Genomic DNA, 140,535 nt, shown 5'->3' on the forward strand with positions numbered 1-140,535 from the left:
GGGCCGCGCTCTCGGGCGCCTCCGGGGCTGCCCTGGCCTGCTGCTTGGTGGCGGCGGCGGTGGCCCTGCGCTGGTCCGGTCGCGGGAGGGCGCGGGGCGCGGCGGCCCGGGCGCGACAGAGACAGAAAGCGGCTCTGGAAAGCATGGACAAGGCGGCGCAGCGCTTCCGGCTCCAGGAGACGCGCGGGGTCGGGGTCCGGGGTCGCCGGGTGGGAGTACCCCCGCAGCACTTTCAGCTGCCCGGACGCGCGTGTGGGGGTTGGGGGGAGACAGCGCAGGTGTGTGGGCAGCGCAGGTTTGTAACTTTCGCAACCCTTTCTTGTTCAAATGCATTCCGAGCTCTTCCTGAGCCAGGTAGGGCCAAGGGGAGGAAGGGAAAGGAAAGAGACAGGGAGGTAGTTTTGGAAGGCCATCACGGCGCTAGGTCCAAAGAGAAGCCTTGCTCCGTGGCAAAAGAATCTCAAGATCACTTGCCGGTTAGAATGCCAAAACGCTGGCATGGGAACCGATAGGATGCCAGGGTTAGGACTTTGGAATCGCTGGCGATGGCCAAGTGAAAGCGGAGAGCTTACAGTTTACACTCATTGATTTGTGCGTTAGGAGCCAGAGAAGGACTGGCCCAAATGCACCCGGGATTATGGACAGCCAGCCCGACTGGAATGGAAGTCTCCCCAGCTCCTACCGCTCAGGTTGTGGTGGCCGGCTCCTGACAAGCCCCTTCCGTGAGCAGGTTTAGTTCCAGCCCTTCGCTGTGTGATCTGTCAACAGCTCCCTCTAGATCAGATCAGTGTGTGTTTGGGGGTGGAGGAGGGGCTTAGAAGAGAGGGCTTTCTCTCCGAGTATATGAGACAGAAATCAAAATGCTAAACGGTGGCAGCTGTATGTGCTGAGGGAGAAGAGACTTGCCAGGAGTGTTTGTGAGGGTATGTGTTTTGATAGGATTCCCATCTGACAGGTAGGAAGGCAGCCCAGGTGATGGGGACAACAGGAGGCAGGAGGGTGTGCCTAGGTGGAAGACTGGTAAGGAGTCACAGAAAATTGCATGTCACAGATTCTCAGGTGCAGCAAGTGATTTCTGAGTTGGAGTCGAGCTGGGACCAGAACCTAGATGTCCAGTGGGGCTCTCCAGCCTCATTCCAGCGGAGAGGGGCAGTGGAGAGATATTAGGAAAGGAGACCCGACAGGCCCGGGGTATGGCCTTCATTGTGGTGAGGTTTTGGCTAGATGATGAATTCACTCCATACCATTCCTGGGACAGCAAATGTCATATTTGTTTATTTATTGAAATCAAAATATGTTTGGTTCCAGCCTTCATTCATCAAGCTGGCTGAAAAATCTACCATCAGTTTGAGTTCCCCACGCTCAGATTGGGAGACCCGGGTGTTCAGTCCAAACTGGTCACTCCCCCTACTTGAGCACAGGTCCTTCACTGTCTCGTCCTCCTCCTCTGTCCAAGCTCCGAGGTGCCCCACGCAGGGATCCACCAAGTCCTTCTGTGCAGCCCGCTAAGTTCTGCCAGCTCCAAATGCTGCGTGGGACAGCTGCAGTCGTCTGCCCACAGTGTCTGCCACAGAGCTCCTCTCCCAGTCCCAAAGCACCCACCAGCTGGCAGGAGTGTGGGGTGGTTGAAAGGTGGGTCTTCCCTCACTTCAACTCTAAGCATTAGTAGTTTCCCTCTGGAGAGGCCACCTTGCATTAATTCTAAGAAATGGATTTCCTAGGGCAGAAGTTTTGGCCTTGACATACAAAGAGCTGTTTACACACCCTCCTTTGAGCCAGAGAGCTTGACCTCAGAACCGCAAAGCTTGGCTCTTCCAGGTGGGGAAGCCAGGAAATTACCTTTTGGCTTTGCAAAGACTGGAGAAGAAAGGAAGAGCTACCTCAAGAGTCTTACTGTTTTGAGCTAGGAGCCAAGGGTTGGGATCTTGATGACAATAGCTTTGTAGGCCTTTGGGGCAGGTAGGAGGTGGGGTGCAGTCAGTCCCGCCTGAGCCTCCCTGACCTTAACACACCCTCTGCTTGGCTCTGGAGTCACTGTATGACAGGGAGGTGGGGTTTGAGGCTGTCTCAGCAGCCTTCCTTCTGAGGCTTTCTCTGCCCAGCCCTGAACAGCAAGGGGCACTGAGGTAAGCAGGCCCTAGGAGAGTCCAGCAGCTTGTATACAGCTCCCCCCGATGGACTCCAAAGCTTGTTGGGAGCCCAGATACCTCATGTATTCCAAGGCAGTGCTGGAGGAGGGGAGAATCATAAACATTTCCTGAATCATTACAAGATAGTTATCTCTCTAGATCTAGAACAACTCTGGAGTAAGGCATGTTTATGGTAATTCTCTGTTGACAAAGTGAGGCTTAATGACCTGTAACAACTATTTGTCCATTTGCCTCCTAAATGAGTTTTGATATCCATTCTAGAGGGAAGAGAGCATTAAAATTAGGACAGAGACTTTAACCAGGACATAACTGGGAGGGTCTGTGGGAGGAGCTGGGGCTTATGGGAGGAGTTCTGGCACTTGGTTATTGGATAGCCTTACATGGAAGAACCTTATGTTTATAACAGAGTTCTCTCATTGCAACAACTCCCTCTACCCTTTAACTTCCACTGCCTCTTTATAATGTCCCCTCCATCTTGGTTTGGTTCAGTGTGTGCATGTGGTTTGCCATTTTGATTCACCCTAGAATGCAATCTTTCTTTTTTTAAAAAATATATCTTTACTGATTTCAGAGAGGAAGGGAGAGGGAGAGAGAGATAGAAACATCAATGATGAGAGAGAACCATCGACCGGTTGCCTCCTGCATGCCCTCCCATAGGGGATGGAACCCACAACCTGGGCATGTGCCCTCACCAGGAATCAAACCGTGATCTGGTTCATAGGTCGGTGCTCAACCATTGAGCCACACGCAGCCAGGTGCAACTTCCCGGAACCAATTCCAGCATGTCATAATTTCAAGAGTCATCAAAAACTTGGGGACTCAACAGGGTTGAGTCACACATGTAGTCACCTGTTGGGAATGGCTAAAGGCATTTCCCCAAACCTGAATAGGAAACTGATTGTGGCTGCCAGACAGTTAAAGGGCATCTTAATCTACATGTTATTGCCTCCTACTGGCCAAACACCTGTACAGCCATAGGCTAATTCCCCCAAACTGACAATGCTTCTGTACCCTTTGAAACCTTTCCCTTTGAAGTGTATTATCTCCACCTTGCCTTAGGACAAATTGTGTTAATAAAAGCAAGGGTCCTAGACAAGGAGGGAGTCTTCAGTTCCTTTAGCTGAAGGTCCTCTGACCCCCAATGCCTTTCAAAATTATATCTGGTCTCCGGATTCTTTATTAGTCTCTGGATTCCTATGTCATCTACCCACAGTGCCTCTTCCAGATTCCTGAACCCTTCTTGATGCTGGAACAAGAACCCCAGCATGCAACCCTTTCTTTTTCCTGAATAAATTCTTTTTTAGTAATGGAATACCTAGTTCATTCCATTGTTTTCAGTCTACAAGGGGGAGCACTATAAATAGAATATTATTGCTGAGAAAAATATCACAGAAAGTTCAACTGCTCATGCCTCTGTGTCTTGGCATTTGTAATTTTACCTCGAATGCCTTTCCCCCACATTTATTACAACTCCTTTTGTCAAAATCCCATTGGTCTTACTTCCTTCAAGTGGATCTGACCTGTAGTTCTAGCTCCTGGCCTTTTTCAAAGCCCACCTTGAACCTGATTTTAACACAGAATGAGTCAGTAGATGAATTTGTTACTGACAAGTTTGGGTTCTTGTTTCTTGATATAAAAGAATTTAGACCAGGGACACTGATAAAACCAAAGGCAGATATATTGAAGCTCTGCAGAGGGCAAGATAGGTTCTCAGGTTCTGTGCCCTAAATGTGGGGCTTAAAGGGTTTTTTTTTTTAAATTAAATCTTTATTGTTCAGATTATTACAGTTGTTCCTCTTTTTTCCCTCCATAGCTCTCCTCCACCTGGTTCCCACCCCACCCTCTGCCCTTACCTCCCTCCCACTGTCCTCATCCATAGGTGTATGATTTTTGTCCAGTCTCTTCCCACACCCCCACACCTCTTTCCCCCTGAGAATTGTCAGTCCACTCCCTTTCTATGCCCCTGAATTTTTAAAGCATGCAATACCTGACAGTTCAGTCAGCGGCACTGACCTCTTTCCCCTTAGGTTGTCAAATTTAAAAAATGACAACAGCCCTGGCCAGTTTGGGTCAATGGATAGGGTGTCGGTCTGCAGACTGAAGGGTCCCGGGTCTGATTCTGGTTGCAGACTTGCTCCCAGGCCCCAAGCCTCGAGAGGGAGGCAACCAATCAATGTGTCTCTCTTACATGGATGTTTCCCTCTCTGTGTGTCTCCTGCTCCTTTCCACTCTCTCTAAATAATCAATGAAAAAAGTATCCTCAGGTGAGGATTAACAACAACAACAAAATGACAACAGCCAACACAACAATAGCTGTCCAGTGGGAATGTCCTGTCTTGAACCATAAATATATAAGTCGAATAATAGAGTTGCATCTTATTGGTCACATTGCATAATAAGGTTGTGTCTGATTGGTTAATTCTTGGTACCAGAAATCCTTATATACAAAGTATAGGCAACTGATTTTTTAAAAAATCACTTGGGAGAAAAAGAAACAGTTCACAAATGACAGAAATGGAGGAAAGCAAACTACTGGATATAGAGTTCAAAACCACGGTTATAAGGTGTTTTCAAGAATTTCCTAGAAACCGCTGATAAATTTAGTGAGACCCTCAATAAATCTAGTGAGACCCTCGAGGATATGAAAAAGGACCAACTAGAAATTAAGCATACACTGACTGCAATAAAGAATATTATACCGAAATCCAACAGCAGACTAGAGGATCGCAAGAATCAAGTCAAAGATTTGAAATACGAAGAAGCAAAAAACATCCAACCAGAAAAGCAAAAAGAAAAAAGAATCCCAAAATATGAAGATAGTGTAAGGAGCCTCTGGGACAACTTCAAGTGTACCAACATCCGAGTTATGGGGGTGCCAGAAGAAGAGAGAGAGCAAGATACTGAAAACCTATTTGGAGAAATAATGACAGGAAACTTCCCCTACCTGGTGAAAGAAATAGACTTACAAGTCCAGGAGCACAGAGAACCCCAAAAAAGAGGCCCACACCAAGACACATCATAATTAAAATGCCAAGAGCAAAGGACAAAGAGAATCTTAAAAGCAGCAAGAGAAAAACAGTTAGTTACCTACAAGGGAGTACCCATAAGATTGTTAGCTGATTTCTCATTAGAAACTAAGCAGGCCAGAAGGGAGTGGCAAGACATATTCAAAGTGATGAATAGGAAGAACCTACAACAAGAGTTGAACGACCCTTTCACAGGGGTCGCCTAAGACGATCGGAAAACACATATATAATTACATATTGTTTTTGTGATTAATCACTATGCTTTAATTATGTTCAATTTGTAACAATGAAATTGGGGGTCACCACAACATGAGGAACTGTATTAAAGGGTCACGGCATTAGGAAGGTTGAGAACCTCTGGGTTAGAGCGTTGGCTTGTGCACCGAAGGTTCATGGGTTCGATTCCTGATCAAGGGCACGTACTTGGGTTGCAGATTCTGGTCCAGAAGTATGCGGGAGGCAACTGATCCATGTGTCTCTCTCACATCGATGTTTCTCTCTCTTTCTCCCTATTCCCCCTTTCCACTCTCTCTAAGAAATCAATGAAAGCCCTAGCTGGTTAGGCTCGGTGGATAGAGCATCAGCCTGAAGGGTCCCAGTTCGATTCCAGTCCAGGGGACATGCCTGGGTTGCAGGTTCGATCCCCAGTAGGGGGTGTGCAGGAGGCAGCCAATCAGTGATTCTCTCCATCATTCATGTTTCTATCTCTCCCTCTCCCTCTTGAAATCAATAAAAATATATTTTAAAAAACCAATGGAAAAAAAATATCCTTGGGTAGGATTAATAAAATAAAAACAATGATCACATATTTATATAATTGGGAGGAAAAACAGTCTTGCTATTTTTATTGTGAAGTGAGAAAGGTAAGGTGTAGTACTGTGTATATAGTATGATCTCTCTGTGCAAAATAGAATATATGTCAGCAATTACATCCATTGTGGGTTTTCATAAACATTTTTTCCCTATAAGGTTAATCAGAAACTGTTAACTATGGTTTTGTTTTCAGAAGAGGGACTGGGCAGGATGGTCCCAGAGATGAGGGAATGTTCACTTTTCATTTTTATACCTTTTTAAAAATATATATATATTTTTTATTGATTTCAGAGAGGAAGGGAGAGGGAGAGAGAGACAGAGAAACATTAATAATGAGAGAGAATCATTGATCGGCTGCCTCCTGCACGCCTCACACAGGGATCAAACCCACTACCTGGGCATGTGTCCTAACCTGGAATTGAACCATGACCTTCTGGTTCATAGGTCAATGCTCAACCATCGAGCCATGCCAACTGGGCTTATTTTGTATGCCTTAAAAAAATATCCAGGGAAGAGCTAAATGTTGCATCATCATGATGGGCTAGCTAGAACATGTGCTGTCTTGATTTGAACTAATAGAGCTGTTATACCAACAAATAAGTTAAGCCTTTAGAATGAATTATAAGTTGTAAAAGTAAATGAATTGTATTGCATGTGAAAAAAAATCCAGGGATTATTTAGTGTATATAGAGAAATCATGGATCCATTTTTAAAAAAAAAATCCCAAATAAGTATTGTATCTGTTTAACAAATTAAGGGAAGGGTGCTGTATGATGGGTGCATGTGGAGGGTATGAGTGGTGGTGTCGCATTGAGGGGTGCAGAGGAGTCTGACAGGATCGTGCCTGGAAGCACCTCCCGGAACATGCTTGTGGTGTAAGGAGGTTTTAAGGGGAAAGGCAAGCCCTGGTTGAGCTTTGCACAATCTGGGCAGGCAAAAAGGAAGAGTGGGTGGGAGTGATAAGACTTTGGCAGGGCGGCCAGCTAGGTGGTCCCTGGGTGACCTGGGAGAGAAGGGATGAGCACCAGTGAGGATCTTGGTAGAGGTGATGGAGAGGTGGCATTTTCCAGAGCTGCTTGTGAGGCTTGGTGAGTGATTGGATGCAGGTGGGAGGGTGAGGGAGGAGTCCAGGCTGACTCCCGTTTTCTTACTTTAGCACCTGGATGGATGCAGCCCTTCCCTGAGTGAGGGTATACACGGAGGAGGATGAGAGGGAGCTGGTGGAAAGCAGGGGAGCAGGCTCAGGGGGAAGGACTCGAAGGGGTGGGCACCATTGGGAATAGCCCTATGACTGGGTTGAGCTCAGTTGAGTCAGGCTGGGTGGAGGAACTGGAGGTCATTGGGGAAGTTGGAGAGCAGAGAGAGCCACTGGAGTGAATGACTTCTCCCAGCATCAGAGAGGGAAGAAGAGGTGCCCCGAGGGAAACTCAAGGAGTCTCTGTCTGGCACCTTCTCATCCATCAAATCACAGCTGAAATGTCACCCCCTGGAGAGGCCTGCCCAGGCCATCTGGGTCAGTTCTCTGCTGTTTCATCACAGCACTCTGTTTATTTGCTTTGTCACACTGTGGTCTATTTATTACTGTTTATTTGTTTATTTTCTTGAATGTAAGCTCTCTGAAAGCGGGGACTTGCCTATCTTAGTTACCTCTAAATTCATAGCCTCTAACAGTTCTTGACACATAGAGGATGCTCAGAAAATGTTTGTTGATGGACCAAGTGGATGACAGAAGTAGCCAAAGGGCAGGAGGAGAATCAGAGAGGGTGGTATCTCCAGGCCAGGAGAGAATTGAAGAAAGCTGGTGTGTGGTCAGGGAGACATGGAGCAGAATAAAAAGGAGAAGCTCCTGTGGGATTTGGCAACAGGGAGGCCCCTGAAGACTTTGACAAGAGCAGGAGACCATAGAGGTGAGAATTGGTGGCTGTGGCTCGGATCTCCTCTAGCCCCTGTTCAGGAATTAGTCCAGTGCCCTGGAGGAGGAAGTGACTGTGTTTGCCGGTAGGGGCTGATCCCAGGGACTCTAGGAGCCTTTGAGGCCTGGCAGTGAGGTGTTTGATCAAATGTCTCCTTCAGAGAGCTCTTCCCTGACCACCCTCTACCTGTATGCTGCCCGTTTCCCTCATCCATGTTTATTTCCTTTACATTATATCTCACTATCTGAAATTCTTATTTGTTAACTTATTACCTGCTCACTCGCAACCTGCACCTGGTATAAACCCCCCAAAGCATGCACATGCCTTCTTTGTTCACTGGTATCACCCCTGCTTAGTGTGGCACCTGGTACAGAGTAGGCACCATCTCTGTGGAATGAATGAAGAAATCCTCTTCTGTATGTGGCTCTCAGCTGCAGCCTAACCACGCAGCATGGGCTCTTCTTGTTTTCACCCTCCCCTGCTGGTTGGGTGGCCAGGTGCAGGTGGACAGCCAGTGGGCAGCCTGTGCTGAGCGGGCAGAGAACTGGAGTTTGCCTGTATGGTCCTAAGCAAGGCACTTCCCCTCTCTGAGCCTCAGTTTCTTTACTGTGCAAGGGGAACGGTAGTAGATTTAATAAAAACATAGAGCACACCAGCACGGCGCCTGGCACACAGTAGGCAGCCATTGAGGGTGGTTTAATAATCCTCCTGGGCCAGGACCTTCCAAGGGCTCAGAGGTTTCCTCCTGGAGCCAGGCCCGTCAGACCTTTCTCTGTAATGTGCAGGTTCTGACTATCCCAGGCCTGCTGAGTCATGTCTGGAAGACACAAGTTTTCATTTCTGGGACGGGGTGAGGGTGGGGGAGGGGGAGGGGAGTAGATGCCCTGGGTTGAGTTGCTGGGATGTGTAATAATCGCATGTTCTTGTTATAGTAGTTTGTTTGCTTGTGTTTTGAAATTACTGTTTTCTGGAGTGGGCATGCCATTTTTATCACCACTATCGATGCACGATGCCCGCATGACTGCTTTTTTCACATCCTCATCAGCATTTGGGACTGTTCTTATATTTGGTGTGAGGTGTTCTGGTCTATGTGCCTCACTATCTCACTATGGTTTTGATTTTGCCATCTGTATATCCTCCTCAATGAAGTGCCTGTCCATGTCTTTTGTAATTGGGTTGTTTGTTTTCGTTTTGAGTGTTTTTGGTGTGTGTGCATTCACATTCTACCACTTGGATGTAAATGTGGTTTCCAGTATTTCCCTCCAGTGGACATTTTGTCATTTCATCGTTCACAGAGCCTAGGTTTTTAATTTTTATAAGTTCTAATTTATTAAAAAAAATCAGCCTGGGCATGGCTTCTCCCTGGGTGTCTGTCCAGGAAGCTTCTTGAAGAGATAATATCTGCCCTGTCCCAGGTGGCAATGGCTGGGTCACGGTGTCAGATTTGTGGATGGGCATGTCTGGCATGGATTGGCATGTGGCGGTGAGCATCTGCTTAGTAGATGTGGGGTTTTGAGGACATGGGACAAGGTGTCTGCTGCAAGCATGTAGGGCCTGCAGGGAGCAGGACTGATCTGAGGTGTCTCCCCAGAACCCCGACCTGGACTCAAAGGCGCTGCTGGCCCTGACTCTGCCTCAACTGGTACAGAAGTTACACAATGGGGAGCTGTCCCCCCAGGCTGCACTCTTCACCTATGTGGGAAAGGTAAGGGTGGCTGGCCAGCCAGTGATCTTCCCTGCTCCTTCCTATTTGCTCTCTCCGTACAGGTTGTGGGGGAAACCTGGCCTGGAGTTTATCTTGCTGAGGGCCATTGTGGGACCACAGTGCTTGGGGCTGCCAGGGAGGAAAGGAGCCAGAGGTGTGTGTGTGTGTGTGTGTGTGTGTGTGTGTGTGTGTGTGTGTGAGAGAGAGAGAGAGAGAGAGAGAGAGAGAGAGGCAGGTTGAAGAGGCTGATTCTGTGTATGAGGAGGGGACACTGATCATGTTGTCTTTGCTAGAAAACTGGCTTTCAGCCCAGACTTCCCTCTCCCTCCTGCCCCCACCTCATTGGTCACCGAGTCTAGTCTGTTCCTTTTCTATGGCTCTCCCTAGTCCACCCCTTGTCCCCACCCCTCTTCAGCCGCCCTGGTCCTCCAGCACTGTCTCCCTTCATGCTCAAGCACCAGCCTCCTGGACAAATCCCTTCAGGCCTCCAGTTCTTCAGACTCTCATTCTGTTCCGCCTTTGTCTCCAGCATCCTCTCTGGCCAAAGCCTCTGGAGCTTGGGGCATCAGTGTAGCTCAGATGTTGGCGGTTCTAGGGCCTGGCATGTTCTGTGCTGGCTTGTGTGGAGTTCCTTTTGCCGATTGGCTCTTCTCCCTCTTCTTTGCCCTGCTCGGTATAACAAGCTCCCCTAGCTGAGCCTTCAGGCCTAGAGGACTGCCCTTCCAAAGCCTTCCCTGACCCTCCCCCCGCTCCCAGCCCAAGTTAGGTTTCCTCTTTAGTGTTCACTTTCTTTTGTTTGTTTTGTTAATCCTCACCCGAGAATATTTTTCCATTGATTTTTAGGGAGAGTGGGAGAGAGAGAGAAAGACAGAGAGAATTATCAATGTGACAGAAACCTATCGAGTGGTTGCCTCCTGCAGGAGCCCTGACCAGGGCCTGGGTTGGGGGAGGAGCCTGCAATCAAGGTACGTTCCCTTGACTGGAATTGAACCTGGGACCCTTTGGTCTGCAGGCCGATGCTCTATCCACTGAACCAAACTGGCTAGGACTGTGTTCACTTTCTAATAGCACATTTCTCATCCCATTATAGGGCCTACTTTGTCTTTCTCTTTTCAATGGCAAATGTGAGCTTTCTTGTGACAGAACTTCTTATTTGTCTTTGCACCTTAGTGCTGGACGCCATATCTTTTATATAGTAAGTGCTCAAGAAATGTGTTTGAAATATGTTTGTGCTTTATGAGTGTGACTTTTGCATGATTTCTTGAATGAGATCACAGGAACCCTAACTGGTTTGGCTCAGTGGATAGAGCGTTGGCCTATGGACTGAAGGGTCCCAGGTTCGATTCTGGTCAAGGGCATGTACCTTGGTTGCGGGCACATCCCCAGTAGGGGGTGTGCAGGAGGCAGCTGATGGATGTTTCTCTCTCATCAATGTTTCTAACTCTCTATCTCTCTCCCTTCCTCTCTGAAAAAAACAATTAAATATTTTTATTTTTTTTTTTTAAAGAAAGAGATCACAGGAAAGCATTCTGGTTACAGATTGGCTTCCTACCTTCATGCCTTGGGTAGCCCGGAGACAGATTTCATGGGCCTGAGTGTGGTAACAGGACCGACACCCATTTTCTCAGATGTTTCACAGGAACAAGAGTATTTACTTAAACTGAACCTCACACTCCCCTGACCTTTCCCTCCTGTAGGGCCCTGTTGAGTGTGTGTCAGCAAAGCCTAGTGGCCACCAGCCACAGTGAGGGTGTCCTTACTCCAGTCAAGCGCCCACCCCCTTCACTGTGAGTCAGTGACTCCGCCATGTGACTTGATGATCAAATTCAAGAGCTCCTGGGAGAGGGGAAGCTTAGCTTGGGGAGATGAGGGCCAGGCCTGGGGCAGAGGAGCGTGTGCTGGGCTCTGGGAGGCGAGAGCCTGGGTCTAGCCCTGCATTGTGCTGACGCCCAGTGTGGTTTGAGACGGGGATCTGCCCTGACGGCCTCACTGGGCAGAGAGGTGGCTGAAGGAGGAGGAGAGTGGCCAAGGCTCATCTCATTCCCTCTGGGGGGCTTCTGACGCCGGTATCTTGCTCTTTCGAGTGCCCTGCTTGTGCCTTGCCCCTGGGATGCCTCTCTTTCTCCGTCTCTGGGGGGTTGAAGGCCAGAGACAGCCTGGGTGAGGCTGGGGCCAGATGTCCCCAGTGACGTGGATGCTGGGCCCTAAATTATCCTCTGCGCTCATGGCTACCCTTCCCCTGAGTATAATTCAGAAGGCCAGTTTTATGTTGTGTGTATTTTACCACATTTCCTTTAAAGGCCGGCCTCACTGTGCCCTGTGTCCATTTCTCCCTCCCCTAGGCCTGGGAAGTGAACAAAGAGACCAACTGTGTGACCACCTACCTGGCAGACTGTGAGACTCAGCTGTCCCAGGCCCCCAAACAGGGCCTGCTCTATGGTGTCCCCGTGAGCCTCAAGGAGTGCTTCAGCTACAAGGTATGCCCTGCCTTAGCGTCAGGCCTCAACTCCTCCGCGTCCCTGCCAACAGCTCTGTGTCCTGGGTTACCCTGGGCCCTCAGAGGAAATGTCAGGTCCAGAGGCCTTGAGCGGGCACCACGGTGTGCTCTGTCTTGGCCTGTGACAGGGCGGTGGGAGTGGACCCTCTGCTGCTGAAAGGGCCCTGACTCATCAGCCATGTCCCTCTCGGTGTCCATCCCTCCTTCTAGGGCCAGGACTCGACCTTGGGCTTGAGCGTGAATGAGGGGGTGCCAGCAGAGTACGACAGCGTGGTGGTGCAGGTGCTAAAGCTGCAGGGCGCCGTGCCCTTCGTGCATACCAACGTGCCCCAGTCCATGTTCAGGTTGGGTCTCATGGGTGTGGGGAGGAGGCAGGGTCACCTGTGCCAGGGTGACATGGCCAATCCATCCCTGCTTCCTCCAGCTATGACTGCAGTAACCCCCTCTTTGGCAAGACCACGAACCCATGGGATCCCTCTCAGAGCCCAGGTGGCTCCTCAGGGGGAGAAGGAGCCCTCATTGGAGCTGGAGGATCCCTGCTGGGCTTAGGCACCGACATCGGGGGCAGCATCCGCTTTCCCTCCTCCTTCTGTGGCATCTGCGGCCTCAAGCCTACAGGGAACCGCCTCAGGTATGGTGTAGGAAGTGGGTGGAGGGAGCTCTGGGTCCCTCGTGGTGTGACCTTGGCCTAGCTTCTCGCCTCTCTGGGTTCCTGGCAGGGGTTCCCTGCCTGGGGTTTTTCTGGGAGGGAGTCCCACAGCTCCACGCTGGCCCTGGTTCCTAGCTGCCACGTGGTAAGATTTCTGAGCTACTGTGTGGGTGAGGAGTGGGGCAGAGGTAGGCTCTTTCTTGTTCCCAATTATCTTGTGTTTCTTATCCAGCAAGATTGGTCTGAAGGGCTGTGTCTATGGACAGCTGGCAGGTGAGGTTTGTGGTTTCCTTAGTGCCCTGGAGGCGGTGGTGGTGGTGGTGGTGGTGGGGGTTTGCCTGATCCACCTCTGCCCCTGCCTCTTCTGAGGACAGAGTTTGGTCCCCAGGCCACTCTAGGTCTGAGGTCCTACCTCCTTATCTCTGTCCACACTCCTGGGCCATGGCCCAGCCCCTTACTTGGACCCAACCCCAGAGCCCAGTGATCTCTCTTCCCTCCCCTCCCCACCTGACAGTACAGCTCTCAGTTGGCCTCATGGCCCGGGATGTGGAGAGTCTGGCGCTGTGCCTGCGAGCACTGCTGTGTGAGGACATGTTCCGGTTGGACACCACTGTGCCCCCCTGCCCTTCAGGGAGGAGGTGAGCAGGGATGGGGGTGGGTGCAGTTGTCACTGGTGCTCCTGAGCCCAGAGGGCAGCCCCCAGGCAGTGTGGGAGGCCTTGGAGGCCCTGTCTCCTGAAAACCAGCCCCTAGGGGCCGGAGACCAGGGTCAGCTGCTGCTCCACAGATAGCCACTAGATGGAGCCCTTGCCTGCATTTAGAAACTCAGTCTTCCAAATTGTCAGCTGGCAATCTTGGCTGAGGACAGGTCCCGCCTTCTAGCCCCAGCCTCTGCTGCTGCCACCAAGGAACCACTTCCCAGCACCAGAACAACTTGAGGGAGAACTGATGTGCCTCCTCCGTGTTTGACCTGCAGCAAACAGGAGCCTTTCTTCAGTATTTGCGTCCATACCCCCAACCTCCTTTGTGATGCTTGGCATGTAGGCTGAATAAGGATAGTTAAAGGCAGACCGTCTGAGAAAGCTGGGATCTGTGGGCAGTGTTGAAAGCTGGCTCCCCAAATACCACCAAAACAGCCTGTGGATCGGACAAAGCTGAGTTTACTAGTTTCTGTGGTGAAGGAGAATGCTGCCCCAACAGAACCTTAGTAGCACTAGGGCGGGGAGGGGTGAGGGTAGAGGAGGAGAGAAGGGGCAAAGTGGGGATATTTGTTGAGATTTTGAACTCTGGTTTTTTAGGTGAGTATTTCAATGTGGGGGTTTGTAAGGATCATGATGTAATAGTAGTTTAGGATTGGTGGACACAGCAAGGTGAGGATTTTGAGGTGAGGGATTTAAGGAGTCTTAAAGCATAAGGTGTCATTTTACCCTTCTGTTGAAGAGTTGAAGGGTCTTTTAAGAATGGAAAATCCTTTGCACTTTATATATAAAGCATTCAGGAGCATTCAAGTTAGATGGATGCAGACAGTGGCATAGTGAAGCCATGCGAATGCAGACAGTACACTGAGCAATGCAAGCTCCATGGCTCCCTCACGCAGCCCAGGTCACCTTGGGAAGGCGGGAGGCCCCTGGGCAGGTCAGTGGGCCTTGGTGCTCCTTGGCAGGTGGGAAATCTGTGCTGGATGGTGTGAGCTCCCCTCCCCAGCAGAGTAGGATGTCCTAACGGACCCCCTCCCCGAGAAGGAGGAGCGGTGGAAATGAGGTCTGGGACAGTTTATCATGGGAGTCAGGTCCTGCATTCTTGACACAGGCAGCAGACAGGACATAGTATTGTCACTCTGCATTGGTGGTCTTGGACCGGTGTCAGCACCCCTCTGGGCTGGATCTGAAGCCTTAATTTCCTCATATGAACGAGGGAATCTGCAGGGTCATCGTGAAGTTATTCTGAGAAAGGGCTGGCCTTGCTGGCAGTCTGTTTTCAGGGGTTGCGGGCCTCAGCCTAGCAGCTGTGTGAGGCTGAGTGGCTTCGATCTCGGGAAGCCCCACCTCGGGCCACCCTCTCCCGACCGGACTCTGACTCTTGTGCTTCGTCTCCAGGTCTGTGCAAGCTCTCGGCCCTTGCGTGTGGGGTATTATGAGACAGACAAGTACACCATGCCCACCCCAGCCATGAAGCGGGCCGTGCTGGAGACCAAGCAGAGACTGGAGGCTGCTGGCCACACGGTATGGCTGCAGGGGCCCAGAAGCCCTGGCATGGCCTTCCTTCAGGGAAGCCTTCCTGGCCACCACCCCTTCCTGGCATCCTTGCACCCGGATTGTTTTGTGGTTGGGCTGGGAACTGAGTCCCTGTGGCAGCAGTATAGACAGGGCTAATCAGGAGTGTGTGTTGGGGTAAGTAATTGATGGTGGACTCAGCCTCGTGCTAGGGATGTGTGATGGTGGCTTTGGGAAGCCTCATCCACCACATGGTGCACAGCTGCCCATAGGTTCCCGGGGCCCTGAGATGGTGGGCCCGTGGGTGTTGGTCTGCTAATCTCAGACCAGTTCACGTGTGGCTCCGGGAAGCAAGGCCACCTTGGTGGCTGCAGTGAGAGCTACCGTGCGGCAGAGTTGGTCCAGTCCATCCTCAGGGCCATCTGGGCAGCACGGGGGTGGACAGACCCAAGGGTTTCTAGGGGTGGGGGCTCATACCTTCCAATCCTGCAGCTGGTTCCCTTCCTGCCAAGCAACATACCCTACGCTCTAGAGACGCTATCTACCGGCGGGCTGTTCAGTGATGGTGGCGGCAGCTTCCTACACAACTTGTGAGTGATGATTGTCTTCGGGGTCTGCGGTGGAATCAGGACAAGGGTAGACCCAGGGAGAGCAGTGGAGTGCTTTGACCCCCAGGGACGGGCCACCTGGGGGAAGAAGGGGGACAGGCCTCAGCTGAACACAAAGAAGGACGACGCATTCTGGGCAGGGACCCGCTGCATTTCCAACTGCAGGTTGGGCCTGCAGATACCTCACCAGAGACAGTTTGGAAAGGTGCCAGCGCAAGGGGAGGCTGGACTGAGCATGTGTGGTCTGGCCCCCAGCTGAGCTCTTTGGGAGGTAGGAGATGGGCAGGGGCCTACCTGACTGTCGGGAAAGATGAGAGATAAGGGCAGGATCAGGCAGGAGGGCAGGGGTCTAGACATCATGCTGTGATTTGAGGCTCTTCTTTTTCATTTCTTCCCTTCCCTTCCCTTTTCTTTTCTTTTCTCTTCTTTTCTTTTCTTTTCTTTTCTTTTCTTTTCTTTTCTTTTCTTTCTTTTCTTTCTTTTCTGTCTCTTTGGAGAAGAGGCCCTTCTTTTTTTTTTGTTAATATATTTTATTGTTTTTTTTTACAGAGAGGAAGGGAGAGAGATAGAGAGTTAGAAACATCGATGAGAGAGAAACATCGATCAGCTGCCTCGTGCACATCTCCCACTGGGGATGTGCCCACAACCCAGGTACATGCCCTTGATCAGAATCGAACCTGGGACCTTTCAGTCCGCAGGCCGATGCTCTATCCACTGAGCCAAACCGGTTTCGGCAGAAGAGGCCCTTCTGACTTGAGCCATATCCTTCCCTTTCGAGCAGGACCTCAGTTTTCTGTCAAGTCGGTGGGTTGGACCAGATCCGCTTTAAGGGACTTTGCAGAGCTCACATTCAGAGAGGCTTGTTCCACCCGAATGTTTTCAGACCTTAAAGACTGACAGAGGCAGAGGCCAGGCCTGCGAAGGTGCCTCTGGTGACACACCTGGGCTTACTGGACTTCCCCCAGTGGTTGAGGATGGTCCAGGCTTCCTGGAAGGTGCTACGTTTCATTCTGGCCATGGAATGAGGCCCAGGCTCAGCCACCTGAGACCTTTCCCTGAGATCTAGAACCAGGGACAGCCTCAGAGACAAGCGTCATGGGTGGCCCACTCTGGACAGCCCCACGGGTGTCTCCAGGCTGGCGTCAGCAACAGGGGTTGCCCTCAGTATCAAGCCCTGGCCAGGGAGATGTTGCCCTCAGTCCTTATTGCTCTGAGCTGAGTTTGCCAGGGAGTGTGACCTGCTAGTCCTGAGGAATTAGCAAAAACTAGTCACACATTTGAAAGGAGTCAGTTAAAGGGCTTGGAGACCAGCGGTTACCAGCGTGTGATGAGGAGAGAGATGGACAAAGGTTGCTGAATAGAAAATGGAGGACCCAGTGGGTGGGGGTAAGCCAGGAGGGATGCCTTGGGTGGGAGTGGCTGGACTGGACCCTTTGTCTCCCAGCAAAGGTGATTTCGTGGACCCCTGCTTGGGGGACCTGATATGGATTCTGAAGCTGCCCAAGTGGCTTAAAGGACTGCTGGCTTTCGAGCTCAAGCCTCTGGTGAGGGCACAGGGAGTGGAAGGGGTGGGGTGGGTGAGGGGGAGCTTCTGGGGCTCTTCCCTTTCTCATCAGCCTCTCCTGGCAGGCATGGCCTCTTCTTCCCAGCCTCCCACCCAGACTCCTCTGCTCCTCCCACCCCTCTGGTCTTTAGTCGTCCTGCATGCTGAAGGGGGTGCCACTTGGGACCTGGGGGAGGAACAGAGAGAGGAGGCATGGTGGCTTGGCCTGAGGAAGATTGTTGTCAGCACCTGGCCCAAAGCTGAGTCACTGACTCTGTGTCTGTCCTGCAGCTCCCACGGTTGGCAGCCTTTCTCAGCAGCATGAAGTCTCGGTAAGAAAATTTCCATGTCCCGATGCCTCCCTCTCTCTTCCTCAGACCTGGGTTGAAGTGGTTTCTGACAGGAAAAGAGGTGGGAAGTGACTTCTGAGGCTGAAAGTGGCCCAGACAGGTGGCAACTCTGTTACTCAAGATTTCCAGCTTGACTAGTGCTGAGGACGGGAGCTTCCTGTCCCCAACACTATTCAAGTCGGAGACCTTGAGTTGGAGTCTATTCCACAGTCCCTCCGTGGCCTTCACGTGGGAGCTGCAAGTTGTCTTAGCAAAGCCCAGGTCTGGCTGGAAAGCGGGCTGGAGGGAGATCACAGGATGGGAGTGGTGGGGAGGAGATTGCCCTGGCTGGGGCATGGGTGGGAAGGACCAGGAAGGAGTTGCTGTGCGGCAGGGGACAAGGGGATGCTGGAGGCCCTGTGAGGATGCTCTTTGGAGAGATCTGAACTGAACTGAGCTGCACTGGGTCTTGCCTGCCCCTTAGTGGCTGGAGCGGGAAAATCAGGGCAGTAGCTGCCCCATTTTCAGGCCCTGGCATCCTGTGGGCTTGCTCCTTTTCTCACCACAGGGCATTTAGGACCTTGGACAGCTCTGCCCCCTCCTAAGGGTAGCTAGGAATCAGGCCTGGTCTGGTCCTGCCTCTGAGGTGGAGTCACTAAGTAACTCAGCCCAAGTCCCCTGTGGGGCCTGATCTTCTCAACAGGACAGTAGGGATGTGAACTTCTGCCCTGCACTGCTTCCCTCTCAGAGCTCCCACAATGTTGAGAAGGGTCTGCAGGAATGAGATCCGGGAGGTGTTAAGAGTAGGGGTCTGATGTTGCTCACTCCCTTATCCCCATGGCTGTGACCATCGTGGCTGGTGACATCACTCCCTCTGCCAGGTCCACTGGGAAGCTCTGGGAACTGCAGCACGAGATCGAGGTGAGGCACAGCCCCGAACTAGACTAGGGTGGGCATGGGAGGGGTGGACAGGGCACCTGCCAGTGGGCTCTCTTGGGCACTGGTTTTATTTGTCTTCTGGAGCAGCCTGTTATTCCCCCTCCCTGGACAGGCCTGCTCGGGTCCAGCTCTCTGACCCTCACTTGCCCAAATGCACATCCTTGGGGGCTGGGTCAGCCAGGGCTCGTACTCTGGACGCCTCTTCTTCCGTATGGTGCTGCCTGTCACCAGGCACTCTGTGGCCCTGCCCTGGCCAGAAGAATGGTGTCTACAGTTCCTGTAGGAGGCGGGGAAATCACTTCCCCCTGAAAGCAGTCCTACCTGTGTCCCTGAAGACCTCCATCCCATTGTGACTCCCCAGCCCCCAGCCACCCTAGCCCCCAGCCACCCAGTGCCTGAATCAAAGGCTGGGCTGGGTCTGAGTGCTTCACCCGCTGTGCTGGTACCCTCCCCAGGTATACCGCAGCTCTGTGATTACCCAGTGGAGAGCACTGGACTTGGATGTGCTACTCACGCCCATACTGGGCCCTGCTATGGACTTGAATGCCCCAGGCAAGGCCACAGGTGAGGCCTGCTTCCCCACCATGCCCCTGACAGCCCCACCCATCCCTTCTCTTCTATGAGTTCAGCCCTGTGCCTGGCCAGGCTGCTGGGAAGGAGAAGAGGAGGAGCCCTGGGGAGGATCTGGCTCTTAGGCGACTCACAGTCTGGCTGGCTGCAAAGATGGGATGTCTGGGAGGGAATGAGCTCCCTGTCCTCCACACTCTTCAAGTTGGAGATCTTGAGTTACAGAGTCTGTGGTTTGGGGAGGTGGGATTTCGATAAGCCAAGAAAACAGGAGTGACATTCCAGCTGGGGAAGCTACATGGGCAGAGGCTTGGGGCAAACCCCAGCAGGCTCTCCAGCCTGGCCTGCATCTGGGTTCCTGGGCTTTGTCATTCACTCAAGTCTCAGCCCTGGGAGAGAGCCTATCCCTGCCTGTGGAGGTCGGCTGCCACTTCACGGGATGGGAGACTGAGGCGCAGACAGGACAGTTGGCACCGAAGGTCACCTGGCCTGCTCCAGCCACTTGTGCTGTGTCTCAGGGGCCGTCAGCTACACTCTGCTCTACAACTGCCTGGACTTCCCAGCGGGGGTGGTGCCTGTCACCACAGTGACGCTCGAGGATGAGGCCCAGATGGAGCATTGCAGAGGCTACTTTGGAGATAAGTGGGACAAGGTGCTGTGGAAGGTGAGATCATGGGGACTGGCCTGGCCAACTGCAGGTCTCCCTTCTCCTGGACTCACCCATTCCCTAACTGTAGCTGCAGCGGAGGAAATAGATAAGCACATGTAGGTCTTGCCTGTCTTCTTTTCTTTTTAAATATGTTTTTATTGATTTTTAGAAATAGAAGAAGGGAGAGGGATAGAGAGATAGAAACATCAACAAGAGAGAAACATCATCAATCGGCTGCCTCCTGCACGCCCCCACCCGGGATCGACCTTGCAACCTGAGCGTGTGCCCTGACCATGACCTCCTGGTTCATAGGTTGACGCTCAACCATGAGCCACACCAGCCGGCCTTGTCTGTCTTTCTTAACACAAGACCCCGAAGGATGCAGCTGGGCTTGCTGTGCTGCCCCTCCTCTCCATCTGGGGTGCTTCTTGGCCCTGGGGTGGGGTCCTGCCTTGCCGCCTCCCATTCTTATCCCTGTGTCCCTGCAGGCCATGAAGAAGAGCGTGGGGCTGCCTGTGGCCGTGCAGTGTGTGGCTCTGCCCTGGCAGGAAGAGCTGTGTCTGCGGTTTATGCAGGAGGTGGAATGGCTGATGACCCCTGAAAAGCAGCCATTCTGACTGCTGCCTGCCCAGCCACCCAGCCGGCTCCAAAGGACCCACTGGATCTGCGTCCAGCCTGGTCAGGGCACAGCTGCCATCCTGCGAGGAAACGTTCACTTGGGGCAGAGGCCGCCTCCCCCAACCCCCTTCCAAGAAGCCGAGACCCCCTGAGTCTGGACCTTGCCCCTCAGTCTGGTCCCCTGTCTCTGTCCTGATCCCTCTCCATGTGGCAGCCAGTGGGTATGCCATAGGCAAGGCACCACTAACAGTCAAAAAATGGTTTCTAGTCTGTGTACTTTCTGGCCGTCACTGTCAGGCACTGGGGGTTGGAGCCTTGACCTTTTAGAGCCCGATTCCAGCCATGTCAGTTTCCTGCTCCCAAACCTCCCCTGGTTCCCATCATACAGGATGGACACAGGCTTCTCCGAGTGGGTGTTGCACACCCAGCACTTCACCCTCCCCCACGCCCTGCCTTAGATGAGATCCTGCTTTGCTAGACATTGCCCTTTCTCTTCTTCCTTCCTTTGATCCTTCCTTCTGCTGAGGAAGCCCTTTCTGCTCCTCTACCTTTAGATACTCTGAGGCCCAGCTCAGACCCCTTTTCTCCAGAAGGCCTTCCCTCCTGCCTCTGAGCCTTGGAGTGGGTGGCCAGTTTCCCAGAGTCTGCCCCATGTGCTGGGCATCTGTGTGTGGGGAGCTGCCTCTCAGCACGCTGGCTCTCCTTGATGGCAGGGACTCTATTGTATATCTTTGTCCTCAGTGGCCAGCACCGGGCTGGGCACAGGGCAGCAGGGAGTCTGGAGTGCTGACCCTGAGCTGGCACCATTGGAGTGCTGACCCCTCTGGTAGTGAGTCCACAGGCCTGGGGAGGTGAGCACCAGACAGGCGATCTGGTAGAGAGTGCTCACGGGCCGGCCAAGGCTTCCTGAAGGAGGAGGGCCTCTGTTGAGTCTAGATGATTCCCAGAGGCTGAGATCGGGGATGAGGACATCCCAGGGAGAAGGAACAATAGTACGCCCAAAGACCAGGATGAGTTTGGCAGATGGAGGCATGTTGAATGGGTGCAGGAGAAGGAGCAAAAACGTAGGTGGTGTCAGATCCAAGTGGATTTGAGGGGCCAGTTCAGGAACTGGAATCCTATTTCATGGGCAATGGGGAGCTCTTGAATGATCACACAAGTGCAGTGAGGAGAGTAGACTGGATGGATAGAGGCTGCAGAGAGATAAAGAGGTTGCTCCATTTTCCTAATCGGGAAGGAGGCCTGAAGCCTGAGCTAGGGTGGGGTTCCAGCTGCAGAGAGAGGTGGTTTGGGAATTGACTGTTGAAATGCAAGTGAGCTATCAGCTCAGTCTGCCAGGTCACCTCTCACTGCACTGCATTGCTTGGCAGGTGGAAGGTTGGCTGGCTTGTGACAGACTTCTTGGCCCTACCAGCAGAACCCCCTCACTCCTTCTTGTCCCCCCTACCCCTCAGCCCTAGCGCTAACTCCCTGCTTGCTGTAGAAGGTGTTTCTGAGCCTGAGCCTTCTGGTAGGGTAGGCCATAGGCTCTCACCTGGCCTACTTCAAATTCTTTTCCGGACCAGCTGCCTTGCCAAGGAAGGCTTGCCTCTCCATTCTGATCTTTCTACTCCTCCAAAGGTGCTTCCCCTCATGGTTGTACAACCAGTGGTAACTGCATTCTCTGCCAAAGGTGTCTCTGCCTTGGTGGGGCCCCACACCTTGGAGCTGACTAGAGGGCCCAACCCACATGGATGCCTGTACCAGGATGACCTGGTAGTTGCTGTACTTTGCCCTGGTTCCTTGTAACAGCTGTGTCATTTCACCTCATACTGTTCCATAAAGATACCTGCCATCTGCCCAGTTTCCTCCTGACCAATTTCTCTTTTTTGTTATTAATATTCTTGTGGCTTCAGACGCAAGGCTTCATTCCTTCATTCATTCACCCTAAAGCCCCAGCATGGGAATACCCACCCTGTGCTGAATGGTCCTGGAACTCAACCAAGCCTGGTTTCCATCCTTGGGCCCCTGGGCTTGTGGGGGTGGTGGACGTTGACACAAACACATCTGTTCCCCAGGTGATCAGCGGTGGGGAAAAGGGAAGATAAGGGACCAAATGCTGCCAAAACGCGGAGGAGGTGGTCACTGCGCAAGTACCATCTCCACTGCTTCGCTCTAATCCAAGCAACCTACCTCCTGGATGCTGCAATAGCCTAACTTGGCTCCCTGTGTTCATCGTCACCTGTCCCCCAACCTACTTTCCAGATAGTAGCCAGAGTGCTCCCTTAAAAGTGTATATCAGATTGAGTCACTTCTCTCAAGACCTGCCAATGACCCATCCCATCCAGAATAAAATCCAGGGTCCTTGTGTCCCGTGAGGCCCTGTGTGAAGTGGCCCTTGCCCACCTCTCCAGCCCCACCTTGGGTGTCTCCTCCCGTTCACTGTGCTCCAGCCACATGGTCACCTTTTGGTTTCCTGATCATCTCAAGCTGGTCCGTGCATCACAGCCTTGGTGTTAGCTGTCCCTGTGCCTGGAACACTCAGCGCCAATGTCACCTCCCCTGATCACCCACTGGTTAAGCAGTTGCCCTGACCCTTCCTAATGTCACCCTTTGTACTTGGCATTATCACTATCTGGGACCATATGATTTTTTGTCTCAACTCGAGCTTCCTGAGAGCTGTGCTCTGTCTTGCTCGTCACTGTATTCTTGGTATGTGGAATGGTGCTTATAAGGCGCTCAATTCTGTGAACATTCAGTGAGCGTGCACTAGGGGCCAGGCTCGTACTGGGTGCTGGGACTGCGGTGATGAGTGATGGGTTCTTGTCCTCTTGGAGCTTACATTCTGGAGGGTACTTGCTGAATGACCGGAGGACGGGAGGCACCTGGTGTGCAGTGAAGACCCTCACTAATGCATGGAGTGATGCATTTACTCTTCATCAGGTAAAAGGGGGGAGGGTGTATTGAATGACATTTACCAAGTACTTACTATGACCCTTTTAGGCACTTAACAGTTACCATTTAATTCACCTAGTTACCAAATCATTGGCATCGTTGGCTTGCTCGTGACAGACTTGTTGGCCTTACCCTGTCATGTCCCACATTATAGAAAGGTGACACACTTTTCCCAGGGGCCCACAGGTAGAAGTGGGGGAATGGGAATAAAAAAACGGTGTCAGTCTATGTCAGAACCTATGCAGTGAGCTTTCTAGTATCCGCTGGTGCTGAGGTAGAGAGAAGTGACAGCAGAAGCCAACCACTTCCTTTTCCTGTCTGACCACTGGTCCAGTGGCATCAAGACCCTTTAAGTCATATGGCCACTGCCTGTCTTAGCCTTTCCTCCCTTCCTGGGTGCACTGCCACAGCTTCTTGCCTGGTCTTTCCTATCTCCAGGCTGTTCTCCAATTGTCCTTCATATCACAGTCGGGTGGCCCTTTAATTTTTAAATAAATCATACATGATGCTCAGTTGACTTATTTTAAAAAATACATATTTTTATTGATTTCAGGGAGGAAGAGAAAGGGAGAAAGAGAAACATCAATGATGAAAGAATCATTGATCGGCTGCTTCCTGTATGCCTCTTACTGGGGATCAAGCCTGCAACCTGGGCATAGCCCTTGACCAGAATTGAACCCAAGACCCTTCAGTATGCAGGCTGATGCTCTATCTACTGAGCCAAACCAGCTAGGGTGATGCTCAAGTTTATTTCTGTATCATATGTTCTCCATTTCTGTTGCTGGATAATTAAGTGGTAGTGGTAATAATTTTCTAATAGTTTATCTTGTTACCTCAGATTATTATTCAGTGCTCTAATTAATGTAGTGTTCAAAAAACAAACAAAAAACAACCTAAAACGTAGTGGCTTGAAAAAAAAATCACAATTTCTTAAGTCCAGAATTCAGGCAGAACTTGGGTGGTTAATACTTCTGCTCTACGTGGCATTAACTGGAGTCATTCTCCAATGATAGTCAGCTGACCGATGACCTAGTCTGAAGTGACTAAAATGATTTCACTTACATTTATGCTGCTTTGGTGGGCACAGCTGATAGGTAGGTTCAGCTGGGCCCTTCCCCACTCCATGCAGACTCAGGGCCTCTCCACATGGTCACTGAAGCAGGGTGGTCAGACTTTTTACATGGTAGCTCAGGGCTCCAAGAGTGAGCATTCTGTCCTGGCAAGTGTGGCTCAGTTGGTTGGGCATCATCTCATGCACTGAAAGGTTGCTGTTTGATTACTGGTCAGGACACATGCCCTGGGTTGTGGGCTTGATCCCCAGTAGGGGGCATGCAGGAGGCAGCTAGTCGATGTTTTACTCTCACATCAATGTTTCCCTCTCCATTTCTCTCTCTAAAAAACAACAAAAAAAATATTTTTAAAAAAGAGTGAGCATTCTAAGGAGCCCTTCCAGAAGCTGCAAGACTTCTTGTGACCTAACTTCAGAAGTTCATAACATCCTTTCCATAATCTATTGGGCCAGTAAGTTAGTAAGGCTGTCCAGGTTCAAGGAGGGTGAGGAAGGGACTCTCCCTCCCAATGGGGGAATGGTATATGCATACAAGGAGTTGAAGGGATTGATGGTGGCCATCTTAGAGAAAGCTACCATATTCAGGGAATGGGTGACCTTTGTAAATATGTAAATCTGTTCACACCTAAGATCTTTAGTATCACTTGTGCTCAGTCCAGACGCTTGGCGATGACCTACAAGGCCATGCTTGAGCTGCGTGCTGCTGCACACTCTGTTCTGCTTCCTGAGTGTCCACATCCTGGCCACGTGGCCCTCAGGTGCACACCTCCCACCTCGAAGCCCTTTGCTCACCGTGCTTGCTCTTCCTGGAGTGCTCTTCCTATATCGCCAAGACTTCTGCTTATCCAAGGCATGGGTGGTTGTCCTCTTACAACTGTCAGGTGTGTTGAAAGGGCTTATTGAAAGCAGGGACTGTGACTTAATGATAGTACTAGGCTTGAAGTTATGTTTCATTATTTCACTGGAAACTATGGGCATCACCATTTCCACTTTATAGACAGGGAAACAAGCTGAGGGAAAGTTGCTGGTTTGTCCAAAATCAAAGACTTGAACAGAGAAGACCTGAACCCACATGCCTGACTCCTTTGCACAATCATCCCAAGAACATGCACTGAACACCCTTTGGGTGCCAGGTTCTCTGCAAGGTGCCCATGTACACTGGAGACAGAAGCAGCACCCATGTGCTGTGTGCTGCTGCTGGTGTCTATTTGTAGGAGGTGTCTGTCATGTCCCTGTCCACCGCCCCTTCCTCTCCCTGGGGTTGTGCTATTGGAGTTCAGGACACAGTCAGGGGACCTGCCATTATTTCTATTAGACATCATCTTTTGGAGTCACCCCAAGGCTCCAGCCTATTGAGAGCCTTTGGGATTCTGGCACTGTTGCTCACTCTTTCTGCTCTGCCTCCCAGCTTGTCTACCCACAATTCTGAGCACTGGACCTCTCCAACTTCATCCAAGTCACCAATAAGTATATGGATCAGATTAAGGCCAAGAAAAGAGCCGTGGGGTGTTTCACTCCAGTTCACCCCAGGTCAACCTGATCTGCTGCACCCTTAAGAGATGGCCATATAATTAAGTACTGACCCTCCCAACCAGCTTTGGTTGGGTCTTCCAAGTTCCCAACATGTAGATTGGGAGTGGTGACTCTGGGTGCCTTAGGCAGGTAATGTTACAGAGTCAGGGCTGTGTGGGGTTTGCCATTGTATATCCAGAACCCTTCACAGTGCCTGGTACTCAGCGGGTACCCAGCAAAGGCTTATTGAATGGAGGAATGCGTGACTTGTTATTAGTGAACCCATTTTGGTCTCTTCTGATACTTCCTTCTCTTGTCCCCAACAGGAAATATCCCAATCTGTCCCTGCCCTCTACCTTCCATAAGGACAAATAACCCCCAGTTCAACCTATAGCTTTCTCCTGGTCTGCAATTCCTGATCCAGCCACTCCCCCCAACTCCCTACCCCATCCGTTCCTCCGTTCCTCCAATATATCTATCGAATTCCTCTCACAGTGCGCCCAGGGTCAGCAATCAGAAACAGTCCCTGCCTGAATGGAACTTTCATTTTGCTAGCAAACAGACATCAAATGCACAATCACACAGAAACACTTGTCAGGAGTTCAATGAAGCAGAAGCACTACTTTATTTTATGAGAGTAAATGAAATTGGACCTGACCCAGCCTGGAGTATCAGGGAAAGCTTCTAAAGGAAGCGACATTTAAGCCAAAACCTGCATTGTCACAGAAGCCAAGGAACAAACATACTACACATTGTATCCGGGAAACGTATTTATACGTTTTACGTTGACTGTAAGAAGTAGAGCCACCTGTTAGCACGCGCTAAAAACTACCCGCAAACAATGTATTAAGAAGGGTGGAGGTGAAGCTTCAAATGCTGCTGATTTAGCTCAAAGGAGAGCCTTGGGATGACCTGGGCATAAAGCGGACTGGATTGGGGGAGGAGTGAGTGAAAGGCAATCTGAAAGGTAATCTGAGGAGCTTGGCTGGGAGGGGGAGGAGTGATGTAAGGAGAATAGCTATGAAGGACGCAGATCTAAGAGATTTGTTTTTTAATTCCCATCCGAGAATATGTTTAATGAGAGGGAGAGAGAGAGAGAGTAACATCGATTGGTTGCTTCCCATATATGCCCTGATGGAGGGTTGAACTGGCAGCCTAGGTATGTGCCCTGACTGATCTGCAACCCTTTTGGTGTATGGGATGATATTCCAACAAAATGAGCCACCCAGCCAGGACTGAGAGAATTTTTTTTAAGATGGAGGAGACTTAAGCACAATAATGCTGCTAGGAAGGAAGCCATCAGAGATACATACAGCTAAAGGTGGGGATAGAAGGCTCAACCCGTGTATCAGTCCTCCCTTTAAGAAATATTATTGGGCACCTGCCAAGTGTCAGGCACTTTGAAAAAGGCTGACAAGGCCTTTGCTCTTTGGCAACTTATTTTTCTAGGGAGGGAAGCAGGAAATAAATAAACATATAAGGCATTTTAAGTTTCTAGTAAATACAATGAAGAGATAAAATGAGGTGAGGTGATAATGAAGGGGTGCAATCCAAAAAAAGGTGATGTAACAAGGCCTCTGGTGCTGTGGAGGTGATGCAGGTGCCAAAAGGTCCAGAGGAACTGAGTCACCAGGGGAGTGCCAGGGTTCAGTGAGGGATGTGGGGTAGGGGATATGTCAGAAAAGAAGAGCAAGTACATGGGGAGTGTGCCGACAGGAGGGCTAGTTCCAGCGGCCCCTTGGAGGTGACAAAGTCAGAGTGTCAGAGGCTGGATGACCTTGGGGTTACCCTTTAGGTCATGACCAACATATCAACAGGTCAATGGTCTGACCCTCAGTGGCTCGGATGCAACATTACCAACCACAAACCCATCTCCATCCCACCAAACCTGCTGCTTCTGACTTGCCAGTTTTGAGAGTGGAGTCACCCTTCTCGTCTGAGACCGAGGACTGAAACATCCAACAAGAATGGAAGGGCTCACATACCCAGTCCCTCCTGCCCTACTGATTCACAGCTTCCCCATCTTTCTTGTCCTTCCTCCAGCAAGTAACCTCCACCTCCTCACCTCCGCCGACCCCAGACTCCTCTCCACTGCCCTCCATACCATAGGGAGCTCCTGGTCCAAGGAGAAAATGGATGGCTCTGGAAGAGAGTGTGGCCTTGCTTTGGGAATAGGGAATGAAAGCTCCCCTGGGATGACAGGGGCAGGGGTGAGGGCTATGCAGGCCTCACTCCCTTGTATCATCTCCCCTAGGGTGGATGCCTTCTGAGCCCTGCCTGCTCCCCCATGTCTCCTTCCTTTATTCTCTGCCTGGGCCCCAGAGGCCCCCCAGAGTGATTTGCTAACTCTGGACACCTATGGATTGTTCAGTCCACCTGGCCTGTGCGCCATATTAAGGGCAATTATCCTAAAAGCAACCGGAAACCAGAGGCAACCCTAGCAGGAACTGGCAGCGGTCAGACTAAGGTGCTGGGATCTGATGGGTGAGATGAGGGAGGAGGAAGAGAAGGAGGTGTAATCAGAGCCTGGTCATCTGTCCACCTGCAGGCTTGTCTCTGCCAAAGCCTCTTGCACTGAATGGCCTGAGGAACAGGGTCCTTGTCCCCAGGAAATCCAGGTGGAGGTAAGAACCAGTGGGAGGATTTTGTGGCCTCCCACACCCAGGGCCTGGCTCTTCCCCTTGGGCCCAGAAGTGGGAGGGTGCTCCAGCAGTGTAGCTAACAAATAAATACCAAGTGATTTTGAGGAAGCAGTTGATACATCCACACAGGCCCCATGATGCTGGAGATGCTATTGCTGCCTTACCCCCTGCTGGGGCTGCTCCTGCTAACCCTGCTGGGGGCCGCCCTGCTTTCCAGGCAGCGAGCTCCTGCACGGAACAAGATCCCCAGGGCACAGAGGCGCAGGGAGGTGGCGCTGCAGCAGATGGCAGCCCTGGCACAGCGTCTCCGGGAGCAGGTGAGTAGAATTCAATCCCTGAAGCCCCCAGCCTCAATCTCAACAGGTGGGTCCTACCTCAGGACACACCCCTCTCATGGCCTCATCCCCTTCAGAAGACAGAGAGCCTGGGGGGACAGTCCCCCATTCCAGCTCTATGCTAGATCTTTGTGTCACCAGTTCCTCCCCATTTATGTCCTTCGAGCCCTTGAGGTCGGGGGCAGTGTGTCTTCTCTGTTCTCCTAGTGGCTCAGTAACATGGTGGTGAGCACTTGGGCTATTTGTTGAAATCAAATAAACTGATGGAGAAACTGGAGGCAGGGGGCCAGGCCTCTTTCAGCTCCAGACCATCCCAAACCCCACTGAGACAGGAACCCTGGTCTATATATTCTCCCTCCGTCCACCACCCACTGGGTTTTGCATATGTTTGCTGAGCACTTGACAGATGCAAAACACAGGGGGGTCACTGGAGATAGGCTCCTCCTGGGAAGTTATGTAACTTAAAAGAGGGTTTTGACAGCCCGGATGGGGTTATTTCAAGGCATTGTGACAGCCATTAGGACTGGGTTGGGATTTGCAGGTGAAGTAACTGAGCCCTGGGTGTGTCAGAAAGCCCAGCTAGAGTGGAGGCCAGAAGGGTGGGAAGGAGGGGCACGGAGACAAGCTCACACTGTGTTTGCATTCGCTGTATGGCCTGGAGGGTGTGACAGCCTCTTCTGGGCCATGGGCTCTCTGACTGCTCAAGGAAGGGTGGGCTCGCAGTAGCTTAGGGTCCCCAACTTTGGTTGATGGTGGTGGTCTTCCTTTGGACCCTGGGATCTGGGGTTGGCGAGAGCGCCTGAGGTACTGACCCTGTGATCTGGAGTTCCTGAGTGTCCTCTGCCGTCCCCCGGACAGTGATTGATGGCCCCAGTGGGCAGCTTCTGTGCTGGAGCTGCTGCAGCTCCTGAGAATGTGTATTAATATTAATTGGGGCTAATTAGTTGGATGAATCAATCTGCCCCAAGAGAGCAGCTGCCCCTCGTTGGTTGATGGGAAGGAAATCGAGGCTAATGGGGTTGCTGTGGCGAGTCAGCATGATGGAGAGGGTTCCTGTGTGCGTGTGCTGACCCCAGCTGTGTGCGGTGTTGGGTTTAGGTTCCTTTACTGCTAACACCAGGGCCTGCCTGTGTGTCCCTCCTGCTGGTGAGTTACTGTTTGCTGCTTGTGTTTGCTTCTATGCCTGTGGTGTGTGTGTCTGGCTGGGTGTGTATGTGTCATGTTACTGGTTTGGAGTGTATACATCTAGATATGTTTGGGTCTGAATGTTTGATTGAGTTTATGTGAGGTCATGTGTCTGATGTGAAAGGACATCTGGATGGTATACGTGTGGGCATCTGGAATATATACCTATTGGCTGGGTACCTGGTGGGACTGTGTGTGTCTGGTTGGCTGGGGGAGTGGAAAAGTTTGGGGTGAGGTCACCCATGGTGTCTCCAGCCTCCCCTCAAGGCTATAGGCGCTCTGTGCCTATTCTCTCCCCAACAAAGCTATCACAGGTGTGTCCTGGGCACCTCCCTAGTTGGGTCACTCCTCTGCCAGGTATACCCTCCAGGCCTCATATGTCCAGCTTTATGCCTCAGGGAAGTGGGAGGCTGAGACCTAGGCAAACCCTCGTAGGGTTCAAACAGACCCAATTCAGTTCAGTTTAGCAAAATTTCACAGATGGCGCCTGGGGTCTTGTTTTCTGCTGAACTCTGGGTCAGAGATCTGATGTCTGGCTCAGACTTGTCTTAAAGATGTTCTCACTCTGGGTGGGGTGTAGAGGAAACAGAGCTGTGCCAACCATAATGGGAAGCAACTCAGCCAAATGTGGTGAAAGCCAGATGCCTATGGAGCTGTGGGACTTGGCAGGAGGGGTGATTTGCTCTTTTTGGAGTAGGTCATGTGGGGAAGGCTTCAAAGAGCTGAGCCTTGAAGGATGTATGGGAGTTTTCCAAAAGGAGGAAAGAACAGGGTAGGCGATGCCAAGCAGAGAAAAGCCTGAGATAAGGGATGCTTCTATAGAACACATAGGAAAGATCTGCAAGGTCCACTGGGGGAAGCAGACAAGCTGCTCATTCTGAAGGCTGCTTACCAGAGGCTCTGATCACTTCAGGGGGAAATTGGCTGCCCTGAGGGTTGATGGTTTTTACAATATTAAGCATATTTAACCACCACTTTGGAAATATTAATAATAAATCAACATGCTAAAAACTTTGAAATATATTTTCTTTGATCTTCAAACCATGATAGAAGGCAGCACCAGGTGAGTGTGGAGAAGGCAGATGTCCCCTGGGCTGTGGAACTGGGCAGGAGGCGTGATTTGTTCTAATCTGAACTATATATTAAAACAGCTTAAAAGTGATAGAAGTTGAGGCTCAATTCTTTCACCAAATGATTCTAAGAATTTCCCAATAATTTCTTGATTTTTAAAAAAACTTGTGAAGGTCTTTTGATGTGGCTCTCATCTTTTGAAGGTGTCTCTCTTTCAAAGCTCTCCCAGTAACTGAGAGTCATTAGGTGACTGGAAACCTCATTAAACAGAGACCCTTCCTTCTCCTCCTCCTCCTCCTCCTCCTCCTCCTCTTCCTCCTCCTCCTCCTCCTCCTCCTCCTCCTCCTCCTCATTCCCTTCTTCCTCCTCCTCCTCATTCCCTTCTTCCTCCTCCTCCTCCTCATTCCCTTCTTCCCCCTCCTCTCCTTCCTCCTCCTTCTTTTTTAGAAATAAGTGATAAAAATTAATTCAAAAGTATGAACACTGGAGACATAACTAGGCAAAAACCCAGAAATGTTTCTGAAGACGAACGAAAAGTTGAGTTCTTATAGTAAAACTAGAGGCCAGTGCACATAGGGTCCCTAGCGGCTCCCTCTTCTTCCCTAGTGCACCGCCCCTTCTTCCTCTTCAGTAGAATCCCGGGGCGGGGGTCCCCATTCCTACATTCTTAGCTCTATTATTGGTCCAGGATGGTTATCAGTCAGATGTCTAGTGATCTGGATGACTGATGGCAGGTGGTCTGGAAGATGCACACCAGGAGGTCTGGTTACACCCAGTGCTCTGGGTAATGATGTCAGGTTAATGTATTCATGAGTCCTGCAGAGGTAATCAGGGGTTATCTGGAGATCTGATGTATGTCCAGGCACTGATGCAGGACTGGAAAATTCAGAAGTTTAAATTCCCAGGCTAATTAAAATGAGAAGAGAATCACTTCCTCAGCCTACTTGACTTTAGTATTTAGCAGCTTAACTATACTGAGTCCACTTTACCTCTTCCCTCTTTCCTCGGGACCTGGAGGAGAGATAGGACTGAGAAGCTAGAGGGGAGAGATGGCATCGGGTGTGGATCCCTGGTTGGGCAAGAACAGACAGCTCAGGTTACATAATTTGGCTTTCTGCCTACTTCCCCTGTTTACATTTTAGCAACTGAAATTCCACGCTCCCACAGGCTCTTCTTCCATCCATTCTGCTTCTATCCCCTGACATTCCAGGACCTCCTTATGGCCCCCCAGCTCCAGCTGCCCTAACCCAGACTATCCCGTGACTCAGCAAAGGGAAAGCCCTGTCTGTGCTGGGGGAGGGGAGGGAAACTGGTTTCATTCCTTTTTTTTTTTTTTGTCTCTGTTCACATTCATCTCTCAATAGAGTGGAGTAGACTGGAGGGCAAACTGGGCCTTCTGAGGACCAACCTTGCGGGTGGGCCAGCAGGGGCTTCCTGTCTCCAGCTGAGGGCACGTGTTAGTGTGTGTGTGGGTCACAGGTGTGTAGGAGCTGTGGGTTTTGGCAGGTGGGGTGGGACAGGAGATATCATAGTTGATGAAAACCACAGCAATGGAAAAAGAGGAGGAGATACCGGGAATGAGATGTGGAACCAGGCCTTATTAGGAAAGGGCAGAGTCAAGGAGCAGTGGTGGTGACTTGTCCTCCCCAGCCAGCTCCTTTCAAGTTCCACTCCCACCCCACCACATCCTCTGCTATGCAGCATCGCCCTGGTCCTGGTCCTCGTCATCCCCATCTCTGACTGAGCCCTTCCTGCAGCCCTGCCTTTAAGGCTGCGTTCCCAACAGCTTCTCCTTGTTTCCCTGAAGTCACTGGTGGGCCTCCATGTGGTGATTCAGGACTTGAGAAAGAACTGTCACCTCTCCCAGCACGCGACCCAGCTTCTAGGTCTCAATCTGGCTCTGGAATCACTGTAGGAAGCAGCCAGTGTGCCGTGAGTACCTCCTCAGAGCCCCCTGTTCACCCCCGAGTGGGGGTGAGGGTGGGGGTGGAGGCTGGCCATCAGGGCTGCAGCCATGGCCTCCCAGTCCTCTCCCCCAGGGCAGGGCCAGGACACGTTGTCAAAGTGCCAGAGGCTGCCCATCCTTGCTTGTCTGGAGTGCTGAGCCCTGGGCTCTGGGTCCCTGTGAGCCTCCTGCGCCTGCTCCTAGGCCTGCTGGTCTGGCTCTCACGCAGTTCCTCCTCCTTGGCTCTTGGCTCACTCTCTAAGGAGCCACTGCTCTTCCTCCTGCCCTCATTCTGTGGGGGATGCGCAGATCCCTTTGCCTTAGTCTGCTGCTGGCACTTCTGGGCATGTTCCCGGGCCAGGTGATCTGACCAGGCTAAGAAGGACTCAAGTTCCTGGGCCTCATGGGAAGCATCGTTTTGGAGCTGCCCGTTGACCTCCTGCCACTCGTCTTCTAGTTCTCCCTGCAGCTTCTGTCTCCACTTGTTCTCCCTGTGCACCGCCTCTTCTTCCTCTTCAGTAGAATCCCAGGGGGGTCCCCAGCCCAGAATTTGCCTATGAGTCTCCCATTCTTATTCTTTTATTTAAAAATTAAAAATAGATATATTTTTATTGATTTCAGAGAGGAAGGGAGAGGGAGTGAGAGATAGAAACATCAATGATGAGAGAGAATCATTGATCCGCTGACTCCTGCACACTCCACACTGGGGATCGAGCCCGCAACCTAGGCATGTGCCCTGAATCGTGACCTCCTGGTTCATAGGTCAATGCTCAACCACTGAGCCACACCGACTGGGCTCCCCCTTCTTATTTTTATTCCCATAGCAGAGGGATAGCGACCCAGTGTAGGCATCAGGGCCCTGGTGGGTGGCAGTGAGTGGCGCCATGTTTCTGTGGCCATCCTGGTGGACAGGGTCAGGAGCTAAAGAAGCAGGCAGAGGGCAGGGGCATCGCGGTGGGCACAGGCCCGGAGCACTGAGGGGTGGGAGGAGAGAAGGGCTGCCTAGCATCTAATTTCTATATCAAGGCCTGGATGTCGCTGGTGGAGGTTGTGGGCTGGACAAGTACCTAAGGAAGCACACTCTCTAGGCCAGTGATGGCGAACCTTTTGAGCTCAGTGTGTCAGCATTTTGAAAAACCCTAACTTAACTCTGGTGCCGTGTCACATATAGAATTTTTTTTGATATTTGCAACCATAGTAAAACAAAGATTCACATTTTTGATATTTATGTTATATATTTAAATGCCATTTAACAAAGAAAACTCAACCAAAAAAATGAGTTCACGTGTCACCTCTGACACGCGTGTCATAGGTTCGCCATCACTGGTCTAGGCACTAGCAGGGGGAAGTGGAAGTCTAAGCAGACTTCCAACGTGAATGATCTCATTTCCTGGGTTGAGTTCTTGCTCAGTTTCTGCTGAACCAGTAGCAATTGCACCCACAATGGCTAGCTCCCCAATGCCCTCTGAGATTTTACATAGTCAACATCTCTGTTGACAGTGAACTCAAAAACATTGTCATGAGGATCATATTAAATTACTTTGACCCTAATAGTACAGGCTTCAGTGAGAAGTTGTGTAACATAGTTAAGAGTGCTGGACTGCCTGACTCTGACACTTACAAGGATGGACAAAAGTAGGTGTATAATTTGCTCTTGTATTATTATTTACTAATTATTGTATTATTTTCCATACAAACAACTGTAAACCTACTTTTCCTACCCCTGTGTATTTTAAATAACTTCTCTGTGCCTTAACTTCCTCATAGTGGGGATGATGATTATGATAGTATTCAAGTTAATAAATGTTTACAGTGGTGCCTGGGTACCTAAGCATTATCTATGTGATAATTCTCACTTTAGTAGTCAAACTAACGTTGTCTTTGATGAGTGGTCATTTGGCGAGTCAATGAATTTGATCTATTAGATGGAAGTGACACTCAACAAGGTTGGTTGAAAAGGTGTGGTTGGGCCTCCCCCATCCTCTCCAGGTCACCAGTGCGCCTGCTGAGGGGGCAGAGGAACAGTCCCAGCAGACAGACACCTGCAGGGGCCCTCAATAGGATCTGGTGGTTTGCTCTCTTCACCTCTCCTCAGCTCTCTGAAAAGCTGCCACTTTGCTCTAGCTGGTTTGGCCCAGGGGATAGAGCGTCTGCCTAAGGGTTCATATTGTTTGGGACTTTCTATGCTTCCTGGACTTTTATGTCTATTTCCTTCATCAGGTTAGGGAAGTTTTCAGTTACTATTTTTTTAAAAGAGGTTTTCAATTCCTTGCTCTCTCTCTTCACCTTCTGGGACCCCCATGATGCAAATGTTGGTATGCTTAAAGTTGTCCCAGAGACTCCTTACACTATGCTCATTTTAAAAATATATTTTTTTAAATTGATTTTTGGAGAGGAAGGGAGAGAGAGAGAGAGAGAAACATCAATGATGGGAGAGAATCATCAATTGCTGCCTCCTGCACAACCCCAACTGGGGATTGAGCCCACAACCCAGGCATGTGCCCTTGAACCCAGAACCCTTCAGTCTGTAGGCCAATGCTCTATCCAATGAGCCAAATCAGCTAGGGCAATCCTCATTTTTGACATCAAAATTACAACTGAAATACAGAACAACCATCATTCAGAACCACTAAAATCTGGCTGAATGGAAGTCCCATTATTCTTGAATTTAAAAAGAAGTCACATAGAGACTGGTAGGAGGGGCTGAGATGCTGAACAGACTGGTCCTACACTCATATGTGGCAGATAAAAATTGGGAGGGATATCTTGGCTGCAGAGACCCCCATGAAGAGGAAGGGGTCCTGGGGCCCTCCAGTCCAGGGTTGTAGTACCAGGAAGAGAAGTTCCCATAACTTCTGGCTGTAAAAACTAGCAGATATTGTGACTGAGGGATACGGAGGGCAGCTGGAATCCTAGGCAGTTCCTGTTAACAGGCCTGTGCGTGGACTTACTCGGACTCACTCCTTTAGAGCTCCAGCACTGGAGCAGCAGCTTGAAATGCACCAGAGATTTACAGGGAGGAACTGAATTGTCTGGCATCAGAATGAGAGTTGGCAGTGTGTGTGTGTGTGTGTGTGTGTGTGTGTGTGTGTGTGTGAGAGAGAGAGAGAGAGAGAGAGAGAGAGAGAGAGAGAGAGAGCTTTCTTCCAGACAGAGCTGGCAGGCAGATGCCATATCAGAGACTCCATCAATCTAGCTCACATTGTTTGCCCATTCCCTGGTTACTGCCTGAGGCCCCACTCTACCCAACTTTCAACTGCACCCAAGCTGTTTCCAGTGACTTTTCCATGTGAATGGTCTGTCTTGGCTCATGTTTCATATCTTCCTAAAAATCTATCCAACAAGTAGCATCTGGCTTCAGTGTGTCCCATACCTCTCGCTAAGTGCCACAGGCTTCGCTCTAGCAATAGCCGGCCTTGGTTCACAGTTTGGCCTCAACTGGGCACCTCCAAGGTCAGCAGCTATCTGCAGTTCACTTTGTAGCTCATGCCAGGTGGCTCTGGGCAGAACACAGGTGGAGGCCCCAGAGCCAGAGTACCCAGTGGACAGCTTGAGGCCACATTGAAGCATCACCACCCAACTACCTTCACAAACAACACATTCAAGGGGTGGACTCAGTGAGCACAAAACCCTGATGAAGTAAGTCCTGTTCTGTTGAGTAAGCCCCTGCACAGCTGGTCCTCCACAGTGGTCAGAGGTCAGTGGTCAGTGTTCACAGCCAGTTCTTGCTTGATTGACCTGGAGGTAAATCCCTCCCATTGATGAGCCAACAATAATCAAGGCTCAACTCTAAGAGGAGGTTACACAGGGGGTTGCAGGAGTCACTAGGGGATGATTGGGAGTCCAGTGGGAATTCCTACCGCTCATGCAGGAGCTCCCGGGTGAGATACACATGGAACTTATGTAAAGTCCCAAGATCACTGAGCTGGCAGTGATAGAGCTGGACCCAGGACCCAGGCAGGGATCTTGAAGAAAAAATGGCCATTATAATGCTACAAGATCAATAACTCTTCTTGTTGTTGAAACAAAATAATGTGACAAACTGGCCAAAAGAACGTCTTCAATGTGATTCAAGTAGATAAAATAGAAACAGTCGGAGAACCAAGATGGCAGCGTAAGGTACAGACCTGTGCGTACCGCCTCCTACAACAACATCGAGACTACCAACTATAAAACAAACAGTTATCATTCAGAACCATGGGAAAGCTGGCCCAGTGGAAGCTCTACAACTGGAAGGAAAGAAAGAAGAGCATTGAGACTGAGTAGGTTGTGCAGGGGCTCCAAGAACGGAGGTACGGAGTTGCACGCCAGGCGGGCTGCAACTGGATGTGCGTTTTTTTTCAATCGGAAGGGGTTTCAGACTCTCAAGTCCACTGAGCTGGTTTGGGGTGGAATTCTGAGGTCTCAGACCCCTTCGGGGAGAGGTGAAACGGCCTTGCAACGGGGCCGGAGAGCGAGAGTGGCTGTCTTGCAGAACTGCTCGCCGGGCACTCGGCACTCGGGGACGTGAGACACTGAGTGGAGGAGAGGCAAGGAGGCGTGGAGATGCCATTGCCCTTGGCCCCGCCCTGGTGATTCATCAAGAACAGAGGTGCGGAGTTGCACGCCAGGCTGGCTGCAACTGGATTCTCAGTTTTTTTCAATCAGAAGGGGATGCAGACTTTCAAGTCCACTGAGCTTGTTTGGGGAGGGATCCTGAGGTCCCAGACCCCTGCGGGGAGAGGTGGGACCGCCTTGCAGCAGGCCGGAGAGCGGGAGTGGCTGTCTCTCGGAGCTGCTCCGGGCACTCTGGGAAGCAAGACTCGAGTCACGGAGAGGTGGGGAGTCTCGGAGACGTCATTGCCCCTTGCTCTGCCTTGGTGATTCAATGCTATTGATCTTGTAGCATTATAATGGCCATTTTTTGGAGACCCCGCCCTACTCAATTTACATCCCCACCCAAGCTGTGCTAGTGGCACAAAAAGAACCACTGGTGCTTTTGCAGCCCAGCCCAGCAGAATGAAGATTTCAACTCCTCGCATCCATAAGGGAAACACTCAAGAAGCAGAATCAGGTTTGGAGGAAGCCGGAGCCGGACCCAGCTGGGCCGGTGACATGGAACCGCTGTACCAGCAAACGCACAGGCAGGTGCACCAGATCCAGTCTCACATGGGACGCTGGGAGAGAGCAGACAGGCAGTCTGTGCACTTGGTAGAAAACGAAATCCAAGCAAGCATACCAGATATTCAGCCACCAGAAATGCCTGGAGATTTTGTCCAGCAAGGAGCCGCCCAACAAAGGACAGAATGGCAAATTTTGTGTTGCTGAGACGGCCCCCATGAGGCTGAGGCAGTCCCCATAGGGCCAAGGTAGCTCCCGTGGGGCCGGGATGGCCCCTGAGGAGCTGGGATGGCCCCCGTGAGGCTTAGACGGCTCCAGTGAGGCTGGGACGGCTCTGGTGGGGGTGGGACGGCCCCGGTAAGGTTGAAATCGGCCCCGCTGAGGTTGAGACAGCCCCAGTGAGGTTGAAACGGCCCCAGTGAGGTCAAGACAGCCCGGTGAGGCTGAGACAACCCTGGTGAGGTTGAGATGGCCCCGGTGAGGTTGAAACAGCCCTGGTGAGGTTGAAACGGCCCCGGTGTGGTAGAAACGGCCCCTGTGAGGTTGAGACGGCCCCAGTGAGGCTGAGACGGCCTCAGTGAGGTTGAATCAGCCCCAGTGAAGTCAAGACGGCACCAGTGAGGTCGAAATAGCCATGGTGAGGTTGAAATAGCCCCAGCGAGGTTGAGACGGCCCCGGTGAGGTCAAGACAGCCCCGGTGAGGCTGAGACAGCCCTGGTGAGGCTGAGATGGCCCCGGTGAGGTTGAGACGGCCCCGGTGAGGTTGAATCAGCCCTGGTGAGGTCGAGACGGCCCCAGTGAGGTTGAAACGGCCCCTGTGAGGCTGAGACAGCCTTTGTGAGGCTGGGACGGCCCCTGTGAGGCTGAGATGGCCCCTGTGAGACTGAGACGACCCCTGGGAAGCTGAGAAAAATACCACATGAACTCACTCATTTATGGATAATAAGGACCATTATAGACTGATGAACAAAAATGGATACAGAGGCAGAGCAGCATTGAGCAGAATGTCAAACTACAGTGGGAACCCTGAGGAGGGTTGGGGGGGGGGGGGGTAGGAGATCCGAAGGACTTATATATATGCATATGAGAATAACTAATCGACACAAGACACTGGGGGGTAGGGGAAGCCGGGGGAGTGTCAAGGAGGGGGGAAGGAGACATGTGTAATGCTCTTTGTAATACTTTAAGAAAAGAAAGAAAGAAAGAAAGAAAAAAGAAAGAAAGAAAGAAAGGAAGAAAGAAAGAAAGAAAGAAAGAAAGAAAGAAAGAGGATGTTACACAGCCCACATGGGGGGAGCACCTCAAGTGACCAGCCTGGTTGATCAGAGAGGCTGTGCCACTGGATTCTACAGAACACCTACTACATCAGGTTACTCTACCAAGCCTGGGAGATGTAGCAGCTCTATTTAATACATATAAACAAACACAGTGAGGGTGCCAAAATGAGGAGACAGAGAAACATGTCCCAAATAAAAGAACAGAACAAAACTTCAGAAAAATAACTAAACAAAATAGAGACAAATAATCTACTAGATGCAGAGTTCAAAACACTGGTTATAAGAATGCTCAATTAACTTCATGAGAACTTCAAAAGCATAAAAAAGAACAAATCAGAAATGAAGGATACACTAACTGAAATGAAGGGTAATTTACAGAGACTCAACAATCCAAAAAAATGAGGATAGTGTACAAAGCCTCTGGGACAACTTCAAGCATTCCAACATTCACACCATCGGGTGTCGGAAGGAGAAGAGAGAGAGCAAGAAATTGAAAACCTATTTGAAAAAATAATGACAGAAAGCTTCCCTAACCTGGTTTAGGAAATAGAATAAGATGAAGCCAAAGATGTCTACATCAAGACACATCATAATTAAAATGCAAAAGGTTAAAGACAAAAAGAGAATTTTAAAAGCAGCAAGAGAAAAACAGTTAGTTACCTATAAGGGAGCTTCCATAAGACTGTCAGTTGATTTCTTTTTTTTTTTTTTTTTTTTTGTCAGTTGATTTCTTAACACAAACTTTGCAGACCAGAAGATATTGGCAAGAAATATTCAAAGTGATGAAAAATAAGGACCTACAACCAAGATTACTCTACCTAGCAAAGCTATCAGTTAGAATTGAAGGACAGATAAGGAGCTTCTCAGACAAGAAAAAGCTAAAGGAGTTCATTATCACCAAATAAGTATTGCAAGAAATATTAAAGGGTCTACTTGAAGAAGAAGAAGAAGAAGAAGAAGAAGAAGAAGAAGAAATGAAAAAAGATAAGCAATAAAATGGCAATAAATATATATTTATCAATTGAATCTAAAACAACAACAACAACAAAATAAAGGAATAAGCAAAACAGAAACAGACTCAATAGATACAGAGAACATTTTGGGAACAGGTGGGAGTGGGGTTGGGGGATGAGTGAAAAAGGTGAAGGGATTAATAAGTACAAATTGGTAGTGACAGAATAGTCATGGTGGTGTAAAGTGCAGCATAGGGAATCTACACTAATAAAAGGGAAACATGCAAATTGGTGTCACTCCACTATGCCCACCAGCCAATCAGAGAGACTATGCAAATTAACAAAACAAAGATGGTGGTTAATTTGCATACGCAGGCACATAGCAAAGACTCAAGGCTCCGGCCAGAGTGAAGACTGAAGACTGAAGACAGACTGAAGACTGAAGAGGCTTGGCTTCTCTGCTGTGGCCAGACCAAAGGCTTGGGTCCCAGGTGCCGGAGGAAAACTGGTGCCAGCAGCCAGGGGAAGGAAGGCCTATTGCGCGAATCTTCGTGCAACAGGCTTCTAGTGTAGTCAATAATATTCTATTAACAATGTATGGTATTAGATGGGTGCAAGATATATCGCGATGATCACTTAGTAAATTATGTAATGCCAACATAAGAAGTGTCCAAACCTGTAAAAATTTTTATGAGTTTATTTGAGCCAAAGTGACAACAATTGCTGGGAAGCAAAATCTCAATGGATTGAGAAAATGCTCCAGAGAATGACAGTTTTGCATCCTATTGTATACATTACAATCAAAAGAGGAGGCATAAGGAGGGATTTATAAAATTCATTGGTGATAGATTAGGGAGGCAGGAGAAAGCAAAGTGGGGAAATCTACGGGACTGGATAAAAAACGTTAAATGAAGAGACACATACTTCTTTTACATTGGTGGGTATAGGACAGTTAATAATTAACATTTGTAGCACATAGAGTGGTATGCGGGGAACAAGATAACAATGAGGGAACAAGATACCTTGACCTTGGGCTCTGGTGGGAGATTGTGCCTTGAGGAGTCTGGGGAAAAAAAGGATTACTCAGACATTCCAAAGGTATGTTATCTTAGATGCGAAAAAGACAATAAACAGGCTCATTTAAGGTAAAGATCGCCTTTTTGTCAAGGAATATACGGGCCTAGGACTTGACAACTCTCCACAGCTCGCTTTCAGTTAAGAAGTTTTAATTTCAGACCATAGAGCCAGTAGAAGGTAATGGTAAAGATATAGATGACCTGGGTTTAAGTCCAGGCTCCCTTACCTTGTGCAAGAGAGTAACCTCTCTGTGAGTCACTTGCCTTCACTGGTGAAATGGAAATGATAAGAATGACTGTCTAAGGGTTTTAGTGAGGATTTAATGAATTGGTGCAGGCAAAGTATTTGAAGATGAACACATTGGTGTATCTGAAGATGAACACATACTATATGCTTATTTTGAAAGCCTTATAAACCACACTGATGAGAATGGTGTTGCAACCTTATTCTGAGGACAGTTGGGACCTATGATCAGATTTAGGTTATATAAGATCTTAAAAGGATCACCCAGGTTGTAGTGAAGAGGTTGAGCTGGAGGGGAAGAACTTGAGGCAGAGGGTCCAATGAGGAGGCTGTTGAGAAAACTGAGAAACACAGAAGGTTCTAGGCAGGAAGGAGGCTGTGGAGTCAGAGGTGGGAGATATGAAGGAGGCAAGAATACCTATTGGCAGTATGTATTGCTAAGGGAGTGGTCACTGGGGTCCTCCTGCCTCGTGGGGGGATGACTCAGCAAGTGTGTGGATCCAGGCTCTGCCACTTACTAGCTGTGTGTCCTTGGGCAAACAGTGCTCTCTCTCTGTCCCTCGGGGTCTCTACTGGGGCTGAGGACTAAGGGAAGACAACTTTGCCTTCCTGAGTGCCTGCTATGTTCTAAGGCCTTGTCATGGAGTCCTGAGGGGCTAGTGCCCAGCTTTCCATCATTCCCTGAAGGACCCAGCTCAGAGCAGGTAGGGGGCCTGTCTGTGGTCATCCTACATGACTGACTAATGATTGACTTCTAGTCCTTTCCTCTCTGAGGACACCTACGCCATGGCAGGGGAAGGGGCCCATCCTGAGTTATCCAGTTGAGCCATAACTAGAAGCCTGTTGTGTGCTTTCCTGCCAATCATGCTAGACTCTTGTCCTTTCCCAAGGTCAGATCAGCAGGGATGGGAGGACTAAATAAGAAGGAAATGTGGGATGCTGGATTGCTCCCCTGAAGGCAAATCACACAGAGCTGAACCTCATTTCCATAACCCCTGAGTCTCAAGATATGCATATAATGTCACTCCCACTCGAATTGTGCCCCTTCTGAATAGCAACACTAGGGGTCAGACTCTCCCTGGGCTGGGCATTGGGGAGGCAGAGACAGAAGGGAATATCTGTTTCCTGTAGGTCTTTCATGCCACCCTGGAGACAGACCAATAAATGTTTTTAATGCTAAGGGTGAGCACAGGGATAGATATGTACTGAGCACATGTACATGTGTACAATGGAGTGTATGGGGAGTGATGTGGAGTATGTGGCAGTGGGCCTGAATGGTTCAGTCTTTGATATCTGTCCTTCCCACCTCATTTCCACAGGAGCCAGGCCTGGACCCCAAGCCCATCCTGGCGTTGCCCCTGGTGGAGCTGGCTCAGAAGCTGCAGGCGGAAGAGCTGAGTCTGGAGAGTGTCCTCTGTAGCTACTTAGAGGAGGTGGGGGTTAGGGGTCAGGGTGAGGACTTAAACCTGCCTCTGGGCTGGAGTGGGGATGGAGGGAGGGGCTGTGGTGACTGAATGTCCTGTCCCTGGCCTCACTGTGAGCCCTTATCTGGTTTCCCTTAATGTTGCTCAGGCGCTGAAGGTGCACCAGGAGGTGAACTGCCTGACAGATTTCCTGGAAGAATGTGAGGAACAACTGCAGGCATTGAAGAAGCTCAAGAAGAGTGAGAGAGGCCTTCTCTATGGGGTCCCCATGAGTCTCAAGGACCCCTATGACTGCATGGTGAGTCCTGGGGTGTATATTCTCAGGTGTACATGTATGTGTGGGTGCACACATGCCACTGAGCCTGTGAATATCTGAGTGTGTGACATGGGCAAGTTACTTAGTCCAGGATGCACAGCTGGAAAGTGGCCAATGGAGACTGAACCCAGCAGCTGGGTTCAAACCGAAGCCCAAACTCTTAACCACCATGTTCTTCTGCCACCTGTGAATCCACCTAAGGTGCTGCAGTGTCTCAGAGGGTGTGAGAATGGATGTGGGTGGGGGTCGAATGGGGAAGAGTCAGTTCACTGTAACTACCCTGACCCCCAAGGACTGGAGTTAATGTCACTTTCCTGCAGGGCCATGACTCTACGTGTGGCCTGGCACAGTTCCTGGAGAAGCCAGCGGCCAAGGACGGGGTCCTTGTGAAAGTGCTGAAAGCCCAGGGGGCTATTCCCTTTGTTAAGACCAACATCCCCCAGTCAATGCTCAGGTCTCTGAAGTGGGCAGGCTGGGGCTGGGCCCGGGGCTGGGGCCAGGGCTGGGGCCAGGGCCGGGGCTGGGGCCGGGGCTGGGGCTGGGGCCGGGGCTGGGGCCGGGGCCGGGGCTGGGGCTGGGGCTGGAGTTGGAGTCAGGCCCAGGACTGAAACAGCACCTTGAAGTCCTGATTTAGAGCAGAGGGTGAGGTGGGAGTCAGTCATGCAGGCCTCAAGGACGAAGGTTCTTGGGTAAGTCTTTGTGCCCTCTGAGCCTCAGTTTTCTCCTCGTGTGTGGGCTCAATGGTCTCTAAAGGCTCCTGGGCTTGGAGATTCTGAAAAGTTATGTCTCTATTTCTCTCCCAGCTTCTGTCTCTAATTGGTCTTCTCATCTTGTATTCTCTCCTCCCCATTCATCCTTTAGTGTGTCCAGTAAAAATAACAAAAAAACCACATTGGTTTTAGAGATAGAGGGAGAGAAACATTGATGTGAGAGAGAAGCATAGATCAGTTGCCTCCTGCACACACCCAATCACACCCTGATGGAGGATTGAATGTGCAACCTGGGTATGTTCCCTGACCAGGAATCAAACGTGCAACCTCTTGGTGCATGGGACAACACTCAACCAACTGCGCCACACTGACTGGGGCTAGCACGTCCATTTTTCTGACAGCAGAGCTGTGGGCTCCTTGCTCCTTATTTTAGGAGGTGATTGGTGCCTGCTATGGGTCTTTCCTGCAGCAGCGGCATCTCACCTCAGCCCTGGGTGGAGCTCATGAGTTGAAGCAGCCAGTGGTCAGCCTCTATGTGGGGAAGGGGCAACATTCCCCAGTCAAACCTTCACCTCCCAACTCCTTTTCTGCATCCCTCAGCTTTGACTGCAGCAACCCCATCTATGGACAGACCCGGAATCCTTTGAACTTAAAGAAGACCCCTGGAGGGTCTTCGGGGGGTGAAGGAGCTCTGCTGAGTAAAGGGGGTTCCATCCTAGGCATGGGTACCGACGTAGGGGGCAGCATCCGCATACCATCCAGCTTTTGTGGTGTCTTTGGCCTCCGGACCTCAAGAAACCGCCTCAGGTACTCAGTGGTGGTGCTGGGGTGGGGGTGGGAAGAGCAGGCTTAGCCCAGCCTAGAGGAATTAGGGGTCTGGGGAACAGAGGGGCCTGATCCACACATTAACTCTCATTCACTCAGCCTAGTACTAGGGGAAAGTGGTGAAGGTAGGAGGGCTTCAAATAACTCCTGCCTCAGCCACAGCATGTTTGTTACAGGTGGCAGTGGAATAGACCTTCCACTCATTCATTAACTCATTAGTTCATTCATTCAGTCATCTGACATTTATCTATTTACCTGCACTTTGAACTTTCAGAGGCAGGGCAAGGAAAGGGAAGGCTTCCTGAAGGAGGCAGCATTTGAGTTTGCTTTTGAAGGCTGGACATGCAGAGACGGTATGGAGTCCAGAAGGCTGTACTGTAAGCAATTAACTGCTTGGAGCAATATGTGTTCATGGAAGAGCTAGAAGAGGAAGCTATGGAAGTTGATACTTTAGAGCCTTGAAGGGCAGTCAAAGAGATCAGACTTTATGTTAAGGGGAATAGTGAGTTATGAGAGGGTTGAAGCAGCTCTCATACCTGTGTGTTAAGCTCTGGGGGAGTGCATTGGCTGGGTGCTGAAGCCTCCTTGGCACCCAGGCCCTTCCCTTCAGGTGCTGAGCTGGGCTCTTGGTGGGTGGGGATTTGTAGCTACACAGGAATTGCCTCTGCTGTGAAGGGCAAGAAATCAGGTAAGCTCCTGTCTGTGCCTATTCAAAAACAAACCAGCCAGCCTTTCTCCAAAGGACATTTCACTCAGCCTCGATCTCAGACCGATCAGCCCCACTGGTGATAAAGGCATCTGGGAGAAGGGACTTCATGGCTTCTGCCTGGCCTCCCCTAGCCCAGTGATTCTTGTCCCACTGAGAAGTGCATTCTGTTACCTTGCTTTAATCTTTCCTGTCCCAGATGAGATTCTCCCTCCAGGCACCAGAGCTGCTTTGGCAGGTTTATCAACTGCACCTGTCCTCGATCCCTGACCCAAAATGGCCCCCAGGAACTCTTCCTTTGCCCCTGATCATGGCCCTGGGCCCCACCCTCTGAGGCCAGGGAGTGGGGGGTCCCCAGAGCAGAAAGGATGCCTCCTTCCCCTCTGCTGTGCAGTGGCCTCCGTGGCTGGCCCCCTGGCCCGGGATGTGGACAGCCTGGTGTTGTGTCTGCGAGCCCTGCTGAGTGAAGACATGCACAAGCTGGATCCCACTGTGCCTTTCATGCCCTTCAGGGAGGAGGTAAGCCGGGTTGGGGAACAGACATGGAGGGCCCCTTCCTCTCCCCTCCCCTCATTCCTCATTGACCAGTCTGCCAACCCCTCTGAAGATCTCATTTCCTAGCCCAAGGTGCAGCAAGCAAGATGCCCACATGTTCAACTCCCTACATACATCCTGGTATGATCAACCTATGATCATTGTCTGTCATCCATTCTTTGCCTCTGTTGATCTCTCCATCCTTATCCTGTTCTGACACTTCTTTAGCTTAAAAATGCTCATGTCTATTCATCTACTAGTACTTATTTGCCCACCCATTCAACTCCAACTATTCATTCATCCACCTACTCCTCTATCCATTCAAATCTCTGCCTACCCACCCATTTACCTTCTCATACATCCACCCACTCATTCATTCATGAATTGATCTACCTATCTGTTTCATTACCCAGTCACTCACGTCCCCATCCATTTCTTCCTTTTTTTTTAAATCCTCACCGGTGGATATTTTTCCATTAATTTTTGGAGAGAGCAGAAGAGAGAGGGAAAGAGAGAGAGAAATATTGATGTGAGACAAACACATTAATTGATTGCCTCCTGCATGTGCCCAGGCCAGGGCCTGGACCTGGGAGGAGCCTGCAACTGAGGTATATGCCATTGACTGGAATTGAACCTGGGACCCTTTGGTATTCAGGCCAACGCTCTATCCATTGAGCCAAACTGGCTAAGGCCCCATCCATATTTTGTTATTCCAGGGGAGTCTCCAGAGGAGCTAAAGCCTGAAAAGTATATAGGAAAGCCTATATGTGGGTAAGGCCAGCTGTGGCCCAAGGCCCCAGTCTATAAGTCTGGCTCCTGGAGAGAGTGAGATCACCTTGTCCCCAGCCCAATCTCCCATCAGAGCCCTACTCTTCTCCTCTTGCCCCCAGATATACTCCAACACCCGGCCCCTTCGAATTGGCTACTATGAATCAGATGGCTTCTCTCAACCATCTCCTAGCATGGCCAGGGCTGTGAGGCTCACCTGCAGACTGCTCCAGGATGCAGGACATGAGGTAGGCTTACTTAGCCCTGGGGAAGGGGGGTGGAGTTTGGGGAGAAGGCTGGACTGGTGAGGATGCTGGACTGGACCATTCTTGGAGAGAAAGGAAATTATATCCAGCATGTGCTGGGGTGTAGGGAGGCAGGGGAAGGTCAATAGGGAGGAAAAATAAAGGAGACATATGTACTACTATCTGTAATACTTTAAATAATAAAATAAAATTTAAAAAAATAAGAAAGGAAATTATATCTAAGTTTGGGCTGCTGAGATCATTGTGTTTTCCCTAAATTCCATGGAGAAGATGGACTGAGAGGGTATAGGGAAGGAGGGAGGGGGAAGCTCACCTTGTGAGAAAGGCATCACGATTCTGCGGTTTCTCCCTTCAGCGGTGGAGACTCAGGGATTCACTCATAAAATTTCTTCAGCCTTAAATGGCCATAAAGATCTTCCTGTCTTCAAAATCCTCCTCCCCCTCCTCCCTTGCCTCTCATGCCTCAGTGGCTTGTTCTGGCCCTGCCTCCCCTTTGAGAACTGCTGCTTGGCCACACACGTACGATGTGACCTGGACCACTCTTTTAACACCCCGAGCCTCAGTTTTCTACCACATGGGGCAGCTGTGCAGGTTACTGGTCAGTGAGGTCACATGTGTAAAGCATTTGGTCTGAGGCTGGATCACAGTGGAGCAGGCAGGAAATAGGGCCTGGTCCAATTCCCATCACATCGCTATGAGGGAGTGGGCATGGCACCCACCCACAGGCCTCCCCTGCCCTGCTGAGGAGCTGAGGTAGAAGGAGATGAGTGATGTGATCTTCTCTCTTTAGATCCTGAGGGATGCGGAGAGAAAACAGAGCTGGGTGGGAAAAGCTCCAGGCCCTGACTCAGCCTCTGTCTCCACAGGTCATTCCCTTCTCCATCCCCCGGATAGAGTATGCCATGCAAAAGCTCTACACAGGGGGTCTGTTTGCCGATGGAGGGGCCACGCTTCTCGAGAAGCTGTATGTTTGATGGGACTCAGACGTGGAACATGGTGGAAATGGGGTGGGAGAGGGGACCTGTGGGTCTGGATTGGTGGGATGCCAATGGCTAATTGTGTGGCCTTAAGTCATCTATTCAGGCCTCGTTTTCAGAATGAACATGTTCCGGGTTGGTGGTGGTGGAAACAGAAGTGTTTCTTTGGGTCTGACCTCCCTCTGTGGCTTATCTATGGAGGGGGAGTTGGGTGGGTGTGGGAGTCAGTCCATGACTGAAAAGCTGTAACTGATGTGCCATGTGCCTGTGGTTCCTCAGTGAGGGAGACATTGTGGACCCCTCCATGAAGGGATTAGTCACCCAGTTACGCCTACCAGACCTGCTGAAGTGTATCTTGGCCAGGATCCTGAAGAAGATAGTGAGTGTGGGCCTAGGATGGGGAGGGATTCAGAGGTGGTGAGGCCCAGAGAGGAAGAAGCTCAGAAGGGGGGAAGGTTGACTCGAGTGTGGGAGAGTCAGAGAGGAGCATGAGAATGTTGGTGGCTCATAGCTGGTTTCAAGAGCAAGAGGAGCTAAAAGAGGGGAATAGAGGCCACAACAGAGGAGTGTTCTCAGGGAGGGGAGGAAGCTTAGAGAGGCTCTGATAGGGGAAGGGCTTCTTAGAGAGAGGAAGGGGTTTCACAGAAAGGAAAGGGATTTAGAGAGGGGTAAGGGCCTGAAGGAAGCTCAGGGCGGTGTGAGGTGGTAGTGGCTTATGAAGGATTGAGGGCTCCATGTCAGTGTACCAAGCAGAGTTGCTCTTCCTGGACCCCCACCCAGGGCAGGTTGGCACTGGCCTGTGGTTTCTGAGGTTGGTGGCCCCCTCTCTCCTTCCCTCTAGGAGCCCCGAACTGCCCAGACTTTGGATATGATTCGTGGAGTGAAGTGAGTAGTTGAGTCTCTTCAGGTTCAGCTCGCCAGGGTTTTGCATGGGGTGGTGATAACTGAGTGAGGGGCATGTGGTTAGGGTCGGTGTTCACTGGGGGCAAAGACAATTTAGACTTTGGGATCTAATTCGGGTTTTAGAGTCATGCCTGACACTGGGTTAAATTTAGACCTTTGAGTGGGTTTGGGATTGGGGTTTGTTTTGGAGGTAAGCTCTGAGTTTAGGCTAGAATTGGGTTAGGTTGTGGTAAAGGTTGGGTCTGAATTGAGGTTACATTTGGGCGGGGTTGAAGTTGGTTTGAGTTGGAATTGAAGCTAAGGTTGGAACTGGGGTGGGGTTGTGGGTTGAAGAGAATTCTGATTTGGGCTTGGGTTTGCTGTTGGGCTTGGCCTGCTGGGGCTTGGAGTTGAGTTGCTGGTTGGAATTGGGGTGGAGTAACCTGAGGGCTGACCTGGAGCCTCACAGGTGAAGAAAGGAACTATAGTTTTGGGGGGCACTTGTTAGTCCTTGTGGCTGGTGGTGGTAGTGGGGTATCGACCAGAGGATGTGTACTCTTGGGAACATTGGACAGGCGAGGTGTCTTGGCGAGGGGACAAGACACAGGGTTATTCCCAGCCCATCAGCTGATGTGCAGCCTGCACTGAGGCCAGGCCCTGCCACTTGGGCATCATGCCCCATTTGTATAAGAAAAGATCCTCCCAATCTGCCCTTTGGACTTCCCAGTGTCTTCCTCATTCCTCCAGGACACCCAAGAAACTGTGGGAGCAGCACACAGCAGTGCAGGTGATGTGTGCCTGGCAAGACCTCAAGGGACTGCTGGATCAGGGGCAGCAGAAGCCTGGTGGTGACACGAGTGGCCAGACAGGGGGCAGAGCTCTGTCCTGGCCTGCAGGGGAGGCCTGGCTGGACCTGGATGGGAAGGCTTAGTGACCTATGAGGTTAATCTAGTCCATCTCTCTGGGGCCTGGATGATATGTTGTCCCGCAAATCACTGTAGTCTGAGACTCCTCTTCCCATCCTTTTACCTTAGCCCCTGGTTAGACCCTGACCATTCCCAGATGTCTCAGTCTGCCTCTCATAGCTTCGGAATTCTTCCTGGTGCTTAAGTCAACTCAGCCTGGCAGCACCTGACCTTGTCCTGCAAACAGTGACCTCTGCTGATCTTATCCCTCCTACCCCTGTTGTTGCTGCAGGAATATCAGCAAGAGTTCATAGCCAAGTGGAGGTCCTTGGACCTGGATGTGCTGCTGTCGCCAGCTCTGGACCCTGCCTTCTATATAGGCTATCCTGCCAAAGCATTAGGTGAGAGGACACTGGGTCCTGGTGGGGTTAGACAGGGAGTCCAGGACTTCTGAGTCCAGCCACAGCCTATGTGACCTTGACCTTTGTTTTCATTCACCTAAAAACATTTTTTCTCTTAAATTGAGATAAAATTTACATAGCATAAATTCACCATTTTAAAGTGTGTGATTTAACAGTTTCAGTATAATCAGAATGTTATGCAACCACCACCACTATCTTATTCCAGAACATTTCCATCACCTTAAAAAAAATATCGCACCTGTTAGCAGACACTCTCAATTTCCGTTTGCTTTAAAAATGAACTTTTAAAAGTGAATTTCCATTTGCTTTAAAAATGAAAAAAGCACAGATGCTCCTCAACTTAAGATGGGGTTATGTATCAATAAATCCATTGTAAGTTGAAAATATCTAAGTCGAAAATACATTTAACCTGGTGAACATCAGCTTAGTTTAGCTGTTTTCTGCTGAATATGTATAAGTAAAGTAAAAATACAGTAATCAAACCATCATAAGTTGGGGACCATCTGTATAACCTACATGCAATAAAATTCACAAAGTGCAATTTAATGAATTTTGACAAAGGTATATAGTGGTATCACCACCACCATAATAAAAATATAGAATAGTTCCATCACTGATCAAATTTCTCTCATGTCCCTTTGCAATTTTTCCCTAACCTTACCCTGCCTCGCCTCCCCCACAACCACTTAATCTGCTTTCTCTCACTATAGATGTGCCTTTTCTAGGATTTCATATAAACAGAATCATAAAATAGGAGGCTTTTGTGTCTGGCTTCTTTCACTGAGCATGTGCATTCACTCTTAGCATGCTTTGTGCTGCCCCATTCCTAGAGGTGTCTGTAGCCCAACCCACCTGAAATGCAGGCCTCAGCATAGGGCAGTATCTGAGGCATCACTGGGTCTCGTGCCCAGAACAGGTGCAGTGTCAGGGGTGATGTCAATGCAGAATGAAAACCCACCTCAAGCCTGGAGTCCTCTCCCCTGGGTCCCCCACAGAGGCTGCCCAAAGGCACACCCACACCGTGCTCTGCTCTCTGCTGTCTGTAGGCATCACGGCCACTTCTGTGATGCTCCGTCCCTGCGCACAGGTGGCTGTGGCCATAGAGAAGTCTTTTCAACTCAGGTTTGCACTGCACACGCCAGCCATCTTGAAGCCTAGTGTATTGGAGGGCATGGGCGGAATCTCTGCCACTCACCAGCTGTGCAGCCTGTGAAAAGCCATCTCTCCCGTCTGGCACCTGGGTTTCTTCATTTGCACTCAGGGAATAGTAATCCCCATTTCGCAGGGGTGGAGAGGATTCAGAGAATCAGCAATGCAGAGATTCCCTGCACTGAATAAGGCTTGGACAGTGCGATTCTCCTTCCCCAAGCCTTGTGGGAAGAGCAGGGAGTGTTTGTCAGGTGATTCCTAAGGGCGATTTCAAGCCCACAGGGATGCAGTTCCAAGAAGGACCCGAGGGGGAGTGCTTACTCACGTCACATTCTTCCCCACTGGAGTCTTTGGGAGTTGGTGATTTCCTGGGCTAACCTGGATCTTCCTACAGCTAGCAGCTCTTACACCAGCCTGTACAATCTGTTGGACTTCCCTGCTGGCGTGGTGCCCGTCACCACTGTGACGCTACAGGACGAGGAGGAACTGGCCTTCTACAAGGGATACTACGGAGATAGTAATGACAGAAACTTCAAGGAGGTCAGTGTCCCTCTCCTTACCTCTCCCCCAGGAGCACAGACCAGTACTGAGTCTTGCCCCCATCCCTGTGGATGGGTGAGGGCAGGGTGGGATGGGTCTGGGCATTCCCAGGGTTTAGCCTTTATCACTTCTGCTAAAGTGATAATGTGTCACCCCATCCCCGAGGACACACCATTTAATGTCCAGGTCATCCTCTGTCCTTGTCAGGGGAGAATATTTTACAAAAACAGTGGTCTGCTCGACACCTCTGTAAGGAAAGTCCAATGCAGAGGCAGGAAGTGTGGATCAGGGCAAGGGCCCCGGGGTAAGAGCTTACTGTGAAACAACTGGATACCGCCCTTCTCTGGGCCTCAGTTTCTTTGTCAGAAAAAAACAGGAATAAAAAAGTCTACTTTGCAGAATTATGTTAAAGGTTAAATCAAAAAAGACTGAAGCAATTAGCATAAGGTCTTATATGTAGGAAGTGTTCAATAAATGCTACTATTATTAATTCAAAGGTGACTTACCAAAAGGAAATGTTTCTATGGGCCTATTCAATGCAGGGTCTAAAATAACAACCCTGACTTGGGTGAAAGAGAGAAAAGGAGAGAGAGGGAGAGAGAGAGAGAGAGAGAGAGAGAGAGAGAGAGAGAGAGAGACTTTGAAAAGTATGCATGTGTCTGGGTAAGACATTAAGTAACTTATTTTTCTGGAAATTATTTTATTTTATTTTTTACTTACTGATTTTAGAAAGAGAGAGGAAGGGGAGAAAGAAACATTGATATGTTGTTCCATTCGTGCATTCATTGGTTGATTCCTGAATGTGCCCTGACCCAGGATTGAACTCGCAACCTTGGTATATTGGGATGACACTCTAATCAACTGACCTACCTGGCCAGGGCTGGGAATTGATTTCAGTGGTAGAATTACCAGTGGAACTGCTGAGAAAATAATAATAATGACACTATCTAGTGTGTCTTGAGCTCTTCCTCTGTTCCAGGAGCTGTTTAAAAGTGATATATAGAGTGCAGCCATAGTGGCTCAGTTGGTTGAGCATCGTCCTGTGCACCAAAAGGTGGCCAGTTTGACTCCTGGTCAGGGCACATACCTGGGTTGCAGTACAGGAGGCAACTGAGGCAACCGATTGATGTTTCTCTCTTACATGGATGTTTCTCTCTCTTCCTCCTCCCTGCCCCCCTCTCTCTTTCTCTCTAAAATCAATAATATATCCTCAGGTGAAGATTAAAAAACAAAGACAGGCATTCACAACAGATGGCTATTGTTGTGTTGGCTCTTGTCATTTTTCTATTTGACAATCTAAGTAAGAGATAAGAGGTCAGTGCCCCTGACTAAATAATCGGGTATTACACGCTTTAAAAATTCTTGCTGCACATTAGTGTGATGGAAAATTGCTGTCATAAAGCAATGAAAACATGTTTGAATTGCTACAATTATGTTTGGATTTCATGGCAGGCACTCAGGCTCAGCCCCCATGTTCCCGGGCTTGTGTTTGGAGTCAAGGCACCTCTTTCACTGCAGAAGCGTAACTAGGTTCTGGATCAGGGACTTGCACATTCTTCTTTCCTGTGCTAAGAACATGGGCTGGATACTTGGTTTTTAAAAAAATATATTTTATTGAATTTGTACAGAGAAGAAGGGAGAGGGATAGAGAGTTAGAAACATCGATGAGAGAGATCGATCAGCTGCCTCCTGCACAGCCCCAGTAGGGATGTGCCCGCAACCCAGGTACATGCCCTTGACCAGAATCGAACCTGGGACCCTTGAGTCCACAGGCTGACACTCTATCCACTGAGCCAAACCGGTTTGGCGGGATACTTGGTTTTATATTTCATTGTTATAGTCAGCCCTTTGCACAAGGAACAAGTTTTACTCTGGAGAATTGAAGACAAAGTCAGAACAATTTTTCCAGGTTTTACCGAGAGCTGAGGAAGCCTGGAACTCTGAGATCCAGGAAATCTCTATCTTAATATGGACTGGAGATGAGATATTTGGATTAATGCATACCTACGGGAGGTGAGGAGGGGTGGCAAGGGGCTTGTGGGCAGGAAGCAGGCTCTGATTTACAGACACTCTCTCTGAGCAGGCGGTGGAAGGATCCGTGGGGCTCCCAGTGGCTGTGCAGTGCATCGCTTTGCCATGGGAAGAGGAACTCTGTCTTCGGTTCATGAAGGAGGTGGAGACCTTGACCAAGAACCAGAGGGAACCCAGATGAGAAGCTATTTCTTTTGGAGACCTTTCTACATCCTTATCCAAGTCTGTTCCCAATGCCCCTTCCTTCTCATGAGTGCCATATCCACCTCCTATCTCCTCTGGGAAGCCCACCATATTCCTTTTCTTTGTAGTTTTTTCTGTCCTTGTAGGTGCTTCATTGGTGGACTCAAAGCCACTCAAGATGGTGATCAGGGTGAAGGGCTCAATAAACATTTCTTACTGGCCAGCCTTGTGATTTCTGATCTCGGCAGACTATAGCCTCCTGACGGCCTTCTGCCTCCAGCTGTCCTCCTCCAGCTCAGTCCTCCAGATGCTATCCCAGATGCAGCAGAGGGGAGCGAGCCCCAAACTGAGAGGCTGCAGGCGTGGGTTCAAGTCTTGGCTCTGCCACTGGCTTGCTATGCAGTGCTGGGCAAATTCCTTCCCCTCTCTGGGTCTGTTTTCTCACCTACAAATTGAGGGAGGTAGATTTGATCACTTAATTATTCTTTGAGCTGTGATTCCTAGGTATTTCCCTATCAAGCACTTGCCACGGCCCTCACTGGGGTCTAGAGAATGTTTCAGAGAGCAAGACCAAGGAAGGGAAGCCTAGTCAGAGCACACCCTGGGTTGGGACCCAGGCCTCAGCTCACAGCCTGGTGCTTTGCCCACAAAGTGCTAATTTCTTGGTGTGACCCACAGCACCTCCCGAGGTCCTCCATGTCCTCTGCCTTGGCTCTGCTGCCTCCCTCATTTCCTCAAACGGGAGCCCTCTTGGCAGCACGATGCGCTTCTGCATCTGTTCAGACTTTCCTTTTTACCTGAACATCATCACCATCTTTTCTGTCCTTCAAGCCCTTTGACAAATGCCAATTCCTCCAGGAAGCCTTCTTCAATCCCATCAACTCCCTCTTGACCTCCCCTTCATCTGATCTCTTAAGATCCTCCTGTATCAAAACTTACCCTTCCTCCTGGCAGGTAGCTCAGTTGGTTGGAGCATTGTCCCAACACATCGAAACCTACCCTTCCCACTCCTTTCGTCACCGGGTCTTATGGGTGTGGGGACAGTGGCGGCAATGAGGCAGAAGCACTACCTTGTGTCTGCAGTGTGGAAACCGCAAGATAGCTGCCTGGACCAGGCCTGTTACCGCCATTGGGCCCATAATTTGTCACACAATGCAAAAATCACTTTTGAAGAAACATGCCCATTCTATTTCCAGTTGCTGGTTCTAGACGGACTATGCAAATGCACTGAGTGGCCAGATTATTATGACCACCCCATCAGTACTTCATTGACACTTCCAAAAATACTGAATATTTAAAACTTCCTAAGCAAAGACTCTCAAGGTGTTATCATTATTATTATTATTATTATTTGCATAACTAATTCAGTTCATTGTACTGATGGGGTGGTCATAATAATCTGGCCGGTCATAATAAACTGGCCACTCAGTGTAAGAAGTGTTTAATGGAATTTCTGAAATGAAAGTGAGTCAGAAAAACAGATTTTAGAAAACTTTTATTTATTCTCTAAGTACATGAAAAGTAGCACCCAAAAGCATTCTTCAGTATTTATGGAGAAAAGACCTCATTAGAATAAATAACTGAAACCTGCCTACCTCACAGGGTGGGTCTGAGAATAAAAAATATATGAAAGTACAGAGAATCTACACTAATAAAAGAGAAACATGCAAATTGGTCATCACTCCCCTATGCCCACCAGCCAATCAGGATGAGTATGCAAATTAACCCAACAAAGATGGTGGGTTAATTTGCATATGCAGGCGCAAGGAGAAGACTGAAGGCTCCAGCCCAAGCGAAGACTGAAGACGACTGAAGACTGAAGAGGCTTGGCTTCTCCGTTGCGGCCGGAGCGAAGGCCTGGGTCCCGGGTGCCAGAGAAAAACCGGTGCCAGCAGCCAGGGGAAGGAAGGCCTATTGCACGAATCTCTTCGTGCAACAGGCCTCTAGTATATTAAAGAAACCATATACCTAAAACCTATATGATTTTATTACCAATGTCACCCCAATAAATTAAAATATATATGAAAGGTTCTTGTAAGTAGTAAAGATATACACTGAGTGGCCAGATTATTATGACTGGCCAGATTATTATGACCACCCCATCAGTACTTCGTTGGGCCACCTTTTGCCTTCAATATTGTGGTGATTCTTCTTGGCATTGACTCCACAAGATGTTGAAAGGTGATGCAAGGAATCTGACACCATGCCTGATGAATAGCACTGTCCAGTTCTGTGAGATTTGATGGTTGTGGAACCAGCTGCTTGATGGCTCTTTTAACTTCATCCCACAAATGCTTAATTGGATTGAGATCTGGTGATTGTGGGGGCCACCTAAGCAAGGTAAAGTCTCCCTCATATTCTTGAAAGCACTCCTGCACAATACAAGCACCGTGGCATGGCGCATTGTCTTGTTGGAAGAAGCCATCTCCATTGGTGTATGCCATCAACATGATAGGATGAATTTGATCAGCAATGATACTTAGGTATGTTGTGCTATTCAGATGTTTATAATGGTCTGTCCCTCTAGCAACTTCAGCACGAAATTATAGCTAATTTGCCTACAAACATCAGGTGGTCATAGTAATCTGGCCACTCAGTGTATATGGACAAAACAAAAAGAAACACACACACACACACACAACTTCCCCTTTCCCTAGCTCCGTGTGGGCAAACCACGGCTCGTGAGCCACACGCGGCTCTTTGGCCCCTTGAGTGTGGCTCTTCCACAAAATACTGACTTCTGCACATGGGCCACGAAGTTTCAATCGCACTGAATGTGCGCGCCCACATGTGGTATTTTGTGGAAGAGCCACTCAAATAGCCAAAGAGCCACATGTGGCTCGCGAGCCACGGTTTGCCGAACCAAAGTTTGCCGACCACTGGGCAATGAATGGGATAGGGCCTATCCCATTTCTCTTCGTAGTCCCACTTCCAGTCAACTAGGAAAACCAGTGAACTCATTCTCCCTTGTGCTTAACAGCACAAACCTTCTGGAGATAATATCTCAGTGCAAAGGGATTGAGTCCATCCATCCATCCACCCATCCATCCACCCATCCATCCATCCATCCATCCATCCATCCATCCATCCTACATTTGTTGAAGACCTCCTCTGAACACAAATGGTGGAATTTCAGGCAGAAAAAGGCCTGAGTTTAATTAACTGAGTTGAAGACCCCAGGAGTCACACTAGAAGGGCAGCCCTGACTCCACTTAAAATAGAAGAAACCATCTGGGGTGTCCAGGTGCAGGGTGGACTGAGCTACTGCTGCTGTCACTATGGCCTCCATCCCTCTCCAGGCTTTACCACAGAGTGTGAGACCTCTGCTGGAGGAGCCTGGGGCTTACCCTCACTCAGTGAGCAGGGCTCCTGCTCTGTTCTTCCTCCCCTTTAGAAGGAGGTCTAAAAGGTTCAGAGATGGTGGGGTAGGGGGGAGCCGGGCAGAGAGGTTTTACTTATTTTTTTACCTCAAGTGCCTCCTGCCTCCTTTCCCTGCGGCTTACTGGCTGTAACAGTCTGGGCACCAGGGGGCAGCATTGAGCTTCATACAGCCCAGACATTACTGCACTGTTGCCTTTTAATCAGATCCACTGTTACCAGGACTTTTTCAGTCAGATCCTTGTCCAAACTCCATTGTGAAGATGGGGACACTAAAGGGTGAAAAAATAAACATAGGGGGACACAGAAATAAGCCAGGTGCTTTGACTTGGTAAAACATTTGCGTATTTTAGGAGATAGGGGGTGGAATTCTATTTTTGGCTGAAATTAGCCTGGAGAAAATACCAGATACCAGGCTAAGGGACTGAGTAAGCCCCATCGTGGGGCCAGAATTCTCTCCAGGTTGGGATTTGTCTGCTTTCTCTAGAGCTGACATTTGGTGTCCACATCTGCCTTCCTCCCCAACTCCAGCTCCCACACTGACCTCTAACCTCTTACTACTTCCCAGCATCACCTCTACCTGGTCTGTGTGATGTAGGCAGGGCATTGGCATCCTCTATGTCTCTTGTGTAGGGGCCTCTCTGAGGCCCGTGTGTGGGTGCACAAGGGGCCTCCAGGAACATGATATCCCCTGCGACCCCCCTTCTCCCTCTAGTACTTCCACCTGGGAGGGCTTGGCCTGGGTGCTCATATACCCAGGCTCAGCCTTCTCGGCGGCCCTAGGCAAATCTCCCAGCTTCTCTAAGCCTCCGTTTCTTTTGTAAAATGGAAATAATGATGGCATCTGTCACAGCCTCAGGATGAGCAGATCCACAGAAGGTGAAGGCCCAGCGGAAGATGACCTGGGAGTTGCTGTGGGGTGAGAAGCGGGCATGGTCCTGGTGTCTGTCCAGCATTCACTGGAAGAGCCAGCTCCTCCTGGGGAAACCTGCCTGAGGGCAATAGAGGACTTCAGCTCAGGAACAGGAAGATTCTCAGGGCCAGGTGTCCTACCAAGGCCGAGGCGAGGCCCCGTCTCATTTCTGCGCTGTGGCATATGGGTAAGGCCTATCCCCTTTCTAGGCCCAGTCTCCCCGTTGGCTGCAGGGGGAAGGACTGTCAGCATGTCTTGCCCCGCACCCCACCCCACCCCCTTCATTTCGAAGGCTCTGCCAGTCGGCCTATCATCGCCCCCTGACCCCACACCCCTCCCTGGCGCTGGGACTTACCGGCTTCTCCACCCCACCCACCGCACTCCCATCTCGTCACGTAGCCAGGCCCACGAGGGCCCGACAGACCGACCCTAGCGGGGGCGCCCCCTCCTCGCCCGCGCACGGACGGACAGACGGCCGGGGCGGAAACCCGCCCCGAGTCCGGCTCCCTTTCCAGCCGCCCGGCCGCTGGCTCCGCAAGGGCCGCCCCGCCCGCCGCGCTCCCCAGGCGCCCGCATTAAAGCGCATATGCAAGCCATGAATTATCAACTGAAAGGAGTCAATTACCGGCTCTAAAAACGAGTGTCTGCGCCGGGAGCGCCCCGGGCCATCCGCCTATTTACGGAGCGATTTCCCCCTCCCGGCCTCGCGAGGGAGAGAGACCGGGGAGACGGAGCCGGAGACGGGGCGGGAGAGGCTAGAGAGAGGGGGACTGGGGCAAAGAGCCAGAGACCCAGGGAGTCAGGGAGTCAGGGAGAGGGACCGGGAGGGACAGCAAGACCGAGATGAGAGCCAAGCGCACCAGGCGAGGCAAAGGCAGCTGGGGTGTCTCTTCCAGAGCAGCAGAGAGGGAGCCCTGTGCCCCCCCGCACCCCCACCCCCAGTGTTGGAGTGAGGACCCTAACCTCCAGGGCCGAGGGAGCTGCTCTGCTGTCTCGGGCAGCGGAGCTGGGGGACAGACCTGGGGCTCAGGAAGTGAAAAGGTGGGGAGCATAGTTTTCAGAGAGGCCTGTCCTAGCAGGAAACTGGGAGCCGGCTGCAGGGTTGTCCAGTGTGGGGTGAGCTGAACAGCGTGGCCTTGAAAGGAGGAACGAGGGAGGGAGGAACCAAGGGAGGATAGAGCCCGAAGGGGGGGGGGGGGGGTGGGGGGCTGGGAGCGTCTGTGTGTCTCCTCCGCATTGAGAGCGAAGTGGTGACACCAACCCCGTGGGCTCCGTCCCGTCTGCCCCCCAGGCTCTCAGCCCACTCAGTAATTCTTCTCTGCCAGGTCCCTGCCCCTAGCACAGCCCCGGGGTGGCCCCTCTCAGGTGCCTCCGGCTGGGGAGAGGTGGGCGTCCTACGGTGCCCGCGGCGGCAAGGTTCTCCCGGAAAAAGCTGCTAAGCAGGTTGCGGGCATTAATCAGGTCCGCGAGCCCAGTCTGTCTCCGCTCCCAGTGCTCTTGGTTGGCCTTTCCCGCAGGGGCTCCGGCTGTCCGCGTCTTCAGGGAGTTGGGGCTCGGGGTGCGCGGGGCTGAGGGGGGGCCGGGTCGAGCCGTGGCGCCGAACCGCTGCGCTCGTGCTTCTGAGGACGCCCTCGGGAAGCGGGTGCCCCTCGCGTCCCCCCAGCCCAGCCTCACGCCCTGCGCGAGGACGCGGGAGCTACCCCAGTCCGGCCACCAAGCTGGACCTTGACCGTTGCGCGCCGCCAGCCGCGGGCCCGTTGCCCGGCAACGGCGCGCTCCCGAGGCGGCCTGCGGCCGCGCAGCTCTCCTCCCGCCCCACCCGCGCAGAGGAGCGCGGATCCCCGGCGGATCCAGGCCGGGTTTTGCGGCGAAACCGGCGAGTGCTGATTCTTGTGTCCCTGGTGGTCTAGGCAGCTCCGAGCGGCGGGCGATCGTGGTGCTGGACGAACTGTGGGCCGCGCTCTCGGGCGCCTCCGGGGCTGCCCTGGCCTGCTGCTTGGTGGCGGCGGCGGTGGCCCTGCGCTGGTCCGGTCGCGGGAGGGCGCGGGGCGCGGCGGCCCGGGCGCGACGGAGACAGAAAGCGGCCCTGGAAAGCATGGACAAGGCGGCGCAGCGCTTCCGGCTCCAGGTGACGCGCGGGGTCGGGGTCCGGGGGTCGCCGGGTGGGAGTACCCCCGCAGCACTTTCAGCTGCCCGGACGCGCGTGTGGGGGTTGGGGGGAGACAGCGCAGGTGTGTGGGCAGCGCAGGTTTGTAACTTTCGGAACCCCTTCTTGTTCAAATGCATTCCGTGCTCTTCCTGAGCCAGGTAGGGCCAAGGGGAGGAAGGGAAAGGAAAGAGACAGGGAGGTCGTTTTGGAAGGCCATCACGGCGCTAGGTCCAAAGAGGAGCCTTGCTCCGTGCAAAAGAATCTCAAGATCACTTGCCGATTAGAATGCCAAAACGCTGGCATGGGAATCGATAGGATGCCAGGGTTAGGACTTTGGAATCGCCTGCGATGGCCAAGTGAAAGCGGAGAGCTTACAGTTCACACTCATTGATTTGTGAGTTAGGAGCCAGAGAAGGACTGGCCCAAATGCACCCGGGATTATGGACAGCCAGCCCGACTGGAATGGAAGTCTCCCCAGCTCCTACCGCTCAGGTTGTGGTGGCCGGCTCCTGACAAGCCCCTTCCGTGAGCAGGTTTAGTTCCAGCCCTTCGCTGTGTGATCTGTCAACAGCTCCCTCTAGATCAGATCAGTGTGTGTTTGGGGGTGGAGGAGGGGCTTAGAAGAGAGGGCTTTCTCTCCGAGTATATGAGACAGAAATCAAAATGCTAAACGGTGGCAGCTGTATGTGCTGAGGGAGAAGAGACTTGCCAGGAGTGTTTGTGAGGGTATGTGTTTTGATAGGATTCCCATCTGACAGGTAGGAAGGCGGCCCAGGTGATGGGGACAACAGGAAGCAGGAGGGTGTGCCTAGGTGGGAGACTGGGAAGGAGTCACAGAAAATTGCATGTCACAGATTCTCAGGTGCAGCAGGTGATTTCTGAGTTGGAGTCGAGCTGGGACCAGAACCTAGATGCCCAGTGGGGCTCTCCAGCCTCATTCCAGCGGAGAGGGGCAGTGGAGAGATATTAGGAAAGGAGACCCGACAGGCCCGGGGTATGGCCTTCATTGTGGTGAGGTTTTGGCTAGATGATGAATTCACTCTATACCATTCCTGGGACAGCATCTGTCATATTTGTTTATTTATTGAAATCAAAATATGTTTGGTTCCAGCCTTCATTCATCAAGCTGGCTGAAAAATCTACCATCAATTTTAGAGTTCCCCACGCTCACATTGGAAGACCCGGGTGTTCAGTCCAAACTGGTCACTCCCCCTACTTGAGCACAGGTCCTTCACTGTCTCGTCCTCCTCCTCTGTCCAAGCTCCGAGGTGCCCCACGCAGGGATCCACCAAGTCCTTCTGTGCAGCCCGCTAAGTTCTGCCAGCTCCAAATGCTGCGTGGGACAGCTGCAGGCGTCTGCCCACAGTGTCTGCCACAGAGCTCCTCTCCCAGTCCCAGAGCACCCACCAGCTGGCAGGAGTGTGGGGTGGTTGAAAGGTGGGTCTTCCCTCACTTCAACTCTAAGCATTAGTAGTTTCCCTCTGGAGAGGCCACCTTGCATTAATTCTAAGAAATGGATTTCCTAGGGCAGAAGTTTTGGCCTTGACATACAAAGAGCTGTTTACACACCCTCCTTCGAGCCAGAGAGCTTGACCTCAGAACTGCAAAGCTTGGCTCTTCCAGGCCGGGAAGCCAGGAAATTACCTTTTGGCTTTGCAAAGACTGGAGAAGAAAGGAAGAGCTACCTCAAGAGTCTTACTGTTTTGAGCTATGAGCCAAGGGTTGGGATCTTGATGACAATAGCTTTGTAGGCCTTTGGGGCAGGTAGGAGGTGGGGTGCAGTCAGTCCCGCCTGAGCCTCCCTGACCTTAACACACCCTCTGCTTGGCTCTGGAGTCACTGTATGACAGGGAGGTGGGGTTTGAGGCTGTCTCAGCAGCCTTCCTTCTGAGGCTTTCTCTGCCCAGCCCTGAACAGAAAGGGGCACTGAGGTAAGCAGGCCCTAGGAGAGTCCAGCAGCTTGTAGTACAGCTCCCCCCGATGGACTCCAAAGCTTGTTGGGAGCCCAGATACCTCATGTATTCCAAGGCAGTGCTGGAGGAGGGGAGAATCATAAACATTTCCTGAATCATTACAAGATAGTTATCTCTCTAGATCTAGAACAACTCTGGAGTAAGGCATGTTTATGGTAATTCTCTGTTGACAAAGTGAGGCTTAATGACCTGTAACAACTATTTGTCCATTTGCCTCCTAAATGAGTTTTGATATCCATTCTAGAGGGAAGAGAGCATTAAAATTAGGACAGAGACTTTAACCAGGACATAACTGGGAGGGTCTGTGGGAGGAGCTGGGGCTTATGGGAGGAGTTCTGGCACTTGGTTATTGGATAGCCTTACATGGAAGAACCTTATGTTTATAACAGAGTTCTCTCATTGCAACAACTCCCTCTACCCTTTAACTTCCACTGCCTCTTTATAATGTCCCCTCCATCTTGGTTTGGTTCAGTGTGTGCTTGTGGTTTACCATTTTGATTCACCCTAGAATGCAATCTTTCTTTTTAAAAAAATATATCTTTACTGATTTCAGAGAGGAAGGGAGAGGGAGAGAGAGATAGAAACATCAATGATGAGAGAGAACCATCGACTGGTTGCCTCCTGCATGCCCTCCCATAGGGGATGGAACCCACAACCTGGGCATGTGCCCTGACCAGGAATCAAACTGTGATCTGGTTCATAGGTCGGTGCTCAACCATTGAGCCACACCCAGCCAGATGCAACTTCCCGGGACCAATTCCAGCATGTCATAATTTCAAGAGTTTCATCAAAAACTTGGGGACTCAACAGGGTTGAGTCACACATGTAGTCACCTGTTGGGAATGGCTAAAGGCATTTCCCCAAACCTGAATAGGAAACTGACTGTGGCTGCCAGACAGTTAAAGGGCATCTTAATCTACATGTTATTGCCCCCTACTGGCCAAACACCTGTACAGCCGTAGGCTAATTCCCCCAAACTGACAATGCTTCTGTACCCTTTGAAACCTTACCCTTTGAAGTGTATTATCTCCACCTTGCCTTAGGACACATTGTGTTAATAAAAGCAAGGGTCCTAGACAAGGAGGAAGTCTTCAGTTCCTTTAGCTGAAGGTCCTCTGACCCCCCAATGCCTTTCAAAATTATATCTCGTCTCCAGATTCTTTATTAGTCTCTGGATTCCTATGTCATCTACGCACAGTGCCTCTTCAGATTCCTGAACCCTTCTTGATGCTGGGAAAAGAACACTGGCATGCAACCCTTTCTTTTTCCTGAATAAATTCCTTTTTGGTGATGGAATACCCAGTTGATTCCATTGTTTTCAGCCTACAAGGGGGAGCACTATAAATAGAATATTATTGCTGAGAAAAATATCACAGAAAGTTCAACTGCTCATGCCTCTGTGTCTTGGCATTTGTAATTTTACCTCAAATGCCTTTCCCCCACATTTATTACAACCCCTTTTGTCAAAATCCCATTGGTCTTACTTCCTTCAAGTGGATCTGACCTGTAGTTCTAGCTCCTGGCCTTTTTCAAAGCCCACCTTGAACCTGATTTTAATACAGAATGAGTCATTAGATGAATTTGTTACTGACAAGTTTGGGTTCTTGTTTCTTGATGTAAAAGAATTTAGACCAGGGACACTGATAAAACCAAAGGCAGATATATTGAAGCTCTGCGGAGGGCAAGATAGGTTCTCAGGTTCTGTGCCCTAAATGTGGGGCTTAAAGGGTTTATTTGTAAATTAAATCTTTATTGTTCAGATTATTACAGTTGTTCCTCTTTTTTCCCCCCATAGCTCTCCTCCACCTGGTTCCCACCCCACCCTCTGCCCTTACCTCCCTCCCACTGTCCTCATCCATAGGTGTATGATTTTTGTCCAGTCTCTTCCCACACCCCCACACCAGTTTCCCCCCGAGAATTGTCAGTCCACTCCCTTTCTATGCCCCTGAATTTTTAAAGCATGCAATACCTGACAGTTCAGTCAGCGGCACTGACCTCTTTCCCCTTAGGTTGTCAAATTTAAAAAATGACAACAGCCCTGGCCAGTTTGGGTCAATGGATAGGGTGTCGGTCTGCAGACTGAAGGGTCCCGGGTCTGATTCTGGTTGCAGACTTGCTCCCAGGCCCCAAGCCTCGAGAGGGAGGCAACCAATCAATGTGTCTCTCTTACATGGATGTTTCCCTCTCTGTGTGTCTCCTGCTCCTTTCCACTCTCTCTAAATAATCAATGAAAAAAGTATCCTCAGGTGAGGATTAACAACAACAACAAAATGACAACAGCCAACACAACAATAGCTGTCCAGTGGGAATGTCCTGTCTTGAACCATAAATATATAAGTCGAATAATAGAGTTGCATCTTATTGGTCACATTGCATAATAAGGTTGTGTCTGATTGGTTAATTCTTGGTACCAGAAATCCTTATACACAAAGTATAGGCAACTGATTTTTTAAAAAATCACTTGGGAGAAAAAGAAACAGGTCACAAATGACAGAAATGGAGGAAAGCAAACTACTGGATATAGAGTTCAAAACCACGGTTATAAGGTGTTTTCAAGAATTTCCTAGAAACTGCTGATAAATTTAGTGAGACCCTCAATAAATCTAGTGAGACCCTCGAGGATATGAAAAAGGACCAACTAGAAGTTAAGCATACACTGACTGAAATAAATAATATTATACCGAAATCCAACAGCAGACTAGAGGATCGCAAGAATCAAGTCAAAGATTTGAAATACGAAGAAGCAAAAAACACCCAACCAGAAAAGCAAAAAGAAAAAAGAATCCCAAAATATGAAGATAGTGTAAGGAGCCTCTGGGACAACTTCAAGTGTACCAACATCCGAGTTATGGGGGTGCCAGAAGAAGAGAGAGAGCAAGATATTGAAAACCTATTTGGAGAAGTAATGACAGGAAACTTCCCCTACCTGGTGAAAGAAATAGACTTACAAGTCCAGGAGCACAGAGAACCCCAAAAAAGAGGCCCACACCAAGACACATCATAATTAAAATGCCAAGAGCAAAGGACAAAGAGAATCTTAAAAGCAGCAAGAGAAAAACAGTTAGTTACCTACAAGGGAGTACCCATAAGATTGTTAGCTGATTTCTCATTAGAAACTATGCAGGCCAGAAGACATATTCAAAGTGATGAATAGCAAGAACCTACAACAAGGGTTGAACGACCCTTTCACAGGGGTCGCCTAAGACCATCGGAAAACACATATATAATTACATATTGTTTTTGTGATTAATCACTATGCTTAAATTATGTTCAATTTGTAACAATGAAATTGGGGGTCACCACAACATGAGGAACTGTATTAAAGGGTCACGGCATTAGGAAGGTTGAGAACCTCTGGGTTAGAGCATTGGCTTGTGCACTGAAGGGTCATGGGTTCGATTCCTGATCAAGGGCACGTACTTGGGTTGCAGATTCTGGTCCAGGAGTATGCGGGAGGCAACTGATCCATGTGTCTCTCTCACATCGATGTTTCTCTCTCTTTCTCCCTATTCCCCCTTTCCACTCTCTCTAAGAAATCAATGAAAGCCCTAGCTGGTTAGGCTCGGTGGATAGAGCATCAGCCTGAAGGGTCCCAGTTCGATTCCAGTCCAGGGGACATGCCTGGGTTGCAGGTTCGATCCCCAGTAGGGGGTGTGCAGGAGGCAGCCAATCAGTGATTCTCTCCATCATTCATGTTTCTATCTCTCCCTCTCCCTCTCTGAAATCAATAAAAATATATTTTAAAAAACCAATGGAAAAAAATATCCTTGGGTAGGATTAATAAAATAAAAACAATGATCACATATTTATGTAATTGGGGGGGAAAACAGTCTTGCTATTTTTATTGTGAAGTGAGAAAGGTAAGGTGTAGTACTGTGTATATAGTATGATCCCTCTGTGCAAAATCGAACATATGTCAACAATTACATCCATTGTGGGTTTTTCATAAACTTTTTTTCCCCTATAAGGTTAATCAGAAACTGTTAACTATGGTTTTGTTTTCAGAAGAGGGACTGGGCAGGATGGTCCCAGAGATGAGGGAATGTTCACTTTTCATTTTTATACCTTTTTAAAATATATATATATATTTATTGATTTCAGAGAGGAAGGAAGAGGGAGAGAGAGACAGAGAAACATCAATGATGAGAGAGAATCATTGAGCGGCTGCATCCTGCACGCCCCACACGGGGATCAAACCCACTAACTGGGCATGTGTCCTCACTGGGAATCGAACCATGACCTTCTGGTTCATAGGTCGATGCTCAACCATCGAGCTGTGCCAACTGGGCTTATTTTGTATGCCTTAAAAAAAGTATCCAGGGAAGAGCTAAATGTTGCATCATCATGATGGGCTAGCTAGAACATGTGATGTCTTGATTTGAACTAATAGAGCTGTTATACCAACAAAGAAGTTAAGCCTTTAGAATGAATTATAAGTTGTAAAAGTAAATGAATTGTATTGCATGTGAAAAAAAATCCAGGGATTATTTAGTGTGTACAGAGAAATCATGGATCCATTTTTTTAAAAAAAATCCCATATAAGTATTGTATCTGTTTAGCAAATTAAGGGAAGGGTGCTGTATGATGGGTGCATGTGGAGGGTATGAGTGGTGGTGTCACATTGAGGGGTGCAGAGGAGTCTGACAGGATCGTGCCTGGAAGCACCTCCCGGAACATGCTTGTGGTGTAAGGAGGTTTTAAGGGGAAAAGCAAGCCCTGGTTGAGCTTTGCACAATCTCGGCAGGTAAAAAGGAAGAGTGGGTGGGAGTGATAAGACTTTGGCAGGACGGCCAGCTAGGTGGTCCCTGGGTGACCTGGGAGAGAAGGGATGAGCACCAGTAAGGATCTTGGTAGAGGAGATGGAGAGGTGGCATTTTCCAGAGCTGCTTATGGGGCTTGGTGAATGATTGGATGCAGGTGGGAGGGTGAGGGAGGAATCCGGGCTGACTCCTGTTTTCTTACTTTAGCACCTGGATGGATGCAGCACCCTTCCCTGAGTGAGGGTATACACGGAGGAGATTGAGAGGGAGCTGGTGGAAAGTAGGGGAGCAGGCTCAGGGGGAAGGACACGGAGGGATGGGCACCATTGGGAATAGCCCTGTGACTGGTTTGAGCTCAGTTGAGTCAGGCTAGGTGGAGGAACAGGAGGTCATTGGGGGAGGTGTAGAGCAGAGAGAGCCACTGGAGTGAATGACTTCTCCCAGCATCAGAGAGGGAAGAAGAGGTGCCCCGAGGGAAACTCAAGGAGTCTCTGTCTGGCACCTTCTCATCCATCAAATCACAGCTGAAATGTCACCCCCTGGAGAGGCCTGCCCAGGCCATCTGGGTCAGTTCTCTGCTGTTTCATCACCGCACTCTGTTTATTTGCTTTGTCACACTGTGGTCTATTTATTACTTGTTTATTTGTTTATTTTCTTGAATGTAAGCTCTCTGAAAGCGGGGACTTGCCTATCTTAGTTACCTCTAAATTCATAGCCCCTAACAAAGTTCTTGACACATAGAGGATGCTCAGAAAATGTTTGTTGACGGACCAAGTGGATGACAGAAGTAGCCAAAGGGCAGGAGGAGAATCAGAGAGGGTGGTGTCTCCAGGCCAGGAGAGAATTGAAGAAAGCTGGTGTGTGGTCAGGGAGACATGGAGCAGAATAAAAAGGAGAAGCTCCTGTGGGATTTGGCAACAGGGAGGCCCCCGAAGACTTTGACAAGAGCAGGAGACCATAGAGGTGAGAATTGGTGGCTGTGGCTCTGATCTCCTCTAGCCCCTGTTCACGAATTAGACCAGTGCCCTGGAGGAGGAAGTGACTGTGTTTGCCGGTAGGGGCTGATCCCAGGGACTCTAGGAGCCTTTGAGGCCTGGCAGTGAGGTGTTTGATCAAATGTCTCCTTCAGAGAGCTCTTCCCTGACCACCCTCTACCTGTATGCTGCCCGTTTCCCTCACCCAGTTTTATTTTCTTTACATTATATTCACTATCTGAAATTCTTATTTGTTAACTTATTATCTGCTCACTCGCAACCTGCACCTGGTATAAACCCCCCAAAGCATGCACATGCCTTCTTTGTTCACTGGTATCACCCCTGCTTAGTGTGGCACCTGGTACAGAGTAGGCACCATCTCTGTGGAATGAATGAAGAAATCCTCTTCTGTATGTGTCTCTCAGCTGCAGCCTAACCACGCAGCATGGACTCTTCTTGTTTTCACCCTCCCCTGCTGGTTGGGTGGCCAGGTGCAGGTGGACAGCCAGTGGGCAGCCTGTGCTGAGCGGGCAGAGAACTGGAGTTTGCCTGTATGGTCCTAAGCAAGGCACTTCCCCTCTCTGAGCCTCAGTTTCTTTACTGTGCAAGGGGAACGGTAGTAGATTTAATAAAAACATAGAGCACACCAGCACGGCGCCTGGCACACAGTAGGCAGCCATTGAGGGTGGTTTAATAATCCTCCTGGGCCAGGACCTTCCAAGGGCTCAGAGGTTTCCTCCTGGAGCCAGGCCCATCAGGTTCTGACTATCCCAGGCCTGCTGAGTCATGTCTGGAAGACACAAGTTTTCATTTCTGGGACGGGGTGAGGGTGGGGGAGGGGGAGGGGAGTAGATGCCCTGGGTTGAGTTGCTGGGATGTGTAATAATCGCATGTTCTTGTTATAGTAGTTTGTTTGCTTGTGTTTTGAAATTACTGTTTTCTAGAGTGGGTATGCCATTTTTATCACCACCATCTATGCACGATGCCCACATGACTGCTTTTTTCACATCCTCATCAGCATTTGGGACTGTTCTTATATTTGGTGTGAGGTGTTCTGATCTATGTGCCTCACTATCTCACTATGGTTTTGATTTTGCCATCTGTATATCCTCCTCAATGAAGTGCCTGTCCATGTCTTTTGTAATTGGGTTGTTTGTTTTCGTTTTGAGTGTTTTTGGTGTGTGTGCATTCACATTCTACCACTTGGATGTAAATGTGGTTTCCAGTATTTCCCTCCAGTGGACATTTTGCCATTTCATCTTTCACAGAGCCTAGGTTTTTAATTTTTATAAGTTCTAATTTATTAAAAAAATCAGCCTGGGCATGGCTTCTCCCTGGGTGTCTGTCCAGGAAGCTTCTTGAAGAGATAATATCTGCCCTGTCCCAGGTGGCAATGGCTGGGTCACGGTGTCAGATTTGTGGATGGGCATGTCTGGCATGGATTGGCATGTGGCGGTCAGCATCTGCTTAGTAGATGTGGGGTTTTGAGGACATGGGACAAGGTGTCTGCTGCAAGCATGTAGGGCCTGCAGGGAGCAGGACTGATCTGAGGTGTCTCCCCAGAACCCTGACCTGGACTTAAAGGCACTGCTGGCCCTGACTCTGCCTCAACTGGTACAGAAGTTACACAATGGGCAGCTGTCCCCCCAGGCTGCACTCTTCACCTATGTGGGAAAGGTAAGGGTGGCTGGCCAGCCAGTGATCTTCCCTGCTCCTTCCTATTTGCTCTCTTGGTACAGGCTGAGGGGGAAACCTGGCCTGGAGTTTATCTTGCTGAGGGCCATTGTGGGACCACAGTGCTAGGGGCTGCCAGGGAGGAAAGGAGCCAGAGGTGTGTGTGTGTGTGTGTGTGTGTGTGTGTGTGTGTGTGTGTGTGTGAAAGAGAGAGAGAGAGAGAGAGAGAGAGAGAGAGAGAGAGAGAGAGAGAGAGAGAGGCTGATTCTGTGTATGAGGAGGGGACACTGATCATGTTGTCTTTGCTAGAAACCTGGCTTTCAGCCCAGACTTCCCTCTCCCTCCTGCCCCCACCTCATTGGTCACCAAGTCTAGTCTGTTCCTTTTCTATGGCTCTCTCTAGTCCACCCCTTGTCCCCACCCCTCTTCAGCCGCCCTGGTCCTCCAGCACTGTCTCCCTCCATGCTCAAGCACCAGCCTCCTGGACAGATCCCTTCAGGCCTCCAGTTCTTCAGACTCTCATTCTGTTCCGCCTTTGTCTCCAGCATCCTCTCTGGCCAAAGCCTCTGGAGCTTGGGGCATCAGTGTAGCTCAGCTGCTGGCGGTTCCAGGGCCTGGCACGCTCTGTGCTGGCTTGTGTGGAGTTCCTTTTGCCGGTCGGCTCTTCTCCCTCTTCTTTGCCCTGCTTGGTACAACAAGCTCCCCTAGCTGAGCCTTCAGGCCTAGAGGACTCCCCTTTCCAAAGCCTTCCCTGACCCTCCTCCCCTCCCAGCCCAAGTTAGGTTTCCTCTTTAGTGTTCACTTTCTTTTGTTTGTTTTGTTAATCCTCACCCGAGAATATTTTTCCATTGATTTTTAGGGAGAGTGGGAGAGAGAGAGAAAGACAGAGAGAATTATCAGTGTGACAGAAACCTATCGAGTGGTTGCCTCCTGCAGGAGCCCTGACCAGGGCCTGGGTTGGGGGAGGAGCCTGCAATCAAGGTATGTTCCCTTGACCAGAATCGAACCTGGGACCCTTTGGTCTGCAGGCCGATGCTCTATCCACTGAGCCAAACTGGCTAGGACTGTGTTCACTTTCTAATAGCACATTTCTCATCGCATTATAGGGCCTACTTTGTCTTTCTCTTTCCAATGGCAAATGTGAGCTTTCTTGCGACAGAACTTCTTGTTTGTCTTTGCACCTTAGTGCTGGACGCTAAATCTTTTATATAGTAAGTGCTCAAGAAATGTGTTTGAAATATGTTTGTGCTTTATGAGTGTGACTTTTGCATGATTTCTTGAATGAGATCACAGGAACCCTAACTGGTTTGGCTCAGTGGATAGAGCGTTGGCCTATGGACTGAAGGGTCCCAGGTTCGATTCTGGTCAAGGGCATGTACCTTGGTTGCGGGCACATCCCCAGTAGGGGGTGTGCAGGAGGCAGCTGATGGATGTTTCTCTCTCATCAATGTTTCTAACTCTCTATCTCTCTCCCTTCCTCTCTGTAAAAAATCAATTAAATATTTTTCTTTAAAAAAAGAAAGAGATCACAGGAAAGCATTCTGGTTACAGATTGGCTTCCTACCTTCATGCCTTGGGTAGCCCGGAGACAGATTTCATGAGCCTGAGTGTGGTAACAGGACCGACACCCATTTTCTCAGATGTTTCACAGGAACAAGAGTATTTACTTAAACTGCACCTCACTCTTCCCTGACCTTTCCCTCCTGTAGGGCCCTGTTGAGTGTGTGTCAGCAAGGCCCAGTGGCCGCCAGCCACAGTGAGGGTGTCCTTACTCCAGTCAAGCGCCCACCCCCTTCACTGTGAGTCAGTGACTCCGCCATGTGACTTGATGATCAGATTCAAGAGCTCCTGGGAGAGGGGAAGCTTAGCTGGGGGAGATGTGGGCCAGGCCTGGGGCAGAGGAGCGTGTGCTGGGCTCTGGGAGGCGAGAGCCTGGGTCTAGCCCTGCATTGTGCTGACGCCCAGTGTGGTCTGAGACGGGCATCTGCCCTGACGGCCTCACTGGGCAGAGATGTGGCTGAAGGAGGAGGAGAGTGGCCAAGGGGCATCTCATTCCCTCTGGGGGGCTTCTGACGCCAGTATCATGCTCTTTCGAGTGCCTGCTTGTGCCTTGCCCCTGGGACGCCTCTCTTTCTCCGTCTCGGGGGGGTTGAAGGCCAGAGACAGCCTGGGTGAGGCTGGGGCCAGATGTCCCCAGTGACGTGGATGCTGGGCCCTAAATTATCCTCTGCGCTCATGGCTACCCTTCCCCTGAGTATAATTCAGAAGGCCAGTTTTATGTTGTGTGTATTTTACCACATTTCCTTTAAAGGCCAGCCTCACTGTGCCCTGTGTCCATTTCTCCCTCCCCTAGGCCTGGGAAGTGAACAAAGAGACCAACTGTGTGACCACCTACCTGGCAGACTGTGAGACTCAGCTGTCCCAGGCCCCCAAACAGGGCCTGCTCTATGGTGTCCCCCTGAGCCTCAAGGAGTGCTTCAGCTACGAGGTATGCCCTGCCTTAGCGTCAGGCCTCAACTCCTCCGCGTCCCTGCCAGCAGCTCTGTGTCCTGGGTTACCCTGGGCCCTCAGAGGAAATGTCAGGTCCAGAGGCCTTGAGCGGGCACCACGGTGTGCTCTGTCTTGGCCTGTGACAGGGCGGTGGGAGTGGACCCTCTGCTGCTGAAAGGGCCCTGACTCATCAGCCATGTCCCTCTCGGTGTCCATCCCTCCTTCTAGGGCCAGGACTCGACCTTGGGCTTGAGCGTGAATGAGGGGGTGCCAGCAGAGTACGACAGCGTGGTGGTGCAGGTACTAAAGCTGCAGGGCGCCGTGCCCTTCGTGCATACCAACGTGCCCCAGTCCATGTTCAGGTTGGGTCTCATGAGTGTGGGGTGGAGGCAGGGTCACCTGTGCCAGGGTGACACGGCCAATCCATCCCTGCTTCCTCCAGCTATGACTGCAGTAACCCCCTCTTCGGCAAGACCACGAACCCATGGGATCCCTCTCAGAGCCCAGGTGGCTCCTCAGGGGGAGAAGGAGCCCTCATTGGAGCTGGAGGATCCCTGCTGGGCTTAGGCACTGACATGGGGGCAGCATCTGCTTTCCCTCCTCCTTCTGTGGCATCTGCGGCCTCAAGCCTACAGGGAACTGCCTCAGGTATGGTGTAGGAGGTGGGTGGAGGGAGCTTCTGGGTCCCTCGTGGTGTGACCTTGGCCTAGCTTCTCGCCTCTCTGGGTTCCTGGCAGGGGTTCCCTGCCTGGGGTTTTTCTGGGAGGGAGTCCCACAGCTCCACGCTGGCCCTGGTTCCTAGCTGCCACGTGGTAAGAGTTCCGAGCTACTGTGTGGGTGAGGAGTGGGGCAGAGGTAGGCTCTTTCTTGTTCCCAATTATCTTGTGTTTCTTATCCAGCAAGATTGGTCTGAGGGGCTGTGTCTATGGACAGCTGGCAGGTGAGGTTTGTGGTTCCCTTAGTGCCCTGGAGGCGGTGGTGGTGGTGGTGGTGGTGGTGGGGGTTTGCCTGATCCACCTCTGCCCCTGCCTCTTCTGAGGACAGAGTTTTGTCCCCAGGCCACTCTAGGTCTGAGGTCCTACCTCCTTATCTCTGTCCCACTCCTGGGCCATGGCCCAGCCCCTTACTTGGACCCAACCCCAGAGCCCAGTGATCTCTCTTCCCTCCCCTCCCCACCTGACAGTACAGCTCTCAGTTGGCCCCATGGCCCGGGATGTGGAGAGTCTGGCGCTGTGCCTGCGAGCACTGCTGTGTGAGGACATGTTCCGGTTGGACACCACTGTGCCCCCCTGCCCTTCAGGGAGGAGGTGAGCAGGGATGGGGGTGGGTTCAGTTGTCACTGGTGCTCCTGAGCCCAGAGGGCAGCCCCCAGGCAGTGTGGGAGGCCTTGGAGGCCCTGTCTCCTGAAAACCAGCCCCTAGGGGCCGGAGACCAGGGTCAGCTGCTGCTCCACAGATAGCCACTAGATGGAGCCCTTGCCTGCATTTAGAAACTCATTCTTCCAAATTGTCAGCTGGCAATCTTGGCAGAGGACAGGTCCCGCATTCTAGCCCCAGCCTCTGCTGCTGCCACCGGGGAACCACTTCCCAGCACCAGAACAACTTGAGGGAGAACTGATGTGCCTCCTCCGTGTTTGACCCGCAGCAAACAGGAGCCTTTCTTCAGTATTTGCGTCCATACCCCCAACCTCCTTTGTGATGCTTGGCACGTAGGCTGAATAAGGACAGTTAAAGGCAGACCGTCTGAGAAAGCTGGGATCTGTGGGCAGTGTTGAAAGCTGGCTCCCCAAATACCACCAAAACAGCCTGTGGATCGGACAAAGCTGAGTTTACTGGTTTCTTTGGTGAAGGAGAATGCTGCCCCAACAGAACCTTAGTAGCATTAGGGCGGGGAGGGCTGAGGGTGGGGAGGTGTGGGGGACAGAGGGGCAAAGTGGGGATATTTGTTGAGATTTTGAAGTCTGGTTTTTTAAGGTGAGTATTTCAATGTGGGGGTTTGTAAGGATCATGATGTAATAGTAGTTTAGGATTGGTGGACACAGCAAGGTGAGGATTTTGAGGTGAGGGATTTAAGGAGCCTTAACGTGTAAGGTGTCATTTTACCCTTCTGTTGAAGAGTTGAAGGGTCTTCCAAGAACGGAAAATCCTTTGCACTTTATGTATAAAGCATTCAGGAGCAGTCAAGTTAGATGGATGCAGACAGTGGCATAGTGAAGCCATGCGAATGCAGACAGTACACTGAGCAATGCAAGCTCCATGGCTCCCTCACGCAGCCCAGGTCTCCTTGGGAAAGCGGGAGGCCCCTGGGCAGGTCAGTGGGACTTGGTGCTCCTTGGCAGGTGGGAAATCTGTGCTGGATGGTGTGAGCTCCCCGCCCCAGCAGAGGAGGATGTCCTAACGGACCCCCTCCCCGAGAAGGAGGAGCGGTGGAAATGAGGTCTGGGACAGTTTATCATGGGAGTCAGGTCCTGCATTCTTGACACAGGCAGCAGACAGAACATAGTATTGTCACTCTGCATTGGTGGCCTTGGACCGGTTTCAGCACCCCTCTGGGCCCATCTCGTTATCTGGATCTGAAGCCTTAATTTCCTCATATGAACGAGGGAATCTGCAGGGTCATCGTGGAGTTATTCTGAGAAAGGGCTGGCCTTGCTGGCAGTCTGTTTTCAGGGGTTGCGGGCCTCAGCCTAGCAGCTGTGTGAGGCTGAGTGGCTTCGATCTCGGGAAGCCCCACCTCGGGCCACCCTCTCCCGACCGGACTCTGACTCTTTGCTTCGTCTCCAGGTCTATGCAAGCTCTCGGCCCTTGCCTGTGGGGTATTATGAGACAGACAAGTATACCATGCCCACTCCAGCCATGAAGCGGGCCGTGCTGGAGACCAAGCAGAGACTGGAGGCTGCTGGCCACACGGTATGGCTGCAGGGGCCCAGAAGCCCTGGCATGGCCTTCCTTCAGGGAAGCCTTCCTGGCCACCACCCCTTCCTGGCATCCTTGCACCCGGATTGTTTTGTGGTTGGGCTGGGAACTGAGTCCCTGTGGCAGCAGTATAGACAGGGCTAATCAGGAGTGTGTGTTGGGGTAAGTAATTGATGGTGGACTCAGCCTCGTGCTAGGGATGTGTGATGGTGGCTTTGGGAAGCCTCATCCACCACATGGTGCACAGCTGCCCATAGGTTCCCGGGGCCCTGAGATGGTGGGCCCGTGGGTGTTGGTCTGCTAATCTCAGACCAGTTCACGTGTGGCTCCGGGAAGCAAGGCCACCTTGGTGGCTGCAGTGAGAGCTGCCGTGCGGCAGAGTTGGTCCAGTCCATCCTCAGGGCCATCTGGGCAGCACGGTGGTGGACAGACCCAAGGGTTTCTAGGGGTGGGGGCTCATACCTTCCAATCCTGCAGCTGGTTCCCTTCCTGCCAAGCAACATACCCTACGCTCTAGAGACGCTATCTACCGGTGGGCTGTTCAGTGATGGTGGCGGCAGCTTCCTACACAACTTGTGAGTGATGATTGTCTTCGGGGTCTGCGGTGGAATCAGGACAAGGGTAGACCCAGGGAGAGCAGTGGAGTGCTTTGACCTCCAGGGACGGGCCACCTGGGGGAAGAAGGGGGACAGGCCTCAGCTGAACACAAAGAAGGACGATGCGTTCGGGCAGGGACCCGCTGCATTTCCAACTGCAGGTTGGGCCTGGATATACCTCACCAGGGACAGTTTGGAAAGGTGCCAGCGCAAGGGGCGGCTGGACTGAGCATGTGCGGTCTGGCCCCCAGCTGAGCTCTTTGGGAGGTAGGAGATGGGCAGGGTCCTACCTGACTGTCGGGAAAGATGAGAGATAAGGGCAGGATCAAGCAGGAGGGCAGGGGTCTAGACATCATGCTGTGATTTGAGGCTCTTCTTTTTCTCTTTTCTTTTCTTTTCTTTTCTTTTCTTTTCTTTTCTTTTCTTTTCTTTTCTTTTCTTTTCTGCCTCTTTGGAGAAGAGGCCCTTCTGACTTGAGCCATATCCTTCCCTTTCGAGCAGGTCCTCGGTTTTCTGTCAAGTCAGTGGGTTGGACCAGACCCGCTTTAAGGGACTTTGCAGAGCTCACATTCAGAGAGGCTCGTTCCACTTGAATGTTTCAGACCTTAAAGACTGACAGGCAGAGGACAGGCCTGCAAAGGTGCCTCTGGTGACACGCCTGGGGTTACTGGACTTCCCCCCCAGTGGTCGAGGATGGTCCAGGCTTCGTGGAAGGTGCTACGTTTCATTCTGGCCATGGAATGAGGCCCAGGCTCAGCCACCTGAGACCTTTCCTGAGATCTAGAACCAGGAACAGCCTCAGAGACAAGCATCACGGGTGGCCCACTCTGGACAGCCCCACGGGTGTCTCCAGGCTGGCGTCAGCAACAGGGGGTACCCTCAGTATCAAGCCCTGGCCAGGGAGATGTTGCCCTCAGTCCTTATTGCTCTGAGCTGAGTTTGCCAGGGAGTGTGACCTGCTAGTTCTGAGGAATTAGCAAAAACTAGTCACACATTTGAAAGGAGGCAGTTAAAGGCATTGGAGACCAGCGGTTACCAGCGTGTGATGAGGAGAGAGATGGACAAAGGTTGCTGAATAGAAAATGGAGGACCCAGTGGGTGGGGGTAAGCCAGGAGGGATGCCTGGGGTGGGAGTGGCTGGACTGGACCCTTTGTCTCCCAGCAAAGGTGATTTCGTGGACCCCTGCTTGGGGGACCTGATATGGATTCTGAAGCTGCCCGAGTGGCTTAAAGGACTGCTGGCTTTCGTGCTCAAGCCTCTGGTGAGGGCACAGGGAGTGGAAGGGGTGGGGTGGGTGAGGGGGAGCTTCTGGGGCTCTTCCCCTTCTCCTCAGCCTCTCCTGGCAGGCATGGCCTCTTCTTCCCAGCCTCCCACCCAGACTCCTCTGCTCCTCCCACCCCTCTGGTCTTTAGTCGTCCTGCATGCTGAAGGGGGTGCCACTTGGGACCTGGGGGAGGGACAGAGAGAGGAGGCATGGTGGCTTGGCCTGAGGAAGATTGTTGTCAGCACCTGGCCCAAAGCTGAGTCACTGACTCTGTGTCTGTCCTGCAGCTCCCACGGTTGGCAGCCTTTCTCAGCAGCATGAAGTCTCAGTAAGAAAATTTCCATGTCCCGATGCCTGCCTCTCTCTTCCTCAGACCTGGGTTGAAGTGGTTTCTGACAGGAAAAGAGGTGGGAAGTGACTTCTGAGACTGAAAGTGGCCCACACAGGTGGCAACTCTGTTAGTCAAGATTTCCAGCTTGACCAGTGCTGAGGACGAGAGCTTCCTGTCCCCAACACTATTCAAATCGGAGACCTTGAGTTGGAGTCTATTCCACAGTCCCTCCGTGGCCTTCAGGTGGGAGCTGCAAGTTGTCTTAGCAAAGCCCAGGTCTGGCTGGGGAGCGGGCTGGAGGGATATCACAGGATGGGAGTGGTGGGGAGGAGATTGCCCTGGCTGGGGCATGGGTGGGAAGGACCAGGAAGGAGTTGCTGTGAGGCAGGGGACAAGGGGATGCTGGAGGCCCTGTGAGGATGCTCTTTGGAGAGATCTGAACTGAACTGAGCTGCACTGGGTCTTGCCTGCCCCTTAGTGGCTGGAGCAGGAAAATCAGGGCAGTAGCTGCCCCATTTTCAGGCCCTGGCATCCTGTGGGCTTGCTCCTTTTCTCACCACAGGGCATTTAGGACCTTGGACAGCTCTGCCCCCTCCTAAGGGTAGCTAGGAATCAGGCCTGGTCTGGTCCTGCCTCTGAGGTGGAGTCACTAAGTAACTCAGCCCAAGTCCCCTGTGGGGCCTGATCTTCTCAACAGGACAGTAGGGATGTGAACTTCTGCCCTGCACTGCTTCCCTCTCAGAGCTCCCATAATGTTGAGAAGGGTCTGCAGGAATGAGATCCGGGAGGTGTTAAGAGTAGGGGTCTGATGTTGCTCACTCCCTTATCCCCATGGCTGTGACCATCGTGGCTGGTGACTTCACTCCCTCCGCCAGCTCCACTGGGAAGCTCTGGGAACTGCAGCACGAGATCGAGGTGAGGCACAGCCCCGAACTAGACTAGGGTGGGCATGGGAGGGGTGGACAGGGCACCTGCCAGTGGGCTCTCTTGGGCACTGGTTTTAGCTGCCTGTTATTCCCCTCCCGCCCCCCACTCCCTGGGCAGGCCTGCTCAGGTCCAGCTCTCTGACCCTCACTTGCCCAAATGCACATCCTTGGGGGCTGGGTCAGCCAGGGCTCGTACTCTGGACGCCTCTTCTTCCGTATGGTGCTGCCTGTCACCAGGCACTCTGTGGCCCTGCCCTGGCCAGAAGAATGGTGCCTACAGTTCCTGTAGGAGGCGGGGAAATCACTTCCCCCTGAAAGCAGCCCTGCCTGTGTGCCCTGAGGACCTCCATCCCATTGTGGCTCCCCAGCCCCCAGCCACCCCAGCCCCCAGCCACCCAGTGCCTGAATCAAAGGCTGGGCTGGGTCTGAGTGCTTCACCTGCTGTGCTGGTACCCTCCACAGGTGTACCGCAGCTCTGTGATTACCCAGTGGAGAGCACTGGACTTGGATGTGCTGCTCACGCCCATGCTGGGCCCTGCTATGGACTTGAATGCCCCAGGCAAGGCCACAGGTGAGGCCTGCTTCCCCACCATGCCCCTGACAGCCCCACCCATCCCTTCTCTTCTATGAGTTCAGCCCTTTGCCTGGCCAGGCTGCTGGGAAGGAGAAGAGGAGGAGCCCTGGGGAGGATCTGGCTCTTAGGCGACTCACAGTCTGGCTGGCTGCAAAGATGGGATGTCTGGGAGGGAATGAGCTCCCTGTCCTCCACACTCTTCAAGTTGGAGATCTTGAGTTACAGAGTCTGTGGTTTGGGGAGGTGGGATTTCGATAAGCCAAGAAAACAGGAGTGACATTCCAGCTGGGGAAGCTACATGGGCAGAGGCTTGGGGCAAACCCCAGCGGGCTCTCCAGCCTGGCCTGCATCTGGGTTCCTGGGCTTTGTCATTCACTCAAGTCTCAGCCCTGGGAGAGAGCCTATCCCTGCCTGTGGAGGTCGGCTGCCACTTCACGGGATGGGAGACTGAGGCGCAGACAGGACAGTTGGCACCGAAGGTCACCTGGCCTTCTCCAGCCACTTGTGCTGTGTCTCAGGGGCCGTCAGCTACACTCTGCTCTACAACTGCCTGGACATCCCAGCGGGGGTGGTGCCTGTCACCACAGTGACGCTCGAGGATGAGGCCCAGATGGAGCATTGCAGAGGCTACTTTGGAGATATGTGGGACAAGGTGCTGTGGAAGGTGAGGACATGGGGACTGGCCTGGCCAACTGCGGGTCTCCCTTCTCCTCGACTCACCCATTCCCCAACTCTAGCTGCAGCAGAGGAAATAGATAAGCACATGTAGGTCTTGCCTGTCTTTCTTTTCTTTTCTTTTTAAATATGTTTTTATTGATTTTTAGAAATAGAAGAAGGGAGAGGGATAGAGAGATAGAAACATCAGCAAGAGAGAAACATCATCGATCGGCTGCCTCCTGCACGCCCCCACCCGGGATCGACCTTGCAACCTGAGCATGTGCCCTGACCATGACCTCCTGGTTCACAGGTTGACGCTCAACCATGAGCCACACCAGCCGGCCTTGTCTGTCTTTCTTAACACAAGACCCCGAAAGATGCGTCTGGGCTTGCTGTGCTGCCCCTCCTCTCCATCTGGGGTGCTTCCTGGCCCGGGGGTGGGTCCTGCCTTGCCGCCTCCCATTCTTATCCCTGTGTCCCCTGCAGGCCATGAAGAAGAGCGTGGGGCTGCCTGTGGCCGTGCAGTGTGTGGCTCTGCCCTGGCAGGAAGAGTTGTGTCTGCGGTTTATGTGGGAGGTGGAGTGACTGATGACCCCTGAAAAGCAGCCATTCTGACTGCTGCCTGCCCAGCCACCCAGCCGGCTCCAGAGGACCCACTGGATCTGCGTCCAGCCTGGTCAGGGCACAGCTGCCATCCTGCGAGGAAATGTTCACTTGGGGCAGAGGCTGCCTCCCCCTCCCCTTCCAAGAAGCCAAGACCCCCTGAGTCTGGACCTTGCCCCTCAGTCTGGTCCCCAGTCTCTGCCCTGACCCCCTCCCCATGTGGCAGCCAGTGGGTATGCCATAGGCAAGGCCCCACTAACAGTCAAAAAATGGTTTCTAGTCTGTGTACTTTCTGGCCGTCACTGTCGGGCACTGGGGGTTGGAGCCTTGACCTTTTAGAGCCCGATTCCAGCCATGTCAGTTTCCTGCTCCCAAACCTCCCCTGGTTCCCATCATACAGGATGGACACAGGCTTCTCCGAGTGGGTGTTGCACACCCAGCACTTCACCCTCCCCCGCGCCCTGCCTTAGATGAGATCCTGCTTTGCTAGACATTGCCCTTTCTCTTCTTCCTTCCTTTGCTCCTTCCTTCTGCTGAGGAAGTCCTTTCTGCTCCTCTACCTTTAGATACTCTGAGGCCCAGCTCAGACCCCTTTTCTCCAGAAGGCCTTCCCTCCTGCCTCTGAGCCTTGGAGTAGGTGGCCAGTTTCCCAGAGTCTGCCCCATGTGCTGGGCATCTGTGTGTGGGGAGCTGCCTCTCAGCACGCTGGCTCTCCTTGATGGCAGGGACTCTATTGTATATCTTTGTCCTCAGTGGCCAGCACCGGGCTGGGCACAGGGCAGCAGGGAGTCTGGAGTGCTGACCCTGAGCTGGCACCATTGGAGTGCTGACCCCTCTGGTAGTGAGTCCACAGGCCTGGGGAGGTGAGCACCAGACAGGCGATCTGGTAGAGAGTGCTCACGGGCCGGCCAAGGCTTCCTGAAGGAGGGCCTCTGTTGAGTCTAGATGATTCCCAGAGGCTGAGTTGGGGGATGAGGACTACCCAGGGAGAAGGAACAATAGTACTCCCAAAGACCAGGATGAGTTTGGCAGATGGAGGCATGTTGAATGGGTGCAGGAGAAGGAGCAAAAATGTAGGTGGTGTCAGATCCAAGTGGATTTGAGGGGCCAGTTTAGGAACTAGAATCCTATCTCAAGGGCAATGGGGAGCCCTTGAATGATCACGCAAGTGCAGTGAGGAGAGTAGACTGGATGGATAGAGGCTGCAGAGGGATAAAGAGGTTCCATTTTCCTAATTGGGAAGGAGGCCTGAAGCCTGAGCTAGGGTGGGGGTCCAGCTGCAGAGAGAGGTGGTTTGGGAATTGACAGTTGAAATGCAAGTGAGCTATCAGCTCAGTCTGCCAGGTCACCTCTCACTGCACTGCATTGCTTGGCAGGTGGAAGGTTGGCTGGCTTGTGACTCCTTGGCCCTACCAGCAGAACCCCCTCACTCCTTCTTGTCCCCCCTACCCCTCAGCCCTAGCGCTAACTCCCTGCTTGCTGTAGAAGGTGTTTCTGAGCCTGAGCCTTCTGGTAGGGTAGGCCATAGGCTCTCACCTGGCCTACTTCAAATTCTTTTCCGGACCAGCTGCCTTGCCAAGGAAGGCTTGCCTCTCCATTCTGATCTTTCTGCTCCTCCAAAGGTGCTTCCCCTCAAGGTTGTACAACCAGTGGTAACTGCATTCTCTGCCAAAGGTGTCTCTGCCTTGGTGGGGCCCCACACCTTGGAGCTGACTAGAGGGCCCAACCCACATGGATGCCTGTACCGGGATGACCTGGTAGTTGCTGTACTTTGCCCTGGTTCCTTGTAACAGCTGTGTCATTTCACCTCATACTATTCCATAAAGCTACCCGCCATCTGCCCAGTTTCCTCCTGACCAATTTCTTTTTTTGGTTATTAATATTCTTGTGCCTTCAGACGCAAGGCTGCATTCTTTCATTCCTTCACCCTAAAGCCCCAGCATGGGCATACCCACCCTGTGCTGAATGGTCCTGGAACTCAACCAAGCCTGGTTTCCATCCTTGGGCCCCTGGGCTTGTGGGGGTGGTGGACGTTGACACAAACACATCTGTTCCCCAGGTGATCAGGGGTGGGGAAAAGGGAAGATAAGGGACCAAATGCTGCCAAAACGCGGAGGAGGTGGTCACTGCGCAAGTACCATCTCCACTGCTTCGCTCCAATCCAAGCAACCTACCTCCTGGATGCTGCAATAGCCTAACTTGGCTCCCTGTGTTCATCGTCACCTGTCTCCCAACCTACTTTTCAGATAGTAGCCAGAGTGCTCCCTTAAAAGTATATATCAGATTGAGTCACTTCTCTGAAGACCTGCCAATGACCCATCCCATCCAGAATAAAATCCAGGGTCCTTGTGTCCCGTGAGGCCCTGTGTGAAGTGGCCCTTGCCCACCTCTCCAGCCCCACCTTGGGTGTCTCCTCCCGTTCACTGTGCTCCAGCCACATGGGCACCTTTTGGTTTCCTGATCATCTCAAGCTGGTCCGTGCATCACAGCCTTGGTGTTAGCTGTCCCTGTGCCTGGAACACTCAGCGTCAGTGTCACTTCCCCTGATCACCCACTGGTTAAGCAGTTGCCCTGACCCTTCTTAATGTCACCCTTTGTACTTGGCATTAACACTATCTGGGACCATATGATTTTTTTTGTCTCAACTCGAGCTTCCTGAGAGCTGTGCTCTGTCTTGCTTGTCACTGTATTCTTGGTATGTGGAATGGTGCTTATAAGGCGCTCAATTCTGTGAACATTCAGTGAGCGTGCACTAGGGGCCAGGCTCGTACTGGGTGCTGGGACTGCGGTGATGAGGGATGGGTTCTTGTCCTCTTGGAGCTTACATTCTGGAGGGTACTTGCTGAATGACCGGAGGACAGGAGGCACCTGGTGTGCAATGAAGACCCTCACTAATGCATGAAGGGCAGCCTGATCTGCTGCACCCTTAAGAGATGGCCATATAATTAAGTACTGAGCCTCCCAACCAGCCTTGGTTGGGTCTTCCAAGTTCCCAACATGTAGATTGGGAGTGGTGACTGTGGGCGCCTTAGGCAGGTAATGTCACAGAGTCAGGGCTGTGTGGGGTTTGCCATTGTATACCCAGCACCCTGCACAGTGCCTAGTACTCAACGGGTACCCAGCAAAGGCTTATTGAATGGAGGAATGGGTGACTTGTTATTGCTGAACCCATTTTTGTCTCTTCTGATACTTCCTTCTCTTGTCCCCAACAGGAAATATCCCAATCTATCCCTGCCCTCTACCTTCCATAAGGACAAATAACCCCCAGTTCAACCTGTAGCTTTCTCCTGGTCTGCAATTCCTGATCCAGCCACTCCCCCCAACTCCCTACCCCTTCCGTTCCTCCGTTCCTCCATTCCTCCAATATATCTATCGAATTCCTCTCACAGTGCGCCCAGGGTCAGCAATCAGAAACAGTCCCTGCCTGAATGGAACTTTCATTCTGCTAGCAAACAGACATCAAATGCACAATCACACAGAAACACTTGTCAGGAGTTCAATGAAGCAGCACTACTTTATTTTATGAGAGTAAACGAAAATGGACCTGACCCAGCCTTGAGTATCAGGGAAAGCTTCTGAAGGAAAACATACTTTAAGATGGGTGGAAGTGAAGCTTCAAATGCTGCTGATTTAACTCAAAGGAAAGCCTTGGGATGACCTGGGCATAAAGCGGACTGGATTGGGTGGAGGAGTGAGTGAAAGGCAATCTGAAAGGTAATCTGAGGAGCTTGGCTGGGAGGGGGAGGAGCCATGTAAGGAGAGTAGCTATGAAGGACGCAGATCTAAGAGATTTGTTTTTTAATTCCCATCCAAGAATATGTTTAGTGAGAGGAAGAGAGTGAGAGAGAGAGAGAGAGAGAGAGAGAGAGTAACATCGATTGGTTGCTTCCCATATATGCCCTGATGGAGGGTTGAACTGGGAGCCTAGGTATGTGCCCTGACTGATCTGCAACCTTTTGGTGTATGGGATGATATTCTAATAAACTGAGCCACCCGGCCAGGGCTGAGAGAATTTTTTTTAAGATGGAGGAGACTTAAGCACGATAATGCTGCTAGGAAGGAAGCCATCAGAGATACACACAGCTAAAGGTGGGGATAGAAGGCTCAACCCATGTATCAGCCCTCCATTTAAGAAATATTATTGGGGAAAAAAACCAAGATGGCGGCATAGGAAAACACTGGAAATTGCTGCCTCCAACAACAACTTCAAAAATACAACTAAAAGACAGAACGGTCATCATCCAGAACCACAGGAAGGCTGGCTGAGTGGAAATTCTACAGCTAGAAGGAAAGAGAAGAGCACACAGACTCAGAGGAACTAGGAAAGTAAAGTGCAGAGGTACGGAGGCTCTGGCGCGTGCGGAAAGGGGCGGGCACCTGAGGACACGGCTGTCTTTTTGAATCGGGAGGGAGTCACAAGCTCCCGACTGCTCTGAACTCCGGTTCCGGGAAATCTCTGGGGTCCCCCGGCTCATACGGGGAGAAACTGGACGGTCTGGCAGCAGGCAGAACTCGGAACTTGAGGGTGGCTTTCCCTAGGAGGTGCTGGCGGCAGTTACCGGGACACTGAGACACGCAGCCCCTTAGGGCAGGGCTGAGAATCAGCCATAGCTGCTTGCTCCACCCTGTTGATTCCGAGACCCCGCCCCATCCAGGCTGCTGCAAAGTCTTTTGCATATGAATGCCCGGGTCCTTTGCGACCTGACAATTACCTAACAAATTGCAGCTGGGACAGACAGACTCAGAACTTCCAAGAGAAGGCCCAATGCCCCACAGCAGCTTGCATTGCTTCTCAGCTGGGCCTCATCTGGGCACCCCCAAACCCCAAAAAAGGAAGGGGAATCTGCATATCTCTTTGTAGCTCCTGCTGGGTAACCTCAGGAAGAGGCTTAATTAGCACCTCCTTAGATCCAAGAGCCAGTGTACCCAGTGGTCAGAGTGGGACCATCCAGATTACAACTCCTCAGATTCATAAGGAACACACTCAGGGGGCAGACTCAGTGAGCACCAAAGTCCCACTGAAGCAAGTCTTACCCCAGAAGGGCGTCTTCAGCACAGAAGTTCTCCCACTGCAGACACACCTGATTCTCACTGCCAATTGGCCTGGAGGTCAATTCCTCCCAGTGACACCTAAAACAATGAAGGCATAACTACAACAAGACTGTGCACAAAGCCCACAAGGGGGTGCACCAAGAGTGTCCACCTCAGGTAACTGGGGAGGTTGAGCCACTGGGCCCTGTAGGACACCTAGCACACAAAACCACTCTACCAACACAGGGAAGCAGACAAAATGCGAAGACAAAGAAACAGGTCACAAATGACAGAAATGGAGGACAGAAAACGACTGGATATAGAGTTCAAAACCATGGTTCTAAGATTTTTCAAGAATTTTATGGAAACCGCCGATAAATGTAGTGAGATCCTCAAGAAATCTAGTGAGACCCTCGATGTTGTGATAAAGGACCAACTAGAAATTAAGCATACACTGACTGAAATAAAGAATATTATACAGATTCCCAACAGCAGACCAGAGGATTGCAAGAATCAAGTCAAAGATTTGAAATACGAAGAAGCAAAAAACACCCAACCAGAAAAGCAAAATGAAAAAAGAATCCAAAAATACGAAGATAATGTAAGGAGCCTCTGGGACAACTTCAAGCGTACCAACATCAGAATTATAAGGGTTCCAGAAGAAGAGAGAGGGCAAGATATTGAAAACCTATTTGAAGAAATAATGACAGAAAACTTCCCCCACCTGGTGAAAGAAATAGACTTACAAGTCCAGGAAGCACAGAGAACCCCAAACAAAAGGAATCCAAAGAGGACCACACCAAGACACATCATAATTAAAATGCCAAGAGCAAAAGACAAAGAGAGAATCTTAAAAGCAGCAAGAGAAAGAAACTCAGTTACCTACAAGGGAATACCCATACGACTGTCAGCTGATTTCTCAACAAAAACCATGCAGGCCAGAAGAGAGTGGCAAGAAATATTCAAAGTGATGAATACCAAGAACCTAAAACCAAGATTACTTTATCCAGCAAAGCTATCATTCAGAATTGAAGGTCAGATAAAGAGCTTCACAGATAAGAAAAAGCTAAAGGAGTTCATCACCACCAAGCCAGCATTATATGAAATGCTGAAAGGTATTCTTTAAGAAGAGGAAGAAGAAAAAGGAACTCTTACCATTTGCCACACCTTGTATGGAACTAGAGAGCATTATGCTAAGTGAAATAAGCCAGTCAGAGAAGGATAAATACCACATGATCTCACTCATTTGTGGAATATAATGAACATCATAAACTGATGAACAAGGACTGATCCAGAGATGGAGAGGCATTGATTGGACTGTCGGGCCTTGGAGGGATGGTAGGGGAGGGTGGGGGTAAGGGGGAAAGATCAACCAAAGGACTTACATGCAAGCATATAGGTCTAACCAATGGACACCGACAACGGGGGGGGGGGGGGGGGGGGGGGAGGGGGGTGACGTGGGTATAAGGACACATACGTAATATCTTAATCAATAAATATATATATATATATATATATAAAATATTATTGGGCACCTGCCATGTGTCAGGCACTTTGAAAAAGGCTGACAAGGCCTTTGCTCTTTGGCAACTTATTTTTCTAGGGAGGGAAGCAGGACATAAACATATAAGGCATTTTAAGTTTCTAGTAAATACAATGAAGACATAAAATGAGGTGAGGTGATAATGAAGGGGTGCAATCCAGAAAAAGGTGATGTAACAAGGCCTCTGGTGCTGTGGAGGTGATGCAGGTGCCAAAGGGTCCAGAGGAACTGAGTCACCAGGGGAGTGCCAGGGTTCAGTGAGGGATGTGGGTTAGGGGATATGTCAGAAAAGAAGAGCAAGTACATGGGGAGTGTGCCGACAGAGGGCTAGTTCTAGCGGCCCCTTAGAGGTGACAAAGTCAGAGTGTCAGAGGTTGGATGACCTTGGGGTTACCCTTTAGGTCATGACCAACATATCAACAGGTCAATGGTCTGACCCTCAGTGGCTCGGATGCAACATTACCAACCACAAACCCATCTCCATCCCACCAAACCTGCTGCTTCTGACTTGCCAGTTTTGAGAGTGGAGTCACCCTTCTCGTCTGAGACCGAGGACTGAAACATCCAACAAGAATGGAAGGGCTCACACACCCAGTCCCTCCTGCCCTACTGCTTCACAGCTTCCCCATCTTTCTTGTCCTTCCTCCAGCAAGTAACCTCCACCTCCTCACCTCCCCCGACCCCAGACCACTGCCCTCCATGCCATAGGGAGCTCCTGGTCCAAGGAGAAAATGGATGGCTCTGGAAGAGAGTGTGGCCTTGCTTTGGGAATAGGGAATGAAAGCTCCCCTGGGATGACAGGGGCAGGGGTGAGGGCTATGCAGGCCTCACTTCCTTGCATCATCTCCCCTAGGGTGGATGCCTTCTGAGCCCTGCCTGCTCCCCCAGGTCTCCTTCCTTTATTCTCTGCCTGGGCCCCAGATGCCCCCCAGAGTGATTTGCTAACTCTGGACACCCATGGCTTGTTCAGTCCACCTGGCCTGTGCGCCATATTAAGGGCAATTATCCTAAAAGCAACCGGAAACCAGAGGCAACCCTAGCAGGAACTGGCAGCGGTCAGACTAAGGTGCTGGGATCTGATGGGTGAGATGAGGGAGGAGGAAGACAAGGAGGTGTAATCAGAGCCTGGTCATCTTTCCACCTGCAGGCTTGTCTCTGCCAAAGCCTCTTGCACTGAATGGCCTGAGGAACAGGGTCCTTGTCCCCAGGAAATCTAGGTGGAGGTAAGAACCAGCTGGGAGGATTTTGTGGCCTCCCACACCCAGGGCCTGGCTCTTCCCCTTGGGCCCAGAAGTGGGAGGGTGCTCCAGCAGTGTAGCTAACAAATAAATACCAAGTGATTTTGAGGAAGCAGTTGATACATCCACACAGGCCCCATGATGCTGGAGATGCTATTGCTGCCTTACCCCCTGCTGGGGCTGCTCCTGCTTACCCTGCTGGGGGCTGCCCTGCTGGGGGCCGCCCTGCTTTCCAGGCAGCGTGTTCCAGCACGGAACAAGATCCCCAGGGCACAGAGGCGCAGGGAGGTGGCGCTGCAGCAGATGGCAGCCCTGGCACAGCGTCTCCGGGAGCAGGTGAGTAGAATTCAATCCCTGAAGCCCCCAGCCTCAATCTCAACAGGTGGGTCGTACCTCAGGACACACCCCTCTCATGGCCTCATCCCCTTCAGAAGACAGAGAGCCTGGGGGGACAGTCCCCCATTCCAGCTCTATGCTAGATCTTTGTGTCACCAGTTCCTCCCCATTTATGTCCTTCGAGCCCTTGAGGTCGGGGGCAGTGTGTTTTCTCTTTTCTCCTAGTGGCTCAGTAACATGGTGGTGAGCACTTGGGCTATTTGTTGAAATAAAATAAACTGATGGAGAAACTGGAGGCAGGGGGCCAGGCCTCTTTCAGCTCCAGACCATCCCAAACCCCACTGAGACAGGAACCCTGGTCTACATATTCTCCCTCAGTCCACCACCCACTGGGTTTTGCATATGTTTGCTGAGCACCTGACAGATGCAAAACACAGGGGCGTCACTGGAGATAGGCTCCTCCTGGGAAGTTATGTAACTTAAAAGAGGGTTTTGACAGCCCGGATGAGGTTATTTCAAGGCATTGTGACAGCCATTAGGACTGGGTTGGGATTTGCAGGTGAAGTAACTGAGCCCTGGGTGTGTCAGAAAGCCCAGCTAGAGTGGAGGCCAGAAGGGTGGGAAGGAGGGGCACGGAGACAAGCTCACACTGTGTTTGCATTCGCTGTATGGCCTGGAGGGTGTGACAGCCTCTTCTGGGCCATGCGCTCTCTGACTGCTCAAGGAAGGGTGGGCTCGCAGTAGCTTAGGGTCCCCAACTTTGGTTGATGGTGGTGGTCTTCCTTTGGACCCTGGGATCTGGGGTTGGCGAGAGCGCCTGAGGTACTGACCCTGTGATCTGGAGTTCCTGAGTGTCCTGTGCCGTCCCTCAGACAGTGATTGATGGCCCCAGTGGGCAGCTTCTGTGCTGGAGCTGCTGCAGCTCCTGAGAATGTGTATTAATATTAATTGGGGCTAATTAGTTGGATGAATCAATCTGCCCCAAGAGAGCAGCTGCCCCTCGTTGGTTGATGGGAAGGAAATCGAGGCTAATGGGGTTGCTGTGGCGAGTCAGCATGATGGAGAGGGTTCCTGTGTGCATGTGGTGACCCCAGCTGTGTGTGGTGTTGGGTTTAGGTTCCTTTACAGCTAACACCAGGGCCTGCCTGTGTGTGCCTCCTGCTGGTGAGTTATTGTGTGCTGCTTGTGTCTGCTTCTATGCCTGTGGTGTGTGTGTCTGGCTGGGTGTGTATGTGTCATGTTACTGGTTTGGAGTGTATACATCTAGATATGTTTGGGTCTGAATGTTTGATTGAGTGTGTTAATATGAGGTCATGTGTCTGATGTGAAAGGACATCTGGTTCTGTATGTGTCTGGACATCTGGATGGTATATGTGTGGGCATCTGGAATATATACCTATTGGCTGGGTACCTGGTGGGACTGTGTGTGTCTGGTTGGCTGGGGGAGTGGAAAAGTTTGGGGTGAGGTCACCCATGGTGTCTCCAGCCTCCCCTCAAGGCTATAGGCGCTCTGTGCCTATTCTCTCCCCAACAAAGCTATCACAGGTCTGTCCTGGGCACCTCCCTAGTTGGGTCACTCCTCCGCCAGGGATACCCTCCAGGCCTCAAATGTCCAGCTTTATGCCTCAGGGAAGTGGGAAGCTGAGACCTAGGCAAACCCTCGTAGGGTTCAAACAGACCCAATTCAGTCCCGTTTAGCAAAATTTCACAGATGGCGCCTGGGGTCTTGTTTTCTGCTGAACTCTGGGTCAGAGATCTGATGTCTGGCTCAGACTTGTCTTAAAGATGTTCTCACTCTGGGTGGGGTGTAGAGGAAACAGAGCTGTGCCAACCATAATGGGAAGCAACTCAGCCAAATGTGGTGAAAGCCAGATGCCTATGGAGCTGTGGGACTTGGCAGGAGGGGTGATTTGCTCTTTTTGGAGTAGGTCATGTGGGGAAGGCTTCAAAGAGCTGAGCCTTGAAGGATGTATGGGAGTTTTCCAAAAGGAGGAAAGAACAGGGTAGGCGATGCCAAGCAGAGAAAAGCCTGAGATAAGGGATGCTTCTATAGAACACATAGGAAAGATCTGCAAGGTCCACTGGGGGAAGCAGACAAGCTGCTCATTCTGAAGGCTGCTTACCAGAGGCTCTGATCACTTCAGGGGGAAATTGGCTGCCCTGAGGGTTGATGGTTTTTACAATATTAAGCATATTTAACCACCACTTTGGAAATATTAATAATAAATCAACATGCTAAAAACTTTGAAATATATTTTTTTTTATTTCAAACCATGATAGAAGGCAGCACCAGGTGAGTATGGAGAAGGCAGATGTCTCCTGGGCTGTGGAACTGGGCAGGAGGCGCGATTTGTTCTAAACTAAACTATATATTTAAACAGCTTAAAAGTGATAGAAGTTGAAGCTTAATTCTTTTCTTTTTTATTAAAATATATTTTATTTATTTTCCACAGAGAGGAAGGGAGAGAGATAGAGAGTTAGAAACATCGATGAGAGAGAAACATCGATCAGCTGCCTCCCGTACATCTCCCACTGGGGATGTGCTTGCAACCCAGGTACATGCCCTTGACCGGAATCGAACCCGGGACCCCCCAGTCCGCAAGCCGACGCTCTATCCACTGAGCCAAACCGGTTTCGGCGAAGCTTAATTCTTTCATCAAATGATTCTAACAATTTCCAAATGATTTCTTGATTTTTAAAAAAAACTTGTGAGGGTCTTTTGATGTGGCTCTCATCTTTTGAAGGTGTCTCTCTCTTTCAAAGCTCTCCCAGTAACTGAGTCATTGGTGACTGGAAACCTCATTAAGCAGAGACCCTTCCTCCTCCTCCTCCTCCTCCTCCTCTTCCTCATCTCCTTCCTCGTCCTCGTCCTCATTCTCCTCATCCTCATTCTCCTCCTCCTCTTCTTCCTCTTCCTCTTTTTTTAGAAATAAGTGATAAAGATTAATTCATGGGTATGAAAACTGGAGACATAACTAGGCAAAAACCCAGAAATGTTTCTGAAGAAGAACAAAAAGTTGAGTTCTAATAGTAAAACTAGAGACCAGTGCACGTAGGGTCCCTAGTGGCTCCCTCTTCTTTCTCTTCAGTAGAATCCCCGGGGGGGGGGGGGTCCCCATTCCTACATTCTTAGCTCTATTATTGGTCCAGGATGGTTATCAGTCAGATGTCTAGTGATCTGGATGACTGATGGCAGGTGGTCTGGAAGATGCACACCAGGAGGTCTGGTTACACCCAGTGCTCTGGGTAATGATGTCAGGTTAATGTATTCATGAGTCCTGCAGAGGTAATCAGGGGTTATCTGGAGATCTGATGTATGTCCAGGCACTGATGCAGGACTGGAAAATTCAGAAGTTTAAATTCCCAGGCTAATTAAAATGAGAAGAGAATCACTTCCTCAGCCTACTTGACTTTAGTATTTAGCAGCTTAACTATACTGAGTCCACTTTACCTCTTCCCTCTTTCCTCGGGACCTGGAGGAGAGATAGGACTGAGAAGCCAGAGGGGAGAGATGGCATCGGGTGTGGATCCCTGGTTGCACAAGAACAGACAGCTCAGGTTACATAATTTGGCTTTCTGCCTACTTCCCCTGTTTACATTTTAGCAACTGAAATTCCACTCTCCCACAGGCTCTTCTTCCATCCATTCTGCTTCTATCCCTTGACATTCCAGGACCTCCTTATGGCCCCCCAGCTCCAGCTGCCCTAACCCAGACTATCCCGTGACTCAGCAAAGGGGGAGGAGAGGGAAAATGGTTTCATTCCTTTTTTTTTTTTTTTGTCTCTGTTCACATTCATCTCTCAAAAGAGTGGAGTAGACTGGAGGGCAAACTGGGCCTTCTGAGGACCAGCCTTGCGGGTGGGCCAGCAGGGGCTTCCTGTCTCCAGCTGAGGGCACGTGTGCCGGAGGCCGGTCCATCCTTGCTGCTTGACGCAGTCGCTGCAGGAAAGAGGCATCTGCACAGCATGTGTTTCAGTGGACCTGGCGTATGTAGCATACTGTTTTTAATATGTTTGCTCCCTTTAGCGCCATGTGTTTTAACCAAGGTCACCTCTCCGAGAAAGGTTGTTTCCCCAGGTGGGGATCTTTCCCTGAGGTTAGGGAGGGGATACAACCCCTTAATTAAGTGCCAGGCGGGTAATTAAGTTACATGGTCTTTACTCCCTGGAATGGAGATGAGAAACACCTTAATCCTTGTAATAGAAATTGACGGGATTGGAATCGGCTGGTATAAATACGGATGTAATAAGACAATAAACGTCAGATCCTCATCAGTTCCTGACCAGAACTCCGACCAGAACTTTGGCTGGAGATCCTGGCTATAGGTCCTGACTAGGCTGCTGACCAACTGAAGGCTGTCTTCGTGTCATTCCTTCTTCGCCGACTCCGTCCACACCTTTGGGGACCCCTGGACCTGCTGGGATTGGACCCCAGCACACGTGTTAGTGTGTGTGTGGGTCACAGGTGTGTAGGAGCTGTGGGTTTTGGCAGGTGGGGTGGGACAGGAGATGTCATAGTTGATGAAAACCACAGCAATGGAAAAAGAGGAGGAGATACCGGGAATGAGATGTGGAACCAGGCCTTATTAGGAAAGGGCAGAGTCAAGGAGCAGTGGTGGTGACTTGTCCTCCCCACCCAGCTCCTTTCAAGTTCCACTCCCACCCCACCACATCCTCTGCTATGCAGCATCGCCCTGGTCCTGGTCCTCGTCATCCCCATCTCTGACTGAGCCCTTCCTGCCGCCCTGCCTTTAAGGCTGCGTTCCCAACAGCTTCTCCTTGTTTCCCTGAAGTCACTGGAGGGCCTCCATGTGGTGATTCAGGACTTGAGAAAGAACTGTCACCTCTCCCAGCACGCGACCCAGATTCCAGGTCTCAATCTGGCTCTGGAATCACTGTAGGAAGCAGTTAGGGTGCTTCAAGTACCTCCTCAGAGCCCCCTGTCCCACCGCCCACAGGTGGGGGTGGGGCCTGGCCATCAGGGCTGCAGCCATGGCCTCCCAGTCCTCTCCCCCAGGGCAGGGCCAGGACACGTTGTCAAAGTGCCAGAGGCTGCCCATCCTTGCTTGTCTGGAGTGCTAAGCCCTGGGCTCTGGGTCCCTGTGAGCCTCCTGTGCCTGTTCCTAGGCCTGCTGGTCTGGCTCTCACGCAGTTCCTCCTCCTTGGCCCTTGGCTCACTCTCTAAGGAGCCACTGCTCTTCCTCCTGCCCTTATTCTGTGGGGGATGCACAGCTTCCTTTGGGCATGTTTCCGGGCCAGGTGATCTGACCAGGCTAAGAAGGACTCGAGTTCCTGGGCCTCATGGGAAGCATCGTTTTGGAGCTGCCCATTGACCTCCTGCCACTCGTCTTCTAGTTCTCCCTGCAACTTCTATCTCCACTCGTTCTCCCTGTGCATCGCCTCTTCTTCCTCTTCAGTAGAATCCCAGGGGGGTCCCTAGCCCAGAATTTGCCTAGGTGTTTCCCATTCTTATTCTTTTATTTAAAAATTAAAAATAGATATATTTTTATTGATTTCAGAGAGGAAGGGAGAGGGAGTGAGAGATAGACACATCAATGACGACAGAGAATCATTAATTGGCTGCCTCCTGTATGCCCCACACTGGGGATTGAGCCCACAACCCAGGCATGTGCCCTGAATCATGACCTCCTGGTTCATAGGTCAATGCTCAACCACTGAGCCACACCGACTGGGCTCTCCCTTCTTATTCCGATAGCAGGGGGACAGCAACTCTGTCTAAGCATCGGGGCCAGTGTGTGGCACCATTTTCCCGTGGCTGTCCTGGTGGGCAGGGTCAGGAGCTGAAGAAGCAGACAGAGGGCAGGGGCAATGTGGCAGGTGCAGGCCTGGTGCAGGGATGGGTGGGGGGAGAGAGGGGCTGCCTAGTATCTAATTTCTATATCAAGGCCTGGATGTCGCTGGAGGAGGTTGTGGGCCAGACAAGTACCTAAGGAAACACACTGTCTAGGCACTAGCAGGGGGAAGTGGAAGTCTAAGCAGACTTGCAACATGAATGATCTCATTCCCTGGGTTGAGTTCTTGCTCATTTTCTGCTGAACCAGTAGCAATTACACCCACAATGGCTAGATCTCCTAATGCCCTCTGAGATTTTACATAGTCAACATCTCTGTTGACAGTGAACTCATACATATTGTCATGAGGATCATATTAAATTACTTTGACCCTAATAGTACAGGCTTCAGTGAGAAGTTGTGTAACATAGTGCTGGACTGCCCTAACTGGTTTGGCTCAGTGGATAGAGCGTGGGCTTGCGGACTGAAGGGTCCCAGGTTCGATTCTGCTGAAGGGCTGCTGGAGTCCAACCCCAGCAGATCCAGGGGTCCCCAAAGGTGTGGACGGAGTCTGTGAAGAAAGAATGACAGGGAGACAGCGTTCAGTTGATCAGCAGCTTAGCCAGGATCTCTAGCCAAGTTCTGGTTAGGATCTCCAGCCAAGTTCTGGCTAGGTTCTCCAGCCAGGTTCTCCAGGTTCTCCAGCCAGGTTCTCCAGGTTCTCCAGCCAGGTTGGGTCGCTAGGTTCTGTTTAGGTTCTCCTGCCATGTTCTCTCGCTAGGTTCTCCAGCCTGGTTCTGCTGCCAGGTTCTCTCGCTAGGTTCTGTCTCTAGGTTCTGTGTGCTGTTGTCTTGCTACATCTGTATTTATACCAGTTGATTCCAATCCTATCAATCTCTATTCCAAAGGTTAGGGCGTTTCTTAACTCCATTCCAGGGAGTAAAGATTATGTAGCTTAAGGGTGATTGTTTGTAGTTAAAGTGATTAACTACCCGCCTGGCACTTAGTTAAGGGGTTTTATTCCCTCCCTAACTTCAGGGGGAAATCCCTACCTGGGGAAACAAGCTTTCTGGGAGAGGTGACCTTGGTTAAAACACATAGCGCCAAGAAGGTGAGCAGACATATTAAGAACAGTATGGCATACACCAGGTCCCTTGAAACATATGCTGTGCAGATGTTTCTTCCCTGCAGCGACTGTGTCAAGCAGCAAGGATGGACCGGCTCCCAGCAAAGGGCATGTACCTTGGTTGCAGGCACAGAGTGTGCAGGAGGCAGCTGATCGATGTTTCTCTCTCATCGATGTTTCTAACTCTCTATCCCTCTCCACTCCTCTCTGTAAAAAATCAATAAAATATATTTTTTAAAAAAAGGAGTGCTGGGCTGCCTGACTCTGACACTTACAGCGGTGGACAAAAGTAGGTTTATAGTTGTGAGTATGTCAACATAGTTTACTCTTGTATTATTTCCCATACAAACAACTGTAAACCTACTTTTCCTAAGCATGTGTATTTTAAATAACTTCTCTGTGCCTTAACTTCCTCATATCTACAATGGGGATGATGATTAGAATAATACTATTTAATAATAGTAATTATAATAATAGTATAATTATAATCATTCAAGGATGATTATAAATATAGTATTGAATAATAGTAAACATTCAATAAATGTTTACAGTGGTGCCTGGGTACCTAAGCACTATCTACTAGTGCAGTGGTCGGCAAACTCATTAGTCAACAGAGCCAAATATCAACAGTACAACCATTGAAATTTCTTTTGAGAGCCACATTTTTTAAACTTAAACTATATAGGTAGGTACATTGTTATTAACTTAATCAGGGTACTCCTAAGCTGGCCTTTGCTAAAAATGTCCTCAATCTGATTGAGGTACGTTCGCTGAGGTCGACCCCTTCCAACTCTCCCATCCACACTTGTCTTGTATACTTGTTTTGTCTATCTGCTTTCGTTCATCCTCTCTATATGTCCACCCCCCACTTCTTCTATCACCACTTCTTCAAAATAGGCTCACCCAGGCTGAAAACCGACTTCTGCACACGGGCCATGAAGTTTCAATCGCACTGTTTGTATGCGCCCGCACGTGGTATTTTGTGGAAGAGCCGCATGTGGCTTGTGAGCCTCGGTTTGCCAACCACTGTACTAGTATGTGATAATTCTCACTTTCGTAATCAAACTGTTGTCTTTGATGAGTGGTCATTTGGTGAGTCAATGAATTTGATCTATCACATGGAAATGACACTCAACAAGGTTGGTTGAAAAGGTGTGGTTGGGCCTCCCCCATCCTCTCCAGGTCACCAGTGTGCCTGCCTGGGGGAGGGCGGGGCAGAGGAACAGTCCCAGCAGACAGACACCTGCAGGGGCCCTCAATAGGATCTGGTGGTTTGCTCTCTCCACCTCTCCTCAGCTCTCTGAAAAGCTGCCACTTTGCCTTAGCTGGTTTGACTCAGTGGATAGAGCATCTCCCTACAGACTGAAAGGTCCTGGGTTTGATTCTGGTCAAAGGCACATGCCTGGGTTGTGGGTTCAATCCCCAGTAGGGGGCATGCAGGAGGCAGCCAATCAATGATTCTCTCTCATCATTGATGTTTCTATCTCTCTCTCTCCCTCTCACTTCCTCTCTGAAATCAAATTATATATATATATATATATATATATATATATATATATATATATATCTCCTATATAATAAAAGAAAAACATGCAAATTAATCATCCCTCTGCTGCGCTCAAGCCACGCTCACAAGCCAATCAGGAGCGAGTATGCAAATTAACCAACTAAGATGGCGGCGGCAACCGAGCTGGAGTGAGCAGGAGGCTTGGGTTGCCCCCGGTGATGGAGGAAGACAAGATTCCCGCCTGCCCTGGCTGGCCCTCGGCTCTGCTCAAGGCTACAAAGTTTCAATTATAGAAGATAAATAAATCCCAGATACCTGCTTCCAGCCAGCTATGGCCTCTGCTCAAGGAGGGGCTGGGAGCCTGGGTTTCCAGGAGCAACCCAGGCTTCCAGCCAGACTTGGGCTCTGCTCAAGACTACAAAGTTTCAATTATAGAAGATAAATAAATCCCAGAAAAAAAGAAAAGAAAAAATAGAGAGGCTGGGAGCTTGGGTCGCCGGGTGGCATGGCCAGCCTGAAAACGGCCCTCAGCCCCTCACCCAGGCTGGCCACACCATCATGGGGTGAGGGTTCCCCCCTGGGGGGCTTGGCCAGCCTGCAAACAGCCATCAGCCCCTCACCCAGGCTGGCCAGGCACCCCAGTGGGGACCCCCACCCTGAAGGGGGTGTGACCAGCCTGAAAATGGCCCTCAGCTCTTCACACAGGCTGGCCAGGCACCCCAGCGGGACCCCCCCACCCTGATCTGGGACACCCTTCAAGGCAAACCAGCCAGCCTCCACCCATGCACCAGGCCTCTATCCTATATAATAAAAGGGTAATATGCAAATTGACCCTAACGGCAGAACAACTGGGAATGACTGGTCACTATGACCCACACTGACCACCAGGGAGCAGATGCTCAATGCAGGAGCTGCCCCGTGGTGGTCAGTGCACTCCCACAGGGGAAGCTCTGCTCAACCACAAGCCAGGCTGATGGCTGCCAGCACAGCGGTGGTGGCGGGGGCCTCTCCCTCCTCCTCAGCAGCGCTAAGGATGTCCAACTGCAGCTTAGGCCTGCTCCCTGCTGGCAAGTGGACATCCCCCGAGGGCTCCCAGGCTGCCAGAGGGATGTCTGACTGCCAGTGTAGGCCCAATCCCCCGGGGAGCCGGCCTAAGCCAGCAGGTGGACATCCCCCGAGGGGTCCCAGACTGTGAGAGGGCATAGGCTGGACTGAGGGACACACCTCAAGTGCACACATTTTTGTGCATTGGGCCTCTAGTGTGTATATGTGTGTGTGTGTGTGTATATATATATATATATATATATATATATATATATATATATATATATATATATTGCCACTTTCACCAGTGGCCATGTAAGGACAACTGCCAGGGAGTTCTAGCCTCAGGGTTTTAGATGACACTGAGTACTTGCCCACAGGGATGCTACCAGGGGTATCATCTCTCTAGTAGATATGTAATTTAACCTTCAGTATTGGTGGTGAGCCTGTGGACTGGCAGTGAGTGATGGGGAGGTCCCTGGTGGGTCCTATTGAAAATCCTTAGGGATGGGGATCAGGCCAAGGGGTGGTCACAGGCTGACCCTCTACAGTCCTTGAGGGAATCAGAGGTTGTGCCTGGAGGGCCCCCATGGGCTGAGCATTAACCCTTTACTGCTGGACTGTGAGGAGTCCCAGCGAAGGGCCTGAAGCAGCTGGGGTGGTGGTATGCTCAGGGGAGTGAGTTTTTGCTAAGTGTCTCAGAAGGATTTCAATATTTTAGCCACAGTGCAGCTGTGGGGATGCATGCTAACTGAATGCCCACCCTGTCCATGCCTGGGCCTTCCTGAAAGTCCTTGTGGCACACAGGCTGGGGAGTTATATTAAAAAAAAATAATTTTTCATTTTTCAATTACAGTTGATGTACAATATTATATTTGCAGGCATACAACCCAGTGATTAGACATTTATATAATTTTCAAAGTGATCACCCTGATAAATCTAGTACCCATCTGACACCATACAGTTATTGACTATATTCCCTGTGCTGTAACCTTACATCCTTCTGACTATTTTGTAACTACAAATTTGCACTTCTTTTCTTTTTTTTTAGTTTTATTGCTTAAAGTATTACAAAGGGTATTACATGTTTTCTTTTTTGCACTTCTTTATCCTTTCATATTTTTCACCCAGCCCCCCAAATCTTTTCCCATCCAGCAACTGTCAAAATGTTCTCTGTATCTATGAGTCTGTTTCTGCTTATTTTGTTTTTAGATTCCACATGTAAGTAAAATCATATGGCATTTGTCTTTGTCTGACTTATTTCACTCAGCACAGTACCCTTGAGGTTCATCATGTTGTTGCAAATGGCAAGATTTCATTCTTTTTTATGCCTGAGTCATATTCCATTGTATATATGCACCACTTCTTTTTTATCCATTCATGTATTGCTGGACATTTACTAGTAGGTTGCTTCTATATCTTGGCTATTGTAAATAATGCTGCAATGAATGTATAGACGCATATGTCTTTTCGATTTAGTTTTTAGGGTTTCTTCAGACAAATACCCATAATTGGAATTACGGGGCTCTTCTTTTTCTCTTGTTTTAAGCTCTATTTTGTCTGATATAACTATTGCTACCCCAGATTTGTTTGTTTTTTCCATTTTCATGGAAAATATTTTCCATCCCTTTACTTTCAGTCATGTGTGTCTTTTGATCTGAAGTGATTCTTGTAGACAGCATATGTAGAGGTCGTGTTTTGTTATCCATTCAGCCACTGTATGTCTTGATTGGAGCATTTAATCCATTTGAATTTAAAGTAATTGTTGATAGGTATGTATTTATAGCCATTTTATGTTTCATATTTTTTATCTTTTCTTTTTTCTTTTTCATCTTAAGAAGACCCTTTAACATTTCTTGTAATACTAGTTTGGTAATAAACACCTTGAGCTTTTCTTTTTCCTGTCATAAACTGTTTATTAGCTAAGACTTTTACAAACATTACTTATATTAGAGGTAACAATGGAGCTGGAGAGTATTATACACCCAAGCTGCATGGCAAGAACCACCAATAATGTGGTGGGAGTTGTGGCCCTTTCTAAGACAGGGCTCTTGCAGCCTGAAGATGTCAGCCCTTGCATCTCCCTGTGCTAGTGGGCTGGTGTGGTAATCCATTGGGTGCCAGGATTCCTTCTGATAGCCTTATGGAATGAAATAAGGATAACCTCAAAGAATTTGTACACGTGGAATCTTTACCAACCCAGTAAGAACCCAGGTCTCTTAGAGCCCCACAGTGGCATCCAGCTTGCTCACTCCTCAGCAGGAGGCTGAAGGTTTTGAGAAAACTAGCTGGTTAACACCATGATGGAAAGGCTTGCTGTGGTCACACCCTTAGGAACTGGGTGTTTGAGGCCACCATGACTCACATGACATAACCTGCTTGGCCTTGTATCACAGCCTGCATGTTTTATCAGGCTGAGTGGGGTGGGGCTGGGGGCCTGTGGAGTGCAGAGAGCTGACAGTACTGCCAGCAGCACACCCTGAGAAAAAAGTATGTTACATAGGACTGCTGCTTCTTCCATAGCTCCTGGATGCACTTGTAAAAGCCCATCCTGCTTACCCGATGGCTGTAGCCTCCTTTTGCCTTTTCTTGTCTGGGAAGCTCTTCATCTGTCCTTCAGTTCTAAGTGATAGCTTTGCTGGGTAGAGAAATCTTAGTTGTAGGTCCTTGCTTTCATCATCTTGAATATTTTGTGCCAATCCCATCTGGCCTGCAAAGTTTCTGTGGAGAAATCAGCTGACAGCTTTATGGGAGCTCCCTGGTAGGTAACTAACTGCTTTTCTCTTACTGCTTTTAAGATTCTCTCTTTGCTCAGCCAGTGTGGATTAGTGGTTGAGCATTGACCTATGAACCAGGAGGTCATGGTTCGATTCCCAGTCAAAACACATGCCTGGAACTCAGGCTCCATTCCCAGAGGGGGGCATGCAGGAGGCAGCTGATTAATGGTTCTCTCTTATCATTGATGTTTCTATCTCTCTCTTCCTCAACCTTCTTATCTCTGAAACTAATAAAAACATATTTTTTAAAAAAGATTCTCTCTTTGTCTTTAACCTTTTGCATTTTAATTATGATGTGTCTTGTTGTAGGCCTCTTTGGGTTCATCTTGTTTGGGACTTTCTGTGCTTCCTTGACTTTTATGTCTATTTCCTTTATCAGGTTAGGGAAGTTTCTGTTACTATTTTTTTCAATTCCTTGCTCTCTCTCTTCTCCTTCTGGCACCCCCATGATGCAAATGTTGGTATGCTTGAAGTTGTCCCAAAGACTCCTTACACTATCCTCATTTTTAAAATATTTTTTTCTTGATTTTGGAGAGGAAGGGAGAGAGAGAGAGAGAGAGAGAGAGAGAGAGAAACATCAATGATGGGAGAGAATCATCAATTGCCTGCCTGATGCACACCCTTAACTGGGGATTGAGTCCACAACCCAGGCATGTGCCCTTGAACCCGGAACCCTTCAGTCTGTAGGCCAATGCTCTATCCAATGAGCCAAATCAGCTAGGGCAATCCTCATTTTTGACATCAAAATTACAAGTAAACTACAGAACAACCATCATTCAGAAGCACTAAAATCTGGCTGAATGGAAGTCCTATGATTCTTGAATTTAAAAAGAAGTCACATAGAGACTGGTAGGAGGGGCTGAGATGCTGAACAGACTGGTCCTACACTCATATGTGGCAGATAAAAATTGGGAGGGATATCTTGGTTGCAGAGATCCCCATGAAGAGGAAGGGGTCCCAGGGCCCTCCAGTCCAGGGTTGTAGTACCAGGAAGAGAAGTTCCCATAACTTCTGACTGTAAAAACTAGCAGATATTGTGACTGAGGGATACGGAGGGCAGCTGGAATCCTAGGCAGCTCCTGTTAATGGGCCTGTGCATGGACTTACTCGGACTCACTCCTTTAGAGCTCCAGCACTGGAGCAGCAGCTTGAAATGCACCAGAGACTTACAGGGAGGAACTGAATTGTCTGGCATCAGAATGAGAGATGGCAGTGTGTGTGTGTGAGCTTTCTTCCAGACAGAAATGCTGGCAGAAGACATTATTCCTTTGATAACCCCCCTCCCCCACTACCCTGAACCTCCCAGCACAGAGCTGGCAGGCAGATGCCATATCAGAGACTCCATCAATCTGGCTCACATTGTTTGCCCATCCCCTGGTGTTGCCTAAGGCCCCACTCTACCCAACTTTCAATCCCACCCAAGCTGTTTCCAGTGACTTTTCCATGTGAATGGCCTGTCTTGGCTTATGCTTCATATCTTCCTAAAAATCTATCAAACAAGTAGCATCTGGCTTCAGTGTGTCCCATACCTCTCGCTAAGTGCCACAGGCTTCGCTCTAGCAATAGCCGGCCTTGGTTCGCAACTTGGCCTCAACTGGGCAACTCCAAGGTCAGCAGCTATCTGCAGTTCACTTTGTAGCTCATGCCAGGTGGCTCTGGGCAGAACACAGGTGGAGGCCCCAGAGCCAGAGTACCCAGTGGACAGCTTGAGGCCACATTGAAGCACCACCACCCAACTACCTTCACAAACAACACATTCAAGGGGTGGACTCAGTGAGCACAAAGCCCTGATGAAGTAAGTCCTGTTCTGTTGAGTAAGCCCCTGCACAGCTGGTCCTCCACAGTGGTCAGAGGTCATTGGTCAGTGGTCACAGCCAGTTCTTGCTTGATTGACCTGGGGGTAAATCCCTCCCATTGATGAGCCAACAATAATCAAGCCTCAACTATAAGAGGAGGTTACACAGCCCACATGTTGATCAGAGAGGCTGTACCACTGGATTCTACAGAACACCTACTACATCAGGCTACTCTACCAAGCCTGGGAGATGTAGCAGCTCTATCTAATACACAGAAACAAACACAGTGAGGCTGCCAAAATGAGGAGACAAAGAAACATGTCCCAAATAAAAGAACAGAACAAAACTTCAGAAAAATAACTAAACAAAACGGAGACAAGCAATCTACTAGATGCAGAGTTCAAAACACTGGTTATAAGAATGCTCAATTAACTTCATGAGAACTTCAAAAGCATAAAAAAGAACAAATCAGAAATGAAGGATACACTAACTGAAATGAAGGGTAATTTACAGAGGCTCAACAATCCAAAAAAAATGAGGATCGTGTACAAAGCCTCTGGGACAACTCAAGCATTCCAACATTCACACTATCAGGGTGTTTGAAGGAGAAGAGAGAGGGCAAGAAATTGAAAACCTATTTGAAAAAATAATGACAGAAAACTTCCCTAACCTGGTTTAGGAAATAGAATAAGATGAAGCCAAAGATGTACACACCAAGACATATCATAATTAAAATGCAAAAGGTTAAAGACAAAGAGAGAATTTTTTAAATTAAATCTTTATTGTTCAGATTATTACATTTGTTCCTCTTTTTCCCCCCATAACTCCCCTCCTCCCAGTTCCCACCCCACCCTCCGCCCTCACTCCCCACCCACTGTCCTAATCCATAGGTGCACGATTTTTGTCTAGTCTCTTCCCGCATCTCCCACACCCTTTCCCCCCCAAGAATAGTCAGTCCATTCCCTTTCTATGTCCCTGATTCTATTATAATCACCAGTTCATTCTGTTCATCAGATTATTTATTCACTTGATTCTTAGATTCACTTGTTGATAGATGCGTATTTGTTGTTTATAATTTGTATCTTTACCTTTTTCTTCTTCTTCCTCTTCTTAAAGAATACCGTTCAGCATTTCGTATAATACTGGTTTGGTGGTGATGAACTCCTTTAGCTTTTCCTTATCTGTGGAGCTCTTTATCTGACCTTCAATTCTGAATGATAGCTTTGCTGGATAAAGTAATCTTGGTTGTAGGTTCTTGGTATTCATCACTTTGAATATTTCTTGCCACTCTTTTCTGGCCTGCATGGTTTCTGTTGAGAAATCAGCTGACAGTCGTATGGGTATTCCCTTGTAGGTAACTGAGTTTCTTTCTCTTGCTGCTTTTAAGATTCTCTCTTTGTCTTTTGCTCTTGGCATTTTAATTATGATGTGTCTTGGTGTGGTCCTCTTTGGATTCCTTTTGTTTGGGGTTCTCTGTGCTTCCTGGACTTGTAAGTCTATTTCTTTCACCAGGTGGGGGAAGTTTTCTGTCATTATTTCTTCAAATAGGTTTTCAATATCTTGCTCTATCTCATCTTCTGGCACCCCTATAATTCTGATGTTGGTACGCTTGAAGCTGTCCCAGAGGCTCCTTACACTATCTTCGTATTTTCGGATTCTTTTTTCATTTTTCTTTTCCGGATGGGTGTTTTTTACTTCTTCGCATTTCAAATCTTTGACTTGATTCTTGTGCTCCTCTGCTCTGCTGTTTGGAGTCCGTATAATATTCTTTATTTCAGTCAGTGTATGCTTAATTTCTAGTTGGTCCTTTATCACAACATCGAGGGTCTCATTAGATTTCTTGTACATCTCATTAAGTTTATAGGCAGTCTCTAGAAGACTCTTGAAAGACCTCAAAAGTGTGGTTTTGAATTCTATATCCAGCAGCCTGCTTTCCTCCAGTTCTGTCATTTGTGGTCTGTTTCTTTGTCTCGGCATATTTTATGCTTTGCTGTGTCGATAGAGTGGCTTTCTGTGTTAAGTGTCCCAATTACCTGAGGTAGACACTCTTGGTGCACCCTCTTGTGATCTTTGTGCACAGTCTTGTTGTAGCTAAGCCTTGATTGTTGTAAGTTAACACTGGGAGTAATTTGACCTCCAGGCCAACTGGCTGTGAGAATCAGCTGTGTCTGCAGTAGGAGAACTTCTGTCCTCTAGGGAGGTGCTAATCTAGCCTTTGCCTGAGGCTATCCCGCAAATGCCTCTGTGCAAGGCTTGGGCGGGGTGGGTCCCAGGGGATCAACAGGGCAGGCAGAGCAAGCAGTTATGGCTGCTCTCAGTCCTGTCCCCAGAGGCTCTGCCTCTCAGTGTCCCAGCAACCGCTGCAAACCTCGGAAAGAAAGCTGCCCTCGAGTTCTGACCGATGCCAGACAGTCCCGCTTCTCCCGTTTGAGTCTGGGTCCCTAGAGACTCTCCCGGAACTGGAGCTCAGAGCCTGAGACTCCCTCCCAATTGAAACAGACAACCGCGCCCTCAGCCGCCAGCCCGCTCTGCCCGCACCTCAGCACCTTAGTATTTCACTTCCGCACTGCGCCTCCTCTGAGTCTCGGTATGCTTTTCTCTTTCCTTCTAGTTGTGGAATTTCCACTCAGCCAGCCTTCCTGTGGTTCTGGGTGATGTCTGTTCCGTCTTTTAGTTGTATTTTTGAAGTGGTTGTGCGAGGCAGCAATCTCCAGTGTTTACCTATGCCGCCATCTTGGTTTCTCCCCTAAATTCCAAAGAGAGAATTTTAAAAGCAGCAAGAGAAAAGCAATTAGTTACCTACAAGGGAGCTTTCATAAGACTGTCAGTTGATTTCATAACAGAAACTTTGCAGGCCAGAAGATATTGGCAAGAAATATTCAAAGTGATAAAAAACAAGGACCTACACCAAGATTACTCTACCTAGCAAAGCTATCAGTTAGAACTGAAGGACAGATAAGGAGCTTCCCAGACAAGAAAAAGGTAAAGGAGTTCATTATCACCAAATCAGTATTACAAGAAATGTTAAAGGGTCTTCTTGAAGAATAAGAATAGGAATAGGAGGGAGAAGAAGGAGAAGGAGAAGGAGAAGGAGAAGGAGAAGGAATGAAAAAAGATAAGCAATAAAATGCCAATAAATACATATCTATCAATTGAATCTAAAAAAAAGCAACAACAAAATAAAAGAACAAGCAGAACAGAAACAGACTCAATAGATACAGAGAACATTTTGATGACTGCCAAGTGGGGGTGGGTTTGGGGGATGGGTGAAAAAGGTGAAGGGATTAATAAGTACAAATTGGTAGTTACAGAATAGTCAAGGTGGTATAAAGTGCAGCATAGGGAATATAGTCAATAATATTCTATTAACTATGTATGGTATCAGATGGGTGCAAGATATATCGGGATGATCACTTAGTAAATTATGTAATGCCAACGTAAGAAGTGTCCAAACCTTTAAGAATTTTTATGACTTTATTTGAGCCAAACTGACGACAATTGCTGGGAAGCAAAATCTCAATGGATTGAGAAAATGCTCCAGAGAATGACAGTTTTGCATCCTATTGTATACATTACAATCATAAGAGGAGTCATAAGGAGGGTTTTATAAAATTCGTGGTGATAGATTAGGGAGGTGGGAGAAAGCAAAGTGGGAAAATCTACGGGACTGGATAAAAAACGTTAAATGAAGAGACACATACTTCTTTCACATTGGTGGGTAGAGGACAGTTAATAATTAACATTTATAGCACATAAGGTGGTATATATTTTTTAAAATTTTTTATTAGTTAAGGTATTACAAATGTGTCCTCCTCCCCCCCATTAACCCCCATCCTTCCTACCGCCCCCCGCTCCCCCCCCCCCTCCTCCCCGCCACACACACACATAGAGTGGTATTCGGGGAGCAAGATAACAATGAGGGAACAAGATACCCTGACCTTGGGCTCTGGTGGGAGATTGTGCCTTGAGGAGTCTGGGGAAAAAAGGATAACTCAGACATTGAAAAGGTACGTTATCTTAGATGCAAAAAAGACAATAGACAGGCTCATTTAAGGTAAAGATCACCTTTTTATCAAGGAATATATGGGCCTAGGACTTGACAACCCTCTACAGCTCGCTTTCATTTAAGAAGTTTTAATTTCAGACCATAGAGCCAATAGAGCAGCGGTTCTCAACCTGTGAGTCTCGACCCCTTTGGTGGTCGAATGACCCTTTCACAGGGGTCGCCTAAGACCATCCTGCATATCAGATATTTACATTACGATTCATAACAGTAGCAACATTAGAGTTATGAAGTAGCAACGAAAATAATTTTATGGTTGGGTCACAACATGAGGAACTGTATTTAAAGGGCCAGAAAGTTGAGAACCACAGCAAGGGTAATGGTGAAGATATAGATGACATGGGTTAAAGTCCAGGCTCCCTTACCTTGTGCAAGAGAGTAACCTCTCTGTGAGTCAGTTGTCTTCACTGGTGAAATGGAAATGATAAGAATGCCTGTCCAAGGGTTTTTGTGAGGACTTAATGAATTGGTGCAGGCAAAGTATTTGAAGATGAACACATTGGTGTATCTGAAGATGAACACATGCTATATGCTTATTTTGAAAGCCTTATAAACCACACTGACGAGAATGGTGTTGTAACTTTATTCTGAGGGCAGTTGGGACCTATGATCAGATTTAGGTTATATAAGATCTTAAAAGGATCACCCAGGTTGTAGTGAAGAGGTTGAGCTGGAGGGGAAGAACTTGAGGCAGAGGGTCCAATGAGGAGGCTGTTGAGAAAACTGAGAAACACAGAAGGTTCTAGGCAGGAAGGAGGCTGTGGAGTCAGAGGTGGGAGATATGAAGGAGGCAAGAATACCTATTGGCAGTACGTATTGCTAAGGGAGTGGTCACTGGGGTCCTCCTGCCTCCGTCGGGGGATGACTCAGCAAGTGTGTGGATCCAGGCTCTGCCACTTACTAGCTGTGTGTCCTTGGGCAAACAGTGCTCTCTCTCTGTCCCTCAGGGTCTCGACTGGGGCTGAGGACTAAGGGAAGACAACTTTGCCTTCCTGAGTGCCTGCTATCTTCTAGGGCCTTGTCGTGGAGTCCTGAGGGGGTAGTGTTAGGCTTTCCATCATTCCCTGAAGGACCCAGCTCAGAGCAGGTGGGGGGCCTGTCTGTGGTCATCCTACATGACTGACTAATGATTGACTTCTAGTCCTTTCCTCTCTGAGGACACCTAGGCCATGGCAGGGGAAGGGGCCCACCCTGGGTTATCCAGTTGAGCCATAGTGTGGCCAAGGCTGGGTCCCAGCTTTCCTGCCAGTCATGCTAGACTCTGGTCCTTTCCCAAGGTCAGATCAGCAGGGATGGGAGGACTAAATAAGAAGGAAATGTGGGATGCTGGATTGCTCCCCTGAAGGCAAATCACACAGAGCTGAACCTCATTTCCATAACCCCTGAGTCTCAAGATATGCATATAATGTCACTCCACTCCAATTGTGCCCCTTCTGAATAGCAACACTAGGGGTAAGACTTTCCTCTGTGCCAAGCCCTGGGCTGGGCATTGGGGAGGCAGAGACAGAAGGGAATATCTGTTTCCTGTAGGTCTTTCATGCCACCCTGGAGACAGACCAATAAATGTTTTTAATGCTAAGGGTGAGCACAGGGATAGATATGTACTGAGCACAGGTACATGTGTACAATGGAGTGTATGGGGAGTGATGTGGAGTGTGTGGCAGTGGGCCTGAATGGATCAGTCTTTGATATCTGTCCTTCCCACCTCATTTCCACAGGAGCCAGGCCTGGACCCCAAGCCCATCCTGGCGCTGCCCCTGGTGGAGCTGGCTCAGAAGCTGCAGGCGGAAGAGCTGAGTCTGGAGAGTGTCCTCTGTAGCTACTTAGAGGAGGTGGGGGTTAGGGGTCAGGGTGAGGACTTAAACCTGCCTCTGGGCTGGAGTGGGGATGGAGGGAGGGGCTGTGGTGACTGAATGTCCTGTCCCTGGCCTCACTGTGAGCCCTTATCTGGTTTCCCTCAATGTTGCTCAGGCGCTGAAGGTGCACCAGGAGGTGAACTGCCTGACAGATTTCCTGGAAGAATGTGAGGAACAACTGCAGGCATTGAAGAAGCTCAAGAAGAGTGAGAGAGGCCTTCTCTATGGGGTCCCCATGAGTCTCAAGGACCCCTATGACTGCATGGTGAGTCCTGGGGTGTATATTCTCAGGTGTACATGTATGTGTGGGTGCACACATGCCACTGAGCCTGTGAATATCTGAGTGTGTGACATGGGCAAGTTACTTAGTCCAGGATGCACAGCTGGAAAGTGGCCAATGGAGACTGAACCCAGCAGCTGGGTTCAAACCGAAGCCCAAACTCTTAACCACCATGTTCTTCTGCCACCTGTGAATCCACCTAAGGTGCTGCAGTGTCTCAGAGGGTGTGAGAATGGATGTGGGTGGGGGTCGAATGGGGAAGAGTCTGTTCACTGTAACTACCCTGACCCCCAAGGACTGGAGTTAATGTCACTTTCCTGCAGGGCCATGACTCTACGTGTGGCCTGGCACAGTTCCTGGAGAAGCCAGCAGCCAAGGACGGGGTCCTTGTGAAAGTGCTGAAGGCCCAGGGCGCTATTCCCTTCGTTAAGACCAACATCCCCCAGTCAATGCTCAGGTCTCTGAAGTGGGCAGGCTGGTGCCGGGGCCGGGGCCGGGCCTGGGGCTGGGGCTGGGGCTGGGGCCGGGGCCGGGGCCGGGGCTGGGGCTGGAGTTGGAGTCAGGCCCAGGACTGAAACAGCACCTTGAAGTCCTGATTTAGAGCAGAGGGTGAGGTGAGAGTCAGTCATGCAGGCCTCAAGGATGAAGGTTCTTGGGCAAGTCTTTGTGCCCTCTGAGCCTCAGTTTTCTCCTCGTGTGTGGGCTCAATGGTCTCTAAAGGCTCCTGGGCTTGGAGGGTCTGAAAAGTTATGTCTCTATTTCTCTCCCAGCTTCTGTCTCTAATTGGTCTTCTCATCTTGTATTCTCTCCTCCCCATTCATCTTTAGTGTGTCCAGTAAAAATAACAAAAAAAAAAACCACATTGGTTTTAGAGAGAGAGGGAGAGAAACATTGATGTGAGAGAGAAGCATAGATCAGTTGCCTCCTGCACACACCCAATCACACCCTGATGGAGGATTGAACGTGCAACCTGAGTATGTGCCCTGACCAGGAATCAAACGTGCAACCTCTTGGTGCATGGGACAGCACTCAACCAACTGCGCCACACTGACCGGGGCTAGCACGTCCATTTTTCTGACAGCAGAGCTGTGGGCTCCTTGCTCCTTATTTTAGGAGGTGATTGGTGCCTGCTATGGGTCTTTCCTGCAGCAGCGGCATCTCACCTCAGCCCTGGGAGGAGCTCATGAGTTGAAGCAGCCAGTGGTCAGCCTCTATGTGGGGAAGGGGCAACATTCCCCAGTCAAACCTTCACCTCCCAACTCCTTTTCTTCTGCATCCCTCAGCTTTGACTGCAGCAACCCCATCTATGGACAGACCCGGAATCCTTTGAACTTAAAGAAGACCCCTGGAGGGTCTTCGGGGGGTGAAGCAGCTCTGCTGAGTAAAGGGGGTTCCATCCTGGGCATGGGTACCGACGCAGGGGGCAGCGTCCGCATACCATCCAGCTTTTGTGGTGTCTATGGCCTCCGGACCTCAAGAAACCGCCTCAGGTACTCAGTGGTGGTGCTGGGGTGGGGGTGGGAAGAGCAGGCTTAGCCCAGCCTAGAGGAATTAGAGGTCTGGGGAACAGAGGGGCCTGATCCACACATTAACTCTCATTCACTCAGCCTAGTACTAGGGGAAAGTGGTGAAGGTAGGAGGGCTTCAAATAACTCCTGCCTCAGCCACAGCATGTTTGTTACAGGTGGCAGTGGAATAGACCTTCCACTCATTCATTAACTCATTAGTTCATTCATTCAGTCATCTTACATTTATCTATTTAACTGCACTTTGAACTTTCAGAGGCAGGGCAAAGAAAAGGAAGGCTTCCTGCAGGAGGCAGCATTTGAGTTTGCTTTTGAAGGCTGGACATGCAGAGACGGTATGGAGTCCAGAAGGCTGTACTGTAAGCAATTAACTGCTTGGAGCAATATGTGTTCATGGAAGAGCTAGAAGAGGAAGCTACGGAAGTTGATACTTTAGAGCCTTGAAGGGCAGTCAAAGAGATCAGACTTTATGTTAAGGGGAATAGTGAGTTATGAGAGGGTTGAAGCAGCTCTCATACCTGTGTGTTAAGCTCTGGGGGAGTGCATTGGCTGGGTGCTGAAGCCTCCTTGGCACCCAGGCCCTTCCCTTCAGGTGCTGAGCTGGGCTCTTGGTGGGTGGGGATTTGCAGCTACACAGGAATTGCCTCTGCTGTGAAGGGCAAGACAACAGGTAAGCTCCCGTCTGTGCCTATTCAAAAACAAACCAGCCAGCCTTTCTCCAAAGGACATTTCACTCAGCCTCGATCTCAGACCGATCAGCCCCACTGTTGATAAAGGCATCTGGGAGAAGGGACTTCATGGCTTCTGCCTGGCCTCCCCTAGCCCAGTGATTCTTGCCCCACTGAGAAGTGCTTTCTGTTATCTTGCTATAATCTTTCCTGTCCCAGATGGGATTCTCTCTCCCGGCACCAGAGCTGCTTTGGCAGGTTTATCAACTGCACCTGTCCTCGATCCCTGACCCAAAATGGCCCCCATGAACTCTTCCTTTGGCCCTGATCATGGCCCTGGACCCCACCCTCTGAGGCCAGGGAGTGGGGGGTCCCCAGAGCAGAAAGGATGCCTCCTTCCCCTCTGCTGTGCAGTGGCCGCCGTGGCTGGCCCCCTGGCCCGGGATGTGGACAGCCTGGTGTTGTGTCTGCGAGCCCTGCTGAGTGAAGACCTGCACCAGCTGGACCCCACTGTGCCTTTCATGCCCTTCAGGAAGGAGGTAAGCCGGGTTGGAGAACAGACCTGGAGGGCCCCTTCCTCTCCCCTCCCCTCATTCCTCATTGACCAGTCTGCCAACCCCTCTGAAGATCTCATTTCCTAGCCCAAGGTGCAGCAAGCAAGATGCCCACATGTTCAACTCCCTACACACATCCTGGTATGATCAACCTATGATCATTGTCTGTCATCCATTCTTTGCCTCTGTTGATCTCTCCATCCTTATCCTGTTCTGACACTTCTTTAGCTTAAAAATGCTCATGTCTATTCATCTACTAGTACTTATTTGCCCACCCATTCAACTCCAACTATTCATTCATCCACCTACTCCTCTATCCATTCAAATCTCTGCCTACCCACCCATTTACCTTCTCATACATCCACCCACTCATTCATTCATGAATTGATCTACCTATCTGTTTCATCCACCCAGTCACTCACATCCCCATCCATTTCTTCCTGTTTTTTTTTAAATCCTCACCGGTGGATATTTTTCCATTAATTTTTGGAGAGAGCAGAAGAGAGAGGGAAAGACAGAGAGAAATATTGATGTGAGACAAACACATGAATTGGTTGCCTCCTGCATGCGCCCAGGCCAGGGCCTGGACCTGGGAGGATCCTGCAACTGAGGTATATGCCCTTGACTGGAATTGAACCTGGGACCCTTTGGTATGCAGGCCAACGCTCTATCCATTGAGCCAAACTGGCTAGGGCCCCATCCATTTTTTGTTATTCCAGGGGAGTCTCCAGAGGAGCTAAAGCCTGAAAAGTATATAGGAAAGCCTATATGTGGGTAAGGCCAGCTGTGGCCCAAGGCCCCAGTCTATAAGTCTGGCTCCTGGAGAGAGTGAGATCACCTTGTCCCCAGCCCAATCTCCCATCAGAGCCCTACTCTTCTCCTCTTGCCCCCAGATATACTCCAACACCCGGCCCCTTCGAATTGGCTACTATGAATCAGATGGCTTCTCTCAACCATCTCCTAGCATGGCCAGGGCTGTGAGGCTCACCTGCAGACTGCTCCAGGATGCAGGACATGAGGTAGGCTTACTTAGCCCTGGGGAAGGGGGGTGGAGTTTGGGGAGAAGGCTGGACTGGTGAGGATGCTGGACTGGACCATTCTTGGAGAGAAAGGAAATTATATCCAGCATGTGCTGGGGTGTAGGGAGGCAGGGGAAGGTCAATAGGGAGGAAAAATAAAGGAGACATATGTACTACTATCTGTAATACTTTAAACAATAAAATAAAATTTAAAAAAATAAGAAAGAAAATTATATCTAAGTTTGGGCTGCTGAGATCATTGTGTTTTCCCTAAATTCCATGGAGAAGATGGACTAAGAGGATATAGGGAAGCGGGGAGGGGGAAGCTCACCTTGTGAGAAAGGCATCATGATTCTGTGGTTTCTCCCTTCAGCGGTGGGGACTCAGGGATTCACTCATAAAATTCCTTCAGCCTTAAATGGCCATAAAGATCTTCCTGTCTTCAAAATCCTCCTCCCCGTCCTCCCTTGCCTCTCATGTCCCAGTGGCTTGTCCTGGCCCTGCCTCCCCTTTGAGAACTGCTGCTTGGCCACACACGTACTATGTGACCTTGGACCACTCTCTTAAGACCCCGAGCCTCAGTTTTCTACCACATGGGGCAGCTGTGCAGGTTACTGGTCAGTGAGGTCGCATGTATGAAGCATTTGGTCTGTGGCTGGATCACAGTGGAGCAGGCAGGAAATAGGGCCTGGTCCAATTCCCACCACATCCCTATGAGGGAGTGGGCATGGCACCCACCCACAGGCCTCCCCTGCCCTGCTGAGGAGCTGAGGTAGAAGGAGATGAGGAGTGACGTGATTTTCTCTCCTTAGATCCTGAGGGATGCGGAGAGAAAACAGAGCTGGGTGGGAAAAGCTCCAGGCCCTGACTCAGCCTCTGTCTCCACAGGTCATTCCCTTCTCCATCCCCCGGATAGAGTATGCCATGCAAAAGCTCTACCCAGTGGGTGTGTTTGCCGATGGAGGGGCCACGCTTCTCGAGAAGCTGTATGTTTGATGGGACTCAGACGTGGAACATGGTGGAAATGGGGTGGGAGAGGGGACCTGTGGGTCTGGATTGGTGGGATGCCAATGGCTAATTGTGTGGCCTTAAGTCATCTATTCAGGCCTCGTTTTCAGAATGAACATGTTCCGGGTTGGTGGTGGTGGAAACAGAAGTGTTTCTTTGGATCTGACCTCCCTCTGTGGCTTATCTATGGAGGGGGAGTTGGGTGGGTGTGGGAGTCAGTCCATGACTGAAAAGCTGTAACTGATGTGCCATGTGCCTGTGGTTCCTCAGTGAGGGAGACATTGTGGACCCCTCCATGAAGGGATTAGTCACCCAGTTACGCCTACCAGACCTGCTGAAGTGTATCTTGGCCAGGATCCTGAAGAAGACAGTGAGTGTGGGCCTAGGATGGGGAGGGATTCAGAGGGGGTGAGGCCCAGAGAGGAAGAAGCTCAGAAGGGGGGAAGGTTGACTCAAGGAGTGGGGTAGAGTCAGAGAGGAGCGTGAGAATGTTGGTGGCTCAGAGCTGGATTCAAGAGTAAGAGGAGCTAAAAGAGGGGAATAGAGGCCACAACAGAGGAGTGTTCTCAGGGAGGGGAGGAAGCTTAGAGAGGCTCTGATAGGGGAAGGGCATCTTAGAGAGAGGAAGGGGTTTCACAGAAAGGAAAGGGATTTAGAGAGGGGTGAGGGCCTGAAGGAAGCTCAGGGCGGTGTGAGGTGGTAGTGGCTTATGAAGGACTGAGGGCTCCATGTCAGTGTACCAAGCAGAGTTGCTCTTCCTGGACCCCCACCCAGGGCAGGTTGGCACTGGCCTGTGGTTTCTGAAGTTGGTGGCCCCCTCTCTCCTTACCTCTAGGAGCCCCGAACTGCCCAGACTTTGGATATGATTCGTGGAGTGAAGTGAGTAGTTGAGTCTCTTCAGGTTCAGCTCGCCAGGGTTTTGCATGGGGTGGTGATAACTGAGTGAGGGGCATGTGGTTAGAGTCGGTGTTCACTGGGGGCAAAGACAATTTAGACTTTGGGATCTAATTCGGGTTTTAGAGTCATGCCTGACACTGGGTTAAATTTAGACCTTTGAGTGGGTTTGGGATTGGGGTTTGATTTGGAGGTAAGCTCTGAGTCTAGGCTAGAATTGGGTTAGGTTGTGGTAAAGGTTAGGTCTGAATTGACGTTAGATTTGGGCGGGGTTGAAGTTGGTTTGAGTTGGAATTGGAGCTAAGGTTGGAACTGGGGTGGGGATGTGGGTTGAAGAGAATTCTGATTGGGCTTGGGTTTGCTGTTGGGCTTGGCCTGGTGGGGCTTGGAGTTGAGTTGCTGGTTGGAATTGGGGTGGAGTAACCTGAGGGCTGACCTGGAGGAACTATAGTTTTGGGGGGCACTTGTGAGTCCTTGTGGCTGGTGGTGGTAGTGGGGTATCGACCAGAGGATGTGTACTCTTGGGAACATTGGACAGGCGAGGTGTCTTGGCGAGGGGACAAGACACAGGGTTATTCCCAGCCCATCAGCTGATGTGCAGCCTGCACTGAGGCCAGGCCCTGCCACTTGGGCATCATGCCCCATTTGTATAAGAGAAGATCCTCCCAATCTGCCCTTTGGACTTCCCAGTGTCTTCCTCATTCCTCCAGGACACCCAAGAAACTGTGGGAGCTGAACACAGCAGTGCAGGTGATGTGTGTCTGGCAAGACCTCAAGGGACTGCTGGATCAGGGGCAGCAGAAGCCTGGTGGTGACACGAGTGGCCAGACAGGGGGCAGAGCTCTGTCCTGGCCTGCAGGGGAGGCCTGGCTGGACCTGGATGGGAAGGCTTAGTGACCTATGAGGTTAATCTAGTCCATCTCTCTGGGGCCTGGATGATATGTTGTCCCGCAAATCACTGTAGTCTGAGACTCCTCTTCCCATCCTTTCACCTTAGCCCCTGGTAAGACCCTGACCATTCCCAGATGTCTCAGTCTGCCTCTCATAGCTTCGGAATTCTTCCTGGTGCTTAAGTCAACTCAGCCTGGCAGCACCTGACCTTGTCCTGCAAACAGTGACCTCTGCTGATCTTATCCCTCCTACCCCTGTTGTTGCTGCAGGAATATCAGCAAGAGTTCATAGCCAAGTGGAGGTCCTTGGACCTGGATGTGCTGCTGTCGCCAGCTCTGGACCCTGCCTTCTATATAGGCTATCCTGCCAAAGCAGCAGGTGAGAGGACACTGGGTCCTGGTGGGGTTAGACAGGGAGTCCAGGACTTCTGAGTCCGGCCACAGCCTATGTGACCTTGACCTTTGTTTTCATTCACCTAAAAACATTTTTTCTCTTAAATTGAGATAAAATTCAGGTAGCATAAATTCACCATTTTAAAGTGTGTGATTTAACAGTTTTAGTATAATCAGAATATTATGCAACCACCACCACTATCTTATTCCAGAACATTTCCATCACCTTAAAAAAAATATCGCACCTGTTAGCAGACACTCTCAATTTCCGTTTGCTTTAAAAATCAACTTTTAAAAGTGAATTTCCATTCTCTTTAAAAATGAAAAAAGCACAGATGCTCCTCAACTTAAGATGGGGTTATGTATCAATAAATCCATTGTAAGTTGAAAATATCTAAGTCAAAAATACATTTAACCTGGTGAACATCAGCTTAGTTTAGCTGGTTTCTGCTGAATATGTGTAAGTAAAGTAAAAAAAAAAGTAATCAAACCATCATAAGTTAGGGACCATCTGTATAAGCTACATGCAATAAAATTCACAGAGTGCAATTTAATCAATTTTGACAAAGGTATATAGTGGTATCACCACCACCATAATAAAAATATAGAATAGTTCCATCACTGATCAAATTTCTCTCATGTCCCTTTGCAATTTTTCCCTAACCTTACCCTGCCTTGCCTCCCCCCCAACCACTTAATCTGCTTTCTCTCACTATAGATGTGCCTTTTCTAGGATTTCATATAAACAGAATCATAAAATAGGAGGCTTTTGTGTCTGGCTTCTTTCACTGAGCATGTGCATTCACTCTTAGCATGCTTTGTGCTGCCCCATTCCTAGAGGTGTCTGTAGCCCAACCCACCTGAAATGCAGGCCTCAGCATAGGGCAGTGTCTGAGGCATCACTGGGTCTCGTGCCCAGAACAGGTGCAGTGTCAGGGGTGATGTCAATGCAGAATGAAAACCCACCTCAAGCCTGGAGTCCTCTCCCTTGGGTCCCCCACAGAGGCTGCCCAAAGGCACACCCACACCGTGCTCTGCTCTCTGCTGTCTGTAGGCATCACGGCCACTTCTGTGATGCTCCGTCCCTGCACACAGGTGGCTGTGGCCATAGAGAAGTCTTTTCAACTCAGGTTTGCACTGCACACGCCAGCCATCTTGAAGCCTAGTGTATTGGAGGGCATGGGCGGAATCTCTGCCACTCACCAGCTGTGCAGCCTGTGAAAAGCCATCTCTCCCGTCTGGCACCTGGGTTTCTTCATTTGCACTCAGGGAATAGTAATCCCCATTTCGCAGGGGTGGAGAGGATTCAGAGAATCAGCAATGCAGAGATGCCCGGCACTGAATAAGGCTTGGACAATGCGATTCTCCTTCCCCAGGCCTTGTGGGAAGAGCAGGGAGTGTTTGTCAGGTGATTCCTGGGGCGATTTCAAGCCCACAGGGATGCAGTTCCGAGAAGGACCCGAGGGGGAGTGCTTACTCACGTCACATTCTTCCCCACTGGAGTCTTTGGGAGTTGGTGATTTCCTGGGCTAACCTGGATCTTCCTACAGCTAGCAGCTCTTACACCAGCCTGTACAATCTGTTGGACTTCCCTGCTGGCGTGGTGCCCGTCACCACTGTGACGCTACAGGACGAGGAGGAACTGGCCTTCTACAAGGGATACTACGGAGATAGTAATGACAGAAACTTCAAGGAGGTCAGTGTCCCTCTCCTTACCTCTCCCCCAGGAGCACAGACCAGTACTGAGTCTTGCCTCCATCCCTGTGGATGGGTGAGGGCAGGGTGGGATGGGTCTGGGCATTCCCAGGGTTTAGCCTTTATCACTTCTGCTAAAGTGATAACGTGTCACCCCATCCCCGAGGACACACCATTTAATGTCCAGGTCATCCTCTGTCCTTGTCAGGGGAGAATATTTTACAAAAACAGTGGTCTGCTCGACACCTCTGTAAGGAAAGTCCAATGCAGAGGCAGGAAGGGTGGATCAGGGCAAAGGCCCCGGGGTAAGAGCTTACTGTGAAACAACTGGATACCGCCCTTCTCTGGGCCTCAGTTTCTTTGTCAGAAAAAAACAGGAATAAAAAAATCTACTTGGCAGAATTATGTTAAAGGTTAAATCAAAAAAGACTGAAGCAATTAGCATAAGGTCTTATATGTAGGAAGTGTTCAATAAATGCTACTATTATTAATTCAGAGGTGACTTACCAAAAGGAAATGTTTCTATGGGCCTATTCAATGCAGGGTCTAAAATAACAACCCTGACTTGGGTGAAAGAGAGAAAAGGAGAGAGAGAGAGAGAGAGAGAGAGAGAGAGAGAGAGAGAGAGAGAGAGACTGACTTTGAAAAGTATGCATGTGTCTGGGTAAGACATTAAGTAACTTATTTTTCTGGAAATTATTTTATTTTATTTTTTACTTACTGATTTTAGAAAGAGAGAGGAAGGGGAGAAAGAAACATTGATATGTTGTTCCATTCGTGCATTCATTGGTTGATTCCTGAATGTGCCCTGACCCAGGATTGAACTCGCAACCTTGGTATATTGGGATGACACTCTAATCAACTGACCTACCTGGCCAGGGCTGGGAATTGATTTTAGTGGTAGAATTACCAGTGGAACTGCTGAGAAAATAATAATAATGACACTATCTAGTGTGTCTTGAGCTCTTCCTCTGTTCCAGGAGCTGTTTAAAAGTGATATATAGAGTGCAGCCATAGTGGCTCAGTTGGTTGAGCATCGTCCTGTGCACCAAAAGGTGGCCAGTTTGACTCCTGGTCAGGGCACATACCTGGGTTGCAGTACAGGAGGCAACTGAGGCAACCGATTGATGTTTCTCTCTTACATGGATGTTTCTCTCTCTTCCTCCTCCCTGCCCCCCTCTCTCTTTCTCTCTAAAATCAATAATATATCCTCAGGTGAAGATTAAAAAACAAAGACAGGCATTCACAACAGATGGCTATTGTTGTGTTGGCTCTTGTCATTTTTCTACTTGACAATCTAAGTAAGAGATAAGAGGTCAGTGCCCCTGACTAAATAATCGGGTATTACACGCTTTAAAAATTCTTGCTGCACACTAGTGTGATGGAAAATTGCTGTCATAAAGCAATGAAAATATGTTTGAATTGCTACAATTATGTTTGGATTTCATGGCAGGCACTCAGGCTCAGCCCCGTGTTCCCGGGCTTGTGTTTGGAGTCAAGGCACCTCTTTCACTGCAGAAGCGTAACTAGGTTCTGGATAAGGGACTTGCACATTCTTCTTTCCTGTGCTAAGGACATGGGCTGGATACTTGGTTTTTTTAAAAAATATATTTTATTGAATTTGTACAGAGAAGAAGGGAGAGGGATAGAGAGTTAGAAACATCGATGAGAGAGATCGATCAGCTGCCTCCTGCACAGCCCCCAGTAGGGATGTGCCCGCAACCCAGGTACATGCCCTTGACCAGAATCGAACCTGGGACCCTTGAGTCCGCAGGCTGACGCTCTATCCACTGAGCCAAACCGGTTCGGCGGGATACTTGGTTTTATATTTCATTGTTATAGTCAGCTCTTTGCACAAGGAACAAGTTTCATCCTGGAGAATTGTAGACAAAGTCAGAACAATTTTTCCAGGTTTTACCGAGAGCTGAGGAAGCCTGGAACTCTGAGATCCAATAAATCTCTCTCTTAATCTGGACTGGAGATGAGATATTTGGATTAATGCATACCTACGGGAGGTGAGGAGGGGTGGCAAGGGGCTTGTGGGCAGGAAGCAGGCTCTGATTTACAGACACTCTCTCTGAGCAGGCGGTGGAAGGATCCGTGGGGCTCCCAGTGGCTGTGCAGTGCATCACTTTGCCATGGGAAGAGGAACTCTGTCTTCGGTTCATGAAGGAGGTGGAGACCTTGACCAAGAACCAGAGGGAACCCAGATGAGAAGCTATTTCTTTTGGAGACCTTTCTACATCCTTATCCAAGTCTGCTCCCGATGCCCCTTCCTTCTCATGAGTGCCATATCCACCTCCTGTCTCCGCCAGGAAGCCCACCATATTCCTTTTCTTTGCGGTTTTTTTTCTGTCCTTGTAGGTGCTTCATCGGTGGACTCAAAGCCACTCAAGATGGGGATCAGGGTGAAGGTCTCAATAAACATTTCTTACTGGCCAGCCTTGTGATTTCTGATCTAGGCGGACTATAGCCTCCTGACGGCCTTCTGCCTCCAGCTGTCCTCCTCCAGCTCAGTCCCCCAGATGCTATCCCAGATTGCAGCAGAGGGGAATGAGCCCCAAACTGAGAGGCTGCAGGCGTGGGTTCAAGTCTTGGCTCTGCCACTGGCTTGCTATGCAGTGCTGGGCAAATTACTCCCCCTCTCTGGGTCTGTTTTCTCACCTACAAATTGAGGGAGGTAGATTTGATCACTTAATTATTCTTTGAGCTGTGATTCCTAGGTATTTCCCTGACAAGCACTTGCCACGGCCCTCACTGGGGTCTAGAGAAAGTTTCAGAGAGCAAGACCAAGGAAGGGAAGCCTAGTCAGAGCACACCCTGGGTTGGGACCCAGGCCTCAGCTCACAGTCTGGTGCTTTGCCCACAAAGTGCTAATTTCTTGGTGTGACCCACAGCACCTCCCGAGGTCCTCCATGTCCTCTGCCTTGGCTCTGCTGGAGCACAGCCTCCCTCATTTCCTCAAACGGGAGCCCTCTTGGCAGCACGATGCGCTTCTGCCTCTGTTCAGACTTTCCTTTTTACCTGAACATCATCACCATCTTTTCTGTCCTTCAAGCCCTTTGACAAATGCCAATTCCTCCAGGAAGCCTTCTTCAATCCCATCAACTCCCTCTTGACCTCCCCTTCATCTGATCTCTTAAGATCCTCCTGTATCAAAACTTACCCTTCCTCCTGGCAGGTAGCTCAGTTGGTTGGAGCATTGTCCCAACACATCGAAACCTACCCTTCCCACTCCTTTCGTCACCGGGTCTTATGGGTGTGGGGACAGTGGCGGCAATGAGGCAGAAGCACTACCTTGTGTCTGCAGTGTGGAAACCGCAAGATAGCTGCCTGGACCAGGCCTTTTACCGCCGTTGGGCCCATAATTTGTCACACAATGCAAAAATCACTTTTGAAGAAACATGCCCATTCTATTTCCAGTTGCTTGTTCCAGACGGACTATGCAAATGCACTGAGTGGCCAGATTATTATGACCACCCCATCAGTACTTCATTGACACTTCCAAAAATACTGAATATTGAAAACTTCCTAAGCAAATACTCTCAAGGTTTTATTATTATTATTATTTGCATAACTAATTCACTTCATTGTACATGGGGTGGTCATAATAATCTGGCCAGTCATAATAAACTGGCCACTCAGTGTAAGAAGTGTTTAATGGAATTTCTGAAATGAAAGTTAGTCAGAAAAACAGATTTTAGACAACTTTTATTTATTCTCTAAGTACATGAAAACTAGCATCCGAAAGCATTCTTCAGTATTTATGGAGAAAAGACCTCATTAGAATAAATAACTGAAACCTGCCTACCTCACAGGTTGGGTCTGAAAATAAAAAATATATGAAAGTACAGAGAATCTACACTAATAAAAGAGAAACATGCAAACTGGTCATCACTCTGCTACGCCCACCAGCCAATCAGGATGAGTATGCAAATTAACCCAACAAAGATGTCGGGTTAATTTGCATATGCAGGTGCAAGGTGAAGACTGAAGGCTCCAGCCCAAGCGAAGACTGAAGACTGAAGCCTGAAGACGACTGAAGACTGAAGAGGCTCGGCTTCTCTGCTGTGGCCGGAGCGAAGGCCTGGGTCCCGGGTGCCAGAGAAAAACCGGTGCCAGCAGCCAAGGGAAGGAAGGCCTATTGCACGAATCTCTTCGTGCAACAGGCCTCTAGTATATTATAGAAACCATATACCTAAAACCTATATGATTTTATTACCAATGTCACCCCAATAAATTAAAATATATATGAAATGTTCTTGTAAGTAGTAAAGATATACACTGAGTGGCCAGATTATTATGACCACCCCATCAGTACTTTGTTGGGCCACCTTTTGCCTTCAATACTGTGGTGATTCTTCTTGGCATTGACTCCACAAGATGTTGAAAGGTGATGCAAGGAATCTGACACCATGCCTGATGAATAGCACTGTCCAGTTCTGTGAGATTTGATGGTTGTGGAACCAGCTGCCTGATGGCTCTTTTAACTTCGTCCCACAAATGCTCAATTGGATTGAGATCTGGTGATTGTGGGGGCCACCTAAGCAAGGTAAAGTCCCCCTCATATTCTTGAAAGCACTCCTGCACAGTACGAGCACCATGGCATGGTTCATTGTCTTGTTGGAAGAATCCATCTCCATTGGTATACGCCATCAACATGATAGGATGAATTTGATCAGCAATGATACTTAGGTATGTTGTGCTATTCAGATGTTTATAATGGTCTGTCCCTCTAGCAACTTCAGCACGAAATTATAGCTAATTTGCCTACAAACATCAGGTGGTCATAATAATCTGGCCACTCAGTGTATATGGACAAAACGAAAACAAACACACACACACAACTTCCCGTTCCCCTATCTCTGTGTTGACAAACCGTGGCTCGCGAGCCACACGTGGCTCTTTGGCCCCTTGAGTGTGGCTCTTCCACAAAATACTGACTTCTGCACATGGGCCACGAAGTTTCAATCGCACTGAATGTGCGCACCCACACGTGGTATTTTGTGGAAGAGCCACGCTCAGGGGGCCAAAGAGCCACATGTGGCTCGCGAGCCGTGGTTTGCCGAGCCGAAGTTTGCCGACCACTGGGCAATGAATGGGATAGGGCCTATCCCATTCCTCTTCGTAGTCCCACTTCCAGTCAACTAGGAAAACCAGTGAACTCATTCTCCCTTGTGCTTAACAGCACAAACCTTCTGGAGATAATATCTCAGTGCAAAGGGATTGAGTCCATCCATCCATCCACCCATCCTTCCATCCATCCATCCATCCATCCATCCATCCATCCATCCTACATTTGTTGAAGACCTCCTCTGAACACAAATGGTGGAATTTCAGGCAGAAAAAGGCCTGAGCTTAATTAACTGAGTTGAAGCCCCCAGGAGTCACACTAGAAGGGCAGCCCTGACTCCACTTAAAATAGAAGAAACCATCTGGGGTGTCCAGGTGCAGGGTGGACTGAGCTACTGCTGCTGTCACTATGGCCTCCATCCCTCTCCAGGCTTTACCACAGTCTGAGACCTCTGCTGGAGGAGCCTTGGGGCTTACCCTCACTCAGTGAGCAGGGCTCCTGCTCTGTTCTTCCTCCCCTTTAGAAGGAGGTCTAAAAGGTTCAGAGATGGTGGGGTAGGGGGGAGCCGGGCAGAGAGGTTTTACTTATTTTTTACCTCAAGTGCCTCCTGCTTCCTTTCCCTGCGGCTTACTGGCTGTAACAGTCTGGGCACCAGGGGGCAGCATTGAGCTTCATACAGCCCAGACATTACTGCACTGTTGCCTTTTAATCAGATCCACTGTTACCAGGACTTTTTCAGTCAGATCCTTGTCCAAACTCCATTGTGAAGATGGGGACACTAGAGGGTGAAAAAATAAACATAGGGGGACACAGAAATAAGCCAGGTGCTTTGACTTGGTAAAACATTTGCGTATTTTAGGAGATAGGGGGTGGAATTCTATTTTTGGCTGAAATTAGCCTGGAGAAAATACCAGATACCAGGCTAAGGGACTGAGTAAGCCCCATCGTGGGGCCAGAATTCTCTCCAGGCTGGGATTTGTCTGCTTTCTTTAGAGCTGACATTTGGGGTCAATGTCTGCCTTCCTCCCCACCTCCAGCTCCCACACTGACCTCTAACCTCTTACTACCTCCCAGCATCACCTCTACCTGGTCTGTGTGACTGTAGGCAGGGCATTGGCATCCTCTAAGTCTCTTGCGTAGGGGCCTCTCTGAGGCCCGTGTGTGGGTGCACATGGGGCCTCCAGGGACATGATATCCCCTGCGACCCCCCTTCTCCCTCTAGTACTTCCACCTGGGAGGGCTTGGCCTGGGTGCTCATATACCCAGGCTCGGCCTTCTCGGCGGCCCTAGGCAAATCTCCCAGCTTCTCTAAGCCTCCGTTTCTTCTGTAAAATGGAAATAATGATGGCATCTGTCACAGCCTCAGGATGAGACAGATCCACAGAAGGTGAAGGCCCAGCGGAAGATGACCTGGGAGTTGCTGTGGGGTGAGAAGCGGGCATGGTCCGGGTGTCTGTCCAGCATTCACTGGAAGAGCCAGCTCCTCCTGGGAAAGCCTGCCTGAGGGCAATAGAGGACTTCAGCTCAGGAACAGGGAGATTCTCAGGGCCAGATGTTCTACCAAGGCCATGGCGAGGCCCCGTGGGAAGGGGGCACCTTGGGTTCTAGTCTCCTTTCTGCGCTGTGGCATATGGGTAAGGCCTATCCCCTTTCTAGGCCCAGTCTCCCCGTTGGCTGCAGGGGGAAGGACTGTCAGCATGTCTTGCCCCCCACCCCACCCCACCCCCTTCATTTCGAAGGCTCTGCCAGTCGGCCTATCGTCGCCCCCTGACCCCGCACCCCTCGCTGGCGCTGGGACTTACCGGCTTCTCCACCCCACCCACCGCACTCCCATCTCGTCACGTAGCCAGGCCCACGAGGGCCCGACAGACCGACCCTAGCGGGGGCGCCCCCTCCTCTCCCGCGCACGGACAGACAGACGGCCGCGGCGGAAACTCGCCCCGAGTCCGGCTCCCTTTCCAGCCGCCCCGGCCGCTGGCTCCGCAAGGGCCGCCCCGCCCGCCGCGCTCCCCGGGCGCCCGCATTAAAGCGCATATGCAAGCCATGAATTATCAACTGAAAGGAGTCAATTACCGGCTCTAAAAACGAGTGTCTGCGCCGGGAGCGCCCCGGGCCATCCGCCTATTTACGGAGCGATTTCCCCCGCCCGGCCTCGCGAGGGAGAGAGACGGGGGAGACGGAGCCCGAGACGGGGAGGGAGAGGCTAGAGAGAGGGGGACTGGGGCAAAGAGCCAGAGACCCAGGGAGTCAGGGAGTCAGGGAGAGGGACCGGGAGGGACAGCGAGACCGAGATGAGAGCCAAGCGCACCAGGCGAGGCAAAGGCAGCTGGGGTGTCTCTTCCAGAGCAGCAGAGAGGGAGCTCTGTGCCCCCCCCCCCCCCCGCCCTCCACCCCAGTGTTGGAGTGAGGACCCTAACCTCCAGGGCCGAGGGAGCTGCTCTGCTGTCTCAGGCAGCGGATTTGGGGGACAGACCTGGGGCTCAGGAAGTGAAAAGGTTGGGGAGCATAGTTTTCAGAGAGGCCTGTCCTAGCAGGAAACTGGGAGCCGGCTGCGGGGTTGTCCAGTGTGGGGTGAGCGGAACAGCGTGGCCCTGAAAGGAGGAACGAGGGAGGGAGGAACCAAGGGAGGATAGAGCCCGAAGGGGGGAGAGGGGGCTGGGAGCGTCTGTGTGTCTCCTCCGCATTGAGAGAGAAGTGGTGACACCAACCCCGTGTGCTCTGTCCCGTCTGCCCCCCAGGCTCTCACCCAAGCGGGTTCCTCCTCTGGAAATGCCTTTCCTGCCTCCTCCTGCTCCTTCTCTCACTCGGGCCTCCCCAGCTGCGGTGCCTGCCTTGGCCTCAGCTACACACCCCATTATTTCCCATGGTCCAGGCCTGACTCCGCCGCCAGACAGTGCGTACCTCACGGGCAGGCCCTGGCAGCCGCATAAATATTTGCTGAATGTATGGAGGAAGGACTGAGCCGGGCCAGAGGAGACCTTTGCTGGACTGAGGCTGTGACCCAGGTGCTGAGTCTGGAGGGAAAGGGAGTGTAAAGCGCTCTGTGCAGACCATGTGGAAGCTTCAAGTCATGAGGGAGGAGGACTTCAGCTCAGGAACAGGAAGCTTCACAGGGCCAGGTGTGCTACCAAGGCTGAGGCGAGGCCCCGTGGGAAGGGGGCACCTTGAGTTCTGGGGGCGGTTCCGGTAACTGAGTCAGGCTTGCCTTTGTGGCAGGGGGGAGCCGGGGGGGGGGGGGGGGGGGGGCGGGGAGGTGGGGGATGAGTGGAAGGAAGAGCAGGGCAAGGAGCGTAGGGGTGGGCAGGGAGCGGAGGCCTGGAGGCCTTGCCCACTAGCATCAGCAAGTTGCTGCCAGATCCCCCAGGACTTTGCCCTTAGGACTTCAGGGCCCCTGGGGTCCTAGCCTCTTCTGGAGGGGGTGCTGACAGGGAACCCAGAAACTCTGAGGAAGGAGTGGGCCTAAGTTGGGGCAGATGGAAGAGTATGGGCTTGGGGATCAAATAGAGCCTTTCTCTTCTAGCTGTGAGACCTCAAGCAAACCTCTTTCTTAACTTCTGAGCCTCAGGTTCCTTCTCTATACAATGAGGACAGTGCTATCCACTTCTATATGAGTGTTCTCGCTCTGCATAGCACTTTCCCCAAGAGGGAAAAACCATGGGTAAAGTAAGCAGAGTAGCTACTATTTATGGACGCTTACCAGGTGCTAAGTACTGTGATTAGTGGATTATCTCTCTTCCTCCTAACAGCTTTCAGAGGATGTAAAGTCACTTGGTGGACAAGGAAACCCAAAGAGGGCCAGGGATTGGGAAGTAGCAGCGTCCAGTTTTGAAGCCAAGTCTGACCCAGAGCCCTGCACCATGGGGCCTCTCAGACGTCAGACATGCCCTCCCCCCTACCCCTGCCCTGTTCCCTCAGCCCTCCAGTCTGACTGAGCCCAGATCTGCCGAAGGAGAGGCTGGACCAGGCAGGTCAGCTCAGGTCCAGTGGAAATGGCCCCCGGGGTCCTGTTCCCACCATGGTGTGGGCTGGGCGGCCTGCCTGACAAGTCTGCAATCCTGCCATGCCATTAGCGGGCAGCCAGAGGGGGTGTCTGCAAGCGCAATGCTGGGGTTCCCGCGGCTGCTTGCCTATTAGTGGCTGGTGGCTTCGTCGTGATTTATTGGGGCTTCTTCATTTCCCCTTGGTCCGCTATAAACATATTTATACCACCAGAGCGACCGATAAATTTCCCTTATGAATCCTGTTATCTCCCCCATTAACCATCCGTCACCTTTTATGCGGCCATGATGGGCTGGGCCAGGGCACTGGGGCTGGGTGGGAGGCCCACTGCCCGAAGCCCTGGGCCCAGTGAACTCTTCACCTCCCCCACTGCTCCCCAGACAGAGCAGCCACGGCTGCCTTGGAGCTGCCTCTCGAATGAGGCCTCAGAACAGACTGGACCAGGTGGGCCCTGTGAAATGTGTCTTCCTCCTGGGTCTCACAAAGAGCAAGTCCCTCATAGCGCTAACCTGAGTCTCTCCCGCTGTAGCTCTGGCTGGCTTCATCTCTTCTAAGTGAGCAGGAGCCTCCAGAAGCTGCTGCCATTGCCCTTCTTCCTCTACCCACCCTCAGGGCTCACCCTCAGCCCCCTAAGTGCAGCAGAAAGCGAGGACACAGTGAGATGCGGTACCAGCGGCTGGATGCCAGCTGGCATTTGCCAAGCACCTCCTCCGTTCCAGTCACTTTACATCCATGATTTCATGTGATCGTCCCCAAATCCTGGAGCCATTGGCCAGATGAGGAGATAAGGCTCAGAGACATTAAATGAAGAGCCCATCACCCAGCCAAGGGGCAGAGCTGTGATTTGGGTTTTTTCTGGGCCTAACGCTTATACTTCCAACCAATGTCCTCTACCACCTCTTCAGATGCCCTGGGCTAGGAGGGGTTAATTCAAGAAAGTTTTCCAGCAGAGGGCTACAGAGCAGGGGAGGAGGGCGGAGAGGAGGGAGGGGATGGGTCCTCCGTGGAAGGCTGCCAAGGAGATGGGGCAGGGCTGAGGAGTGACCTCCACAGTTGGGAAAACTTGGACACCTGTTCAGAGTCAGGCTCCAAGCTACTGGGGGTTGGAGGTAAGGCCTCTTAGAGCCCCAAGGCACCTGTTCTGCCCACATCTGGCAGGACAAGGGGCCTGGTATATGGTCTGGATTAGCAGGGCCCGACTCAGATCTTGCCATCTGTCTGACTGGGAGGCCCTCCTTTCTCTAGGCCTCAGCCTCTGCCTGTACCTGGGCATGTGTTCTGCCCTTTGAGTACCTGACATATCAGCTTCCTTGGGAGATGGCTGTGTGTCTGTGGGATGCCTGGGAGTCTTATTTTCTCTCCCTTCACCCACACATCAGCCGGAATGCCGAGAGCTCCTCTGGAGTAGAGATGACTCACATCTCTAACAGGGGACCATTTCCAGATGTAGGTAGATCAGAGTTCCCCCTGGGCCCCATGGCTTCTCTGGCCCAAGGCAGATGAGCACAGGTGAGTGTTACTATCCTCATTTCAAAGATGAGGAAACTTAGGCCCAGAGAAGGAAGGATTCTGAGCAAAGACTTGAGCCCTGGGTTAAGGGACAGTGCCCGGGAGGGAACTCAGCTGCATTCCAGCCAAAAGGTAGCAGAGGGGGACTGAGGAGGCGGGGTGGAGGGCAGTCCACTGGGTCTGGGTTGGCCCCAGGTCAGGGGTGGCACACACAGCTCTCTGATGGATGTTTAATTTCTTCTGTGTCCAACAATGCCATGCCATCCTGGGTGGTCTAGGGATGACTAGGGCAGAGGGGATTACGGGCCAACACATCATGGAAACAGATTCTCGTCTGACGTCAAGAAGATGTGGCAGATCATTCCGGCCATTCCCCTGACTCCCATGGTCCAGAGGGAATTGCTGTTGGTTACAAGGTCTAGTCCATCTACGTCCTGGCTCTCCACACCACAGCATCTGTGGGGAAGTAGCCATGTTGGGAGGAAGGAGACCTGCTGTGCAGCCTAGAGCATGTTCTGGCCCCTTCTGAGCCTCATCCCTTAGAAAACTCCAGCTTAGACTTCAGACTCCATGCTACCATATGCCATGGGGACACCCCTAACCTCAGACCAGAGCTGCTGAAGTGGAGACCAGGGCAGAGACAAGCAGGTGCCACAGCCAGACACTGGTCATCTCTCCCACGGTGGCTTACAGCCTTGCTCCCTCTCCTGGTCTCACCTGCTCTTCTCCTTCCTTTTGCCCTCTCTGTCCTACCAACTGTCTGTCTGTCTTTCTCTCTCTGTGCTGGCAGCACCCCGCCACCCCTCCCCTCCCCACCATGCCCTCTCCTCTCTGCAAGGTTGGAAGGAGGGGTAAAGCAGGAAGCGTGTGTATGAGAGAGTGCGCAAGAGCTCCCGCCCCCTCCCTTTCTGCCCCTCCTGCTCTCCTTCTCCCACACTCACACACACACTCTCTCTCTCTTAGTCATTTTCAATGTCATAAATTTCCACGTCTCTCTCCTCTACTCGGCTATTACCTGCGCCTCCGTCACCAGCCCTGCTCTCGCTCCCAGATGGGCTAGGCCATCTCCGCTTTGCAAATGACTCAGGGAGAGAGAGGCAGGGAAGGAGGGAGAGAGAGGAGCAGAAAGAGATGGAGAGAAAAAGCCAGCCAGCAGAAGACAAGAGACTGAAGCAGAAAAGGGGAGAGAAGCAGCCCCAGAGAGGCCTCAGTCCTCTCTTCCTGCCTCTTCCATATACAAAAGTCACAGCCACTAGGGAGCCTGCCTGCACCAGAGCAGAAGGGGTGGTGCTGAGTCTGGGGGTGGAATCAGGTCACTCAGTACCCCCATCCCTGTGGGACTTGCTGCAAGTCCTTCCGCCCCCACCGCCCTATCATGTTTCCTGAAGGCCCCTCCATGTGCCAGTGCGGTGCTAGGGACGAACCAGACACCTGGTATCCCTCTCTCCATCAGCTAAACATAGGAGGCAGACAGACAGGGAGGTGAACCCCTGCCTACAATGTGCTAGGACCCCCTGGGGACACTTGTGGGATGGGGTGGGGTGGGGGAGTGGTTTCAAAGGTCCCACGATTGAAAGTGGGCTGCCCTGGGAGCTATGCCTCTGGCTCCTGCACAGAGCTCTTCTCACCACCAGTGTGAGGCTCTCTCCTCCGCTCTTATATATTTTTTTAAAAGTATTTTTTATTGATTTTTAGAGAGAGGAAGGGAGAGGGAAAGAGAGAGAAACATAGATGTGAGAGTGAGACATTGGCTGCCTGCTGCCTCCTGCCTACTGCATGCCCCCTACCAGGGATCGAGCCCCATAACCCGGGCATGTACTCTGACCAGGAATCGAACTGGCAACATTTTGGTGCACAGGATGAGCCACACTGGCCAGGGCCTCCACTCCTGTCTTCATGGAAGCTCTGAGGTTTCTCAGCACTGGTTCATCAGATGACAGCAGGGCCCTGGGAAGACTCAGGTGGTCTGGGAGAGAGAGCAGTTTTAGGAGACCCCATGGTTGGAGAGTGAGGCAGAGGGAGGAGCCACGTGGGGGTAGTGTGGCAGGACTTGGGACAGTGTGGACAGGGACCCAAAGGCCCCCAAGATGCTGCCAGGAAGGACTCAATAAAGGACCAGCCGTGCTGCTGCTGCTGCTGCTAATGATGGGGTGTGTGGGAACTGCTAGTGGTGCTAGAAAGACGTGCACCCTGGGCCTGGGACTAGTACCAGAACCTCTGAAAGATTTCCTGCTGTACTCCCAATTTCCTTTCAAAACATAGATATGATCATATCACTCTCTCGGATCAATATCCCAATGGCTCCTCACCCCACTGAAAGGAAACCTGAACTCTTCACCCTGGATTAGAAGGCCAGCTGTTCTGGCCCTGCCCTCTCTCCTGCTTCTTCCCTGACTTCTCTCTCCTGACATGGCCTCCAATATGCCCAGGGCCTTTGTACTCACTGTTCTCCTCTTCCCACGGGGCTGGCTCAAATGTGACCTATATGGAGGAGCCAACCCTGACCACCCCATTATCTCTATCATGGCCTTCTGAATATTTATTTTGTGGCACTTTTTACACTCTGTCATTATTGGTTTATGACCTGTTTACTTGTTTAGTGTCTGTCTTCTCTGATGGATGTGCCTTCCATGAAGTCAGGAACCATGTTTTTCCTGTTCATCGAAGACAGTATCTGCCATGTCATGAGCCCTCAAGAAGTATTTGTTGAATGAATGAATGAATGAATGAATGATGTTGAAGTGGGCACATTCTCCTCACCTTGGTTTGGATTGGGACTGATGTGGTGATGGATGCTGAGGCTGGTCTGACGGTTTGCAGGCTGCAGTCCATCTGGCAAATTTGTTGAAATCCCAGTGTGATAGATTCCATTTCGATAAGGAGAGGCATCTTGTCCTGATGCTGGGAATTTAGTTTGTGACCAGAGTCAGGCCTCATAAGGGTTTTACTAGTTAGGCGAACGTGATAAACACTATACTACGGTGGGTGGGTGGGAGGAGATGAACCAAAGAACTTGCATGCATATATGCATAACCCATGGACACAGACAATACGATGTGGAGTCCTGGGGTGGGGGGTGGGGGCGGGCTATAAGGGGGCAATGGGAGAAAAAAGGGGACATATGTAATACTTTCAGCAATAAAGATTTTTTAAAAAGTTTTATTTGACGCCCACATATGAAGTTCCTCTATCTGTGGGTAAACTCACACACACACTCACCATAGGCACACGCATATCCATGCACAGAGTGGCCTAAAATAAGCCACACTCACACACATGCACAGATCCCCCTCCCCCAGAGATGTATACATACACATCAAGGCACACAGGACAAGCCCAGTTACCCATATTCCTACACACGCTGGACACAACCCCACAAGTTTATGGTTGAACAGATATACACACACACCTCTACAAATGTATACTTACGTGTGCAGACACAGTAATAAAAACCAATGTAATTAAACACTAAAGACATCAGTGGAGAAGACACCTGTTCACTTGCTCACTGACCTGGGAGTCCACACTGTGCAGTGACAGCCTGGGCTCTGAGCTGCGCGCCAGCAGGGGATGCGCTCCGCTGCTGAGCGATCCACACTCTCCTGCCTCATCCCCGCACCCCCCCTGCTCCGCTACGCCAACCCCCCTGTTCTTGTGAGAGGCTCAGGCTTCAGCAGACTCAGTCTGTGGCCAGAGGCAGGGCTCAGCTGGAACTGGGGTCAGGGCTTGGTCTGTAGCCAAGGTCAAGGTTCACTGGGTGACTGGGGTCAGACTCATCTGGAACCAAGATCAAAGGTCAGTTAGGGGCTGAGATTTTTGTTGATGCCCCTTGTCTCTGCTCACAGGTGTACCTCCCCTATGTGCCATCCCAAGGAGCTGCTGGAGGAATGAGATGCTGGGTCCTCATGGTGCGTGCGTGGGCCTGTGCAGCGATGTAGGGGGGGCAGGTGGGGGCCGGGCTGGGCAGATAGCTGTGAGGTACGTTTCCATCTCCGCGGGTCGGGCGGGCGAAGCCATTTCCAATCTGCTCTCTATCATTTTCAATATCATTAATCCCAGACACTCTATTTTCCATGCCTGCGCAGCCAGGCCCCCGAGTGTGCGCCGTGTAAAGTGACACATATTCATCACCGGCTCGTGGCGCCCGCACCGACGCTGATACAATATTAGTGTTGCCCCCTCCCGCCCCCCGCTCGGGCCCGCTCCGCCCGGCTCCCCGATGGCACGAATCCATCACCTGGAGCTCGTGTCACTTCCCCCAGCAGCCACATTTGTTTGGGCACTTAGGAGGTAATTGTGGCACATTAGCCGGGCGGGGAAGGGCGCCGGGCCCCTGGGAGGAGGGGAGGCTGAGGCATCTTCTCCCACAGCCCAAGCCCATCCTGGTGCTGCTCCTGGACTCGGGCTGGGGTCCCAGCAACCTGCATTCTTGCTCAGCCTTGGAAGGGGTGGTTCAAGGAAGGACCCCATGTAGAGACGCCAACTTGGGCTCCAACAGGAAGTCTCAGAAGGGGTCCCCGGCTCCCCTGTGAGCCTCAACATTAGGGCTTGGCGTAGTGGTTGGTCTTGCCAACCAGTCTATCCCCCAGTACTGAAGCTTCATTTTAAGTCACATATGTGGGAGGGAGGGAGGTGAGGGAGACAGGAGGGAGGAGACAGTGCCCAGCCCTTGGGAGCTCAGTGGTGAGGGAAAACCTGGGAACCATGGTCTGAGAGGGGTGACATGGCGGAGCCTCAGGAGCCCTGTCTGAATCCAGGTGGGGGGGGCCTGTCACCCGCTTGAGCAGTAGATGGTGGCCCAGGGCAGGGTGCTTTGGGGACAGCCTCTGGACACTGGGAGGACCAGAGTGACTACAGTGGAGGGAGGAGCAGCAGCCGGGGTCATTGATCTGGGCAGAGGCCAGGCTAGGCTGGGGCCTGGGTTTTCTCTCCTCCGTCCGCAGGGCTAACACCCATTAACCTCGTCAGCAGACAAATTGCCCGTCTTGTCAAATTCCCATTTAAAATGCAAACTCGATTTGACAGAGTAAACCGAGTGGAGGTGGGAGCGGATAATCCAGTGGAAGCTCATTAGCGGGGCCCAATGAGAGGGGCCTGCTGGGACGGCCTAACGAACCTGCCGTGATGAACCTCCCAGCCTTTCAGCACCCCACCACCCGCTCAATACCCTGACTCACCTGCCCTCCGGAGTCTGGGGACCCCAGCCGCCTCCTACTGCCTCTGGGAAGGTGCATTCAAGAGCTCTGGAAGTACACAGAGCTGGGAACCAACCTCTGCCCCTCTGACTGCCCACCCAGTGGCCATGGGCAGCAACAACAGTAGCTGTGCCGCCCCCATCCCGCCCTGGGTTTCCACTGGGACACTGCACGGATGTTTTCCTACATGGCCCTCCCTGTAGGGGTCCTATGAGTTGGCATTATTAACTCATTTACAAATGAGAAACTTGGGGCCCAAGAAGGTTGTCCAGCTAGAAATAGGCAGGCAGAGCTTGGATTTGAACCCCAGTCCATCAGACTCCAATGGTCCCTCTTGTAGCCCCTGCACTACTTGGCCTTCCGGGATTGGAAATGGCTCTCCTGCCTCCTCCTCTTCCCTGATTTCAATGCTGTCACTAGCTGTGTCCTGGGGCAGGCGAAGGTCCTGTCCACCGGCCTCTCTTGTTCTGTGTTACAGCCAGGCTGCCACTACCTGTTTCTAATAGTTGGAATAACTGATAATTAAGAAGCTGCCAACAGCCCTGGCTGGTGTGTCTCAGTTGATTGAGTGTCATCCATGCACCAACAGGTTGCCCACCAGTTTGATACCCCTGGTCAGAGCACATGCGGGGTTGTGGGCTGGATCCCCAGTAGGGGGCAAACAGGAGACAACCTCTGGGTGATTCGCTCTCATTGATGTTTCTATCTCTCCCTTCCTCTCTCTCCAAAATCAATAAAAACATATTTTTAAAGTAGAAGCCACCAACAGTCAATGCATTGTCACTACAACTTGCCTCACCAGGGCACCTCTGCCTCCATCCCTCACAAGTGCAGTGGAGTCCCTGCCACTACATGGGTCGCTGTGCTGCCCAGTGCACCGGGAGTGGTGCTGGGTGACCTTGGGCAAGTGTCCTCTTGGGTCTCATCACCTGGCCTGCCGCTGGCATCATAGCAAGAGCCTTCTCACCCCCCAGTCTCTGCCCCACCCCCATCGGTCCTTCCCGGGTGCCAATGCAATGGCTCTGAATCCCACTACTTTTCCATCATGACTCCTTACTTCCCCCAAGTCCAAATTCCTCAGCTGGCATCAAGGCCCTATACAATCTGGCCTCAGTTTACCCTTCCAGTCTCTCATGGCACAGAGTGTCCTGAGCTCTCCTGTCTCTGCCTTTGCCAGGCTGTGAACCACCCTCATATCCTTGTCTCGCACCACCTCTAGACTCCACACCCACCTAGGAAATCCTCTTCCTCTGCAGCCCCTCTCTGCACCCCTGTCCTCACCTGGCTCTAGCAGTGAGCTGGAAGGGACCCCTGTCTGGGAACTGGGGGCTATAGAGAGGAAGAGGCTGGGGCTGTTCTTGGCCTCCCTCCGGTTGTCTGCAGAGCCATCCTCTGAGGCTGGCCTAATTCCCGGCAGAGCCCGCTCCCATCTTCAGGGTGGTGCTTAGGGAGCTGAGAGCCCAACGTTAATGCCTAAGAAAGTCGTGGGTGGATTAGAAAGCGAGGGGGATTAGGGCCAGAGCTGGTGGCTGATGCTGGAGCAGAGCCCCTCCTCCTGAGGAAGAGGAGGCTAATCCTGCTTAGCGGCTCAGGAGCCAGCAGTGCCGAGAGGGAGGCTTTCTTCCTGTCCACGCAGGCTGCTCAGACCTGCCAGTCCCCCAGGCCCTGGCCCACAGGGCGCAGCCCAGGCAGGCACAGCATTAAGAAGACCCATCTACCCCTTCTGTCCTCCAAACTTTTGGTCCACTGGTGTCCCCCAAGTCATCTCTGCCTTGTCCCCCATACTGCCCCAGCCCTCCACATGCCTCCTCCTCCTCCTCCCCCTCCTCCTCCTCCTCCTCCTCCTCCTCCTCCTCCTTCTTCTTCTTCTTCTTCTTCTTCTTCCTTTAATGTATTTTTTTTTTTTATTTCAGAGAGGAAAAGAGAGATAGAAACATCAATGTTGAGAGAGAATCATTGATCAGCTGTCTCCTGCACTCCCCACACTGGGGATCGAGCCTGCAACAAAGGAAGGTGCCCTGACTCAGAATTGAACCGTGACCTCCTGGTTCATATGTGGACACTCAATCACTAAGCCATGCTGGCTGGGCACGTGGTGCCTTCTTATCCTCCTACCTCTAGACAAACTGCCCTGTCTAGGCACAAGCCCCCTAAATTTTGCAGCTATCCACACCTCCACAAACTGAGCCAGCCCCCCGAGACTCCTAGTGCCCCATTCCTCCATGCTGCCCAGAACATTCACTGTGGATGCTGCGGTGCTGCCCACCCTCCTCAAGGGCCAAGTGCCGAGGCACTTGCTTCTGCGGCTGCTGGGGTGTTGGCTACTGGTGACTCACCATCAAGTTCCTCCCCCAGGGAACTGCCCTCAGCTGCCTCTCCCGGGTTTATGCCCTGTCCCTAGGGGCACTCCACCGGATGACTGGTCCGTGTAGGAGGACAAAGGTCTGGCCCCCTATTTCAGTCCGGGATGAGTCTGAAAGGCCATCCCAGCACCGGAGCTTCCTGTGGGCTTGGTGAAGCTGCTGTTGGGACAGCACCACAGTGGAACTCTTGCTCTGCCCAGTCCTGCCGCCCCACTGCTTCATAAGCATTGCTCCTCAGATCACTCCCCCCAGAAGCCCCGCCCCCACACAGAGTCTCACCTTCACTTTCTGTTCTAAGTCCCAAGGTCGAGGATGGAAGATCAGGTTGATCAGTGAAGGGCCTGGATGTGGGAGCTCCTGACCTACAAGCCCATCTCAGCCCAAGAGGACCTGCAGTTCCTTCCCTGGGGATTAGCCGGGGTGGGCGGGGTAGGTGGAGAAGAAGGGGGTAAGGGTGCTCCGGTTCCTGTGGTGGAGGCAGTCCTGTGGACTGGGAGAGAGGGCCTGCCCTGGAGACCCGGTCTGATCCTGGCCAGGAAGAGGAAGCAAGAGAAGAGGCAGAAGCCCACCTTGGCTGCCTGCTCTGTGGGCCGTCATTCCACCGTCCATCCAGGTCTTCCCTTGCCAGATGTGGCTCCCTCTCCAAGGGTCAGCCAGCCAGTGTGATGCCCACATGTGGGAGGACTGGTCGAAGTTAGCGACAGGGGTGTGTGAGAAGAGCGGGAAGGACCCCACCACCAGGCTCTTAGATCCACTAAGCTTAAAGCTGTGGCACATGGGGACAGACAACCTTCTGTTTGCAGGGCCTCTGAGAAATTCTGGTCCCAGGGTAACCTGAGGGCAGGGGCCGGGAACTGGGCAGCTTGACCTCTGAGAGTCAGTTTTGGATGTGGGGGGTCAGTTGAAGGGGACCACTCCCATTCTGCTCCCTTTGATAGACAAATGCTAATGACATTACCAGCAATTGACCAGAAACGAATAAATAATTCAGTCTGGCCTGAAAATGGGAGAAAAGTACTTAAACGCTATTGACAAGCCAGTCCCTGGCCTCATTACCCATGCAAGCTCAGGCCTCCACATCGACCATGCCCCCTGATTCCTCCAAACCCCACTGTGGGCAGCCTCAGGCCTCCCTCCCATCAGCCCGGCCCAAGCTGGTGGAGGGATGAGGTTTGTGGCTATTGGTACCCCCAAAAAGGACAGTGGTTCCCCAAGTCCTTCCTCATTCCCCAAGCACTTGCAGTGGCTTCTGTTTGCAGGAAGGGTGTTCCTGGCCAGTCCCTCTCCAGCGCAGCCCCAGGTGTGCATCCATGGGGGGCACAGGCGTGCACTCACACGCACACAGAGCCCAGCAGCTGCTGCATCCTCTTCTAGGACAAGAGGAGTGCTGACCCCCCAGGCGGCTGTCAGTCACTGTGCTCTCAGGGAATACAAACTCATTAAATGTTTCCCTGCCTTGTCACAGGGGCCCGAGTCCCCGAGTCAGGCCTGAGGAGGAGGAGGAGAAAAAAACAAATGTGCAGCTGATCCTTTAAAAGCACATCCTGTATTTCTGACCCCTGGAGAAGGGAAAGGGATGATGAAGGGTGGGGATTACCCGTGGAAGGGACTCACCGTGGCTTCTCAGAATTTCCAGCTCTTGCAGCACACTGAGCTCCCCCAAGCAGCAACTCTGTGAAACAAACCCCTTTTATGTTCTCCAAGAGCCTCCCTCTCTCTTCCTCAGCTGCCTGCGCCTGCCTCCCCTTCATGATGCCTCCTTAGCCGTCATCTGGTCCCTTCAGGAAGAACTATGGAGACCGTTCTTCCTCTGACTCCTTCCCTGCTGCCAACACATTTATGCCAGAGTCATGGAGCCTCCAGGAGGTTGGACAGTCAGAAGCCAACAAGGCCCACTGGCAAGAGAATGGGGAAACTCAGAGACCTCAGCCCAGCGGGCAGGCTGCCTCCTTGCTGGAGGCTCCTAGCTGGACTCCGGGTGGGGAATTTTCGAGGGAGGGCTGAGACCTGGGCCTGGAGGAATAGGATGCTCAGTGGGTATGAAGGGCCTGGGCCATAGAGCCCACTTCAGCCCAGCCCAGCCCAGCAAATAGTTCTAACAGGGATCCATCCCCGTGTAAACCAAACAATCTGCTCCTGAGTGTGGGTAGTGGCCCTGGTACTCCCCAACCCCACTACCTATCCCGAGTAGCCAGACTTATCTCCTTGCCCCTTTTGGAGACCAGACCCGCACCCTGCAGTCTGCAGGGTTTAGGCTGGGTCATCAGCCCTGACCGCCCTCTGGTCTCCCTCCTGCCACACTAGGGCTTGGCCCCAGAACTTCCCTGAACCAGCCTCTTCCTTCCATCCCCTCCCAAGCCAAGTCCAAGGACTCCCCAGTTTTTCCATGCACACTAACCTCTCCCCGCCGAGTGAGTTAAAAACTCCATTCCTGTTCATCATCCATAAGACTCTTTCTTCTGGTGTCTCTTCCCTCCCCCTGGAGACCCATGCAGAGTCATTTATCCAGATCAACTGGCTCTCCTCAGTGCAAACATTCACAGGAGCATTAACAAGCCTAAAACCCAATTAGCCTTCAATTACTCAGGCCTCAGCCAGATTTTCTGTGATGGGGACAGGGGTAAGGAATGTGTTTGGGCATTTGGGGGCACCGCCTGGGTGGTAGCCCCCTCCTTCCTATGCGTCAACAACCCCCCCCATCATGTGTCACTCCTCCTGTCCCAGCCAGTCTCTCCCCACCGCTCTCCCCTCTGCCCTATGCAACCACCTTTTCTTTCTTCTTACTCTTCTCTCCTGCTCTCCATTCCTTCCTCATCCCTCTTAAAAAATTATTTTTAAGTGCATATAACTAATACGTGATTTGAAGAAAACTCATTGTAAAAACATAATGCAGAGAAATACAAAGAGAAAAACAAAATCCCTACCACCACCCTTTGGTCCCATTGCCAGTAACGGGGGGTTCTCCTTCCTCCCAGACATTTTATTCTATTTATTTACACCCTCTGCATAGTTTTAAGCGCTTTTAAAAAACATTTCAAATAGAGGCCCTACTATTCATTGTGTTCGATGACCTACTCTATTCACTGAACAATATATCAGCTGCATCTTTCCATGTCAGCACAAACAGACCTATCTCCTTCTTCTTCCTGGGTACGTAGTATTCCACGGTATGGCCGTAGCTGTATTTAGTCAGTCTTTTCTTGATGGACATCAAGTTGTTGCCAATGTTTGGCAATGACAAGCATCACTGCAGTGACCACCTCTCCTTACACTGCTGTGCAGAGAGGCGAGTGTTGGTGTGGACAGATGCCTAGAAGTGGAGTTGTTTGGAAATGTATATTCAAAATCTTGTTAATTACGGCCAAAATGCCCTTCACCTCCAGAACCTCCAAGGTTGTGCCAATTTGTGCTCCCAAGTCTCCTTTTCCTCTACTCTCATCAACACTGGGTATTATCTTCTAAATGTTTTTTTAAAAATACATTTGAAAACAACAAGAAAGCCCACTGCATGAGAGAACATATTTGCCAATGTTATCTCCGATAAGGGTTCAATCTCCAACCTTTACAGGAAACATACAACGTAACAAAAGGGAGATAAACAATCCAATCAAAAAATGGGCAAAGGACCTAAATAGACACTTTTCGAAAGAGGGCATTCAGAAAGCCAAGAGACACATGAAAACATGCTCAAAGTCACTAATCATCCGAGAGATGCAAATCAAAACAACAATGAGGTACCATCTCACACCTGTCAGAATGGCTATCATCAACAAATCCACAAATGACAGGTGCTGGCAAGGATGTGGAGAAAAAGGAACCCTCCTTCACTGCTGGTGGGAATGAAGATTGGTGCAGCCACTGTGGAAAACAGTATGGTGTTTCCTCAAAAAATTAAAAATGGAACTGCCATTTGACCCAGTAATACCTCTTCTAGGAATATATCCCAAGAAACCAGAAACACCAATCAGAAAGGATATATGCACCCCTATGTTCATAGCAGCACAATTTACAATAGCTAAGATTTGTAAACAGCCTAAATGCCCATCAGCAGATGAGTGGATTAGAAAACTGTGGTACATCTACACCAGGGGTCCTCAAAATTTTAAACAGGGGGCCAGTTCACTGTCCCTCAGACCGTTGGAGGGCCGGACTATAGTTTAAAAAAAAAACTATGAACAAATTCCTATGCACACTGCACATATCTTATTTTGAAGTAAAAAAACAAAACGGGAACAAATACAATATTTGTATTTGCATGTGGCCCTCCGGCCATAGTTTGAGGACCCCTGATGTGCACAATGAAATACTTCGCTGTAGTAAAAAAGAAGGAATTCTTACCATTTGCAGCAGCATGGAAGGAACTGGAGAGCATTATGTTAAGTAAAATAAGCCAGTCAGTGAAATAAAAATACCACATGATCTCACTCATTTATGGAATATAAAGAACATTATAAACTGATGAACAAAAATTGATACAGAGGCAGAGGAGCATCAAACAGACTGTCAAACTACAGCGGGAAGGCTGGGGAGTGTTGTGGGGGTAGGTACGAGATCAACTGAAGGATTTGTATGCATGCATATAAGTATAACCAATGGACACAAGACACTGGGGGGGGGCGGGGTGAGGGCATGTGCCAGAGGGTGGGGGTGGGGGGGGGGGATAGGGGAGGCCAGGAAAGGTCCATGGGGAAAAAAGGAGACACATGTACTACTGTTTGTAATACTTTAAACAATAAAATAAAATTAAAAATAAAAATACATTTGTATTGATTTCAGAGAGGAAGGGAGAAGGAGAGAGAGCTAGGCATCAATGGTGAGAGAGAACCATCAATCCTCCTGGGGATGGAGCTGGGCATGCGCCCTGACTGGGAACCAAACCATTACCTCCTGGTTCATAGGTTGACACTCAATCACTGAGCACCCCAGCCAGGCTCTTCTAAATGTTTTTTTTTTTTTCAACCAAATAGGGAAATGACATCTTGT

The 140,535-nt window shown here is 50.6% G+C and overlaps 4 protein-coding genes and 3 pseudogenes across 5 annotated transcripts; 4 read left to right on the plus strand and 3 right to left on the minus strand.

Annotated features, from left to right (window-relative positions):
- The first annotated feature begins 9,072 nt into the window (after nucleotides 1–9,072).
- LOC139001774 (fatty-acid amide hydrolase 1-like) lies at nucleotides 9,073–21,990 on the plus strand. The gene is given in 16 exon segments (XM_070403303.1): nucleotides 9,073–9,385; nucleotides 9,494–9,607; nucleotides 11,950–12,084; nucleotides 12,315–12,448; nucleotides 12,529–12,735; nucleotides 12,986–13,026; nucleotides 13,268–13,372; nucleotides 13,375–13,391; nucleotides 14,849–14,974; nucleotides 15,458–15,555; nucleotides 17,018–17,117; nucleotides 17,408–17,448; nucleotides 18,327–18,366; nucleotides 18,840–18,948; nucleotides 19,470–19,615; nucleotides 20,089–21,990. Coding segments are annotated over 16 exon segments (1,575 nt in total). The 5' UTR covers nucleotides 9,073–9,352; the 3' UTR covers nucleotides 20,218–21,990.
- Nucleotides 21,991–28,509: 6,519 nt separating this feature from the next.
- On the plus strand, nucleotides 28,510–54,375 carry LOC139001775 (fatty-acid amide hydrolase 1-like). The gene is made up of 15 exons (XM_070403304.1): nucleotides 28,510–28,692; nucleotides 42,881–42,994; nucleotides 43,134–43,283; nucleotides 43,622–43,755; nucleotides 44,612–44,818; nucleotides 45,484–45,524; nucleotides 45,937–46,061; nucleotides 46,967–47,092; nucleotides 47,977–48,074; nucleotides 48,367–48,466; nucleotides 48,929–48,972; nucleotides 49,717–49,756; nucleotides 50,167–50,275; nucleotides 51,840–51,985; nucleotides 54,069–54,375. The coding sequence occupies exons 1-15, from the start codon at nucleotides 28,510–28,512 to the stop codon at nucleotides 54,195–54,197; spliced, it is 1,746 nt and encodes a 581-aa protein (XP_070259405.1). The 3' UTR covers nucleotides 54,198–54,375.
- Nucleotides 32,774–33,797, minus strand: LOC139004379 (NF-kappa-B inhibitor-like protein 1; annotated as a pseudogene).
- A 4,062-nt stretch (nucleotides 54,376–58,437) lies between the features above and the next one.
- LOC139002388 (fatty-acid amide hydrolase 1-like) lies at nucleotides 58,438–82,233 on the plus strand. Its single transcript, XM_070403712.1, is given in 18 exon segments — nucleotides 58,438–58,496; nucleotides 60,237–60,618; nucleotides 69,910–70,023; nucleotides 72,374–72,508; nucleotides 72,739–72,872; nucleotides 72,953–73,083; nucleotides 73,086–73,158; nucleotides 73,410–73,450; nucleotides 73,694–73,798; nucleotides 73,801–73,817; nucleotides 75,294–75,419; nucleotides 75,903–76,000; nucleotides 77,184–77,283; nucleotides 77,574–77,614; nucleotides 78,493–78,532; nucleotides 79,006–79,114; nucleotides 79,636–79,781; nucleotides 80,261–82,233. Coding segments are annotated over 18 exon segments (1,950 nt in total). The 3' UTR covers nucleotides 80,360–82,233.
- Nucleotides 80,412–119,851, plus strand: LOC139003329 (fatty-acid amide hydrolase 1-like). 2 transcript variants are annotated; one of them, XM_070405047.1, is made up of 18 exons: nucleotides 80,412–80,450; nucleotides 88,099–88,174; nucleotides 88,430–88,525; nucleotides 108,348–108,461; nucleotides 108,601–108,750; nucleotides 109,089–109,222; nucleotides 110,049–110,255; nucleotides 110,921–110,961; nucleotides 111,374–111,498; nucleotides 111,601–111,654; nucleotides 112,407–112,532; nucleotides 113,421–113,518; nucleotides 113,811–113,910; nucleotides 114,376–114,419; nucleotides 115,145–115,184; nucleotides 115,595–115,703; nucleotides 117,268–117,413; nucleotides 119,498–119,851. In XM_070405047.1, exons 3-18 carry the CDS (start codon nucleotides 88,493–88,495, stop codon nucleotides 119,624–119,626), a joined length of 1,650 nt encoding a protein of 549 aa, XP_070261148.1. In that variant the 5' UTR covers nucleotides 80,412–80,450; nucleotides 88,099–88,174; nucleotides 88,430–88,492; the 3' UTR covers nucleotides 119,627–119,851. The 2 variants fall into 2 exon arrangements, with proteins under 2 accessions (XP_070261148.1, XP_070261147.1); XM_070405046.1 differs by lacking the exons at nucleotides 80,412–80,450; nucleotides 88,099–88,174; nucleotides 111,601–111,654 and having other exon boundaries at nucleotides 88,328–88,525.
- On the minus strand, nucleotides 93,318–94,674 carry LOC139004380 (NF-kappa-B inhibitor-like protein 1; annotated as a pseudogene).
- Nucleotides 99,943–100,543, minus strand: LOC139004381 (large ribosomal subunit protein eL15-like; annotated as a pseudogene).
- Nucleotides 119,852–140,535: the final 20,684 nt, after the last annotated feature.

The sequence above is a fragment of the Myotis yumanensis genome, unplaced genomic scaffold, assembly GCF_028538775.1.
Source record: "Myotis yumanensis isolate MYYU_CA2020_CCGP unplaced genomic scaffold, mMyoYum1.0.hap1 SCAF_2, whole genome shotgun sequence".
NCBI classification, from domain to species: Eukaryota; Metazoa; Chordata; class Mammalia; order Chiroptera; family Vespertilionidae; genus Myotis; species Myotis yumanensis.

Coding starts and splice junctions, on each gene's coding strand:
- LOC139001775 (XM_070403304.1), top strand. CDS start 28,510: ATGATGCTGGAGATGCTATTGCTGCCTTACCCCCTGCTGGGGCTGCTC. Junction 48,467..48,928: donor CCAGGATCCTGAAGAAGATA/GTGAGTGTGGGC, acceptor CCTTCCCTCTAG/GAGCCCCGAACTGCCCAGAC. Junction 49,757..50,166: donor AGCAGCACACAGCAGTGCAG/GTGATGTGTGCC, acceptor TTGTTGCTGCAG/GAATATCAGCAAGAGTTCAT.
- LOC139003329 (XM_070405046.1), top strand. CDS start 88,328: ATGATGCTGGAGATGCTATTGCTGCCTTACCCCCTGCTGGGGCTGCTC. Junction 115,704..117,267: donor CTATCCTGCCAAAGCAGCAG/GTGAGAGGACAC, acceptor ATCTTCCTACAG/CTAGCAGCTCTTACACCAGC. Junction 117,414..119,497: donor ATGACAGAAACTTCAAGGAG/GTCAGTGTCCCT, acceptor CTCTCTGAGCAG/GCGGTGGAAGGATCCGTGGG.